This window comes from Bubalus bubalis, chromosome 7 (assembly GCF_019923935.1).
Source record: "Bubalus bubalis isolate 160015118507 breed Murrah chromosome 7, NDDB_SH_1, whole genome shotgun sequence".
Taxonomy (NCBI): Eukaryota; Metazoa; Chordata; class Mammalia; order Artiodactyla; family Bovidae; genus Bubalus; species Bubalus bubalis.
Genome location: NC_059163.1, coordinates 114,022,899 through 114,167,077, shown reverse-complemented (window position 1 = coordinate 114,167,077; position 144,179 = coordinate 114,022,899). Strand labels below are relative to the sequence as shown.

At 39.3% G+C, this 144,179-nt stretch overlaps 1 protein-coding gene across 4 annotated transcripts; it reads right to left on the bottom strand.

Moving 5' to 3' along the window:
• Positions 1–31,194: 31,194 nt before the first annotated feature.
• On the bottom strand, positions 31,195–103,234 carry NAF1 (nuclear assembly factor 1 ribonucleoprotein). 4 transcript variants are annotated; one of them, XM_025290439.3, is made up of 9 exons: positions 102,827–103,234; positions 99,828–99,996; positions 83,461–83,554; positions 69,305–69,387; positions 65,094–65,254; positions 62,112–62,163; positions 61,029–61,131; positions 53,591–53,695; positions 52,439–52,762 (listed from the first exon to the last, which is right to left on the bottom strand). In XM_025290439.3, the coding sequence occupies exons 1-9, from the start codon at positions 103,084–103,086 to the stop codon at positions 52,620–52,622; spliced, it is 1,170 nt and encodes a 389-aa protein (XP_025146224.1). In that variant the 5' UTR covers positions 103,087–103,234; the 3' UTR covers positions 52,439–52,619. The 4 variants fall into 4 exon arrangements, with proteins under 4 accessions (XP_025146226.1, XP_025146224.1, XP_025146225.1 ...); XM_025290440.3 differs by having other exon boundaries at positions 52,439–52,759; XM_025290441.3 differs by lacking the exons at positions 52,439–52,762; positions 53,591–53,695 and adding an exon at positions 31,195–31,494.
• Between the last annotated feature and the right edge of the window lie 40,945 nt (positions 103,235–144,179).

The window sequence follows — 144,179 nt, the reverse complement described above, 5'->3', positions numbered from 1 at the left end:
TAGGTGAAATAAATAGACTTTTAGGAGACAAGTGAACATCAATTTAAAACCATTACATGTAGACAAAAAAACGTGCAAATTAAAATGCTAGTCACAGAGTGGGAAAGATATTTGTGACACCTGTAACAATACAGGATCACATTTAGAATATCTTAAGAACTATAGGAAAAGACTGTCAATGCATGTTCTTTTTTTAATTTGGCAAGAGATTTGAACAGCTACTGATTAAAAGAGAATATCTAGATGGCCAGTAAGTATATATGAAAAATATATGAAAAGCAAACTCGTTAGCAATCAAGGGAAATAAAATTTCAATGAGACGCCACGTCAACCAGAATAGCCAATTTTTAAATAAATATGCAAATTTTGGCAAGGATATAGACAAAATAGAAATTTCATATATCCATGATCCAGGTTATATAAACTAGTATATACTCTTTGGAAACTTAGGTAACTACTACATTTGATCCTATGTATACCCCATGATCAACAGAAATGCCTTCACATATGCATCAAACTGTGCACAGGAACGTTTATAATACTGTTATTTGTAGTAGTCTTCCTGCAGAAGGAGTAAATGGTATTGCAATAGGAAAGAAACTTTGTTTTCTATAACAGATTAATTACTAAAGGGATGTTGTCTATAAGCTTGAATTACACACAATAGCACATCTCTGGGAACACTGTATCCCAGGTAATGAGCATTCACTAAGCTAAAACACCTTTGTTTATCTCAGAGGAAACATCCTGACCAGGCCTTGTGAATGACTACAGGGAGGAAGAAATTAATACATTCACTCCTGAGGCTGACCCAAACCAGAAATTGTTTGACTTTACTCCCTCCCCTTTCTGTATAAAAGAAGCCTGAATTCTAACTCAGGGAACTTGGTTCTCTGGGACCTGGTTCACCATTTTCTCAGTTTGACATCTTTTCAAACAAAGTCGCTATTCCTTGTCCCAACAACTTATCTTTTGATCTATTGGCCCTGTTGTGCAGCAAACAGTACTGAGTTTGGCCTTGATAACAGTCATCTATTCATACAATGAAATACAGTACAAAAATGGAAATGAAAGAAATACTGCTTCATGCCACAAAATATTATACTCAAAAAAATAAATATTGAGTAAAAGAAGCTGACATCAAAGACTACATAGCACAAGATTCAATTATAATAGAACTAATATAAACTGTTAGAAGTAAGAGTGCTGCTGCTGCTGCTAATTCGCTTCAGTCGTGTCCGACTCTGTGCGACCCCATAGACGGCAGCCCACCAGGCTCCTCTGTCCATGGGATTCTCCAGGCAAGAACACTGGAGTGGGTTGCCATTTCCTTCTCCAATGCAGGAAAGTGAAAAGTCAAAGTGAAGCCGCTCAGTCGTGTCTGACTCTTAGTGACCCCATGAACTGCAGCCCACCAGGCTCCTCCGTCCATGGGATTTTCCAGGCAAGAGTACTGGAGTGGGGTGCCATTGTAGTGGTTACCTTTTGAAATAGAGGCTGGAGATACCAGCACCATTTGTTGAAGAGACTGTGCTTTCACCCATTGTGTATTCTTAATATTCTCATTGAAAATCAGTTGATCATGTATGTTAGGATTTATTTCTAGGCATTCTATGCTATTCCATTGATCTATATGTCTGTCTTTGTGCTAACACCATGATGACTATAGCTTTGAACAGGAAAACCTCATTTTATTGAGCTTTACTTTATTGTGCTTCACCACCAAAAAGTTATGGCTCACTGAATGATTGGATGATTTTTAGCATTTTTTAGCAATAAAGTATTTTTTAGTTAAGATACATACATTGTTTTTTTAGACATAACACTACTGTTCATTTAATAGACTACAGTATAGTATAAACATAACTTTTACATGCATAGGAAAACCAAAAACTTTATATGACTCACTTTATTGTGATATTTGCTTTATTGTTGTGGTCTGGCACCAAGTCTCCATATCTCCATGGTATGCCTGCAATGCATTTTAAAATCAGAAAGCACAATGCTCCAGCCTTGTTCTTCTTTCTCAAAATTGCTTTGACTGTTTATAACCTTTTGTAATTCTGCATGAATTGTAGAATTGCCTTTTTCTATTTCTATTAGAAAATATCACTGGAATTTCGATAAAGATTGAATTAAATCCATAGATTGCTTTAGGTCATGTCGATGTTTTAACAAAATCAGTTCTTCCAATACATTAACACAGGCTATCTTTCTATTCATTCATCTCCTTAGTAAGTTTATTTCCAAGTATTTTATTCCTTTTGATGCTATTGTACATGGGATTGTTTACCTACTTTCCTTTTCAGACAGCTCATTGTTAGTGTATAGAAACACAACTGATTTTTGTATGTTGATCTTGTATCCTACAACTTTTTAAAAATTCATTTATTAGTTCTAGCAGTTATTTTAAAATAAGTCGGTGAGTTTTTCTGTTCAATTATTTGTTTTCAGGATCATGCATTCTGTTTGGTATTTTTAAAATATTTTCTATCTCATGAAATTCTCTCTTTGTTCATGTGTTTTTCTATGGATCTTTGTGAGAGCTATTTTTAATTTTCTGTTAGGTAAATGGTACAACTCCACTTAATTAGAGTTGGTTTCTGAAGGCTCATTTTGTTCTTTTGTTTGGAACATCTTTGCCTGGTTCTTCATTTTCCTTGACTCTATATATCAGTGTCTATGTGTTGGACATAGCAGGTCTGGATTTCAGTCTTCATTATCTACCTTTGTACAGGAGAAATGCTTCATCAACAAGCCTGACCAGAGATTCTGAGGGTCTCTACCAACCCTCCCCAGGGAGAAGCAGGCCACTGTGGCTTTTGCTTGCTCATTCTGTACTAAAGCAGGTGGGAGCTAAAGCATTTAGCAGTCCAAACGATTGCCTTCATTCCCCCTGTGGCAGCTACACTGTCCCAGAACCATCAGCACTCCAAGACAGATAAGACAGAAGCCAGTCCTCTAAGTGAGGAACCCCCTCAGAAAAGCTGGGACCCAGAACCAAATCCTCTTTTCCCCATGGTGAAGCTGGGTGAAGCTAGAGAATCTCTTCCTGATCATATGGCACTGCAATAGGTGCAGGGTCTCTGGCAGGAAGACATACCATCTTCCTACCAGCTTTGGTCAGTCTGGTTTTGCATTCTCCCATGATGCAGAAGACTTACAATCAGTTCCTGATTTATTCCAAAGGGAGTTTGTCCATGAAATATTGCAGACTTGATGTGTTCGGTGTGGGTGGAATATGAAGGGTCCAGAGCCAATTGCCATTCAGTTGATGCCACTGAAATTGACATATTATGTTAATTGTAAAACATGAAAGTAATTGTTTTAAAATCAGGAACAAAACAAGAATATTTGTTGTTCTAGGCTGAATTGCATCCCCACAAAATTTTGTGTTGAAGTTCTAACCCCCAGATACCATAGAAGGTATTTGAAGATAGCATCTTACACAATAATTAGGTTAAAATGAGGTTATTAGGGTGTGCCTTAGTCAACTCTGATGGATGTCATTATAAGAAGAGGATATTAGGACACAGGCACACACTAAAGGAAAAACCACACGAAGAGTCCAGAAGAAGACACACTGTACAAACCAAGGAAAGAAGACCTAGAAGAAGCCAATCGTGTCAGCATCTTGATGAGGACGTTGATCTAGAATTGTGATAAATTAAATTTCTTTAGTTTCAGCCACATAGTCTGTAGTATTTTGTATGGCAGCCACAGCAGACTGACCTTCATGACACTGAAGATGCTAAACAGTACAATGATAAGTAAATATTAATAGATAATTAATTAAAGAATGTAAAAGAAATAAAACTGTCATTTGAAATTTTTGTTATTATATACAAAAAGTTCAAAGGAATCCACCATTAAATTAGAAAAACTAATAAGATAATTTAAAATTTTTACAAACTACAAAATATACAAAGTCAGTATACAAGATTTGAGGAGGATGTGGATTGCAGTCCTCTGAGAGCCCAACTTCACAGTTGAAGACTGAAAAATCTCCCAGAGTTCAGTTCCCATTTCTTCCAGAAAAAAATGAAAGATAAAAAAGAAACAACACTTTCATGTTCAAAAGACTGAATTACCTCTTTCTTTTCACTAATTCAAAGAAATTATCTTTTTCACTTTATCATTAAGGACTCAGTAAATTTAGCCTACCAAGACTGAAGTTCCATCTTTTTTATTCACCCAATAATACTCCCATCAGTTTTTTACTGTGAGGTTAACCACCTACAATCTGAAATTTTGTAAAATCATGAAAATATTTTAAGTCCATTTAAAAATTTCAAAATTTAAGGTGCTCTTAAAGCAAAAATCCCCCAAAATCCTTTCTCAGAGATCACTGCAGAATAGCTTGGGTGATTAATTCATTATTATAATAACTAATGGATTATTAATTCAGTCAACTAGCTGAGAGAGGCTGGATGATGTCACAGGACAGTTGTGCATATACACAAACACAACATCTCACCAGTTTGTTTATTAAATTGCCTTGTGACACAAATACTTAACTTCCTCATCTCCCAACCTCAAAGCTATCATGTGGTCTACATAAACCCAAAACCACCTGGGTCTTCAGTCATCTGTCTCCTCATTCAACCCATTCAGTGCATCTTGATTTGCATTGCCTGGACTTCCCACTTCAAGATGGAAGAACTCTTCCCTGGCATCTAGGAAGACTGACAGTTATTGCGTCATGGGATCCCCCCTCCTGATGACCACCCATGGCTAAAGACAACATCTTTGCCCAACATTACACTCCTTTCATGAGCAGCTCTCTGACTGGTCCTCAGGTGTAGGAAGGGCTGTGAAGGCACATCCCTTTTGCCCATATTCAGGACCCAATTCCCTGTACAATTAGCTAGTGTTTCCATGGTGATTCCCTCCTGGGTCCTGCCTCTTTCTCTCCCTACCCCTTCTAATCTTGAGAGCACTCCCTGACTCCATGCAAGCCAATCACAGTCTCACAGATGACTTCCCATGGAACCTCACCTCTGACTAAGCAGTTTCTTAGCAGATAAATGATATAAAGTGCTAAAGTCTGCTTATCTTGGGTGTCCTGGTTTTATGTTTTTGTTGTTCAATCACTAAGTTGTGTCCAACTCTTCATGACCCCATGAAAAGAAGCATGCCAAGCTTCCCTGTCCTTCACTATGTCCCAGAGTCTGCTCAAACTCATGTTCATTGAGTTGGTGATGCCATCCAACCATCTCATCCTCTGTCATCCCTCTTCTCCGCCTGCCTTCAATCTTTCCCACTATCAGGGTCTTTTCCAATGAGTCTGTTATTTCCATCAGGTGGCCAAAGTATTAGAGCTTCAGCTTCAGCATCAGTCATTCCAGTGAATATTTGGAGTTGATTTCTATGGCTCAGCTGGTAAAGAATCCACTGGCAATGCAGGAGACCTGGGTTCGATCTCTGGGTTGGGAAGAACTACCCCCTCCCTCCCACCCCCAGAGAAGGAAAAGGCTACCCACTCCACTGTTCTGGCCTGGAGAATTCCATGACTGTATAGTCCATGGGGTCACAAAGAGTCAGACACGACTGAGCGACTTGCATTTTCAATTTCAATTTCCTTTAGGATTGACTGATCTGATTTCCTTGCCATCCAAGGGACTCTCAAGAGTTTTCTCCAGCTCCAAAAACTTGTTCAAAAGGTGAGAGATTAGGAAATTAACAAGTTAAGGCAAAGTAACCAAATGTTGTGTAGAAATATTATCCTTATCCTAATTAGTTCCAAACCATCTTTAGTTCACTTTGAAAAGTTCTCCACTGATTGTTTTGTTGCTGTTGTTTTTTTTAAAGATAGGTTACAAATTACTTTTACTATCCTTTCTTCATAAGTTGGGGTGGGGGTAGGAAGGAGAACCTCTATTTCCCAATAATAGAAGAATAAGCCTGTAAGTAAAATTGCTTCCTGAAATCTTTTTTAATGTCCATTTCTATCAAGACAAGAAAATTTGAATCCTACTTTTTAAACAAAGAAAACATTGCCAGTGGGAAAGAGATAATAGGATCCATTTATGAAGATATTTTGATGTGTCAAGCATACTTTAAGCATAAAATATATTTGTCTCTCATGGCTCCTGCAAATCATAAGGCAAAAAAGTAGACTGATATTTTGAATTCTGGGAAACTGGTATATTACAAAAAGGAAGAATCATGCCCAGTCCTTTTTAGTGCTAAACTCTCAAGGCAGTTTTGAGCACATAATAAATGCTTAATACTACTTGTTAAGTAGATAATCAAATGAGTGGATGTCTAAGTATATTGTTAACCTTCTGAAGATAAGCCTCCATTCATCCTCATTTGGAATATATTTTCCTCATCTCTAACAAAATTAAACTTTTCTTTCTTTTCACTTTTAATTTGATTTATCAGTAGGTGATAATGCCATATTCCATTTGAAAAGAACATATTCTGTCCTCTCTGTTAGAAGTAGAACTAGAAGTAGAATAAGTCAACCCTGAAAGAGAAACCACAGCTGTCATCCTTAAAATGAGATTTAAGAAAGTTGTTGAGACAATTAATTTACTTGGCATTAGCTTCACAATTCTCCTGTTCTCAAGGCTTGTATCATAATAACAGAAACCATAATCCAGAGAGATGGAAAGATGCTCCTTGTATTCTTCCATTGTTTTTAAAAAATACTTACTGTACTTCTTCTGTGAACCAGACACTGCACGCAGGATGTAAAAATGGATGGAACAATACTCAAGAGCTCACACTCTAGAGAGGAAAAGATATCAGACCCATGTGATGGATAATGTGAGAAGCATAAAAGTAAGGTGTAGGGCATAGAATGCAGAAGGCAGGGGGCCACATCCCCACAGAGGGGAGAGGGCATCTCAGAGGAGGTGGCCTCAGGAGTGAACCTTAAATAATGAGTTAGGATTCACATGGAGAAGGAAATGGCAACCCACTCCAGTATTCTTGCCTGGAGAATCCCACGGACAGAGGAGCCTGGCAGGCTAAAGTCCACGGGGTCGCAAAGAGTCAGACATGACTGAGCGAGTTCATTTCACTTCACTTCACTAGGATTCACAGATTGGGGTCAAAGAAGCTGTTCTAAGGACTTCCCCAGTGGTCCAATGGTTAAGTGTCTGCCTTACAATGCAGGGAACACAGGTTTGATCCCTGGTCAGGGAACTAAGATCCCACATCCTGTGGAGCAACTAACCCTGTGCCACAACTAGATAGTCTATGAGCCATAATGAAAGCTATCGAGTGCTGCAACTAAGACCGATACTACTAAATTAATAAATAAATATTTTTCTTTTAAGAAGCTATTCTAATCAAGGGTGATTAAAGCAATAGTGGTGAAATTGGCTAGGAGTACACAGGGAGATTTTTAGGTATTGGGATCAGCAGGAAGTGGTGATGGGATGAATGAGTCAACAGGAAAAGAAGAAAGGATGACCCATGCATATTTGATGCATGAAGAAGGGCACCCAAAGCCTGGGAAATAAACTGAGAAATAGGGTGGGGAGGATGGTGGGAGGGGATTTCTGGATAGCAGGGACACATATATACCTGTGGCTGATTCATGTTGGTGTATGGCAAAAACCACCACAATAAGTGTGAAGTAATTATTCTCCAATTAAAAAAATTCTTTTAAAGAGAGAAACAGGAATACTGGACACACAGAGGTCTAGGACAGAGGCCAAATTCAACCTAAGCTTGTCCACTGAAAGCTCACTTTTCAAGGGTGGAAGGAGGCAGAGTAGCATTAGAGATCAGAAAGACTGAAAGTTAATTCTCTGGGCTTTTACTGAATTTTTTTATTAAAACTTGCTCTAGAGGGTGTGCCAGGGTCCAGCCCTGGTGGATCCAGGGAATTCGAAGGGGAGACGGCATTGGAAATCAGGAGACAATAGCTTAATTAAGTGTTAATTAGAGATATAAAGAGTGGTTAAATAGGGATAGCTCAGTGAAAAAATTCAGTGGAGAAAAGAGGCTGAATAACTTGGTTTACGTGGAAAACCAATAAAACTCCAAGACAAGGAGTTTGCACCACCTACGTAGGCCGCAGGCATCCTCCCGTTCTCCTGAAGGAGAGGAGACACTAAGGCCTCCAGTCAGATCTTAGAAGCCCAGGCAAAATTAGTAGGCTTGGCGAGCCTCCATGTTCCAGATGGGAATTCAGCCAGAAGGTGAGAGAAAGAACGACATGGGGAGACCGAGCTTTGCTGAGCAAGGCCCTCACTTTATTTTCCAAAGTAGTTTTTATACCTTAAGTTGTGCATAGAGGATAATGGGGGAAGGGGTAGAGTCATGCAAGGTCAGCAGTCCTTGATCCTTATCAAAGCTAGGCTTTCTTCCTGCAAACTTATCATATGCAAAAGTTTAGATGATTTACATCATCTTCTGGCCAGGAAGCCTGTTAACATTTTATGACCCTTTCTTATTTTTCTCTAAAGGTGATTATTCTAAAGTCAGGCGCCACCCTCCGAAAGCATTAGATAAAGTTGCATTCCTATAGGGCAAAAGTGTGGTGGGCTATAACAAGAAAATAATTAACTCAAGGGTCCAAGGTTACAAACATTAAAGCTACTACTTACATTCCTATACACCAACTATATTAATCAATACACTCCCAGGGACACAGTAGGTAAGGGATATGGAAACTTAGCAGCAAACATTGGCCCAATAAATGAAAACCCTTCACCAATATAATTTCTAATCAATCCACTGTACTATTTATACTATACTAATAATCTTCTAACTGCTCAAAGGAATCTGCATTTAGAAAGTTTAGAACATCTCATGCCTCTCACGGTTGGGAGGCTGTGAACAATCACATGTGGCAGGAAGAACCTGTTCAGGCAGGCTAGAGAACTTCCAAAGGAGTTTGTGAACTAAAACACTCTTGTCACGCCCAGGAACTTTATTAACTGGAGCTGTAAGTTAACTCTTTTTCAGAGAGAGAGATGGTGGTGGGGGACAGCCCCCCGTAAAGTCAGAGGTGTAGGTGAGAGCACAAAACAGTAAAGTAGGCAGACTCTGGTTTTGGGGGTAGATGCTCGAGAATTTCCAGGGGGACTCCTGAGGCTCGATCCCGCCTTTGCGTATGCCGAGCCTCCTTCCTCATGACCTTTGCCACGGGCAGAGTTCCTCACACTTGCTCCCAGCAAGGGTGGGCTCAAGATTTCAGACAGATTATTCTTATAAAATTAAGAACCTTTATGTCTATAAACTGCAAAAATTTAAGAATGAATGAAGTTAGAGAGAGAATAGAGAAGTAATTTTCTCCTGATAGTTTCAACTTATATATGTATATATTATCTATAAGTTCATCTGTTGAGGGTGAAAGGTCTTTATTTAGGGTGGTGATTTTGAATACAATTACTTCAGACCTGTGTGCTTAGTTTTCTGTTGTTATCCAGTAAATAGCAAATCAAAAAACCATCAGAATTTGTATACCAAAAAGAATGTATAACTCGTTTTTCCTAAGCCACCAGTCTAAAAGAAGATAATCAAGAGGATACAAACAAATCTCTCTTATTTTAAGAGAGATTTTAATAATCGATCTCTCCCTCCAGCCTCATCCTTAGATATGCAATCATCAAAAGAGCTCTTAGCTATGGTTGTTGAACCACAGCTGTCCTTTCTACCCTACATATTTTGCTTCTCAGAGGAATGGGCATGCTTTCTTTGCCAAAGGCTGGCATTGAGCACCACCAAAAAGACATGGCAAAATTGGCTGATTAACTTTTTGACTTTGTTCTCCCTGATGAGAAATTGCAGCTTCATTGTTATCAAACTCACATCTGGCGGCTCATCATTCAAGAATCTAATATTGAGAGACAAGCATTGGGTAAGAGGTGGTTGTTGTTCACTCACTAAATTGTGTCTGACTCTTTGCCAGCCCATGGACTGCAGCACAGAAGGCTCGTCTGTCCTTCACTATCTCCTGAACTTTGCTCAAATTCATGTCCATTGAGTAAATAATGCTATCTAACCATCTCGTCTCCTGCCATACCCTTCTTCTTTTCCCTTCAACCTTTCCCAACATCAGGGTCTTTTCCCCAGTGATTTGGCTCTTTGCATCAAGTAGCTAGAGCATTGGAGCTTCAGCTTCAGTATCTGTCCCTCCAGTAATTATTCACGATTGATTTCCTTCAAATTTGACTGATTTGATGTCCTTGTAGTTCAAGAAACTCTCAAGAGTTTTCTCCAGCACCACAATTCAAAAGCATAAATTCTTTGGCATTTAACCTTCTTTGTGGTTCAACCCTCACATCCCTACATGACTACTGGAAAAACCATAGCTTTGACTATATGGATCTTTGTCAGCAAAGTAATGTCTCTGCTTTTTAATACCCTGTCTAGGTGTGAGATAGCTTTTCTTTCAAGGAGCAAGCATCTTTTAATTTCATGGCTGCAGTCACCAACTGCAGTGATTTTGGAGCCCCCCAAAATAAAGTCTGTCACTGTTTTCAGTTTCCCATCTATTTGCCATGAAGTGATAGGATCAGATGCCATGATCTTAACGAGTTTTAAGCCAACATTCTCACTCTATTCTTTCACCTTCATCAAGAGCCTCTTTAATTCTTCTTCACTTTCTGCGATAAGGGTGGTGTCATCTGCATATCTCGGGTTATTGATATTTCTCCTGGCAATCTTGATTCCAGCTTGTGTTTCATCCAGTTGTCATTTTTGCATGATGTACTCTGCATATAAGTTAAATAAGCAGGGTGAAAAGCTTCTTGACATGCATACAGCTTTCTCAGGAGGCAGGTAAGATGGTCTGGTATTCCCATCTCTTTCAAAATTTTCCACAGTTTGCTGTGATCCACACAGTCAAAGGCTTTAGTGAAAGTGAAAGTTACTCAATCGTGTATGACTCTTTGCAACCCCAAGGACTATGTAGTCCATGGAATTCTCCAGGCCAGAATACTGGAGCGGGTAGCCTTTCCCTTCTCCAGGGATCTTCCAACCCATGGATCGAACCCAGGTCTTCTGCATTGCAGACAGATTCTTTTACCAGCTGAGCCAGAAGGAAAGCCCAAGAATACTGGAATGGGTAGCCTATCCCTTCTCCAGGGGATCTTCCCAACCCAGGAATAGGGGCTTCCTGCATTGCAGGGAGATTCTTTACCAACTGAGCTATAAGGGAAGTAGTCAATAAAGCAGAAATAGATGTTTTTCTGGAACTCTCTTACTTTTTCAAGCCTGAATTTTGTAATAAGGAGCTCATAATCTGAGCCACAGTCAGCTCCTGGCATTGTTTTTGCTGACTATATATAGCTTCTCCATCTTTGGCTGTAAAGGATATAATCAATCTGATTTCGTTATTGACCATCTGGTGCTGTCCATGTGTAAAGTCATCTCTTGTGTTGTTGGAAGAGTATGACAAGTGTGTTATCTTGGCAAAACTCTGTTAGTCTTTGTCCTGCTTCATTTTGTACTCCAAGGCCAAACTTGCCTGTTACCCCTGCTATTTCTTGATTTCCTCCTTTTGCATTACAGTCCCCTATGATGAAAAATACACCTTTTTTTGGTGTTTTTGTGCTATAAGATCTTATAGGTCTTCATAGAACTGTTCAACTTCAACCTCTTCAACATTAGTCATTGGGGCATAGACTTGGAGCACTGGGATACTGAATAGTTTGCCTTGGAAACAAACCAAAGTCATTCTATCATTTTTGAGATTACACTCAAGAACTGCATTTTGGACTCTTTTGTTGACCGTGATGGCTACTCCATTTCTTCTAAGGAATTCTTGCCCACAGTAGTAGATACAATGGTCATCTGAGTTAGGTTCATCCTTTCTGGTCTGTTTTAGTTCACTTATTCCTAAAATGTCAGTGTTCACTCTTGTCATTTCCTGTTTGACCACTTCTAATTTACATTGATTCATGGAGCTAACATTCCAGGTTCCTATGCAATATTGGTCTTATGGCATTTGACTTTACTTTCACTACTAGACATATCCACAACTGGACGTTGTTTCCACTTTGGCTCAGCTTCTTCATTCCTTCTGGAGCTATTTCTCTGCTCTTCTCCAGTAGCATATTGAACACCTACAGACCTGGGGAGTTCATCTTTCAGTGCCCTATCTTTTTGCCTTTTCCTACTGTTCATGGGGTTCTCAAGGAAGGAATGCTGAAGTGGTTTGCCATTCCCATCTCTGGTGGACCATGTTTTGTCAGAACTTTCCACCATGACCCATCCATCTTGGGTGGCCCTACATGGTATGGCTCATAGTTTCACTGAGTTGGAGAAGCCTGTGGTCCATGTGATCAGTTTGGTTAGATTTTTGTGTTTGTGGTTTTCATTCTGTCTTCCCTCTTATGGATGAGGATAAGAGGCTTGTAGAAGCTTTCTGATGGGAGGGACTGGCTGTGAGGGAAACTGAGTCTTAGTCTGGTGGGCAAGGTCATGCTCAGTAAATCTTCAATCCGATTTTCTTCTGATGTGTGGGGCTGTGTTTCCTCCTTGTAGTTTGGCCTGAAGCCAAACTTTGGTAGGTGCAATGGCAGTAATGGCAACCTCCTTCTGAACGACTTATGCCAGCATGCTGCCCCTCCCAGGACCTTCGTAGTTGGTGCAGTCATTGCTGACCCATGCCTCTGCTGGAGATGCCTGGGCCCTCACAGGCAAGTCCGGCTCAGTCCTTGTGGGGGTCACTGCCACTTTCTCCTGGGCCCTGGTGAGCACAAGGTTTTGTTTGAGCCCTCCAAGAGTCTCTCTTTCCCCAGTACTGTGGAAGTTCTGTAATCAAATTCCACTGGCCTGCAAAGTCAAATTCTCTGTGGGTTCTCAGTCCCTTTGCTGGGTCCTCAGGATGAGAAATCTTTTGTGGGCCCTAGAACTTTTTGCAACAGTATGAGAACTTCTTTCGTATAATTGTTCTCCTGTTTGTGGGTCGTCTGCTTGGTAGCTCTGTAGTACAGCTAATGGTGATCTCCTCCAAGAGGACTTATGCCAGCATGCAATGTCTCCCAGGACTGCTGCAGCCAGAGCCCCTGTCCCTGAAACAGGCCACTGCTGACCCATTCCTCTGCAGGAGACACTCACTCAAAGGCAGGTCTGGCTCAGTCTCTTGTGGAGGTCATGGGTCTTTTCCCTGGGTCCTGGTCACACAAGGGTTTTGTTTGTGCCCTCCAAGCATATTTGGCGGGCATGACATTTGATTTTAAATGCAATTGAGCCCCTCCTACCATCTTGTTGGGGCTTCTGCTTTGATCTTGGACACAGAGTATCTTTTTTTTTGGTGGGATACAACATTATCCTGTCAGCAGCTAGTCACTATTTTGGTGTTCTCGCAGAAGATTAATACACATCCTTCTACTCTGCCATCTTTTAAAGAAAGAGCCAACCTCCTGCTAAACCTAAATATTGCACAGAACATCAACATCAGCAAGTTTCTCTGTGATTATGGTGGTAAAAGACAGAATCATGACTGCAGGCATAACTGAGCACAGACAGAGTAAGAACATCATACAACCCAAATAAATGGTCAAGCATCATCGCTTCCTTCCAGCAAACATGAGTACATGAGTGTCGCTTCTCCACAAACCACAGCATCCTCCTGCCCAGTCCATCCCTCCTGCCCCGTATAGACGAAGCATTAAGATACCCAGTTACAGACCCGACCTAATGAATACACCCAATACAGAACCAGAACAACTTCTGTGAACCGTCTCCACAGTCACCTCACCCAAGCCTGTCTTCCATGTCTGCCCTCCCAGACCCGCTCTGCTGAGAAACCCACATTCCTTGTGTAAACTCCCACATTTTTCTGGTGTCTCCTGGGGATCTTTAACGACATTCACTGAGAATAAACATACTGGTGATGGATAGGATTAATTGAGAGTAAGAGGATATTTTTGTGCACATTGAATGTGAGGTACATTATTTTTTTCATTTACTATTTTTGAACTATAATTGCTTTACAATGTTGTGTTAGTTCTGCTGTACAACAAAGTGAATCAGCTATATGTATACATATATCCCCTCCCTCCTGAGTCTCTCTCCTGAGGAACATTATTTTTGGAGGGAACTAAATGTATTGATCTGAGATTGATCAAGAGTTTACGCTGACAAATCTGTGAGTCATTAGCATAGAGATGGAAGTGAAGTCAGAGGGAGGGGGACATATAAGTAGATCTGGAGTATATCTGAATAAACTCTGTATATTGAGGGGAATAAATAGGTCCAACACAAATCTTTAGGAGAGAGGGGAAGAGACAATGGCAATAGAAGAATCAGGAATGACAAGGGACTTACATGAAAAATACATGTCACTTATGAGTGATGTCATAGAAGACAAGCAAAGAAATCTCTTCAAGGAAGAGTAATTAATCAAATCCATAAAATTTGTTTAATATAATGTTAAATTTTATACTATTATTTTCACTTGCAGCCTACCCTATGAACTCTTACAACTATCTTATCATAAAAGCAATGCATGAACTTAATTTTTAAAAGAATACATACACATGCACTCTACATATTTCTCAGGTGTGTCTACTGCTAACAGTATTGTGTATTCATAAAATGTATTTTTCCTTGAACTTTTTATATGGAAGCACACACATATTTTTGTTTTTACATAAATAGGAACATATTACAAGCATTTTGTACTTTTATATGGTTCATGAGATTCTCACAGAAAGTATATTGGGGCGGTTTGCCATTCCTTCCTCCAGTGGATCACGTTTTGTCAGAACTCTGTGCTCTGACCCATTATCTTGGGTGGCCCTACACAGCATGGCTCATAGCTTCATCGAGTTACACAAGCTCCTTCACCATGACAAGGCAGTGATCCATGAAGGTCAATCCTCATACTGATTCCCAAGAAGGGTAGTACTAAATAATGTGCTAACCATTGGACAATTGCACTCATCTCCCATGCTAGTGGCTCAGTTCAGTTGCTCAGTAGTGTTCGATTCTTTGCAATCCCATAGACTGCAGCAGGCCAGGCTTCCCTGTCAATCACCAACTCCCAGAGCTTGCTCAAACTCAAGTCCATGGAGTCGGTGATGCCATCCAACCATTTCACCATCTGTCATTCCTTTCTCCTCCTGCCTTCAATCTTTCCCAGCATCAGGGTCTTTTCTAACAAGTCAGCTCTTTGAATCAAGTGGCCAAAGTATTGGAGTTTCAGCTTCAGCATCAGTCCTTCCAATGAATGTTCAGGACTGATTTCCTTTAGGATGGACTGATTGGATCTCCTTGCTGCCCAAGGGACTCTCAAGAGTCTTCTCCAACACTACAGTTCAAAAGCATCAATTCTTCAGCACTCAGCTTTTTTTATAGTCCAACTCTCACATCCATACATAACTACTGGAAAAACCAAACCTTTGGCTAGATGGACCTTTGTCAGCAAAGCAATGTCTCTGCTTTTTAATATGCTGCCTAGGTTGGTCATAGCTTTTCTTCCAAGGAGCAAGTGTCTTCTAATTTCATGGCTGCAGTCACCATCTGCAATGATTTTGGAGGCCAAAAAAATAGTCTGTTACTGTTTCCATTGTTTCCCCATCTATTTGCCATGAAGTAATGAGACTGGATGCCATGGTGTCAGTTTTTTGAATGTTGAGTTTTAAGCCAGCTTTTTCACTCTCCTCTTTCACTTTCATCAAGAGGCTCTTTAGTTCTTCTTCACTTTCTGCCATAATGGTGGTGTCATCTGTAGATTTGTGGTTATCGAAATTTCTGCCTGCAATGTTGATTCCAGCTTGTACTTCATCCAGCCTGGCATTTTGCATGATGTATTCTGCATATAAGTTAAATAAACAGAGGGACAATATACAGCCTTGATGTACTCCTTTCCCAGTTTGGAACCAGTCTGTTGTTCCATGTCCAAGTCTAGTAAGGTCTATGCTTAAAGATAGAGGTCTATGCTTAAGCAGGTCTAAGCTTAAAGCATGCTAGTAAGGTCATGCTTAAAATCTTGCATGCTAGGCTTCAGTATTTTATGAACCAAGAACTTTCAGAGGTCCAAGCTGGATTTAGAAAAGGAAGAAGAACCAGAGATCAAATTTCCAACATTCTCTGGCTCATAGAGAAAAGTAGGGAATTCCAGAAAAACATCAACCTCTGTTTCCTCAGCTACTCCAAAGCCTTTGTTTGAATCATTATAAACTGTAGAAAGTTTTTAAAGAGATGGGAATACTAGACCATCTTACCTGTTTCCTAAGAAACCTGTATGTGGGTCAAGAAGCAATGGTTAGAACCCTCTATGGAACAACTAATTGGTTCAAGATTGAAAAGAGTATGACAGGGCTGTCTGCTGTCACCCTGTTTGTTTAATCTATACCCTGAGCACATCATGAGAAATGCAAGGCTGGATGAGTTACAAGCTAGAATCAAGATATGTGGTAGAAACATCAAGTACCTCAGCTATGCAGATGATACTACTCTAATGGCAGAAGGCAAAGAGGAACTAAAGAGCCTCTTGATGAGGGTGAAGGAGGAGAGTGAAAGAGTAGGCTTAAAACTAAGTATTAAAAAACAACAACAACTTAAGATCATGGCATCTAGCCCCATTACTTCTTGGCAAATAGAGGGGTAAAAGGTGGAAGTAGTGACAGATTTCCTCTTCTTGGGCTCTAAAATCACTGCAGATGGTGATTGTAGCCAGGAAATCAGAAGACGTTTGCTTCTTGGCAGGAAAGCTGTGACAAACTTAGACAGTGTGTTGAAAAGCAGAGACATTACTCTGCTGACAAAGGTAGGTCCATATAGTTAAGGCTATGGTCTTTCCAGTGATCACGTACAGTTGTGAGAGTTGGACCATGAAGAAAGCGGACCAATGAAGAATTGATGCCTTTGAACATCTTGAGATTTCCTTGGACATCAAGGAGACCAAACCAGTCAATCTGAAGGGAAATCAACCCTGAATACTCACTGGAAGGACTAATGCTGAAGCTGAAACTTCAGTATTCTGGTCATCTAATGTGAACAGTTGACTCATGGGAAAAGTCCCTGATGCTGGGAAAGGTTGAGGGCAAAAGGAGAAGAGGGCATCAGAGGATGTGATGGCTGGATGTCATCACTGATGCGATGAACATGAACTTGGGCAAACTTCTGAGATGGTAAGGGACAGGAAGACCTGGCGTGCTGAAGTTCATGGGGTCACAAAGAGTCAGACATGACTGGATGACTGAACAACAACAAGTGCTTTGTACCTTGCTTTTTTATTTAACAACAAATTCCTGCACAGTAAATATGACCACATAGTATCATCCTTTTCAATGTCTGTTTGATATTCTTTTGTACAATGCATCATACATTATTGTGTCATTTTTAACCAATTTATTATTATTATCTGGGTTATTTTCAATCTTACAGAGTTGCAGTGAAGATCTTCATACACAAAATTTTATTTGCTTATGCAAGTATATTTGAAGGATAAATACCTTAGACTGGAATTTCTGGATTAATGACATTGTGTATCCAATCTTTAACATTCACTAAAGGGTTACATCAGGCACTCTATCTATCAGATCTAGTCCCTTAAATCTATTTCTCACTTCCACTGTATAATTTCCAGTGGTCATGTATGGATGTGAGAGTTGGACTGTGAAGAAAGCTGAGCACCGAAGAATTGATGCTTTTGAGCTGTGGTGTTGGAGAAGACTCTTGAGAGTCCCTTGGACTGCAAGGAGATCCAACCAGTCCATTCTGAAGGAGATCAGCCCTGGGATTTCTTTGGAAGGAATGATGCTAAAGCTGAAACTCCAGTACTTTGGCCACCGCATGCAAAGTGTTGACTCATTGGAAAAGACTCTGATGCTGCAAGGGATTAGGGGCAGGAGGGGAAGGGGATGACGGAGGATGAGATGGCTGGATGGCATCACTGACTCAATGGACGTTAGTCTGTGTGAACTCTGGGAGTTGGTGATGGACAGGGAGGCCTGGTGTGCTGCGATTCATGGGGTCACCAAGAGTTGGACATGACTGAGCGACTGAACTGAACTGAACTGAACTGAAAGGGTTACATGAAGTAACATATTCACAATATTAGTTCTTATTTCCCCCAACCTCAGCAAATTCCAGATATATTTTCCCCAGCCCTGATTTCTTCTCTTGATTGTCTGAAGCGTGGCCTCCATCTGCTGACCCTACATTGCCCTTACCTCTCCAGATACAATTTGGTTTCCAGATGCTAGTTGGATTATTTCGCTTTCCAGCCTGCTGACACTGTACCAGAAAGTTAGGCATTAAACGCATACTGTTAATAGTATTTGGCGGTACTATATCCAAAAGTACAAAAATGCCCCAAATCTGCCAATCATTCCTCCCTTTCCCTTCTCCCACAAGTTTCCCAAGGTAACTCTATAAAAGAAACAAAGCAAATGGAAGACAAAGTACCACTTAGTGACTGTGGAGTCAGTGACCAGTGGCCACAAAAGCACATATCTGGCAGAGGATTAGGGGCTGTGGCTAAGCGTGACCTTTTCCCACACCACCCTTCCCTCGCCCAAATCTGTATCTTGGGAGGACTTGACAACCTATTAGGTGAGGAAATCACGGATAGAGCTGCTGAGTTTGTCGGTGACTCGCCTAACTCAGTCACCTAAGATAGAAGAGCAGAGGAGAATATTTCTGGATTAACATGTATTTTTAACTTAAAGCTTTCTCATCACTGGTGAAGGAAGTGGAATTTCTTGGATTTATTTATATATGAGAGCAGCAGCTCCTCTTCCTCAAGTGGATGCAGGAAGACAGGGAGGAACAGAGCAGAGAGGTCCTCCTCCCCCAGCTGTCAGAGCGAGACCAGAAAGAGAAGCCACCCTACATCAGACCAGGACATGTTTCCTAAAACTGCTTATTTCTGGGCAAGGTGAGTGCTGTGACACAGGCAAATCTACAAGCACCTCTCCTTCTGGCGCATTGTGTTAATTGCACAATCATGTCTAACTCTTTGCAACCCCAGGAACTGTAGCCCACCAGGCTCCTCCATCCGTGGAATTCTCCAGATGAGAATACTGGAATGGGTTGCCTTTCCCTTTCCGAGGGGATCTTCCAGACCCAGGGACTGATCCCAGGTCTCCCGCATTTTAGGCAGATTCTTTCCTGCCTGAACCACCAGGGAAGCCCTAAAGTGTTAGTGGCTCAGTCATGTCCAACTCTTTGCCACCCCATGGGCTGTAACCTGCCAGGCTCCTCTGTCCATGGAATTCTCCAGGCAGGAATACTAGAGTGGGTTGCCATTCTCTTCTCTAGGGGATCTTCCCAACCCAGGGATTGAACCCAAGTCTCCTGCATTGCAGGTGGATTCTTTATCATCTGAGCCACCAGGGAAGCCCTTCATGAAGGTCTAATTTATTTTAGGCAGCCAGTATGGACATTTGCAGGGAGCAATAGTCCTGCCAGGCTCCTCTGTCTATAGCAATTCTCCAGGCAATACTGGAATGGGTAGCAATTCCCTTTTCCAGGGGATCTTCCCAACCCAAGGATAGAACCGGGTCTCCTTCATTGCAGGTAGAATTTTTTTTTTTTACCATCTGAGACACCAAGGAAGCATGTAATTGTTTTTATCTTTGTTTTGACACAAGTGGAAGGAAAATATAATGTAAAATATTTAGATGAAATTGAACTTCATTCTGAATTTAAGGATGAACTTCACTCTCAAAGACCAATGTATGAAAATACATAAAATGTGCTGCTGGTTTCAATTTTTTAGAAATTACAAATTACCAAAAATAAAATGATTCTGATTTTGCCTAGAGTCAGCAGAACATAACTAAAATAAAGATGTGATCTCAGACTCATGCTTTTTCATACTCTCTGCCTTAGCACATGTTGTAGACTATTCCGAAGGTTCTTCCCTCTGTCAACCTGGAAAACTCTTACACATCCATCAAGACACAGCACATGTGACACCTCCTCTGTGCTGCCTTCCCTGCTCTTTATTTTCTTACTCCAGCTCATAGTTATTTATACGAAGGCACTCATCTCACTGAAGAGAAACCAATTTTTCCTTTCCATGCCATCCCCGCTAGACAGTGAGGTCCTGAAGAGTTCGTGGTTTGTGGTTTAGTCACTGTGTTTCCAGAACTGAAAGCATTATCTGGAACACAGATACTCACTAAACATTTATAAAATAAATAAAGAAAAATGTATGGCCACTTATGCTTCTGACTCATTAATTGGAACCAGAATGACAAGGAAACTTAAAGAATGTCTTTTCCTTCAAAGATTGCCTAGAGGAAGAATTCCAGTAACTAGAGGTCCCATAGAATAGAGAACTCACAAAATATGAAAATTGATACCTTAATAAAAAAATCAGGAATATTTGTAGCTTCTGGACACCTGGTAAGAACTTAGGAGGAAAGAAATGATTTCCATCTTCTGGATCCATAGGAGCATTAAGTGACTTTCAGTGAGTTTCAGCCATTTGTTGACAAGGTTTATATGTTCTAAAAACTCTTACCTCCTTTTTGTTTTAATCATCTCTAAGATTTACTGGCAATCAAAGATAACTGTGTAAGAAGAAAATCTGTGCTTCTGCTTAAGAATTTCTCTGTAGCTCATTAAACTTGCTCTTTTTGGTTTAATAATTCCCTGGATCAATGTAAGCTGATAAGCAGTTACCTAATATAAGAGTTTATGAACCTAAATGAAAAACATTTCTCTCCTTGTTACATTAAATAGAATGGTTTGAGTTGCAAGTTCTACTTTACTTTGTACACATATTAAATGTTTTATTTTTCCTTGTGATTGTTTTTGCTTTTGTTTCAGTCACATACAAAATGAATCAAAAATATTATCTATCTAGGCTTAAACTTACTACTGCAAAGTAAGATTATGCAGCAAGACAATAACTCCATTGACAGAGTAGAAAGACAATTAAAAAAAAATTTTTTTCTTCCCACTATCTGATCAACAACCAATTTAGAAGAATGTAGCTCACGGATATTTTTTCATGTACAGAAGGAACTGCTATCTACTCTTAAGTTTTAGCTAGAATCAGAAGGAGGAGAGCAAGTCAGAAGAAATGATGTAAAGAAAATCCTCTTACTGAGATTGTGGGGAGAACAGAAAAAGAGAAGGACAGTGAGGTACTCATATATGTGTCTAATTTTAGCTTCTCTAGGGGAAAAAAGAGATACCAAGGGAAGAGAGGGTGCTAGGGGAAGGCAGCTGTGTCCACAAGCTGCCCATCTGCCCATATCTACCTGGGCACAAGGCACATCAAAACAAACTTGGCAGCGTGAATAAAAAATGCTGCCTGCCACATTAGCAAACAAGGGATGTTGCAAGCCTCAAGCCAGTACAGTCCCCCCACCAGTGAGCCGGATGCTATCAGGCTGGAAACAAAGAACGCTTAGCATGTAGCAGTCAGCTGCTGCAGTCAACCATGCGGTGCACCCTGATGGAATTCAGGATGGGGACACATAGGCTGCTCACTGCCAAGCCCTAGTGCACTGCAGCTGCTCCCTGTGGTATGCCCTGTGCGGACTCAAGATGAGAAAGCACAGGACTCAGGCCCCAGATAGCAGAGGTGCATAGCAAAGTAATGGTTTCAGTGAGCCCAGACTCCTGTGTGTATGTTCCCATACACTGAAAAGTGGTAAATTCCTTAGCTTCTTTAATTAACAATAATCTTTTCATGTTCTGACTAACTGGTTTTTGTTGCAGAAACTCCTATGTATCCTTGCTCTTCCTTTACCTCTTCAGAGCAGCTCCTCAAAGCTACTTGAGAGGCTGCCTATTGGAATCGAATCCTCAGTTCAGATCAGCTCAGTTGCTCAGTCGTGTCTGACTCTTTGCAGTCCCATGGACTGCAGCATGCCAGGCCTCCCTGTCCATTGCCAATGCCCAGAGTTTACTGGAACTTATGTCCATTGAGTTGGTGATGCCATCCAACCATCTCATCCTCTGTTGTCCCCTTCTCCTCCTGCCTTCAATCTTTCCCAGCATCAGGGTCTTTTCCAAGGAGTCAGTTCTTCGCATCAGGTGGCCAAAGTATGTGAATCTGAATAAAACAGAATTCTCAACTTTTGTTGTGTATTTTTTTTTTTTCAGTCTCCAGCAGCACAGTGTCATCAAGTAGATGGAAGATGTTATGGGCTTAACATTCCCCAAATTTTGATTTTTCCCAAAATTTACATGTCAAAGCCTTAATGTTACTGAATTCGAGTTTGATCTGCTCACCACATGACAGGCCAGTAATTTGGAGCCGAGGTATTGAGGCAAGGAATAGCGACTGTATTCTGAAAGCTGGGTGTTTGAGAAGACAGTAGACTAATGTCCCAGAGTACCATCTTATCTGGGTCTGCATGCCAGTTTCTATTAGAGAACAAAGGCGGGTGGGGAGTGAAAAACAGCTAAGTAAAAAGGTCATAAATTTTGCAACTATCTCTCAGCTTGGCACATTGGGGAGGGAATGTGTTAATTTCTTCTTTTCTGCAGCCATTCACTGGTGTTCAGGGTCAGAATGTCTTCCTGTGAACTGAACCTTAACATGTAGGCAAAGAAGCAGGGTTTCCTAGGTCAGGCCATTATGTATGTTCACAGCTACAGACGGTCTTCTCCCAGTAAAGAACATACCTGCCAATGCAGGAGACACAGAGAGTTTGACCCCTGGGTTGGGAAGATCCTCTGGAGAAGGAAGTGGCAATCCACTTCAGTATTCCTGCCTGGAATATCCCACAGACAGAGGAGCCTGGTGGGCTACAGTCTATAGGGGCACAAAGAGTCAGACACAACTGAGTGTGCATGCACACACACACAATTATAGACAGCATCCTTTTGGCAATTATGTTAGGGGAAGCACACTGACTGAAACCGCCCACCCTGGCCAAGCACCATAGTAACCATTTGTGTGAGTTGTTTTACAACAGTAGGTTCTGGTAAGGAACACTGAACAAATAAGCCACCACCAACCCAAAGTTTTGGAAGGTTCAAAGGTGACACCATGTGTCCAACCAGGCTGTTTCCCGTGGCTGTGACTTCAAACTTGGGCTCCACCAATTTCGTCTGTCAGAGGATGAACTGTGAAGGAGAGAGGAATCTCCCTGGCTGCCCCTCCCCATGGACCCCTTTCAGTTTCAGTGTGGGGCAGGGAGAGTGACAGGGCCCTCATGGGGGCTCATGGTTGAAACCGCTCATTATGTTGACCTCGCAAACAAAGAGTAAAGTCACAGCGACCCTTGAGACTGCCCAAACTGCCCAAACAACACTCTATTTTCTCCCTGGCGCCTACCTTCTCAAAGCTACAAGACCACCCGATTCCAGACCTCCAGCTACATGATCACACAGGATGCAACTACAGGCTAATAATTAACCATCCCTTCAGAGAATGTTTCACTGGCGGGGTATAACAAAGACCTTGTCAGAAAGGGAGGACACTGGTTCTCCTTCAGGGCCAGTCATCCTATTGTTTCCCTCTAATAAAATTCCCTTTTCTTGCCTCACTGCCTGGCTCTCTTTCTTTTTCTCTGCACTCACCTTCCAGAGAGGAAGGGAATCATCTCAGGTTCTGTTTCAGCACTGAAAGACCAAAGCTGCCAGGCTTGGTCCCCCACCTTTGAAAATGAGCCGCAGCATCCAGAAGCTCGCATGTGCTTTCTCTTATTCAGTATTCCAGTTTGCTTGAGTCTTGGCTGAGTGTTCTATTATTAAAACAACAGCGGCAGCACTGCTGCATTTCAATAGAGACACCCAAGCTATGCTTGTCAGAGTTTGAGTTATTAGCGGCATTGCTTGGAAATTTCCTGATTATTTCTTAGACATTTGTTTCTTTTTTTTTTTTTTTTTAACAGCCATTCATAATATTTTTTCTTTTTTTTTCTTTTTTTAAAATTTTATTTTATTTTTAAACTTTACATAACTATTAGTTTCTAACCAGATTGTAAGCTTGATGAAGGTTTAGAATATATCTTCTCCCTGCCTGGCCAAGCTACTCTGCTTCAACAATACACTCGCTGGGTGATTTTATTAGCTCCTCGGACATACATGGCTAAGACTTCAGTTTCTGTTCATGCCATATCTGGTGTAACCAGCATTTTTGTAACAGGGAAGAATAGAATCTGACTCCCTGTTGTATCTATTTCTTCTGCTTTAACCTTTGCTCCCTGTTGCTTTTGTTACTATAATCACTAAAAGGATGCTATCTATAGCTGTGAGCATACATAATGTGCTGCCTTGGAGAACCCAGCCCCTTTGCCTGATAAACTGTCTTTGTTAAGTTTGCAGGGAGGCATTCAGACTCTGCCCACTTGAATGGCTACAGAAAAGAAGAAATTAACATGTCCACTCCCGGAGGCTGGCCAAGCCAGTAGATATTTTGCAAGAGTTAAGGCCTTTTTACTTTACTTCCTCATCTCCTCCTCTTGTCTGTTCTGTAAAAGAAACTGGCATCCAGACCCTGGTAAGTTGTTACTCTGGGATGCTAGTCCACACCTCTTCGGATACCTGGCTCTCTGAATAAAGTTGCTGCTCCCTGTCTCGACACCTAGTCTCCTTATCATTGACCTATCATGCAGTGAGCGGACTGAACTTGGAAAATGGGCTTTTAATAAAATTGAATACACCTTTTGCTGTTGTTCAGTCGCTCAGTCATGTACGACTCTGTGACCCCATGAACTGCAGCATGCCAGGCTTCCCTGTCCTTCACCATCTCCCAGAGCTTGCTCAAATTCATGTCCATTGAGTCGGATATGAAAAAAAAAAAAAGAGGCTATTATAGAGATGTCCATAAAAATATAGTTAATTTTGGGCTGTTTCTGTTATATTTCATACATGTGATTTATTTTTGTTCCTAGTTTTACTGATAACAAAACATGGACATACAAAGATGTCTGAAATTACTCATTTATATTAAAGTAGCAAGAATGGACATTTATATTTATGGAGACACACCCATCCCAATCTCTAAGGTCATTAACTTATTGCTATTGCTATTGCTAAGTCACTTCAGTCGTGTCCGACTCTGTGTGACCCCATAGATGGCAGCCCAGCAGCCTTCCCCATCCCTGAGATTCTCCAGGCAAGAACACTGGAGTGGGTTGCCATTTCCTTCTCCAATGCATGAAAGTGGAAAGTGAAAGGGAAGTCGCTCAGTCGTGTCCGACTCCCAGCGACCCCATGGACTGCAGCCTTCCAGGCTCCTCCATCCATGGGATTTTCCAGGCAAGAGTACTGGAGTGGGGTGCCATTAGTCATAATAAATGATCACTAAGAATCAACTTGCAATTCTGAAAATGATAAGCTTCCCTTTCTGAAAGAAAGCAGGGCAGTGGCTCCAAGAGAATGCCAGTGGAAGGTCTTTCCAACCTTAGTAGTGAAGTCTTGTGAAATTCTCAGTGATTTACTATAAATGACTAGACAAGCTACTATTTGGCATTAAGATAAACCCAACTTAAAAAGTTGTGTTAATAAAGCCACAACTCAACAATTTGTTCAGTGTCTTTTCATGCATTAGGACATTTTAAGTTTAAAAATATAGAAAAGAAAACCAGCACTTAAAATTATAATTATTAGGCATACTACAAATCCTTCTTCCTGATGTTATCCCAGGTCGGACTTACAGTGTTACACCAAGACATCATTAGCCCCTTCCTTCATAATCACTAGTTTCCAGTGTTCCTATTATTGTTCCTGTCCTGTGTGTATTAGAACAATTTTAAGAAGCAGTTGGTACTGAGATTTAAGATGTGAGCCTTGTGCTCTGGACTGAGGCAGGGTCTGATGCAAAGCTCAGCTCTGCCATTTGCTGTCAGTGGAGTGTTGGTAAGTTAATCACTGTGAAGGGTGGTTTACTCTACTCCCAGGTATAATTCAGATAGTAATAGCTGTTATATAAGCATTTACTGAGATAACATCTAAAAATTAGCATTTAACATGATGCCTGGCATATAATTTTAAATCAGATCAGATCAGATCAGATCAATCGCTCAGTCGTGTCTGACTCTTTGCGACCACATGAATCGCAGCATGCCAGGCCTCCCTGTCCATCACCAACTCCCAGAGTTCACCCAGACTCATGTCCATCGAGTCATTGATGCCATCCAGCCACCTCATCCGCTGTTGACCCCTTCTCCTCTTGCCCCCAATCCCTCCCAGCATCAGAGTCTTTTCCAATGAGTCAACTCTTCACATGAGGTGGCCAAAGTACTGGAGTTTCAGCTTTAGCATCATTCCTTCCAAAGAAATCCCAGGGCTGATCTCCTTCAGAATGGACTGGTTGGATCTCCTTGCAGTCCAAGGGACTCTCAAGAGTCTTTTCCAGCACCACAGTTCAAAAGCATCAATTCTTTGGTGCTCAGCCTTCTTCACAGTCCAACTCTCACATCCATACACGACCACAGGAAAAACCATAGCCTTGACTAGACGAACCTTTGTTGGCAAAGTAATGTCTCTGCTTTTGAATATGTTATCTAGGTTGGTCATAACTTTCCTTCCAAGGTGTAAGTGCCTTTTAATTTCATGGCTGCAGTCACCATCTGCAGTGATTTTGGAGCCCAGAAAAATAAAGTCTGACACTGTTTCCACTGTTTCCCCATCTATTTCCCATGAAGTGATGGGACTGGATGCCATGATCTTTGTTTTCTGAATGTTGAGCTTTAAGCCAACTTTTTCACTCTCCACTTTCACTTTCATCAAGAGGCTTTTGAGTTCCTCTTTACTTTCTGCCATAAGGGTGGTGTCATCTGCATATATGAGGTTATTGATATTTCTCCCAGGAATCTTGATTCCAGCTTGCACTTCTTTCAGCCCAGCGTTTCTCATGATGTACTCTGCATATAAGTTAAATAAACAGGGTGACAATATACAGCCTTGACATACTCCATTTCCTATTTGGAACCAGTCTGTTGTTCCATGTCCAGTTCTAACTGTTGCTTCCTGACCTGCATACAAATTTCTGAAGAGGCAGGTCAGGTGGTCTGGTATTCCCATCTCTTTCAGAATTTTCCAGTTTATTGTGATCCACACAGTTAAAGGCTTTGGCATAGTCAATAAAGCAGAAATAGATGTTTTTCTGAAACTCTCTTGCTTTTTCCATGATCCAGTGGATGTTGGCAATTTGATCTCTGGCTCCTCTCCCTTTTCTACAACCAGCTTGAACATCAGGAAGTTCATGATTCACATATTGCTGAAGCCTGGCTTGGAGAATTTTGAGCATTACTTTACTAGCATGTGAGATGAGTGCAATTGTGCAGTAGTTTGAGCATTCTTTGGCATTGCCTTCCTTTGGGATTGGAATGAAAACTGACCTTTTCTAGTCCTGTGGCCACTGCTGAGTTTTCCAAATTTGCTGGCATATTGAGTGCAGCACTTTCAATAAATATTACTTATAATTAGATAAAAAAATGAAAATTATAGCAAAACAAGGGAGATAATCACAAGTTGAAACTTTTGAACATATGATTCTTAACCAAACAGCTATTTAATATTTGAACAATGTGAATAGTCCTCATGATGTATTTAGACTTTAAAACATCAATACAGTATACTAACACATATATATGGAATTTAAAAGATAGACTTTTACAATGGCTATCAAATTGTTAGAAATGATCACTTCTTTTTTACTTTTTAATCACATTGAAGTATAATTATGATTTACATTGAATTAGGTGTTATAAGTAAAATCCAGAGATGATTTAAAGTGTATGGGGGGAAGAGGTACTTAGGTTACGTACAAGAACCATTTTGAACACCTTTGGATTTCAGGCTCCATGAGAGTCCTAGACAAACCCCCCCAAGCATACCAAGGAACCACCAGGTCATAGCAATGAAAGTGCCAAATCCTAACCACTAGACAGCCAGGGAATTCCCAAGAACTACTGTCCTCTAATGTGCTAAGACAGTAGACCTTAATTGTTCTCACCACACACACACACACACACACACATGGTAATTATATGATGGGATGGAGGTGTTAACTAATGCTATGGTGGTAATCTTTTCCCAGTAGCTAAATGCATCAAATCAATACACTGTACACCTTAGACTTACACAATGTTATCTGTCAACTACATCTCAGTAAATCAGGGAAATTAAACAAAAAAACTAAAACTACACTTACCTTTGACCAAACTAGTATATTTAATTTTATAAATAAAATACATGTACATTTGTATCTGATTTGTATTTATTTAAAATCTTTTAGTAGATGTGGGGAACATACATATTTTTCAGTGTTTAATCATTGTCTGCTAGGTTCTGTCACTGAATGAGAGTCTTGGTTTCATTCCTATTGAGAAATAAGCTTAAGTAATGGTTGAGAATAAGAAAAATTATAATGAACAAGATGCCACATTATGTATGAAATGTGTATTTGTTAACATTTTGTTCTAAATTAATTGCATATTTCATTTCAATATAATGCAATGTTTTTAATATTAAGCTTAACCATTTAAAGGATTTCAATTTTTTATTTAAGAAATGCCTGTAGTGAGGAAAACTCGCAGTGATTTGTCAGTGTCCTTATTAGAGTGCTTCAAAGTAAGTAGTTTGACTGTGTAAATTAAATATACTAAACATCCTCATATTCCTGGGGTGGAATTGACCAATATGGTAGCACTAGCCCCAAGCAGGTATATAAATGCAAATGTAAATTAATTAAAATTAAATACATTTAGATGGAATTCCTGCGTCCCACCAGCCATAATTCCAGTGCCATGCAGCCCATTTCCATTACGGTAAGAAGGTGTCCTAGGTGGCACTAGACTTGAGTTACCATTTTCCATTGTAATGAAAACTAAGGTTAAAAAAGAATTACTGAAATAACGTGAAGACTAAACATTCATTTCTTTCTCTTTTTCATTCCTTTGTTTAATTGCTTTTTTCCTGTTTTCTTCTGCCTGTGTTCCTCATCTCAATATAGTATCAGCCAATATGATTTGTTTCAAAATGGAATAATTTATTTCAAATAAAAAATTAATTTAGAAAAACAAGTTGAAGTAAAAAGGTTTCCTGAGAAATTTAGAGAACAATATAGAAATGGATATTTTAAACACTGTATGTTAGGTGATTATCTAGTTAACAAGCAATTTCCAAATAAAAATCTGTTAATTCATCCTTGGTGAATTAGGCAAAACTCACTTTGATTTTTCATTCTTCATGTTAGAGAAAATTCTCCATCCTTTTCCAATTATTGTGAAGAATATCACACTTCAGAATTATTTCTCCAGACTCTCTTGAGAGAAACAGCCAGGCTTGGTGCTCACTGGGCCACCTTGCTGTTAGTGGCGACCTCTGGCCCCACAGCAGAGCCCTCTGCTTCTGTGTGCTTGGACCAATGGTGTTGGGGTAGGAGTCTCCCACTGCTCCATCACTGTAAGACAAGATGGGATGGGTTGTGTTCTCCCCAGGGCATCTTCCCTCCAGGACTCTTTCTCTTTCAAGTTTAGGCCATCTTGCAAGAATAAACTGACTCCAATTCAGATAAGAGCGACCTCATACCAGTCCCAGACCCAGGCATATCTTACAAATACTCTTTTACCTAAAACCCTGCACTGGCTCAACTATTTAAAAAACTGGTTTCCATACTTCTCTACCATTTGTTCCATTAGCCAACTCGGGAGAGAATAACAACCTTTAATTAACAAAATTCACGATGCACAATAGTGTTTCTTCAGTCCCCCACCCCAATCCCCATTTCATTAGGGCTTCCCTGATAGTTCAGTTGGTAAAGAATCTGCCTGCAATGTGGGAGACCTGGGTTCAATCCCTGGGTTGGGAAGATCCCCTGGAGAAGGGAAAGGCTACCCACTCCAGTATTCTGGTCTGGAGAATTCCATGGACTGTATAATTCATGGGGTCACAAAGAGTCAGTCGGACATGACTGAGTGACTTTCACATAGTTCCCGTTGTTGGGGTATTTTTTAGACTTTTTAAAATAGTTCCCCTGGAGGGAGGCTTTTTAGACTTTTTTTTTTTTTTTTTTTTTAATTCAGTGAGCACACTGTTGGATCTTACTTCCCTGACCAGGGCCACAGCAGTGAAAGCATGAGTCCTAACCACTGGACTGCCAGGGGAGTTCCTGCTTTTTAGACATTTTTAACTAATCTTCCCAGCATGAAATTTTAATACTTCAGATATATTGTGTATCTAATTATAATCATACATATTTAATACATAATTACTGTAGGTGTATCTGCTTTGTACTGAGAGGGTAACAGGCAGGAAGGCTAGGGGTCTCCAAAGGGAGGAAATAGGCTGCAAGTGTCAGACATTTTTAATCTCTCTCTTAAACAGCAGGAGGAAACAAACTACAAGTGTCCGATTTTTTTCCCCTTCTCTACACACAATTAAAAGGAGATTTCTCTAAAAATTCTGTGTTGCCATGATGACACCTGGTTCCACCTGAATGAAACTTTTCTCAAATCTCGAGCTGCTGCTGCTACTGCTAAGTCACTTCAGTCATGTCTGACTCTGTGTGACCCCATAGACGGCAGTCCACCAGGCTCCCCTGTCCCTGGGATTCTCCAGGCAAGAACACTGGAGTGGGCCGCCATTTCCTTCTCCAATGCACGAAAGTGAAAAGTGAAAGTGAAGTCGCTCAGTCCTGAACGACTCTTCGTGACCCCATGGACTGCAGCCTACCAGGCTCCTCCATCCATGGGATTTTCCAGGCAAGAGTACTGGAGTGGGGTGCCATCGTGCGTTTTCCCTATTGAAATGCTTTTCTTAAGCTATGTTAATGAACTATGTATTTACCCTAGACTCTCTTCAAGTCAGTTCCGCTTAAGACTCAAAACTGATAATGGCTCAAGGAACCAGTATGTTTTACTCATACATTGTTCTCCTAATCTATGTTAATAAAACTATATATTTTCTTGGAAACCTACCTTTCTTCAAGATTCATGTCAATTATTTTATAGCCCGGGATGACTCACCTTGTGCCAAGGTTATCTCAAAACGCATGTTGTGGGTGAGGCGCCTGGTGCCACTCTGAGTTTTGAGACATTTCCTTTCTCTAACAAACAGTTTGCTCATAGGTATATAACATACTGCTAAAGGCTAGCAGGGGGGCACTCTTTCTGCCCCCTTCTGATGTCTATGTTAGAAGCTTTCTCTCTTTTATACTTTAATAAAACTTTATTACACAAAAGCTCAGAGCGATCAAGCCTCATCACTGGCCCTGGATTGAATCTCCTCTCCTCTGGAGGCCAAGAATCCCAGCATCTTTCATGGCTCAGCAACAACTTTTCAGTACATAAAAAGAGTAAGATTTTTTCACTTTCCAAGAATCAAGTTTTATCCTGTTGGGGGTGATGTTTCTCTCTTTGATAATTCCTAATAAATGGGAACTGAAATATCAGAAATAGGTACCATTTTCTAGATACTTTGTGTATGTTGCAGTGTGTACAATTCAAAGATTATAGCTCACTTAAGTGTCAGGATACAGAAAATATTTATTTTTTCCTGCATACAACATATTTGCATACTTTGGCAGGTTAGTGAGGAAATAAACTCTCTGGGCTTTCTGAGAGGTTAAAGAAGTCCTTGGATTTACCCTTGGAGATCTTGAGTCATTCTCCTCTGTTTTCAGTGTAACTGCTGACAGGAAGGGGAAGACTGGGAAAGAATATGGAAAGAGGGGAAGAAGTAGATGAAGATACTTAGATAATAGCACATTTTTTTTATTTCCCATATTTACTCAAGCTCATCATCTAATAGCTTACCATCTTTTCTGAAACTCTAACTTAACAGGTTAGTGCTTAGAAAGCATCTCTCATTTCCCCTTTCTCAGTTAATAAAATCCCCCACCATAAAAAAGAAAATAATATTCAAATATTGAACACTGAATTCAATATGAGAAAGTCATCATACTTTAATAATTGCTAAAATTGCACACTAATCTGCATGTTTTAACTTACAAAGCTTTCTTCCATCATGTTAGTTGATAAATCAACAAATGCTTACAATTAAGACAACAGTAATGTGTTTTGTTTATATTTTCCTTTATTATGATTCACACTTGTAACAATTAGGAATATTAAATTTTAAAGTGTAGTGAGATACTGTTCTTAAAATGCATTGAACTAAAGTTGCAGGTGAAAATACACTCTTTGAATTATTCCTTCACTTATTCAACATTCTTTATGCGCACCATGTGCTGGAGGAAGCAGGTGCAGCTAAAGGAGCTGAGTGACCATCCTGCTCGTCTGTCGAGCCCCTCTCTTCTCAGGAGAGAGCCTCACAAGCAGAGGGCTTTCCCTTGGGTTACAGCTCCTTAATGAAATTAGGCTCATGGGCACATAGTTCTCCATTCCCTCCTTTTTCTCCCCAAATTTTCACTGTATGTGGGCAATAACTTCTTTAGAAAGCTCCATGCTCTCACATTCTGAGTCATTTCTGCTTGGAGCAGAAACAAGCTCTTCATTAAAATAGCTTCACCAGACAAGGTTTTGATACTTTTCTCCCAACTTCTTTTTGCCCAAGTAGAGACTTGATCTCGAAAGGGCTATAGCTTCTTTCAAGTACATGTTCAAGAGCATGTCATTCTTCTTCCATGACCTCATATACTCCACTCCAATATAAAAGTCACAAGTATGCCAAAAATGAAGTGCTTAAAATAATTTCATACTTAAAAAGCTTATACAACCTGACTAGATTATCCTAAAATGTTAGCCTACAATTGACACTTACTTATTTGGTGGAAGGAGGAAAAGAAGTTGGAAATATTCACTCTGAATTCATTAAAATTCTTTTCTTTCTACTGTCTATAGCATTTCCATTTTTCTAGGAAGAAAAAATCCTCACTGTGAGTCTAATATTTATTTAAAGTATTTTCCTATCCCTAATAAAGGAAATAACATTTACGGACTCAGAGAAGAACACAGGTGTAACTATGAGGGTACAAAGTCATAATGACTGACCTCATAGAACCAAGAACAACCTGCCGCAACTTGTTTCTGTGGCAACAAAGGGATCCACTGTAGGAAGGAGAGAGCTTCTCCATGGGGAGCAGAAACCTCACATCAACTGACACAGAAAGATGCCCCTTGGGATTACTCACACTCAACATTTGTTTAAAAGTCATTGCCAGCCTCTGAGAGTGATTGGAGGCTCTTAATTTTAAAAGGAATTTGAAAGGTTTTTGACTCTTTTTTCAGCTCTGGATACTTAAGATCAAGCAAAAGTGGTACACATGTATTTCAACGCATTTCTACAGATTTCAAGCTGAATTTTAGTTTTGCTTTTGCTTTTTCCCCTTCTTTTAAATTTATTTTATTGAAGTACATTTGATTTACAATGGAGTATTAATTTCTGCTGTATAGCAAAGTGACTCAGTTATACATTTATATACATTTTTCTTTGTATTCTTTTCCGTGATGGTTTATCATATCATATTGAATATAGTTAGTTCCCTGTGCTACATGGTAGGACCTTGCTGCTGATCCATCTTATGTGTCATAGTTTACATCTGCTAAGCCCAAACTCCCACTCCTTCTCCCCACTCCCCACCCCCCTTGGCAACCACAAGTCTGTTCTCTGTGTCTGTGAGTCTGTTTCTGGTTTATAGGCAGGTTCATTTGTGTCATATTCCAAACATTATCATGCTCAGTGAAGTAGTCAGAAAGAGAGACTAATACCATATGACATCACTTATATATGTGTTTTCCTCTTTTTGTTTCCATCAAGCTAAACTCTAGTGTAGATATTTTGAACCCACCAATGTCGACCTCTAACCACTTTATAAAAATGTATTTACATCTGTATTCCCAGGGATCATGCAGCCCCAGGGACTATTTGTATTTAGAAAATGGATTAAAGGCTGCCTGAGTGTGTTTCTCTCTTTTACAATAACTAGAATAACTAGTTAAGGCCAAGAATAACTCTTTAAAGGCTCTTCAGAAAACTTATCTAAGTGGGTTTTGCAAAAATCTCTCCTTTTGGGGTAGATTTCTGGATGTTACTCTACTGCACACCTATCCTTTATTTATTTTATTAATGACAGAGGTAGAATATATTCTTCTAGAATAAAGCAGAAAAATTGACTTGATGCTAAACAAATAGATGAATATCCTTGTAAGCAGCTCTCTGCAGAAGCCCTTTTGTCACTAACATTAAACCAGGGACCCCATGCTCTACTTATCTCCAGTCCAAGCACACCTTTCAAATCTTTGGAGCACATAATACCTTGCCTATCTTGTTGGTGCTTTCTGTAGATCAAAGAAGTAGAACTGAAGAATAAGTATTTAACAGATGACCAAATCTCTTCTCCAGCTTCCCCTGCAGTAATCTTGTGAACAAACTGTGAACAAGATAGCATCTGAAGAAAGGCAACAAGGAGCTGACAAGCCTGCACACTGTGGGGGATAGTGATGACTCTGACCTCCATCTCAATGATTAGCTGGGGTCACTTGCCTGTTTCCTTTTATAAACCTTCGTGGCCCAATGGAATCTTCAGAGATGATAATGGGGAACACCGAGTCCACCATCTCCCAGATGTCGTCATTCTGATTAAAAGCAACTTTACTTTCTACCAACATTTTCAAGTGACAAGCAGTCAGACCCGAGTTTGGTAACACCTTAGTCAAAGGAAGGAGGGAAGATTATCAGTGGAAAGGGATGTAGAAGAGTTAATTACTTTGGTCTTGCCAAGTTGTCAACCCATTTGAAGTATTGAAACCCAGAGAATTTCTCCTAGAAAATTGGAAAGTAGCTTGCTTCTCTACCTTAACTATCATTCCCTCCCCATCTCTGAGCATAAATTAAAACATGCAATCCATATTGATTTTCTCTTTGGCTTGTTTTGAATCAGGTGTCTGAGGCTTGAGTCACTGGAAGCATGGAATTGTCACCACTGAGAAAGCAGACCCTTCTAGTGGAGCAAGTGAGAACAGATAACTCAGAGGTGGTGCGTTAAGGACACTTTAAGGCGCTGATTAGTCGTCCAAGTGGAAATGTTAGGAACTCTGTGAAATTCCAACATGGAGGGAAGTCTGGGGGAGAGATGAGTATAACTGGGGAATAAAAATGCATCAAGCACAGAGCTCTGTCACTCTGCCCTATAAGACTCAGAGCAAAGAGCAAACCAGGAAAGGAGACTAACAGCAGAGCCCCTCCCTGCACATTTCCAGGACACTGGGTGCTTTCATCCAGGCAAATTGTGGAACAGGTGCCCCATCTGAGAAAGCCAGTGGCCAGTGAGGTAGCGTAAACAAGAGAACTTGACATCCTAGAAGCCAACTGGAATAAGTTGCAAAAAGCAGAAAATTATCAACCATGAAAAGAAGTGAAGTATGAAGGCTGAGGCCAGACCACGGTAGTTGGCATTGTAGGAGGCATGGGATGGTTTTAACAAGAGTGGGAATATCAGTGGGAGCAAAATCCTGATTAGAATAAAGAGAGATGAGAGAAGTGGGGACTGGGATTATAAATCATGTTTAAAATCTTTTTTTTTTTTTTTTTACAAAAGAGCAGAGAAATAGAGCAGTAACTGGTGAAGTGGGCCAAAAGAATGATTTCTTTTTAATTATAAGATGGGACAAACAATAGCAATTTTTTCAATAAGGAAAGATTGATGATGTCAGAGGAGAGGAGAGAATTGCTAGAGTGATGTCTGAGTAAGCAACAGAGCACAAATGATGTGATTGTTTTAAATAAGAGCTCTACTTAAAGAAGATAGTCATAGGACTTTGCAACGGAAGAAGTGCAGTAGATGGACATGGTGCTGGGAGTCTGGATGCTCTGTGTCACAGACAGTTCTCAGGAAGAAAATTAAGTTGGTGTTTGGAATGCTGAACATTTATGAGGGATCGACAGCTATGGAGAGAAGCGGGAGGGAACAGGATTGGCTGGCAGGAAAATTCAAAGTACAGTGCATGCCTGGCAAAGCCGTATCAACTCCAAAGACAAATTTGGATTTGTCCCTTGGTGAAAGACTGATGTTGAAGCTGAAACTCCAATACTTTGGCCACCTGATGCGAAGAGCTGACTCATTGGTAAAGACCCTGATGCTGGGAAAGATTGAAGCCAGGAGGAGAAGGGGATGACAGAGGATGAGATGGTTGGATGGTATCACCGACTTAATGGACACGAGTTTGAGTAAGCTCTGGGAGTTGGTGATGGACAGGGAGACCTGGTGTGCTGCAGTCCATGGGGTCTCAAAGAGTCGGACATGACTGAGCGACTGAACTGAACTGTCTTTACATTGCTGCTACCCACTTCCCCCAAAACTTTTCTTTTCTTTCTTCCCTCTTCCCTCCCTCACTCCCTCCCTTCCTTCCTTTGCTGTGTCAGGTCCTAGTTGTGCCATATGGGATCTTTGATCTTCATATGAGATCTTTAGTTGCAAACTCTTAGCTGCAGCATGTGGGATCTAGTTCCTTGACCAGGTGTCAAAACTGGGCTTTCAATATTGGGAGTATGGCGTCTTAAGTCGCCGGACCATTGGGGAAGTCTCAATGACTCCTCTTGAAGGGATGATGTGGATAATACATCTGTATGTCCACCACAAATAATTTTTTCCATTTTCTCAGTACAGAGGCATTTGAAATCGGTATCCAGGACAGTGAAATATGGGGTGAGGGAAGTGGAGGGCTTGGAGACTGAGTGTTGTAAAATTGCCACCTAGGTGGGACTGGTGAATAGTCTTGGGAAATCTGGTGCATTTTCAGGCAGCTCTAAGGGTGCATTTTAGGGGTAGTGCTGAGGAATTTCAGCATGATAGTTTGGTTTTCTCCAGTCACATTCATGTGCAGCTTCAGGAACAGAATGAGATAAAAGGAAGAACTGAGAAATCATTTAAGAGGGGGGGCAGATCATTAGGGACTTGCAAGTCATTTAAGGACCTTGTCTTTTTTCTCTGAATGGGATGTGAAGCCATCCAGGGTGGTTTAATCCTTTTGACTTTGAACAATAATACACACATCTGGAATTTCATAGAACATAAATGTACAGCCAAATAAATTATCACAGAGCAATCACCCACATAACTCTATCCGGAGGAATAAACAAGGTATAGCCAGCAACATAGAAGTGCCCCCCCCTGCCACCCTTGCCCTTCCCCAACAGTTATTCCCTTCCTCACTGTAAATGACATTTACTTTCCTAACATTCATAATTATTTTCTTGCTATCTTTTTTTTTTCATTTTTAATAGTTGTGCTACCAAAACTTGTATCCCTGAAGTCTAAAGATTTGAATAGGTGGTTTTAACTTTGCCTTTTTCATCTTTTCTTAAGTGGAATCAATGTACTTTTACTCTTTTTGTATATGGCAGTTTTGCTTTACCGTTTTTGTTTTTCTTTTTAATTTTTTAGATGTGGGCCAATGTTTTCTAAAGTCTTTATTGAATTTGTTACAATACCATTCCTGTTTTATGTTTTGGTTTTTTTTTTTTTTTTTTGGCCTCAAGGCATGCAGGATCTTAGCTCCTTGACCAGGAATCAAGTCTACACACTCTGCATTAGAAGCAAAGTCTTAACCACTGGACCATCAGGAAAGTTCCTACAGTATGTTTCTGAAGTTCATTCACAGTGTTGTATTTTTAAATTCAGGCAACCACAGGATCAGTCCTAGGTCTGGTTTCCAGAAATCCCAGTGCGGCAGTTATCAGGAGATAGCTTTGTGACGGTAGTTGGCTTTGTCTTTGTTTACACCAGGATAAGAACAATTTTCTTGGTCCTTACTCAGGTTGAAGGATTAGAATTTAAAGCCCTGAGTTTATCTCTTTTTTCCTGCAAACTCTCCAGTCAACTTACAATAATTGCCTAATGCAAAGTCCTTAATCTTTACTTCCATGGTAATGTTTTCTGCCAGCAGCTACTTGATCAATTAAAACTTTGTCTTCTCTAGACACCAGCTGTTTAGTTACCACATGAACTATTGTTTTGTTGTTCTTGTGCACAGGCATTTTTTGTCTTTGTAGAATGTTCTTAGATTTTGCAAACACCCAAATATCACTCCTCATCACAGTATGCCCGGAGAGAGCTTTTTAAAATGGAGACTGACAATTAAATTTGTTAAGCTATAGATGATTCTCCTTTCTTTTAGTGTAAGAATGACTTCCTGTTCAGTCTAAATTATAAATTCACCATTGGGCAGAAACATTGGGAACACATTATCTAGATGTGTAAGACCATTAAATATTTCCTTTTTCCCTGGCTACAATTATTTGGAAGTTTTGCTTATAAAGCCATTTGAAATCCAACATTGTTGAGGCCAACATTTCTTTAATTTGAATGTATCCACAGATACAGTTTTGCAGATATAAAAATTCTATAAGAAATCAGAAGCATTTTTATAGAGATTTTAGCTTCATAATTCAATGTCTCCCAATGTAAACTGTGAGTACAGCTTTGGGAGTTCATAATTTTTTTTTTTTAAAGGGCTTGTGAACTATCAAATCTAAAAACCATTTGTTATATATACTTACTCTAAAAGAGAAAAACTTGAGACTCTCTCCAGCCCCTTCTCTCTTTAAAAACAAAAGGAAAGACCTGCCTGAACAGGCAGAGCTACGGAGAAAGACTGGACAAAGAGGCCTTCTGATCGCCAGTTACAAGAGGCTCAAGAAAAGACTCAGATACGGCCATAATTCCTGCGGTAGAGGCAGGCTGTGTCGCTATAAACTTGGCACTACCAGGGTCCCTGCAAGCCAAGCAGCTGCGCCACCTTCACGCTCAACTCTCACTGGGGCAGAGCTGCCACAGGCAAAAAAAAAACAACCATCTTTTGTCTATACATGCAGGGTCACCTTGGTCGTGTCCAACTCTTTGTGACCCTGTAGATTGTGGCCCTGCCAGGCTTCTCTGTAAGGGGGGTTCTCTAGTTAAGAATACTGGAACGTATTGGCCAATACTGGTTCCCATACCCTTCTAGAGCACTATATTTACTATTGCCCTAGCCACCAATTCACCTGAATATATGGTACTGCCAACCCAAGCAGCTGCACCACCTCCATACCTGGTCTGCACAGAGGCAAACCCAAGTCCTCCAGGGCAGCCTCAGGAGCAAACCCCAGTGGATGACCCACATGCAGAGGTGGAAATAAAACAATTGAAACCCAGGGGCGGTGTGGCTAACAAAGAAGATCCAAAACCTTCCCACCAGCTGTACAAGCTGCAGATTAAATCCACATGATCAACTAGGCTTAAATCCACATGATCAACTAGGCAGACTCTGTGTCTATGGAATATATAAAAGGACATTGAGAGCTCCCACAAAAGAAAAGGCACTAGTTCTGAGAGCTGTGGACACTGGAGGCAAGAACACACAGGAGTAGGACCAGATTAGAATCTGATCTGCCCCCACAGCAGGTCCAGAGATCAGCAGTGTTGGGGGGCATCCTAGGGAGGTGAGGTGGACTGTGACTCCCAGAGAGGGAAAGGATTCTGACAGCAGTGACTCAAGAAAAACATTTATTATTCTTATGGTTTCACTTGTTCCGTAGATTCTTGTGGATTTTTTTCTTTTCTTTCCCTCCTCTGTTGTGGTTGACGATTTTATTGGCACTACGACATCTATTAAGCTTTTGAGCTTTTTCTTAGTCCCGTTTTTTATAAACCTCTGCCTCTACTTTGGGCTTTTGCAGTTCTGTGGAGTTTTTTTTTGTTTGTTTTTGTTTTTGTTTTTTTCTCTCTTTTTTTAATTTTTAAAACCTATTATCTTTTCTACATTTATTACTGTTTGCTTTTCCTACTGTTCTTTTCCCCTTGCAGTTAATCTTCAATGTATATAAATCTTTATCTACCTCTATTTAAATTTATATATTTTTCTTTCTTTTCTTTCATTCCTTTCTGCTCAACATATTTGTTAGTTTTATTTTCATTGTTTTATTCCCCAATTGGCACCTTACTTTAGTTTTGTTTTCCAGTGTGTGCTTTAGTTTTGTTCTTAACTGGTAGATATAATCTTTGGTTTCCTTTGTTTACAGGGTCAGTCTATTGTACTTTATTTTTGTTGGAGTGTTTTGACTTTGCTTATGGGTATATATGTATATTCCATTATTTTAATTATTATTTATCTGATTTTGCAACTGCCATTTGTCTGGGGCTCATCTTTGGTTTCTCATTTTTGGATATTTGTTTTAGTCTCACTTAATGCCATAATAAACCACTTGTGGAATCTTCGTTCCTGATCAGAGATCAATCCCCGAGCCTTTGGAGTGGGAGCACTGACTCCAAGACCCTAGACTACCAGAGAACTAACCCTGCTGCTGCTAAGTTGCTTCAGTCATGTCCAACTCTATGCGACCCCATAGACGGCAGCCCAACAGGCTCCCCCGTCCCTGGGATTCTCCAGGCAAGAACACTGGAGTGGGTTGCCATTTCCTTCTCCAATGCAGGAAAGTGAAAAGTGAAAATGAAGTCAGTCAGTCGTGTCTGACTCCTAGCGACCCCATGGGCTGCAGCCTACCAGGCTCCTCCATCCGTGGGATTTTCCAGGCAAGAATACAGGAGTGGGGTGCCATTGCCTTCTCCAGAACTAACCCTAGGGAGTATCAAATAGTGAGGACTCACACAAAGGAAACCACTTGAAAACAAGACCCAGCATCACACAACCACCAGTAGCATCCCGTGCAGGATGCCTCATCTAAGCAACAAAACAAAAATACAAACCCAATCATCAGCAGACAGGATTAGCACCTCACTCAGCCTTGCCCTTTAGAGGAAAAACAAGCAAACCAACAAAAAATCTCAGCACAAATCTCATCCTATATAAAGCTTACAAAAACCACTGGACCAACTTTCAGAGGGCAGAAACTAAAAGGAAGAAAGAATTCAACCTTTAAGCCTGGGAAAAGGTGACCTCAAACACAGTTAGTTAAATAATAATAATAATAATAATGAAAAGGCAGAGAAATACTACACAAATGAAGGAACAAATTAGAAACATAAAAGTCAAAAAAAAAAAAAAAGAGGATTTAGGCAAACTACCTAAAAAAGAATTCAGAATAATAATAGTAAAGATGATCAAAAGCCTTGAAAACAAAATGCAGAAAATGCAAGAATCAATTAACAAAGACCTAGAAGAATTAAAGAATAAACATACTGAGAAAAACAACACAATTACTGAAATTAAAAACTACTCTGAAAGCAATCAATAGCAGAATATCTGAAGCAGAAGAACAAATTGGTGAGCTGGAAGATAAAATGGTGGAAATAACTTCTGAAGAGCAGAAAAAAGTAAAAAGAATGAAAAGAACTGAGGAGAGTCTCAGAGACCTCTGGGACAAGGTCAAACACACCAACATTCGAATGATAGGGGTCCCAGAAGAAGAAGAGAAAAAGAAAGGGTATGAAAAATTTTTTGAAGAGATTATAGTTGTTGAAAATATCCCCAACATGGAAAAGTAAATAGTCAATCAAGTCCAAGAGGTGCAGAGTCTCATACAAGGTAAACCCAAGGAAAAACACACTAAGACACATACCAATCAAACTAACAAAGACTAAACACAAAGAAAGAATATTAAAAGTAGCAAAGGAAAAACAACAAATAACATACAAGGGAAACCCCATACGTTTAACAGCTGATCTTTCAGCAGAAACTCTACAGACCAGAAGGGAATGGCAGGATATATTTAAAGTACTGAAAGGGAAAAATCTAAAACCAAGGTATTTGGCAAAACTAATACAATTTTGTAAAGTTTAAAAATAAAATAAAAAAAAAAAATAAATAAAACCAAGGTAACTGTACCCAGCAAGAATCTCATTCAAAATTGATAAAGAAATCAAAAGCTTTTCAAACAAGCAAAAGCGAACTCAGTACCATCAAACTAGCATTACAACAAATGTTAAAGGGACTTATATAGTCAAGAAATACAAGAGAAGAAAAAAGATCTACAAAATCAACCCCAAACAATTAAGAAAATGGCAATAGGAACATATATATCAATGATTTCTTTAAATGTAATTAGATTAATTTTTCCAACCAAAAGACACAGAGTGGCTGAATGGATACAAAAACAAGACACATATAGGCTGAAGGTGAGAGGATGGGAAAATATATTCCATGCAAATGGGAAGCAAAAGAATGCTGGGAGTAGCAATTCTCATATCAGACAAAATAGACCTTAAAATAAAGAATATTACAACAGATAAGGCAGGACACTACATAATGATCTAGGGATAAATCCAAGAGGAAGACATAACAATTGTAAATATCTATGCACCCAACATAGGAGCACCTCAATACATAAGAGAAACACTGCTGCTGCTGCTGCTAAGTCGCTTCAGTTGTGTCCAACTCTGTGAGACTCCATAGACAGCAGCCCATCAGGCTTCCCCATCCTTGGGATTCTCCAGGCAAGAACACAGGAGTGGGTTGCCATTTCCTTCTCCAATGCATGAAAGTGAAAAGTGAAAGTGAAGTCGCTCAGTCGTGTCCAATTTTTAGTGATCCCATGGACCGCAGCCTACCAGGCTCCTCCATCCGTGGGATTTTCCAGGCAAGAGTACTGGAGTGGGTTGCCATTGACTTTTCCAAAGACAAACACTAACAGACATAAAAGGAGAAATTGACAGTAACACAATAATAGTAGGAGACTTTAACATCCCACTCACACCAATGGACAGATCATCAAAAAAGAAAATTAATAAGGAAACACAAGTCTTAAATGATACATTAGATGAGATCTCATTGATATCAAGAGATCTCATTGATATCTTCAGGACATTCCATCCAAATGCAGAAGAATACACCTTCTTCTCAAGTGCACATGGAACATTCTCCAGGATAGCCCATATCTTGGGTCACAAATCAAACCTCAGTAAATTTAAGAAAACTGAATTGTATCAAGCATCTTCTTCAACCACAACACTATGAGACTAGATATCAATTACAAGGAAAAAAACTGTAAGAAACACAAACACATGGAGATTAAACAATACTTTTCTAAATAATCAACAGGTTACTGAAGAAATCAAAAGGGAAATTTAAAAATTTCTAGAAAAAAATGACAATGAAAACACAACACAAAACCTATGGGATGCAGCAAAAGCAGTTCTAAGAGAATAGTTTATAGCAATACAATCCTACCTTAAGAAACAAGAAAAACATCAAATAGACAGCCTAGCTTTACATCTAAAACAACTGGAAAAAGAAGGAAAAAAACCCCAAAGTTAGTAGAAGGAAAGAAGTCATAAAGGTCCAAGCAGAAATAAATGAAAAAGAAATGAAAGAAACAATAGTAAAGATTAGTAAAACTAAAAGCTGGTTCTTTGAGAAGATAAACAAAATTGACAAACCTTTAGCCTGACTCATCAAGGAAAAAAAAGAAGAATCAAATCAGCAAAATTAAAAATGAAAAAGGAGAGGTTACAACAGACAATGCAGAAATACAAAGGTTTATAAGAGAATATTAAGAACAACAATATGGCAATAAAATGGATAACCTGGAATAAATGGACAGATTCTTAGAAAAGTCCAATCTTCCATCAGGAAGATATAGAAATTATGGACAACCCAATTATAAGCAGTGAAATTGAAGCTGTGATCAAAAATCTCCCAAAAAACAAAAGTCCAGGACCAGATGGCTTCACAGGAGAATTCTATCAAACATTTAGAAAAGAGCTAATGCCTATTTTTCTCAAACTCTTTCAAAAATGTGCAGAGGAAGGAACACTTCAAAACTCATTCTATGAGGCCACCAGTATCCTGTTAACAAAATCAAACAAAGACAACACAAAAAAAGAAAACTACAGGCCAATATCACTAATGAGCATAGATGCAAAAATCCTCAACAAAATTTTAGCTAACAGAATTCAGCAACATATCAAAAAGCTCATACACCATGATCAAGTTGGATTTATTCCAGGGTTGCAAGTATTCTTCAATATACACAAATCAATCAATGCAATACAGCTTATTAACAAACTGAAAGATAAAAACCATATGATAATCTCAATAAGTGCAGAAAAGCCTTTCACAAAATTTAGCACCCATTTATGATTAAAACACTTCAAAAAATGGGCATAGAAGGAATATACCTCAACATAGTAAAGGCTATCTATAAGCCTGTAGCAAACATTATTCTCAATGGTGAAAAACTGAAAGCATTCCCCCTAAGATCGGGAACAAGACAAAGGTGTCCACTTTCACCACTATTATTCAACACAGTTCTGGAAGTCCTAGCTACAGCAATCAGAGAAGAAGAAGAAATAAAAGGAATCCAGATTGGAATAGAAGAAGTAAAGCTCTCACTGTTTGCAGATGACATGATACTGTACATAGAAAACCCTAAAGATAGTATCAGAAAAATTATTAGAGCTAATCAGTGAATTTAACAAAGTCGCAGGATACAAAATCAATACACAGAAATCACTTGCATTTCTATACACTAACAATGAAAAATCAGAAAGAGAAATTAAGGAATCAATTCCATTCACCATTGCAACAAAAAGAATAAAATATCTAGGAATAAACTTACCTAAGGAGACAAAATAACTGTACAAAAGCTCAACATTCAGAAAATGAAGCTCATGGCATCCGGTCCCATCACTTCATGGGAAATAGATGGGGAAACAGTGGAAACAGTGTCAGACTTTATTTTTTTGGGCTCCAAAATCACTGCAGATGGTGACTGCAGCCATGAAATTAAAAGATGGTTACTCCTTGGAAGGAAAGTTATGACCAACCTAGATAGCATATTCAAAAGCAGAGACATTAATTTGCCAACAAAGGTCCATCTAGTCAAGGTTATGGTTTTTCCTGTGGTCATGTATGGATGTGAGAGTTGGACTGTGAAGAAAGCTGAACGCCGAAGAATTGATGCTTTTGAACTGTGGTGTTGGAGAAGACTCTTGAGAGTCCCTTGGACTGCAAGGAGATCCAACCAGTCCATTCTGAAGATCAGCCCTGGGATTTCTTTGGAAGGAATGATGCTTAAGATGAGAGTCCAGTACTTTGGCCACCTCATGCGAAGAGTTGACTCATGGGAAAAGACTCTGATGCTGGGAGGGATTGGGGGCAGGAGGAGAAGGGGACGACAGAGGATGAGATGGCTGGATGGCATCACTGACTCGATGGATGTGAGTCTGAGTGAACTCTGGGAGTTGGTGATGGACAGGGAGGCCTGGCGTGCTGCGATTCATGAGGTCGCAAAGAGTCGGACACGACTGAGTGACTGAACTGAACTGAACTGAATGAAAGAAATCAAAGATGATACAAACAGATGGACAGATATTCCATGTTCCTGATGAAAATGACTATACTACCAAATGCAATCGATAGATTCAATGTGATCCCTATCAAATTAACAATGACATTTTTCACAGAACTAGAACAGAAAATTCCACAATTCATATGGAAACACAAAAGATCTTGAATAGCCAAAGCAGTATTGATAAAGAAGAATGGAGCTTAAGGAATCAACCTTCTTGACTTCAAATTATACTACAAAACTACAGTCATCATGGAGAAGGAAATGGCAACCTACTCCAGTATTCTTGCCTGGAGAATCCCATGGACAGAAGAGCTTGGTGGGCTACAGTCCATGGGTCACAAAGAGTTGGACACGACTGAGCGACTTCACTTTCACTTTCACAGTCATCAAGACAGTATGTTACGGGCACAAAAACAGAAATATGGACCAATGGAACAAGATAGAAACCCCAGAAATAAACCTATGGGCACCTTATTTTTGACAAAGGAGGCAAGAATATACAATGGGGTAAAGACAGCCTCTTCAATAAATGGTGCTGGGAAAACTGGACAGCTCCATGTAAAAGAAAGAAATTAGAATACTTCCTAACAACATACACAAAGATAAACTCAAAATAGATTAAAGACCTAAATGTAAGACCAGAAACTATAAACTCCTAGAGGAGAACACAGGCAGAACACTTGATGATATAAATCAAAGCAAAATCTTCTATGACCCACCTCCTAGAGTAACAGAAATAAAACCAAAAGTAAACAAGTAGGGTCTGATTAAGCTTAAAACTTCTGCACAGCAAACTATAAGTGAGGTGAAAAGACAACCCTCAGAATGGGAGAAAATAATAGCAAATGAAACAACTGACAAAGGATTAATTTACAAAATATATAAGCAGCTCATACAACTAACTACCAGAAAAACAAACATCCCAATCAAAAAGTGGGGAAAAGACCTAAACAGACATTTCTCCAAAGAAGACATACAGGTGGCTAACAAACACATGAAAAGATGCTCAACATTCATCATTATTAGAGAAATGCAAATCAAAAGTACGAGATATCACCTCACACCAGTCAGAATAGCCATCATCAAAAAGTCTACAAATGATTGATGCTGGAGAGGGTGTGGAGAAAAGGAAATGATCTTGCACTGTTGGTGTGAATGTAAATTAATAAAGCTACTATGGAAGATGGTACGAATATTCCTTAAAAAACTAGGAATAAAACTACCATATGACCCAGCAATACTACTCTTAGGCATATACCCTGAGGAAACCAAAATTGAAAAAGACACATGTATCCCATTGTTCTTTACAGCACTATTTGCAATAGCTAGAACATGGAAGCAACCTAGATGTCCATCAACACATGAAAGGATGAAGAATTTGTGGTACATATACACAATGGAATAATACTCAACCATAAAAAGGAATGCCTTTGAGGCACTTCTAATGAGGTGGATGAACCTAGAACCTACTACACAGAGTGATGTGAATCAGAAAGAGAAAGATAAATACCATATTCTAACACATATATACAAAATCTAGAAAAATGGTACTGAAGAATTTATTAACAGGGCAGAAATGGAGAAACAGACATAGAGAATAGACTTATGGACATGGGGAGAGGGGAGGAGAGGGTGAGATGTATGGAGAGAGTAACATGGAAACTTACATTACCATATATAAAATAGATAGCCAAGGGGAATTTGCTGTATGGCTTAGGAAACTCAAACAGGGGCTCTGTATCAATCTAGTGGGGTGGGATAGGGAGGGAGATGGGAAGGGGTTTCAAAAGGGAGGGGATATATGTGTACCTATGGCTGATTCATGTTGAGGTTTGACAGAAAACAACAAAATTCTGTAAAGCAATTATCCTTCAATAAAAAGATTAATTTAAAAAAAGAGAGGAAAGCTTCTTTTCTAGAAAAATGTAAATGTCCCAGGCTTTTAGTGGGTTCTAGTACACTGTGGCTGGAGAAGGCAATGGCAACCCACTCCAGTACTCTTGCCTGGAAAATCCCATGGATGGAGGAGCCTGGTAGGCTGCGGTCCATGGGATCGTTAAGAGTTGGACACAACTGAGTGACTTCACTTTCACTTTTCACTTTCATACATTGGAGAAGGAAATGGCAACCCACTCCAGTGCTCTTGCCTAGAGAATCCCAGGGATGGAGGAGCCTGGTGGGCTGCCATCTATGGGGTCGCACAGAGTCAGACACGACTGAAGTGACTCAGCAGCAGCAGCAGTACACTGTGGGGAACAGGGGGTGAGAACAGGTTAAGAACCAAAGAGTGTATATTAAATAGTGATTTCCTAGCCTAATACAAAGTATTTAACATTACTGCCAGACTCCAGGATCAGCTGTTAACTCCAATAAATTGTCTTAGCAAGACCAGGTGTATCTGAGAAATGTGCTCCATCATGAGCTTCCCCAGTGAACGTCTGTGACAGTGTTTCTAAGATGTGTCCTGTAGGATATTGGACAAGGAGATGCTCACTGGAGAAAAATAAATGTGGGAAGTAACACATTCTAGAGTCCATGTATTAGATTGAACCAAATGAATTTTGTAGGCAATTTCACAGATTTCAAAAAGTATCTGAACACATTAGTTAATGCCTATAGATTTTCTTCTGCCCTTGTATTTTAAACCCCTAATTTTGCTGGACAGGATTTATTTTGAAATTATGATATTGGCAATAAAGTACCAGGAATTATTAAAAAGCAGAGACATCACTTTGCTGACAAAGGTCTGTACAGTCAAAGCTATGGTTTTTTCCAGTAGTCATGTATGGATGTGAGAGTTGAACCATAAAGACTGAGCGCCAAAGAATTGATACTTTTGAACTATGGTGCTGGAAAAGACCCTTGAGAGTTCCTTAGACGGCAAGGAGATCAAATCAGTCAATCATAAAGGAAATCAACCCTGAATACTCATTGGAAGGACTGATGCTCCAATGTTCTGGTCACCTGATGCAAAGAGCCAACTCACTGGAAAAGACTCTGATGCTGTGAAAGACTGAGGGCAGGAGAAGTGGTCAACAGAGGATAAGATGGTTAGACAGCACCACCAACTTAATGAACATGAGTTTGAGCAAACTTTGGGAGATAATGGTCAGGGAAGCCTGGTGTGCTGCACTCCACGGGGTTGCAGAGTTGGACACGACTTAGTGACTGAACAACAACCAGGAATTAGTTGGTCAAAAACCAAACTGCTATTAAAGAAAATTAATCATTTGCTTTGAATAAATCAGCCACTAAGACAGCTGGCACACCCGAGGCTGACACTGCCATGTCCTGACACAAAGCACTGCATGATGCATGGTCAAGCAGACATTTGGAGAGTGGTGCAATGGGGAAGAGCATCCCTCCCGTGAGTCACAGGAGCACACGTGCAAGGTTTCAAGAGCTGCAGCAATGGTTCTGCCAGTGGCTATGGATACTGAGAACATATTAGTTCACTTCTACCATCTAAACATTACAGACCACCACCATCTATACATCACGTTTTAATAGGGATTCTCTGCTAAAAAGTTTCATTCCTTTGTATCTGTCCCACTATTTGGGCCATATTTTGTGTTAGTCTTCCCTCGTGGCTCAGATGGTAAAGCGTCTGCCTGCAACGTGGGAGACCCAGGTTCGATCCTTGGGTTGGGAAGATCCCCTGGAGAAAGAAATGGCAACCCACTCCAGTACTCTTGCCTGGAAAATTCCATGGACCAAGGAGCCTGGTAGGCTATAGTCCATGGGTTGCAAAGAGTCGGACACGACTGAGCAACTTCACTTTCATTTTCACTTTGTGTTAGAAACAATGTTTAGCCCTTGTATTTTCAATGTCAATAAAAAGCTTTTACCGTATCACATCAGTTTGCTCTTTCTGGGGGATGTTACAGTGCAACTAACTACAAAATAAGTCAATATAATATTTATTCCCATTTCATCAACCTTATGAGTAGAAATAAAAGGCACTGAACTAAAATATGCATAATAATCAGGCTTTTGCACTAGCTTTCAAATGTATATATTTGCAAGTATACATATAAAATATAATTAAGTATACTTCTTTATTGAATGTGAAGAAACTTTTCATTGGCTATTTTCATTATTTTACCATTTGATACACAACTGTGTACCTCATTTCCAGAACACTAAGTAATTGTACATGTCTGGAGTGCAGAGTCAAAGATGAGAGAGAATTTTATTGCTGATAGTAGCTCAAAACAAGTACTTTGGCCTGATAGGTGGTATTAAGAAGGTATTTTTCAATTTTAATTTCAGAACAGTATAGTAAATGTTTCCATGGTTTTCTGGAACATAATTGCTACATAAATTTAGGATCTGGCTGGGTCAGACTGATGAGTAAGGCTTTTGGAATAAGGGCAATTTATCTGCAGAAAAGGACACACATGTGTACTGCTGTTGCTTTTACCCTGAATGTATTGTCATAAATATAGACTGTATTAAATCACAGAGTACCTGCAACATAACTGGACAATTTCTCATAATCATTTTATTTTCCAGCTTGCATTCATTCTATTGTCTATTTTTTTTTTTTATAGACCTGAGAGTTTATTCATTGGAATCAAATAGGCAATGTCAGAAAGATTTTATGAACACATATTGTAAGAACATACAAACTGACTCTACAGAACATTCATCTAGTTTTTAATTCCTTTCTTAAAAAGACCTAGTGTTTAACAACATACTTATTTTCCCTTGGGTTTCCCTGGTAGCACAGATGGAAAAAGAATCATATCTCAACAATGGGATCATTAAACCAGTTAATCATATCGTCTTAAAATGTTTAAATTCATAGTACTGAAAGCAAATGCCAATTATTGCTGAAATAGAATATATCTAAATGATACATTATGTCCAAGATTTTCTCCCTCCCCAAATCTGTAAGAAAACTTGTTCTTAAGAAACACTAAGATTTTTAGCATATGGGGATTTTAAATACCATTTTTAAAAATCAAATAGCATTAAATTATAGATTGGAACTCAAGATTCTATTCATTATTAACTGAAGTCTTTATTGAATTTGTTACATCACTGTGTTATGCTCTTAGCTTTTTGGCTGCGGGTATGTGGGATCTCAGCTCTCTGAACAGGGACTGAACCCCCAGCACTGGGAGGCAAAGTCTTAACAACTGGACCTCCAGGGAAGTCCCTCTACTCTTTTCCTATGTCTTGAAATTTTAATGTACTTGAGTTTCACCAACTCTAAACAAGCAAGGAGAAAGTAGCACGAGACAAGGCGGGGGTTGAGGGTGGGGAGTAACAAGTCAGAATGAATGGGTAGGAAGAGGGGAAGGGAAACAGGGAAGAACAAGCATCCCGTAGTCTTCAACGTTTGCAAAGGTGAGACCCCTGTACACAGGCTCTGCCAGTGCATCCAACTGGTATGACAACTAGGCCCTACTAATCATTCAGTTGTTACACAGCAGGATGGGGGCATTTTAGAACTGAACTTTATGACTTAACTATAAGGCTTCTGAAATGTATTTTGCAAAGTTCTGTACTGCACCTCCTATTCTAGGTCTACACTAGAGTCTCAACCGAGTTCTTTCAGTCTTTATTCCTAACATGAGGACAAGTCATCGAATTACCAAGGACTTCACTATCTTTTCCATTAAAGAAAGGAAAAGGAGAAAGACACTCATCTAATAAAATAAACATATTAGCTTACACTATAATTTTTATTTCCTTTTATCATTATTTATAACAAGACATGCAAAAGGCTTCCCTGATGGCTCAGATGGTAAAGAATCTGCCTGCAATGCAGGAGATTCGGGTTCAATCCCTGGGTCAGGAAAATCCCCTGGAGAAGGAAATGGCAACCCACTCCAGTATTCTTGCCTGGAAAATCCCATGGACAGAGGCACCTGGCAGGCTACTGCCCATGTGTTGCAGAGTCAGACAAGACTGAGCAACCAACACACAGACATGCAGAAGCGTTATCTGTATGCTATAATGTGAATGACTATCTATTTCATTGTAGAAAAATGGCTTAAAGAATAGCCTATTTCAGATGACAAATGGCATGTGAAGAATATTCTAAGTATTTATATTGGCTAGTAATTTAAGGATCTAGGACCATATGATTTTAAAAACAGCACTCTTTAAGATTAAGATGATGAAAATTATAATATTTTTTTCCAAACTTGGGTCCCTCCTCTTAAACTCCAAAGATGTGTACAGCTAAAAATATATATATATAACAGAACCAAGTGAGTGAGATGTCATGAACAATTCAGGCAGCCAGTTTTATTTCTCTCTTCTTCCCCAACTCCCTCCACAGCCTCACTACCACCCTAAACAACTCCCTTCAGTCCCAGAGGGAAGGGTGTAGAAGTTGCAATAGACATGTACCCTGAAATCCACACAGACCAAGAATAAATCCTGAAATTCATCACCTGGGGGTACCTGTTAAAAGTGGTTTCCTAGATCTTATCTCAAATCTACTGAATTTGAATCTTAGGATAAAACTCAAGAATGTGCACTTTTAATAAATCATTCAAAGCTTAGGTCATTTCTGAAGTTTCAAAGGCCTTGAAATAAGTATAGGGAGGAAGGCAAGTTGGACCTAAGTGCTTAAGGTAGCAGCTTAATTGAAAGCAGAAGTCAAATGGTATCACTCAGCTCAATATCTACAGTCTACTTTTGAACAGAGGTCTAAAGATTTTTTACATACCTTGAGGATTATAACAGCTCACTAACTTGTTGCAACTGAATGGCAACATCTCACTCTTTCCATTTTGGAGTTTCCTCAGTGCTTTTAGATATAGCCTCACGTAACTCTTAAAATACTTCATCAACCAAAAGAAGACTGTGTCTTACTATTCTGTAAGACTGTGCTGTGATCTATAAAGGCAACTCCTAAACAGAAGCTGCAATAAATATCATTTCAAAAAAGAAACATGAAATACAACACATGTTTAAGCCAGTGTTACCACCAAAGCAAGAACCTCTCATCTCAAGACCCAAGAACCCTGAATAGAGTCTCCTCAGCCCTTGGGGGTGGTGGGGGGAGGGGGAAGAAAATGGGGACCTGCAACTAGAATCCACATGCTTGTGATAAATTACCAGGTTACTCTAACCAGCAAACAAGTATTATTTTCTAAGACTGCCAAGGAATGAAAGATTGGAAAACACCAATTTAATATAAAGTACAGGTCTGAAGATCAGAATTCAGTTTATCTTCTTGCTGCCTCACTGGCAACCTTAGTGACTTGACTTCTCTGGAGTCCTTAGGCCGCTCCAAGGTTATTAAATTAGGACTACTCTAGGCTACTTCTAAAGCCTCTTCTATCTCTAAAATTCTAAGATTTCCTTACACTTATGTTTCATGAGTACATAATCATGTAAAATAACATTCACTGGTTATTTAATTAAAAGTCTACATTCAGTCTGTCATTTAATAGATTTTTTTTTTATTAAGCACTTAATCTGTGCTAGGCATCCAAGAATCTGGGAAATCCATATGGACACACAAGTCTCCTTGCTGTTGGTAAATGCACATTACTGTGAATGAATAATGCATTTTACTGTGAATACTCTTTGTGTCTCTTTAAGCAGTTAAACAGTAAAGTTTACTGGATCATGCCTGAATAATGGAAATCTGCACAGATAATGGAAAGCCTGTCAATGCAAAATAAATAAATATTAACTTTAATTATACACATGACTTCTGCCAAGACATAATAACGCTTTTCTTCTCTGTACTTTTCACCTGCTTTAAAAAAAAAAAAAAAAAAAAAAGGTACATTTTAATTTATTGGTAAACTGCATTTACAACCAGAGTCAATTTTTAAAATATATTTATAAAAATAGTTTATTTTAAAGGCTCTCAATAGGACTTAACATTTTATTTTCAGATATACCAAGAAGATAATCAGTATGGTCAATATATTTTAATCCATGATGAAAGGTGCCCCAGATTATTAAATTGAGGCATACTATTTAATTAGGCAAGATTCAAAGAATTAATTAAATATTACATAATTGGATTCCCCACCACAAGTTTAACATTAAATTTTCATAAAGGTTACAATACATATCAACCTAAAACTGAAGGAACTATTTTTTAATTTACAATGCTTTAAAAATCTAGCTCTATAATCTCTTTTTAAAAAATGCTTCCACATATATATGCATGTATGTACATAAAAGTCCACATTTCTCAGGAATGTATCAGATCAGATCAGATCAACCTAATAGTAAGGTCCAAAATGAGCAGAATTACTATCTCCAGAAGAGGAGGGCAGAGGCAGGGGTGGGGGGGGCGGAGGTGGGGCTAGGGAGTAGGGCAGGGGGATTATCGGGTGAGGGGCCACAGCAGGGGCAGCCCAGCCCATGTTTGCAGAGGCAGGAGGTGGGGGTGGGGGGGGAGGGAGGGAGAAGTTATGTATGTCAAACCCTGGAGGAGGGAAGGGATACTGTGGCATCATGGGGCTATCCTGTCTCTGTGGCACAAATCCTGAAGGGTCCTGAGGGACCATGTGTTCTGCATTATAAAACTGTGGAGGTGGGGGCCTGCCAGGGCAAGATTGAGGATATCTACCCTGGGAAAATCCTCTTGTGAATTCTCTGTTATGATATCCTTTGGAATGCTCTGAAGCAGAGCTATGAACATTCCAATTGTGATGTACTTCTGCAAAATCTTCACCTTTGAAGGAAAGAGCATAAAGACAAAATTAAAATTAATTTTCATACATCAAAATACAGTGTTTAAAATTTCAAGAATGCCTTAACTTCCAGTATATATTACAGTAGTTATAATTTTGTAAGGCTTAAAATGATCAACTTTAAATGAATCCTAAAGGTCAGAGGATCAGGAGAGGGAAAGTTTATCAAGACAAAACTTTGAGACAAGAACCACTGGATTTCAGCCAAACACCACAGAGAAAACTGGACACCACTTCCACTCATATGCTCAAAGGTGGTCGAAGAGGCTGAGCAGGGAGCCAGTCAGCACGTCCCCTCAATGACAATGCAGATCACATGGGGAACATAGACTTTTGTCTCTACCGGCAATAGCCCCCTAAAAGCCTTCCTCCACTTCCTGCACTTGCGGTGGAGTCAGAGAAAACCCAGGAGAGTCAGGACATTCATCACTGCCCAGCGTAACAAGGCCAGTCCCAATAGTGTCAGGAGCAGTAATGAGGCACTCCTACATTCAGCAGACACAAGAGGAGGCCTGCCTGTGCCCAGCAGTAATGAGACAGCCCCAGGCTCAGATGTCAACTGAAGCTAAAAAGAAAAGCTTAACTCTTATACTCACCAGGACGTAAACAGTAATAATGCAACCTCCTTCCTTTCCCCGAAAGAACAAAACAACGTATTAGGTTGGTGGCAAAGGTGACTGTGGTTTTGCATTGTTGAACTTTTGCCATTTCACATTGGAATACATTCTTAAATAAATGTGGTTATGTTATATATCATTAAATGCATATTTCTCACTTTATGTTTTTTCCCTAATGACTTATTATTTGCTGTTTATTTTATATTTATTTTAGACTGGAGAAATGATGTTAGACAAAAAGCAAATACGAGCAATTTTATTATTCGAGATCAAAATGGGTCATAAAGCAGTGGAGACAACTCACAAAATCAGCAATGCATTTGACCCAGCAACTACTAATGGACAGTGCAGTGGTGGTTCAAGGAGTTTTGCAAAGGAGGCTTGAAGATGAAGAGTGCAGTGGCTGGGTATTGGAAGCTGACAATGACCGAGGATCATCAAAGCTGATCCTCTTAACAACTGTATAAGAAGTTGCCAAAGAACTCAGTATCAACCATTCTATGGCCATTTGCCATTTGAAGCAAATTGGAAAGATGAAAAAGCTCAGTAAGTTGCTGCCTCACGAGTTGACTGAAAAAAAAATCATTGTTTTGAAGTGTTATCTTCTTTAATTCTATGCAACAACAACAAACCATTTCTCAGTCAGATTGTGACATGCAATGAAAAGTGGATTTTACACAACAGCTGGCAATGATCAGCTCAGTGGCTGGACCAAGAAGCTCCAAAGCACTTCCCAAAGCCAAATCTGCACCAAAAAAAGGTCATGGTCACTGTTTGGTGGTCAGCTGTTCGTCTGATCCACTACAACTTTCTGAATCTCAGTGAAACCATTATATCTGAGAAGTATGCTCAACAAATCAAACTGATGCACTGAAAACCGCAACACTAGCAGCCAGCACTGGTCAACAGAAAGGGCTCAATTTTTATCCACGACAATGCGCAACCACACGCCACACAACCAATGCTTCAAAAGTTGAATGAATTGGGCTATGAAGTTTTGCCTCATCTACCATATTCACAAAACCTCTTGCCAACTGAGGACCACTTCTTCAAGTAGCTTGACAACTTTTTGCACAGAAAATGCTTCCACAGCACAAGGCAGAAAATGCTTTCCAAGAGTTTGTTGAATCCCAAAGGACAGATTTTTATGTTACAGGAATAAACAAACTTGTTTCTGCTAGTTGGGAAAATGTGTTCATTGTAACGGTTGCAATTTTGACTAATAAAGTTGTGTTAGAGCCCAGTTATAATGATTTAAAATTCATGGTCATAGATTGCACTCTAGCTGTAAAACAACAACAGTAGATTGTGATAATTAAAGACCTAAACCAACCACTGAAAAAGCTATACTCATACAATCAACACTGCAGATAAATGCAAACAGAATTCTAAAACAATTTATAACCACAGGAAGGCAAAAGAAAGACAACAGAGAAATAAAAATTAGAAAGAATACAGAAAAGGGCAGATTTAAGCCCAAACATATCAATAATTACATTAAATATAAATGGTCTAAATATACCAATCAAAACACAGTAGTTGGCAGAGTGGATTAGAAAACAACTATAGTCTGTAAAAAGCTTATTTCAAGTGATAGTCACGTTGAATGTAAGAGAATGGAACAAGCTACAATATGCAATATAACTAATTATATTAATATCAGATAAAACAGGCTTCAGAATAGGGACATTTTATGATATAAGGGTCACTACCAAGAAGATTTAGCTATCTTAAATGTGTATGCACCAACCACATGCTCTCTCTCAACAACTGACGAGATAACTAGATGGAAAATCATTAAGGATAGAGAAAATACTAAATAATACTCTTATAAATTATCCATTGGTCCAAGAGACTGTATCAAGAGGAATAAAAACAAAGAAACATTAATATAAATCACAATAAATAAAATGTATGAGTATCTGTGGAACAGATTCAAAGAGTAAAGTCTTTAATAACATAAACTCCCACTTTGCTGCTGCTGCTGCTAAGTCGCTTCAGTCGTGTCTGACTCTGTGCGACCCCATAGATGGCAGCCCACCAGGCTCCCCTGTCCCTGGTATTCTCAAGGCACAAACACTGGAGTGGGTTGCCATTTCCTTCTCCAATGCATAAGAGTAAAAAGTGAAAGTGAAGTCGCTCAGTCGTGTCTAACTCTCAGTGACCCCATGGACTGTAGCCCACCAGGCTCCTCCATCCATGGGATTTTCCAGGCAAGAGTACTGGAGTGGGGTGCCATTGCCTTCTCCAAACTCCCACCTTAAGAATCTATAAAAACCAAAACAAAATAAACTCAAAGCAAGCAGTAGAAAGTTAATGATAAAGAGTTAAAAGAATGCAAATGCTAATAGAAAAATAATAAATAAAAATCAATAACAAAGAATTGGCTCTGTGAAAGATCAATATAATTTGCTATCTTCTAAGCAAAACTGAAAAAATACAAGCCACAAATGATCAATATCAAAGACATCAAAATGAAGACAATCTTGCAAACCAACTCAACATACATAATTTGACAAATTAGATGAAATGGACCAACTCCTTGAAAAATAAAAGCTACTATAACCTATCCAACATGGAAAAGTAAGTAAACTATTAAGTAAACTGAATTTGTAATTAAGTCTCCCCAAAAAGCTATCTCCAGTCTGAAGTGGTTCACTGGAGATTTTTTTTTACCAAATATAAAAAATTAACAGCAAGTCTACATAATGTTTTCAAGTATACCAAAAACAGAAAATCTCAATTCATTTTTATGAAACTACTCTGCTGACAACAAAACCAGTTAAAAATAGTCTGAAAGAAAACTAGACCAATACCTCTCATGAATATAAACATAAAAATCTTTATCAAAATATAAGCAAAATTCAGTACTATTTACAAAGAATTACACACCATGGCTAACTGGTTTATTTCAGTGATGCTCATTCAATATTCTAAAACCAATGTAATCTACTTTATTAACAAGTTAATGAAGGAGTCATGTGATATTATCAATCAATGCAGAAAAATAATTGTCAAAATTATTATTTGTGATTTCTGAAAAACTGTTTAGGACCATTAGACAGAAGACTAAACAGAAACTTCCTCAACTTGATAAAGAACACCTACAGTAACCCTATACCTAATATTATACTTAATGGTAAAATACTGAATGTTTCCTTCTATGATCAGGAATAAAACATATGTACTGAATATGGTGCCAGACATTACAGCCAGTTCAGAAATGAAAGAGAGCTAAAAAAGCATACAGATTGGGAGGGAAAAGACAAACACTATTTCTATTTGCCACTGACATAACTGTCTACATTGAAATCTCAGGAGAAAAATTCCTAGAACTAAAGAGTTCAGCAAAGTCACAAGACACAAGCTAAACATACAAACAATAATTATTTCTGTATTCTAGAAATGAACACATGAACACAAATTAAAAATGCAATAGCAGTTACAATGATTTCCCCCAAATTGAAATACTCAGGTGTATATCTAACAAAAGATGTACAGAACCTACATTCTGTAAACTACATAATGCTGGTGAAAGAAATTTTTAAAAAATCTAAATTAATGGAGATGTACACCATGTTTGTGGAACAGAAGACTCAATCCAGTTAAGACGTCAATTCTCCCCAAACCAATACACAGGTTCAATCCAATTTCTATCAAAATTCAAGCAAGACTTTCTGTCAATATAGGGAAGTTTATTTCAAAAGTCATATGGAAAGGCAAAGGAATTAAAATGGCTAAAAATAATTATGAAAACTTTTAGGAAATAAAAAAGAGAAAATCTTTGGAATGTAAGTCTAGGAAAGGAATTCTCAGACTCCATCAAAGAAAAGTAGATAAATTGGGCTTCATCAAAACAAAAAATTTCATTCTGCAAAGCTCCTTTATAATGATGAAAACTCAAGCTAAAGAAGTATTAGCAATTAAATATAAACTCTCATAACTCAAGAGTAAAGCAGAAATACAATTAGAAAATGGGCACAATATGAACAAAAAAGCATTGAAGGGATATAGATAGCAAATGAGCACATGGAAAGCTGGTCAGTATCACTAGCTATTAGGAAAATCCAAATTAAAATCACAACTACGTATCATTACATACTCATTAGAATGTCTAAAATAAAAAATGATGACAATGACAAATGCTTGTGAGAATGCAGACAAACTGGGAAACTCATACACTAGGGACAAGAATGTAAAGTGGTAAAGCCACATGAACAACAATATGAAAGACTCTCAAGAAACTAAACATGGAACTACAGTGGGCCCTTAAATAACACAGGTTTGAACTACATAGGTCCACTTTTAAGCAGATTTTTCTCAATAAAAACATACTATACAGTCCATGATTGGCTGAATCCACGGATGTATAACCATGGGTACAGAGGGCCAACTTTAAGTCATACAGATTTTCAACTGCATGGAAGGGAGGGGGATGTCAGTGCCCCTTAGCCCAAAGTTGTTCACTTGTCAACTATATTATATAACCCAACTGTACTCTTGGACATTTATCCCAGAGAAATGTGAACATTTGTGTTCACATAAAAATCTGTGCACAAATGTATAAAGTAGCTTTATTCATAAAACCCAAAACTGTAAACACCACAAATGCCCTTAAATGGATGAATGGTTAAACCACCTGCGGTATACTCATACCACAGAACACCACCCTGGAATGAAAACAAACTTATTATACATACAACAATCTAGATGATTTCCAGAAAAATATGCTCAGTAACAAAACCCAACTGATAATTTATATGAACCATTCTTGACAGGACAAAATATATCACAGAAATGGCACACAGATGAGTGGCTGTCGGGAGTTGAGGAAACGGAAGAAGAAAGGAAGTGGGTGTGGATATAACAAGGCAACATGAGGACCTTCTTCTGTGACTGCACTGGTGTTAAAAGCTAACAAAACACCTTGATTTTAGCTTAAGCACCATATCATTTAATTCTAAAAATGGAAGCAAACAGGTTTCTTGGAATAAAAAAAAAAAAAGGACTGATAAGCACAAATGATTCTTTTATTTTTTATCCCAAGGAGCCATTTTTTACACCCCCAAGCTTGAAAACTACCCGAGTGTCCCTTGTGCCTCTCCTACCACACCCCACCCCATGCTGTGCGATGCCTCCAATGCTGGCAGATGCCAGAAAGTACAAGAAAACCCCTAGATAGCTCCCTCAGTTTTCTTACTGAGCAATTTATACAGATGTAAATGAAGATTAAAAATACTATATACTACACTTAGGAGTGCCAAAGAATGCTCAAACTACCACAGAACTGCACTCATTTCACACGCTAGCAAAATAATGCTCAAAATTCTCCAAGCCAGGGTTCAACAGTACGTGAACCATGAACTTCTAGATGTTGAAGCTGGATTTAGAAAAGACAGAGGAAACAGAGATCAAATTACCAACATTCAGTGGATCATCAAAAAAGCAAGAGAGTTCCAGAAAAATATCTACTTCTGCTTTATTGACTATGCCAAAGCCTTTGACTGTGTGGATCACAACAAACTGTGGAAAATTCTTTAAGAGATTGGAATACTAGACCACCTGACCTGTCAAGAAACAACAGGTAAAACTGGACATGGAACAACAGACTGGTTCCAAATAGGGAAAGGCATACATTAAGGTTGTATACTGTCACCATGCTTATTTAACTTATATGCAAAGTACATCATGAAAAACGCTGGACTGGATGAAGCACAAGCTGTAATCAAGATTGCCAGGAGAAATATCAATAAACTCAGACATGCAGATGACACCACCCTTATGGCAGAAAGAAAAGAACTAAAGAGCCTCTTGATGAAAGTGAAAGAGGAGAGTGAAAAAGTTGGCTTAAAGTCCAACATTCAGAAAACTAAGATCATGGCATCTGGTCCCATCACTTCATGGCAAATAGATGGGAAAACAGTGGAAACAGTGACACTTTGATTTTTGGGGCTCCAAAATCACCGCATATGGTGACTGCAGCCATGAAGTTAAAAGATGCTTGCTCCTTGGAAGAAAAGCTATGACCAACCTAGACAGCATATTAAAAAGCAGAGACATCCCTTTGCCAACAAAGGTCTGTCTAGTCAAGGCTATGGTTTTTCCAGTAGTCACATATGGATGTGAGAGTTGGACTATAAAGAAAGGTGAGCACCGAAGAATTGATGCTTTTGAGCTGTGGTGTTGGAGAAGACTCTTGAGAGTCCCTTGGACTGCAAGGAGATCCAACCTAAAGGAGATCAGTCCTGAATATTCATTGGAAAGACTGAAGCTAGAGCTGAAACTCCCAATACTTTGGCCACCTGATGTGAAAAACTGACTCACTGGAAAAGACCCTAAGGCTGGGAAAGATTGAAGGCAAGAGGAGAAGGGGATGACAGAAGATGAGATGGTTGGATGGCATCACCAACTCAATGGAGAAGAGTTTGAGTAAACTCGGAGTTGGTGATGGACAGGGAAGCCCAGTGTGCTGCACTCCATGGGGTTGCTAATTTGTGATTTGTGATTTTGCTTCAGACACGATTGAGTGACTAGACTGAACTGAACACTGAGGAGGGCATGGCAACCCACTCTAGTATTCTTTCCTGGAGAATCCTATGTACAGAGGAGCCTAACAGATTCCAGGCCCTGGGGTCGCAAAAGTCGGACACAACAGAAGAGACTTAACATGTATGCACATTTTCTACATTTAACTCACCAGGTTCATTAAATTCAGATCTGAATTTTTTCCGACCTTGAATCTGAGATTTTTTCCTCTGTTTGGCTTCTTTTTCCTTTTCATCATCACTGAAATCCAAGGCCTTACACGAAAAAATAGATTTATGTCATATGCATTTACCAATCCAGTGGTACATTATCAGAGGTAAAGAGAATAAAGCACTTATTTAAGTGACCCTGAAAGTTAATACATGTACACATGACACAAATCAGAAGGCATAATGCCGTGGCAATGTGAATGCTAAAATAGGACTGCTTCTGATTACGTAATCCTCTAAGTGGGCATCCACTGACTCACACAGCGTCAGCAAAATCACAAATTAACACAGATCATAAACCTTTAGCACTGCTTGAGAATCTACAATGACCAGAGTTAAATCTATAAATATCAAGAATTTACAAAACTGAGAAACTTCATCAGAACTTATGAGCGCATTAAAAAACTCTTATAATTATATTTTTGTTTTATAAAATAAAAATGCAAAAGTATAAATTCATGCTATTTTTAAGAACGTATATACTCATTGCTGTAATTTTCATGTTTTAATAAAGACCATATATATCAAGCTACTTTGAAATGTAAAATATTATTGCTGACAAAAAAAAGAACACTCTTTTTAGGAAGGTGAGTATACTGTAAAAAATGGAGAAGTAGGTAAACTGTAATTATTTTCTACCTCCAAAAGAAAAGTAGCTTATTAAAAGTATCATCAATAAACATCTTCACGTCCCATGTGGTGAATATACTAAACTAAAAAAAAATATTTTAAATGATAATTTTGCCTTTAGCAGGTATCAACAAAATTGATAAAAACAGGACACTATAAGGAAAATGATAATCTGATAATAATTAAAATGTGATTGAAAATATTTTTTTCTGAAATGACCACAATCTCTAATTGTGAGGTATAAAAGGCATCGGAGGGAGGGGAGAGCACGAGGGCTGGCAGAAGGCAGTGTGACTAGTGAGCAGTTTCGAGGACATCCTTCAGGTCAGGAATGAGGGATGTATAAGACTGAGTCCTGTCTTCCTTTCTCAAATACTGTGTGAAAAGACACTTACCTCTGGTGGTGGTTCTTGATCATTCTTCCATGATGCATCTGATCCCCTATCCCTAGGGGAACAAACAAAGGTCAAAGGGTCAAAGTACTTATTAAGATTCTGTTAAGTGCTTATAACCTAATAGCATGGAAAATAAAAAAGCAAAAGACCTAAGCTCAATCTTAATTTGCAATATATAAGACAATAAGAGAAAAGAATAAAGGTTCATTTCTCTGTTCTTTATTTAAGAAGATGTGGGAAGAGCACACATATATATTAGGAGTGGAGAATCAGAATGAGAAGTCGACACCATGCTGTGCAGGGCAAAGTGGTTCTGCAATTCTTCAGCAGCTCCAGGTGCTCTGACTCTGACTGATACTCTCGTAATACCTGAGCTCAGCTCATAAATCTCCTTCAGTAAATACCTATCCAAGACCACCATCAGATGTTCAGGTGCCAAGGACACAAAAAGGGAATACGAGGTATTTCCTTATGTAAGACTTTACAGGTTCAACAACAGAGATCACAACATGAAATGCTTCTTCCTCGATTCACCTGAGAATTATCAGTGATCCTCCATGAGTAAGCAAGGCTTGTTCCAAGAGTGACTCTCAGAGCAGAGGGCGAGACAAAGGCATCTAGAGTTTGGGGAGGAGGAGCTGTGAAGATCCGATAGGACACTAACTCTTCTTGGTGAAAAGTTTTATACTCTATGACCAACAAAAGCATGTAGATCTATTATAATTTCTGACAGCTCATTTTTAATTGTATCTGTTTGATCCTGATTTCACAGTTTGACAGTATTTGTTATTCAATTACATTAAAATATTACAAAGTATTAGGAGTAGATGTTGTCCTCACTGCTTGACACCAAATCTCAAAAATAAATGAAACTCCCAGGAATTAATTAATCCATTAATCCATTAAAATCAATTTACAGATGTCAGTGAGCTCGCACAACATGAAATCTTTTTTTCTGAGTCTACTCTACTATTTTAATTTGGAATTCTGTTCTTATACATAAAGCCTTATCAATGACTTTTTCCATTTTTAATTATCTTCTACCCATGCATTTATCATAGCTCCGGGGCTCCTTTTTGCATGGATACCATCTCACGGCCTGAAGTGACCTAAGAATGAAATCTTCTAAAGGCAGAAATGGGAAAAGTTCCCCAACTGGGGCATTACCACAGAAAATCAAAAACTACTAAACAAAAGAACAAGCAAGATTTCCAACAGCACCTTTAACAAGAGTAAGTTCATGGGAAGCTAAGATTAAAATAACCCAATTAAAGGCAGGTAAGCTGGAGATAAGTTCAACTTCTCCACCTCAAAGGAAAGGAGTTCCCTTGACCAACAGAAAAAATGCAGTCTAGAACAGAATGGACTTCATCAGGCGGGGCTTCTGCAGAGTGGGCTCAATTTCCAGATTCTTTAGTTTCTTATTCTTTCTTTGCAAAAAAAGACAAAAAATCTTGTTCTTGCAAATCAGAACAAAGACTGCTTCTAAATCTGTCTAAAAACACCTTCAGAAAAATCTCTTCATCCTATCTATTTTAAGCTAAAATATTTTACCCCTTAAAAGCTAATATATGGAATATCCAAAGCAACAACTTAATATTCAAACAGAACAAAATGCTATTTATTTAAGGCATGGTTTTAAAGCATATTAAAATTTTTATAACTTTGCTATATTTAATTCACCTTTCATGTTAATGGTTATTTAGAAAAATTAACCTTACATAGCCTGAAGAACAACTTAAGTTCCTATAGGTACTTCTGTGTTTTTTTAAACATGAGTTTAACAAATTATCAGGAACAAAATATTCATCTCATTTCAGAGATTTCCAAATATTAAAACTCAGACTGGATTTAGTATGTAAGTGGTAAAGAGGCATTCTCCCAGATGGGACTGGTATCATGGTTTGACAAGCACCAAAGTCACTACTCACGATATCTTCTGCAAAAACAACACTCCTAATGCTTCACCTGTATTTCAAGTTTCCAACTGAAACACAGTTAGATTTCAAAGGGACTTTTGTGTCAAACTGAATACAAAATCTTTTCAGATTTAAGATCTCTTCCCCAATCCTTTGTCGTATTTTTCTCCACTCCTAAATGGGCAACGTTTTTTTTTTTTTTTTATCTTTTTTTTATCTTTATATTTTTTATTTTATTTTTAAACTTTACAATATTGTATTAGTTTTGCCAAATATTGAAATGAATCTGCCACAGGTATACATGTGTGGTTCATATTTATTACATCCTTCCAAAGCATTCAATTTATATTTACAGAAAAAGTTATTCTACTTTAATTCACATGCCACTGGTTTGTGCAAAAATTAATTATGTAATTATAATAACAAATCTGATAAAAATAGCTCTACAGCTAACATCTGGCAACAAATTTATACCTGACAAATATATAGCTCATCAGTGGAAACAAGAAATATCACCAGATACATACCACAGGATATCATACAGCACATTTACAGACAGAATGGAGATTGCTGGTTTGCTGGTTAAGTCAACTCTGTTAATTGCAGCTTGATACACAACACACAAATATGTTCTTCTATAAATGCACAATTTATAAGCAACTTAAAATTTACTCATTTTTCTTTTTTCTTTTTAAGAATTATAAAGTTGCATTAAATAATGAAGCTTATGGATGCAATCCAAAGAAATCTTTCTTTACGATGGAAAAGTTGTAGCACATATATGCACAAAAGTATATAATGGAAAAGATAATGAATTAAAATTCAGAAAATGTATATGGCTCTTACCAGTTGATCATGTCATTTTGGTCAAAAAAAATACAAATGATCTCTACCTTGTAAAACCTGATAACAACTGTAGCTTTCAGAGATGTTACCAGGAAGACAAATGAGCTCTTGGGAACACAGATATCAGCATAACTGCAAGAAACTACATCACTAAGAATTACTCCTAAAACACAAACACCAGATAAGCAAAGAAGTAACATGCCAATAAAGTACTTACTGTTTAAGCTTCTCTGTGAATATATACTGGGTGAAGTCTTTCATTGATGGAGCAAAATACATAGTGTCCTTTATTTTAATACCTTTATTTTCAATATGCTCTGAAGAATTAAACCGTAATACATAAAATGGATGTGCAACAGGTCCAAATATCTCAAATATCTATAAAAGAGAAGAAACATAAAGTTCTCCTTCGACAGTAAAGTAAGGACTTCAAAAGTTCATACTATTGGGACTTCCCTGGCAGTGCAGTGGTTAAGCCTTCACTTTCCAATGCAGAGGGTGCAGGTTGAATCCCTGCTTGGGAAATTAAGATCCCACAAGCCTCTTGACCAAAAAACCAAAACATAAAACAGAAACAATACTGCATGTGTGTGATTTTTCAGATTCCAGTCATCTATCAATGGACATGTACATGGCTTCCACATGTTGGCCACTGGAAATAGTGCTGCTATGAACTCTGGCATACATGTACCTTCCCAAATTATAGTTTTCTCTGGATATACACTCAGAAATAAGACTGCCGGATCATACACTAACTCTACAGATTTTTAAGGAACCTCCATACCACCGTCCATAGTGGCGGCACCAATTTACATTCCCACCAACAGTGAAAGAGAGTTCCTTTTACTCCACACCCTCACCAGGGTTTATTATCTACAGACTTTCTAGTGATGGCCATTCTGACTGGTATGAGGTAATACTTCACTATAGTTTTTTTGTTTTTTGTTTTTTTAATTGGAGGCTACTTATTTCACAATATTGTGGAGGTTTTTGCCATACAGTCACATGAATCAGCCACAGGTGTACATGCTTTCAGGCCCCATCCTGAACCCCTCTCCCATCTCCCTCCCCATCCCATCCTTCAGTGTCATCCCAGCGCACCAGCCCTGAGCACCCTGTCTCACGCATTGAACCTGGGCTGGCAATCTGTTTCACATATGATAATATTCATGTTTCAATGCTATTCTCTCAAATCATCCCACCCTCGCCTTCTCCCACAGAGTCCAAAAGTCTGTTCTTTACATCTGTATCTCTTTTGCTGTCTTGTATATAGGGTCATCATTACCATCTTTCTAAATCCCATATATATGCGTTAATATACTATATTGGCGTCTTTCTTTCTGACTTACTTCACTCTGTATAATAGGCTCCAGTTTCATCCACCTCATTAAAACTGATTCAAATGCTTTCTTTTTAATTGCTGAGTAATATTCCATTGTGTATATGTTGACCTGAGTTTCTCCAATAATTAGAGATATTGAGCATCTTTTCATGTGCCTCTTAGCCATCTGTATGTCTTTAAAAAAATGTCTATTTAGGTCTTCTGCTCATTTTTGATTGGGTTGTTTGATATTGACTTGTATGAGCTATTTGTGTATTTTGGAAATTAATCCCATTGGTAGCATATATTGCAAATATTTTCTTCCAGTCTATACGCTTTTTGTTTTGTCTATGGTTTTCTTTAATGTGTAAAAGCTTTTAAGTTTAATCAGGTCCCTTTTGTTTATTTTTGTCTTTCCTTCCACGACTAGGAGACAGAGCTGAAAAAAACACTGCTGTGATTTATGTCAAAGAGGGTTCTGCCCATGTTTTCCTTTAAAAGTTTGATCATATCCTGTCTTGTATTTAGGTCTTCAATCCATTCTGACTTTACTTTAGCAACATGGTATTAGAGAATGTTCTAATTTCAATCTTTACATATAGCTGTCCAGATTTTCCACCTACTAAAGAGACTGTCTTTTCTTCATTGCCTATTCTTGCCTCTTTCATTGTAAATTAATTGATCATAAGTGCATGAGCTTATTTTCCGGCTTTCTATCCTGTTCCACTGATCTATTGCTCCCTTTTAAAGCCTAAAGTTTTAGTTTTTTTCATGTTAAATATATTTTTCATAATATATAATTTCTGTGGCTATTTAACACTCCTTTACAGATCTAGCAGAATTTAACCTATTTTATATTGTAGAATATTGAGACAAGCTCCCAATTTGTTCAGAAATGACGCCATAATGAACACCTTTATCTGTAAATCTCTGTACTTCAGAATTCCTGAAAACTAGTTCATAAGGGATGGAACTATCAAAGCCAAAAGTATGATTACTACTAAAACTCTTGATGCAAATTATTAAATAACATTCCAAATAATAATTTAAGTCAACTGCATTAAAAGTACCTATTTTATTATATCCTCAGTTGCTGATTGACTGAAAAGTCCTCATTTGTTAAAAAGTAAAACAAAAAAACAATAAAAACAACAAACACTCGAACAAATATTCAAAACTAAAGGTAGAGACAATGATCAAGAAATCCAACTTATAGATGGCATAAGTTGTTAATGTTTTAAAAATTCCCTAATATAAGAATTCAACATTAAAAATGGAATTCATTCATTAATTATCAACAGGAACTAATCATTTCTAGGATTAAAGTGCAAAAGGCAGAATTTCAAATCTGAAGTTGCCCTCCTTTAAATCAGTGGGAAACAAGGAAGGAGATGGGACGGGGGCAAAAAAAAATCAGACCACCTGTGTTATAAATTGCATTTTGCTTCTTGTTAGCTATTGTGATTTCTGAATAAATGAGGATAATTCTATTTCCTTACAGTTTCAGTGAATTTAAAAAGATACAGAGGATATCTGACACTGTAGCTGATTATTACTGTTACTGAAAAGGAGAGGGAAAAGGAAGAATGTCATAAATAAAAGGAATCATGGAAATAATCAGTTTTAATTCAGTCAGAAAAGCAGGAAGTACGTTTCCCTAGCCTCTTCTCCCTGGTCTCCCCAAGAGGTACAGCAGCATCCCTGTGCTCAAGAGCTCCCCTCCCCAGCCATCTCCACTCACCTCCATTCCTCTCTCAACAGCTCCCCAGGCTAAGCCCCTAGACTCTCTCTAGCCCCTTACAAAGGTACCAGCAGTAAATAGGGTTTATTCTGTATCTCAGTCCTTCTTCCTCTGAACCAAAAGTACTGAGACCCATACTTGAAACAAAAGTATTAAGCCTAGGTATTTGAAAGGGAAAAGTCAACACCACCCTTCAGGTATTAAAGTCTTTCTTCTCTTCACAAACTTTTTCAAAAATTGCCAAAAAGCATTAACTCTGGACTCCAATTAATTCTGTCACTGATTGCTTTGCAGTTGTAAGAGACTCATTTATTTTGGTAAATTAGTCGGTCAACCTAAAAAGTAGGCAGTGCAGGGTGGCAGGGCCCTCATAAAAGCCAAATCCCTTTCTAATCTGTCAGAATGGAACAGCAGGAAAAGGCACAGAAAAGGGAAAATTATGTGAGTTGCTCTAATAATATAATTCAAAATAAATGCTTTTTTTCTGATTAAACACGAATTAATTCTATTTCTTAAAATAAAAAAGATGTCAACTGTCACTTATCTAGGAAAAAGTAAAGCCCAATAAGTTTTCTCCAGAGACAACATCTGGTTTCTCAATTGTCTGTTATCAACTCAATACTTATTTACTTAGCCCATATAATCCACAAAGGACTCTAACTATACACAGTGGAATATCCCGAGGTAAATAAAACTCTGCCCCTGCTGCCAGAAAGAGACTACTTGGTTGATATTTATATTCTTCATCTTGGAAGATTTTCTGTCCTCTGATGACCACTCAGAATTATATATCTGTTGGGTAAAATGCAGCCATCCATCATGCAGGGTTGTTCCCTGCATGTAAGGATGTTAAAAGGGACCTAATCTTATAACGGTACTAAAGTACATATTCACAATTCTCCAGAAAGTGCTTACAGTGACCCTTTACTGGTGTCACCTAAAACTTTTTCCACTTGAAAAGATTCCACTCTCAGCTTCCAAGTGAGGAAGTCAAAATCTAAAAAGTTTCAAGAGCCACTATTCAAAGGGCCACAAAAAGCAAAAAGGTTTATGAACTATTATGCATTGGAAAGTCTCCTGCACCCAACTGAGTAACTGGAAGAACTGTGTCTTATTCAAAATATAGACCCACTGCCTGGCAAAGAACCTGACAAATGTCAGGAAAAAAATTCTATATAAAAACAACAACAAATTAAACCAATTTACAGACAGACACAAATTACTGAAGAAAATCAGGAATGTACTAAAATTTGAGAGCTCTAATTTGCTCACATACTTAACTAATAAACTTAAGATACTAAAGTCAGAAAATCCAATCAACAAAGAAACAGGGTAATTAGTAGGAATTGAGTACTGTTTTACAAACCTTTCCTGCTGCCTGTCGATCAGTTTTAAAAATTACAGTCTCCTCATTAACTGGAGGTACATTAGTCATAGATTCAATTATTACTGAAAATGAAACAAAATAGATTATTTCAAGATTTAATCAGAAGATAATGCAGAATTCAAATCAGAATTTACGCTTTAATCTCCACATAATTTAAAATGAAATTTAAGGTGGGATAATATACCTTGGTAACCATTCCTCCTGGATAAACAAGTAGCATAAGGAAATATATTCTACATTATTTTCTTTTATATGAAAGCTAAAATTCTGGGAAAAAAGATTAAAGTACAAAATCTCACAGAAAGCTGGAATTACCCATTAGTCAAAAGTCAACAAAGTCAAGCTGTGTACATTTTCTCAAGCAATTTTTATCCAAAAAATAATAATCACATTTAGTCACATAACTCCTGTTTTAGAAGAAATTAGTCTTGTTTCTCACCCTAGAAATCCTTTTCTGAAAAGTACTGATTACATACCGATATATGAAAAAGTTAAAGACTTCACAAAAATATTTTCCTCTGAACAGATGAAGAAAGAATGATAAGAGTTCCCAGTAATGTGGCTCCCAGGTGCACTGGGAAGACCCTGAGGGATGGGATGGGGAGGGAGGCGGGAGGGAGATTCAGGACAGGGGACACATGTACACCCATGGCTGATTCATGTAGATGCATGGCAAAAACCACTACAGCATTGTAAAGTAATTACCCTCCAATTAAAATAAATAAATAAAAAGACAAAAAGCTTATCTCCCCAGTCTAGCACATTCTGTTCTTGTTAAGTGCCACAATGTCAAACTAACAATATACAACAGCAAAATGAAAACAAACACACATATACATTCACACAGACACACATACACACTAGATTCTTAGAAAATTAAAGCTACAAACAAAAATACTCCATCACATCATACAGATAATGCCATTTCCACTTGGAATATGAAATACTAGTTGATTATTAAAATCCCTTCAGAAGATGGTGAAGGAATAGGATGGGGAGACCACTTTCTCCCCCACAAATTCATCAAAAGAACATTTAAACACCGAGTAAATTCCACAAAACAATTTCTGAATGCTGGCAGAGGACATCAGGCACCCAGAAAAGCAGCCCACTGTCTTCGAAAGGAGGTAGGAAAAAATATAAAAGACAAAAAAAGAGACAAAAGGGAGGGACGGAGCTCCGTCCCGGGAAGGGAGTCTTAAAAAGAGAGAGGTTTCCAAACACCAGGAAACACTCTCACTGCTGAGTCTGTGGAGAGCCTTGGAAGCACAGACGGCAACGTAACAGGGAGGAAAAATAAAGAAACAATTAAACTCCACAGATTACAAGCCCAGCGGTAACTCCCCCAGCAGAGAAGCAGCACAGACGCCTGCATCTGCCACAAGCAAGCGGGAGCTGGACAGGGAGGCGTGGGCTGCATCGCTTAGAGTAAGGATCCGGCCTGAATGCCCGGAGCACTATCTGAGCGAACTAACTTGGGCTAGCAAACCAGACAGTGGGATAACTCACGCGAAAAGCCAGCCCTAACCTAAGACACTGCCAGGCCCACACACAGAACAAAGGACTCAACAGAGACAGCCAGCTGCAGACCATCCCCCTCCGGTGACAGGCAGCCAGAGCCGGAAGGGGGCAATCGCAGCCCCAGAGAGACATTATCTACAAAACTGTAAGCAGGCTTCTTTGCTAACTAAGACTTCTTGGGGTTCTGAACGGTCAACATCCGCCTGAGAAGGTGCGCCGGTTGTATACCCAGAAAACCGAGCGGCAGGGATGGAGGGGAGAGGCGATAAGTTGCAGGGACCGCGCTGGCCAAACACCTCATCACCTGAGCTGCTCGGACCTGGGAAGGTCACAAAATGCAGGCCCAACTGAGTCTGCACCTCTGAGGACTACCCGAGTACCTGAACCTGAGCGGCTTAGACCTGGGAGGTGCATGCAGCCCAGGGCCGGCCTTGGATGGTTCCCAGAGGAGCAACCTAGAGCCTGAGCAGTGTGGGCAGGGAGGGCACACGCTCTATGAGCGGGGGCAGGCCCAGTGTGGCTGAGGCACTGCGAGCACACGCCAGTGTTATTTGTTTGCAGTGTCCCTTCCTCCCCACAGCGCGACTGAACAAGTGAGCCTAAAAAAAACAGTGTCCACCACTGCCCGCTTTGTGTCAGCGCAGAAATCAGACACTGAAGAGACCAGCAAACAGAAGCTAAAACAGAGGGAACCGCCTTGGAAGTGACAGGTGCAATAGATTAAAACCCTGTCATTAGTACTGACTACATACAAAGGGACCTATAGATCTTGAGAAATATAAGCCGGACCAAGGAACTAGCCAAAAATGAACTGAGCCCACAATACCCACAACACCACCAGAGAAAGTCCTAGATATATTTTTACAATCATTCTTTCTTTTTTTCCTTTTTTTAATTTTTAAAAAAATTTTAAGTCCTCTATTACTCCTTTAATTTTCACTTTTATGCTAAAGCTGAAACTCCAGTACTTTGGCCACCTCATGCGAAGAGTTGACTCATTGGAAAAGACTCTGATGCTGGGAGGGATTGTGGGCAGGAGGAGAAGGGGACAACAGAGGATGAGATGGCTGGATGGCATCACTGACTCGATGGGCATCAGTGTGAGTGAACTCCGGGAGTTGGTGATGGACAGGGAGGCCTGGCGTGCTGCGATTCACGGGGTCGCAAAGAGCCGGACACGACTGAGCGACTGAACTGAACCTACTATTACTTTGCAAAAAAAAAAAAAAAAAAAAAAAAGACCCTCTTTTTTTAAAAGAAAACTTCATATTTTTTATAATTTTTGAGACTTTGTTTTTTTTTTCTTTTATTAATTTTTTTTTTTTCTTTTCTTTAACATTGTATTTTTGAAATTCCAAACTCTACTCTAGATTTTTAATTTTTCCTTTTTGGTATTTGTTATCAATTTTGTACCTATATTTTCTTTATCATTTTTGTGACTTTGTTTTTTTTTTCTCTCTTTCTTTTTCTTCTGTTCTTTAACATTGTATATTTGAAATTCCACACTCTACTGTAGATTTTTAATTTGCTTTTTGGTATTTGTTATCAATTTTGTAACTTTAAGAACCCAATCTTCAGTACCCATTTTTACTTGGGAGCAAGATTTACTGGCTTGACTGCTCTCTCCCCCTCTGGACTCTCCTTTTTCTCCACCAGGTTGCCTGTGTCTCCTGCCTAACCCCTCTCTGCTCTACCCAACTCTGTGAATTTCTGTGTGTTCCAGATGGTGGAGAACACTTAGGGAACTGATTTCTGGCTGGATCTGTCTCTCTCATTTTCATCCCCCCCTTTTATCCTCCTGGCCACCTCTGTCTCCTTCCTCCCTCCTCTATTCTCTGTATAACTCCGTGAACATCTCTGAGTGGTCCAGTTGTGGAGTGCACATAAGGAAGTGATTACTGGCTAGCCTGCTCTCTCCTCTACTGATTCCACCTCACCTCGTTCGGGTCACCTCTAACTCCCTCCTCCCTCTTCTCTTCCTCATGTAACTCTGTGAACCTTTCTGGGTATTCCTCACTGTGGAGAAACTTTTCATCTTTAACCTAGATGTTTTATCAATGGTACTGTATAGAAGGAGAAATTTTGAGACTACTGTAAAAATAAGACTGAAAACCGGAAGCAGGAGGCTTAAGTCCAAACCCTGACTCCAGGGAACTCTTGACTCCAGGGAACATTAATTGACAGGAGCTCATCAAACACCTCCATACCTACACCAAAACCAAGCACCACACAAGGGCCAACAAGTTCCAGAGCAAGACATACCACGCAAATTCTCCAGCAACTCAGGAACACAGCCCTGAGCTCCAATATACAGACTGCCCAAAGTTACTACAAAACCATAGACATCTCATAACTCATTACTCGACACTTCATTGCACTCCAGAGAGAAGAAATCCAGCTCCACCCATCAGAACACTGACACAAGCTTCCCTAACCAGGAAACCTTGACAAGCCACCTGTACAAACCCACCCACAGCAAGGAAACGCCACAATAAAGAGAACTCCACAAACTGCCAGAATACAGAAAGGACACCCCAAACTCAGCAATATAAACAAGATGAAGAGACAGAGGAATACCCAGCAGGTAAAGGAACAGGATAAATGCCCACCAAACCAAACAAAAGAGGAAGAGATAGGGAATCTACCTGATAAAGAATTCCAAATAATGATAGTGAAAATGATCCAAAATCTTGAAATCAAAATGGAATCACAGATAAATAGCCTGGAGACAAGGATTGAGAAGATGCAAGAAAGGTTTAACAAGGACCTAGAAGAAATAAAATAGAGTCAATATATAATGAATAATGCAATAAATGAGATCAAAAACACTCTGGAGGTAACAAATAGTAAAATAATAGAGGCAGAAGATAGGATTAGTGAATTAGAAGATAGAATGGTAGAAATAAATGAATCAGAGAAGAAAAAAGAAAAACGAATTAAAAGAAATGAGGACAATCTCAGAGACCTCCAGGACAATATTAAACACCACAACATTCGAATCATAGGAGTCCCAGAAGAAGAAGACAAATAGAAAGACCGTGAGAAAATACTTGAGGAGATAATAATTGAAAACTTCCCTAAAATGGGGAAGGAAATAATCACCCAAGTCCAAGACACCCAGAGAGTCCCAAACAGGATAAACCCAAGGTGAAACACCCCAAGACACATATTAATCAAATTAACAAAGATCAAACACAAAGAACAAATATTAAAACCAGCAAGGGAAAAACAACAAATATCACACAAGGGAATTCCCATAAGGATAACAGCTGATCTTTCAATAGAAACTCTTCAAGCCAGGAGGGAATGGCAAGACATACTTAAAGTGATGAAAGACAATAACCTACAGCCCAGATTATTGTACCCAGCAAGGATCTCATTCAAATATGAAGGAGAAATCAAAAGCTTTACAGACAAGCAAAAGCTGAGAGAATTCAGCACCACCAAACCAGCTCTCCAACAAATACTAAAGGATATTCTCTAGACAGGAAACACAAAAAGGTGTATAAACTCAAACCCAAAACAATAAAGTAAATGGCAACGGGATCATACTTATCAATAATTACCTTAAACATAAATGGGTTGAATGCCCCAACCAAAAGACAAAGACTGGCTGAATGGATACAAAAACAAGACCCCTATATATGTTGTCTACAGGGGACCCACCTGAAAACAGAGGACACATACAGACTGAAAGTGAAGGGCTGGAAAAAGATTTTCAATGAAAATAGAGACCAAAAAAAAGCAGGAGTAGCAATACTCATATCAAATAAAATAGACTTTAAAAGAAAGGCTGTGAAAAGAGACAAAAAGGTCACTACATAATGATCAAAGGATCAATCCAAGAAGAAGATATAACAATCATAAATATATATGCACCCAACATAGGAGCACTGTGATATGTAAGACAAATGCTAACAAGTATGTAAGGGGAAATTAACAGTAACACAATAATAGTGGGAGACTTTAATACCCCACTCACAACTATGGATAGATAACTAAACAGAAAATTAACAAGGAAACACAAACTTTAAATAATACAATAGACCAGTTAGACTTAATTGATATCTATAGGACATTTCACCCCAAAACAATGAATTTCACCTTTTTCTCAAGCACACACGGAACCTTCACCAGGACAGATCACATCCTGGGCCATAAATCTAGCCTTGGTAAATTCAAAAAAATTGAAATCATTCCAAGCGTCTTTTCTGAACAAAATGCAGTAAGATTAGATCTCAATTACAGGAGAAAAACTATTAAAATTTCCAACATATGGAGGCTGAACAACACGCTGCTTAATAATAATCACAGAAGAAATCAAAAAAGAAATCAAAATTTGCATAGAAACGAATAAAAATGAAAACACAACAACCCAAAACCCGTGGGACACTGTAAAAGCAGCCCTAAGGGGAAAGTTCATAGCAATACAGGCATACCTCAAGAAACAAGAAAAAAGTCAAATAAATAACCTAACTCTACACCTAAAGCAACTACAAAAGGAAGAAATGAAGAACCACAGGGTTAATAGAAGAAACAAAGTCTTAAGAATTAGGGCAGAAATAAAAGCAAAAGAAACAAAAGAGACCACAGCAAAAATCAACAAAGCCAAAAGCTGGTTATTTGAAAGGATAAATAAAATTGACAAACCATTAGCCAGACTCATCAAGAAACAAAGGGAGAAAAATCAAATCAATAAAATTAGAAATGAAAATGGAGAGATCACAACAGACAACACAGAAATACAAAGGATCATAAGAGACTACTATCAGCAATTATGTACCAATAAAATGGACAATGTGGAAGAAATGGACAAATTCTTAGAAAGTACAACTTTCCAAAACTGGACCAGGAAGAAATAGAAAATCTTAACAGACCCATCACAAGCATGGAAATTGAAACTTAATCAAAAATCTTCCAGCAAACAAAAGCCCAGGTTCAGACGGCTTCACAGTTGAATTCTACCAAAAATTTAGAGAAGAGCTAACACCTAGCCTACTCAAACTCTTCCAGAAAACTGCAGAGGAAGGTAAACTTCCAAACTCATTCTATGAGGCCACCATCACCCTAGTACCAAAACCTGACAAAGATCCCACAAAAAAAGAAAACTACAGGTCAATATCACTGATGAACATAGATGCAAAAATCCGTAACAAAATTCTAGCAATCAGAATCCTACATTAAAAAGATCATACACCATGACCAAGTGGGCTTTATCCCAGGGATGAAAGGATTCTTCAATATTTGCAAATCAATCAATGTAATACACCACATTAACAAATTGAAAAATAAAAGCCATATGATGATCTCAATAGATGCAGAGAAAGCCTTTGACAAAATTCAATATCCATTTATGATAAAAACTCTCCAGAAAGCAGGAATAGAAGCAACATACCTCAACATAATAAAAGCTATATATGACAAACCCACAGCAAACACTATCCTCAATGGTGAAAAATTGAAAGCATTTCCCCTAAAGTCAGGAAAAGACAAGGGTGCCCACTTTCACCATTACTATTCAACATAGTTTTGGAAGTTCTGGCCACAGCAATCAGAGCAGAAAAAGAAATAAAAAAGTTCAAATTGGAAAAGAAGAAGTAAAACTCTCACTGTTTGCAGATGACATGATCCTCTACATAGAAAACCCTAAAGAATCCACCAGAAAATTACTAGAACTAATCAATGAATATAGTAAAGTTGCAGGATATAAAATTAACATACAGAAATCCCTTGTATTCCTATACATTAATAATGAGAAAATAGAAAGAGAAATTAAGGAAACAGAAATCCCTTGCATTCCTATACACTAATAATGAGAAAACAGAAAGAGAAATTAAGGAAACAATTCCATTCACCATTGCAATGAAGAGAATAAAATACTTAGGAATATATCTACCTAAAGAAACTAAAGACCTATATATAGAAAACTATAAAACACTGGTGAAAGAAATTAAAGAGGACACTAATAGATGGAGAAATATACCATGTTCATGGATTAGAAGAATCAATATAGTGAAAATGAGTATACTACCCAAAGCAATTTATAGATTCAATGCAATCCCTATCAAGCTACCAATGGTATTCTTCACAGAGCTAGAACAAATAATTTCACAATTTGTATGGAAATACAAGAATAGCCAAAGCAATGTTGAGAAAGAAGAATGGAACTGGAGGAATCAATCTGCCTGACTTCAGGCTCTATTACAAAGCCACTGTCATCAAGACAGTACAGTACTGGGACAAAGACAGAAATATAGATCAATGGAACAAAATAGAAAGCCCAGAGGTAAATCCACGCACATATGGACACCTTATCTTTGACAAAGGAGGCAAGAATATACAATGGATTAAAGACAATCTCTTTAACAAGTGGTGCTGGGAAAACTGGTCAACCACTTGTAAAAGAATGAAACTAGAACACTTTCTAACACCATACACAAAAATAAACTCCAAGTGGATTAAAGATCTAAACATAAGACCAGAAACTATAAAACTCCTAGAGAACATAGGCAAAACACTCTCTGACATACATCACAGCAGGATCCTCTATGACCCACCTCCCAGAATATTGGAAATAAAAGCAAAAATAAACAAATGGGACCTAATTAAACTTAAAAGCTTCTGCACAACAAAGGAAACTATAAGCAAGGTGAAAAGACAGCCTTCAGAATGGGAGAAAATAATAGCAAATGAAGCAACTGACAAACAACTAATCTCAAAAATATACAAGCAACTCCTACAGCTCAATTCCAGAAAAACAAATGACCCAATCAAAAAATGGGCCAAAGAACTAGACATTTCTCCAAAGAAAACATACAGATGGCTAACAAATACATGAAAAGATGCTCAACATCACTCATTATCAGAGAAATGCAAATCAAAACCACAATGAGGTACCATTTAACACCATTCAGAATGGCTGCGATCCAAAAGTCTACAAGCAATAAATGCTGGAGAGGGTGTGGAGAAAAGGGAACCCTCTTACACTCTTGGTGGGAATGCAAACTAGTACAGCCACTATGCACAACAGTGTGGAGATTCCTTAAAAAACTGGAAATAGAACTGCCGCATGACCCAGCAATCCCACTGCTGGGCATACACACTGAGGAAACCAGAATTGAAAGAGACACGTGTACCCCAATGTTCATCGCAGCACTGTTTGTAACAGCCAGGACATGGAAGCAACCTAGATGTCCATCAGCAGATGAGTGGATAAGAAAGCTGTGGTACATATACACAATGGAGTATTACTTCAGCCATTAAAAAGAATACATTTGAATCAGTTCTAATGAGGTGGATGAAACTGGAGCCTATTATCCAGAGTGAAGTAAGCCAGGAAGAAAAACACCAATACAGTATACTAACGCACATATATGGAATTTAGAAAGATAGAAACAATAACCCTGTATACGAGACAGCAAAAGAGACACTGATGTATAGAACAGTCTTTTGGACTCTATGGGAGAGGGAAAGGGTGGGATGATTTGGGAGAATGGCATTGAAAAACATGTATAATATCATATATGAAACGAGTCGCCAGTCCAGGTTCGATGCATGATACTGGATGCTTGGGGCTGGTGCACTGGGATGACCCAGAGGGATGCTACGGGGAGGGAAGTGGGAGGAGGGTTCAGGATGGGGAACACGTGTATACCTGTGGAGGACTCATGTTGATATATGCAAAACCAATACAATATTGTAAAGTTAAAAAATGAAATAAAATATATTAAAAAAATAAATAAATAAAAATTAAAAAAATAAAATCCCTTCAAGGATTTCAATTGTATCCCAATTAATTTCAAGATTTACTAGTTCTAAGTTGGAACATGCACTAAGGAACGGGCAACAATTTTTGAGCTAGATCTGCTTTTGGAATAAAGATGACAAAGACTGATAATAATACTGAATAATTACAGAATTTCCCAGGGTCAAATTACATGAAAATTAAAAACTAATTCAAAATCCTCACATTTGATATGAAGAACTATGGATGGAGGTTCATGACATTGCACAGGACGCAATGATCAAGTCCAACCCCAAAAACAGAAATGCAAAAAGGCAAAATGGTTGTCCTAACAGGCTTACAAATAGCTGAGAAAAGAAAAGATGTGAAAGGCAAAGGAGAAAAGGAAAGATATACCCATTTGAATGCAGAGTTCCAAAGAATAGCAAGTAGAGATAAGAAAGCCTTTCTCAGTGATCAATGCAAAGAAATAGAAGAAAACAATAAAATGGGAAAGGCTAGAGATCTCTTGAAGAAAACAGGAGATACCAAGGGAACATTTCATGCAAAGATGGGCACAATAAACGACAGAAATGGTATGGACCTAACAGAAGCAGAAGATACAAAGACGAGGTGGCAAGAATACACAGAAGAACTGTATAAAAAATTCTTCATGACCCAGATAACTATGATGGTGTGAACACTCACCTAGAGCTAGACATCCTGGAAGGTGAAGTTAAATGGGCCTTAGGAACCATCACTACAAACAAAGCTAGTGGAGGTGATGGAACTCCATTTGAGCTATTTCAAATCCTTAAAAATGATGCTGTCAAAGTGCTGCACTCAATATGCCAGCAAATTTGGACAACTCAGCAGTGGCCACAGGACTGGAGAAGGTAAGTTTTCATTCCAATCCAAAAGAACAGCAATGCCAAAGAATATTCACACTACCACACAACTGCACTCATCTCACACACTAGCAAAGTAATGCTCAAAAGTCCCAAAGCCAGGCTTCAACAGTACATGAACCATGAACTTTCAGATGTTCAAGCTGGTTTGGAAAAGGCAGAGGAACCAGAGATCAAATTGGCAACATCCGCTGGATCATCGAAAAAGAAAGAGAATTGCAGAAAAACATCTTCTGCTTTATTGACTACATAAAAGCCTTTGACTGTGTGGATCACAAAAAACTGTGGAAAATTCTTAGAGAGATGGGAATACCAGACCACCTGACCTGTCTTCTGAGAAATCTGTATGCAAGTCAAGAAGCAACAGTTAGAACTGGACATGGAACAACAGACTGGTTCCAAATCAGAAAAGTACATCAAGGCTTTATATTGCCACTCTGCTTATTTTACTTATATGCAGAGTACATCATGAGAAATGTTGGGCTGGATGGAGCACAAGCTGGAATCAAGATTGCCGGGAGAAATATCAATAACCTTGGCTAGGCAGATGACATCACGCTTATGGCAGAAAGCAAAGAAGAGCCTCTTGATGAAAGTAAGAGGAGAGAGAAAAAGTTGGCTTAAAGCTCAACATTCAAAAAACAAAGATCATGGCATCTGGTCCCATCACTTCATGGCAAAGAGATGGGGAAACAATGGAAACAGTGATAGACTTTATTTTGGAGGGCTCCAAAAATCACTGCAGATGGTGACCGCAGCCATTAAATTAAAAGACACTTACTCCTTAGAAGAAAAGTTATGACCATCCTAGACAGCATATTCAAAAGCAGAAACATTACTTTACCAACAAAGGTCTGTCTAGTCAAGGCTATGGTTTTTCCAGTGGTCATGTATGGATGTGAGAGTTGGACTTGAAGAAAGCTGAGTGCCGAAGAATTGATGCTTCTGAACTGTGTTGTTCGAGAAGACTCTTGAGAGTCCCTTGGACTGCAAGGAGATCCAACCAGTCCATCCTAAAGGAAATGAGTCCTGGATGTTCATTGAAAGGACTGATGTTGAAGCTGAAACTCTGATACTTTGGCCACCTCATGCGAGGAACTGACTCATTGGAAAAGACCCTGATGCTGGGAAAGATTGAGGGCAGGAGGAGAAGGGGACAACAGAGGATGAGACGGTTGGATGGCATCACCAACTCAATGGACATGGGTTTGAGTAAGCTCCAGCAGTTGGTGATGGACAGGGACGCCTGGTGTGCTGCAGTCCATGAGGTCACAGAGAGTCAGACACGACTGAGACTGTGAACTGAAGAAAAGAGTACATAAGAGATTTTAACATGATCATATGGTGAAACCCACACAGAACTATCACCACAACCTAGCTGACTGATATTTAATGTTATTTTCTTTTTTGTAAAAGGTCTAAATAATGTTACATGTTTCAAGTTTCAAAACAGAGTGTGTAACAAGCATGTTCAATAGCAGCACATGTTCTGTTTGATTCATTAATCTTTATTCCCAGCAGGTTGAGAATTTTGTTAGTCTATTAGGATGTGTTAGTCAAAATAGTATCTTTTAAAAGCATTATTTCATATGTATCACATAATTTACTTTTCTTTCCCTTGAGAATGAACATTATGACCTAAACTTTTTCTATACACATCAAGTCCAATAAACAGTTGACTCATACTATATAATCAAGAAATTACCTCTCTGATTTATTTTTGCATATTATTAAATACCATAAGATAGTAAATGTAATGACTCAAGAATCCTGTCAAGTTTTAGTAATTATGATTTTTATAAAAAGGTTTAATTGGAATTTTCATTAATAAACTGCCAAATTGTAAGTAAGACTTATTTTTTAAAATAGTGGTAAGACAATTTAAAGAAAAGATGAAAACAACAGTTTCAGAAGGATAGGTGTTTTAACTCTTCTCTCAATGTTTGATAAAATTCACCTGTGAAGCTGTCATGTCCTGGACTTTTGTTTGTTGAAAGGTTTTTAATCATGGTATCAATGATTCTGCAATTCCACTCCTGGGCATATATCCAGAGAAATACATGGCCCAAAAAGATGCATGCATCCCAGTGTTCACTGCAGCACTGTTTACAAAAGCCAAGACATGGAAGCAACCTAAATGTTCATTCACAGAGGAATGGATAAAGATGTGGTACATATACTCAATGGAGTATTACTCAACCATTAAAAAGAATCAAATAATGTCACTGCAGCAACTAGGATGGACCTAGAGAGTGTCATACTGAGTGAAGTCAGACAGAGAAGGAGAAATATATGACATCCCTTATATGAGGAATTTAAAAGAAATAATACAAATAAACTTACTTATAAAACAGAAAGAGACTTACAGACTTAGAAAACGAACTTCTGATTGCCTGGGGAGAAGGGATAGTTAGGGACTTTGGGAAGGTCATGTACATACTGCTATATTTAAAATGGATAACAAAGATCTACTGTAGAGCACATGGAACTCTGCTCAATGTTATGTGGCAGCCTGGGTGGGAGTGGGGTTTGGGGGAGAATGGATACAGGTATATGAATGGCTGAGTCCCTTCCCTGTTCACCTGAAAGTACTAGAACACTGTTAACTGGCTATACCCCAGTACAAAATGTTTTTCGTGTTAAAAATAAATAAAAAGATCAAAACATAAATTTTCATTTCTACCACTGATTGATTATACAATAGATCATAGGAGCAAGTGAATCAAATTCTTCTATGTCCCTTAAGTCATAAACTATGGACTGGTGGACCATTTAGGCCTTTTTCTCAGTTCAAAAATCCTATGTCTTTGTCAACTTGCAGTCCTAATTTTTGGTGTCGCTTACTAGAGTTAATAGTAGCAACATTAATTTCAAAGTCTCTCCTGTACTGACATCATATCTTAGGGCTAAAAGAAATCTGTAAAATTTAGTTCTCATATACTCCAATGGGTTCATATTTCATGGCATTAATGTCAGTATTAAATCATAGAACTTTCTAATTTACTTGTTTGTAAGATAAAATCAAAGGCAGTAGGCAGAGTAACAGCTCTCTACCCCCAAAAAAAGATATCCACACACACAAATCCCTGAACCTGTGAATGATATTTTATATTAAGAAGAGAGACTTTGCTGATAAGAATAAGGCTAAGCACCTTGCAGTACAAAATTTCCCCGGTTAACAGTGGGTAGACCCAATCTAAGGAGTCCTTAGAAGCAGAGAATCTTCCCAGTCTGTGGTGATCCATCAGAGGGGGATGTGATGATAGAGAAGGTCAGAGAGAAGCTACATTATGGATTTTGAAAATGAAGGGAGGGGGCCATGCACAAAGGAATATGAGAGACCTTCAGATACTGGAAAAGGTCAAGAAATGCATTATCCTTCAGAGCCTCCAGAGAGCAACTTGGGCCTGAAGGACCCCTTGATTTTAGCCAGTGGGACCTATCACACTTCCAGCCCACAGTACTATAAAGTAATAAATGTGTTGTTTTAAACCACTAAATTTGTAGTAACTTAACAGCAACAGAAAACACATGTATCATTCAAATAAATTTTGGAGAAATTTCTATGTCAGTAAAAGCACACTTTAAATTTTTAAAAAGACATTGTATTTATGTACTACTTCCCTGGTGGCTCAGATGATAAAGCGTCTGTCTACAATGCGGGAGACCTGGGTTCGAGCCCTGGGTTGGGAAGATCCCCTGGAGAAGGAAAAGGCAATCCACTTCAGTACTATTGCCTGGAAAATCCCATGGACAGAGGAGCCTGGTAGGCTACAGTCTATGGGGTCACAAAGAGTAGGACACAACTGAGCAACTTCACTTTCACTTGGTATAAGTAAAAACTGAATTTATCTGTTCAAACCTAACAGCTATAAAATGAAGTATTATTATATATTTTGGAGAAAATTCCCTAACCATAAGTCTTTGATTATTAGCATATGCTTGCATATAAATTATAATTATTAATAAAAATATATACATACCTAATTGTTCAATAATACTTGAAACCATCCCAAGAGGCTTTAATTCAATATCTTCAGGCAGAACAATAGTGAGTTCTTCAACAGAAGGTAGTTCCTGTAATACAAAAAAGCAGTAATCTTCCTCCAGATTCAAGAACTTAATTTTTTTTTTTTTTTTTTTTTAAAGACGGCTTCCATGTAGCATGCTGTTTCTGTTTCTGAGATGTAACATTAAGTATTTTTCATCTCTTGGATGTCGTCCTTTCTAGTGTCTGAACATTTCTCCCCTCTCCAACATCTCCCCACCTAAGTGATTCAAGAGATCTAGTATCTACACCCTAACCCATAACGCAGACCTAAATACCACTCTAGATTTTTCCAATCGACTTGAACAAGAGACCATCCTAAAAGAGACAATATAAAATAACTCCCAGAGACATTCCACTTGAAGAGAATTAATTCTATTGGCTCTGATTTCTCCACAGAAGAGTTCTCTGATCTGTCTTAATGTGGTTAGCTAATTAATTCGACTATGACTGAACTAAAATTTAACAGAGGAACAGCTAACTTTTCTGAGGCTGTGTGAAAGGAAGATGAATTTCTGGTCTCTTCAAGACAAAATACATATTTCCTCGAAATGATGTAGTAAGTTTCAGCTCAAGAAGCTGTGAAGCTGTTATCTGATTATCTTCATCCCTGTCTAGGTTAAAACCAAATTTCTTTACATTCTGACCCAGGTGCTGTTTGTCAGTTGTACAGAAACTAGATATTGAAGTAGAGAGGATATTGAAGAAAAATCTAAGAAAGCAGACCTTAGGCTTTAAATCAAATAAACAGAGCTTTCTGTTCACCTTTGTCAAATGATCACAACTGACTCTCCCAAGAAAAGTTTTTCCCTAAGAAGGGCTTAAAGGAAAGTGCGAGCAGCCTATTAATGGTATACTAGGGTTAAGTCTGGGAGAGAAAAAATGACTTTTGGAAAACTGTTAAAAAAGACAGGAAAACCTAAATCATACAGAGCATTTTAGATGAGTGTATCTCAGGTACTCATTTTCCTCTACAGGATCTCCAGTCGAGGCTTTTAGCAAAAACAAGACTGGGAGCTGACTGTGGCTCAGATCATGAACTCCTTATTGCCAAATTCAGACTTAAACTGAAGAAAGTGGAGAAATCCACTAGACCATTTAGGTATGACCTAAATCAAATCCTTATGATTATACAGTGGAAGTGAGAAATAGATTGAAGGGCCTAGATCTGATAGATAGAGTGCCTGATGAACTATGGACGGAGGTTCTTGACATTGTACAGGAGACAGGGATCAAGACCCTCCCCATGGAAAAGAAATGCAAAAAAGCAAAATGGCTGTCTGGGGAGGCCTTACAAATAGCTGTGAAAAGAAGAGAAGCGAAAAGCAAAGGAGAAAAGGAAAGATATAAGCATTTGAATGCAGAGTTCCAAAGAATAGCAAGGAGAGATAAGAAAGCCTTCCTCAGCCATCAATGCAAAGAAATAGAGAAAAACAACAGAATGGGAAAGACTAGAGATATCTTCAAGAAATTTAGAGATACCAAGGGAACATTTCATGCAAAGATGGGCTCGATAAAGGACAGAAATGGTATGGGCCTAACAGAAGCAGAAGATATTAAGAAGAGGTGGGAAGAAGACACAGAAGAACTGTACAAAAAAGATCTTTATGACCCAGATAATCAAAATGGTGTGATTACTTACCTATAGCAATTCATCCTGGAATGTGAAGTCAAATTGGCCTCAGGAAGCATCACTATGTACAAAGCTAGTGGAGGTGATGGAATTACTGCTGAGCTATTCCAAATCCTGAAAGATGATGCTGCGAAAGTGCTATACTCAATATGTCAGCAAATTTGGAAAACTCAGCAGTGGCCACAGGACTGGAAAAGGTAAGTTTTCATTCTAATTCCAAAGAAAGGCAATGCCAAGGAATCCTCAAACTACTGCACAACTACACTCATTTCACATGCTGGCAAAGTAATGCTCAAAATTTTCCAAGCCAGGCAACAACAGTACATATACTGAGAACTTCCAGATGTTCAAGCTGGATTTAGAAAAGGCACAGGAACCAGAGATCAACTGCTAAAATCCACTAGTTCATAGAAAAAGCAAGAGAATTCCAGAAAAATATCTACTTCTGCTTTATTGACTACATAAAACCCTTTGACTGTGTGGATCACAACAAACTGTGGAAAATTCTTAAAGAGATGGAAATACAAGACCTATATATAAGAAACACATATACAGGTCAAGAAGCAACAGTTAGAACTGAACATGGAACAACAGACTGACTCCAAATTGGGAAAGAAGTACATGAAGGCTGTATGTTTTCACCCTGCTTATTTAATTTATATGCAGAGTACATCATGCGAAATGCCAGGCTGGATGAAGGAAGCACAAGCTGGAATCAAGATTGATGGGAGAAATATCAATAACCACAGATATGCAGATGACACCACCCCCATGGCAGAAAATGAAGAACTACAGAGCCTCCTGATGAAAGTAAAAGAGGATTGTGAAAAGGCTGACTTAAAACTCAACATTCAAAAAACAAAGATCATGGCATCTGGTCCTAACACCTCATGGCAAATAGATGGGGAAACAATGGAAACAGTAAGAGACTTTATTTTCTTGGGCTCCCAAATCCCTGCTATAGTGATTGCTGCCATTAAATTAAAAGACACTTAATCCTTGGGAGAAAAACTATGAAAAACCTAGACAGCATATTAAAAAGTAGAGACACTACTCTGCCAACAAAGGTCCGTCTACTCAAAGCTATGGCTTTTCCAGTAGTCATGTATGGATGTGAGAGTTGGACCATGAAGAAGGCTGAGCTCTGACAAACTGATGCTTTAGAATTGTGTTGGAGAAGACTCTTGGGAGTCTCTTGGACTGCAAGGAGATCAAACCAGTCAATCCTAACGGAAATCAATCCTGAATATTCATTGGAAGGACTGATGCTGAAGATCCAATACTCTGGCCACCTGACTGGAAGAGCCGACTCATTAGAAAAGACCCTGATGCTGGGAAAGACTGAAAGCAAGAGAAGGGGACAAGAGAGGATGAGATGGTTGGATGGCATCACCGACTCAACTGACATGAGTCTGAGCAAACTCTGGGAGATGGTGAAGGGCAGGGAAGTCTGGCATGCAGCAGTCCATGGGGTCAGAAAGAGTCAGACACAACTCAGTGACTGAACCACAGCAATGCAGCCACACAAGGATGAAAACTGCTCGCTGTTTCACCAAATTACAGTAAGGTATAGAGCAAAATCTTTCATTACTTTTAGACCGTAACAAAGTCTGCTGGTTAAATAAAGCTAAGAGTTTGTAGATAGAGGAAAGGAAGAAAAGCAGAAATGCTATGAGATCTTTTATGGAAACCTCCGAACCAGGCAGGAGGGCAGATCACATGCCAGTAACACTTAAGACACAAATCAATGCTATTCTCAATAAATAAATGTTATTTTGACTACAAAATGGAAGGTTCCTTAATTTGTATTTTCTATAAGGAGGAATAAAGGCCCATGCAATATAATTACGTTTTGATCCAAACCAAAACTCTGGTACTGTTTTCATCGTTTTTAACTTTAAATATAGAAGTTACATATGTTCCTGTTTTTTTTTTTTTTTAATAAAAACTTCGGTAGTACAGAAGAATACAAAAATATTTAAAACATGAACAGCAAATAAATTTAAAAAATAAAAAGCAAAATAAAAAAATAAAGCAAAAATCTCCCCTACCCTATTCCTTTCAACCTTGTTCCAATTCCTCTCCATAGACAGCTGTTTACAGATTTTCAAGTATGTTTACTAGGCAGACACAAACTTTACATTTAACTTTAATATGTCTCATTCAAATAAAATATCCATATTGTAATATAAGCTATCCTTTTCATGTTATATCTTGCACGTCTTTCACATCAAAAATAAGTATCTATTTTAGGGACTATAACTTAGTATACCAATCATCCTATATCATAATAATCGGCAAGCTTTAATTTTTATTATTACACAAAATGATACAATGAACATTCTTTAATACATACGTTTGTGTAACTCTCATGATAAATTCTTCTAAGTGAACTACTAGATCCAAAGGTATAAACATTTTTAATTTTGACAAATACTGCTAAATCTCCTTTCAAAAAGGCTGCATCAATGCACACTTCCATGAATGATGTATGAAGAGGTTTTCCTATTATCAATGTCATCACTCAGGAGCAAACTTTAAAGCCCACCCAATAGGTCCAAAATAGTATCCTGCCTTAAATCTAAATTTCTTCATTAATCAGGACAACATGATTCCTGGCTATCTGAATGTATTTATGAATTGTTTGTATACTTTATATATAGTTCTTCTGAAAGGTTTATCTTTTTATCAGTTTGTAAGAAAATTTGGGGTTTTTAAGAACATTTTCCCATTATCAACTATACAGCAAATATCCATTCCCTTATCTCACAAATATATCAATCTTTTCCTTTTTTCTGATTTTAACCCTGTATCACATTTATGAAGACCTCTATAACAAGATCACATTTGAAACATTGTTCCTGTCCTTACTTTGCTGCTGCTGCTAAGTTGCTTCAATCGTGTCTGACTCCGTGTGACCCCACAGATGGCAGCCCACCAGGCTCCGCCATCCCTGGGATTCTCCAGGCAAGAACACTGGAGTGGGTTGCCATTTCCTTCTCCAATGCACGACAGTGAAAAGTGAAAGTGAAATCGCTCAGTTGTGCCTGACTCTTAGCGACCCCATGGACAGCAGCCTACCAGGCTTGTCCGTCCATGGGATTTTCCAGGCAAGAGTACCGGAGTGGGATGCCATTGCCTTCTCCTTCCTTACTTTAGTTTCACTTTTAAAATTATATGTATGATGGAGAGAGTAACATGGAAACTTACATTAGCATATGTAAAACTGCCAATGGGACTTTGCATTCTGTCTCAGGGAACTCAAACAGGGGCTCTGTATCAACCTAGAGGGGTGGGATGGGGAGGGAGATGAAAGGGAGGTTCAAGAGGGAGGGGACATACATATAACTATGGGTGATTCATACTGATGCTTGACAGAAAACAACAAAATTCTGTAAAGCAATTATCCTTCAATTAAAAAATTAATAATAAATAAATAAAAGTACTCTTATCAAAAAATAAAATTACATGAACACAATATCATGCTGAAATTCATGTCTAGTGATTTTCTTGTGTAGTCACTCTATTATCATATTTTCAAAAAAATAAGTTCTACTTTTCAATATTAGCACAGTGTATTTTGAACTGTTCAAATAACTGTGGTTGGTATGACTACAATACAAATGTCAAGCAAGTGTGATGATTGTGGGCTTGTATCTCTATCAGGAATGTTTCAAATGTCAAGCATAAGAATGCATTTTGATTGGGATTTTTTTTTTTAATAAGGTTAAGAAAGGTATACATATATTCCTATTTTTATGTCTCTTTTTTAAGTGAGACATGATGACTGTTAAAACTTTACCAAATGCCTTTTCATCATCTTTTGAGATTATTATCACATAAATCACTCTGAGTTGAGCATGTCAAACTATACAGGGTCTGACAGAGTCCTGACATCCTGCTCCAAGAATGTCTGTGAGACAGCCAGCATGAGAGACAAGGGAAGGTAAATGAAGCCAGACTATTTGCAGTGAGGTGGGGACTTGCACTTGTGTTCAAAATACAGGCTGGCAGGCTCCCTGAACTGTTACTACCCCATTTTCAACCTATGTATTAATAAAACAGCAAGTTTTACCTACTAATGGGAAGGATTTCTGATCTCACATAGAACCAAACTTAGAATACAGATATCATACTTCTAATTCCAGCTCACTGACCCCAGGACTCTGAAATGTGGGAATATATACAGTTTTCTGTGATTCCTACAGAAGGCCAATGAAGGCATTCAACTGCTTCTTAATGGTAAAAGACCCTACCTATAAAAGCGATAGGCATGAAGTCTCTTATCACAAATGCTCTACAAAACACAAAAGGTATGTATAGTACATATAACTTAAGAGATAAATGGAATCAGCCTATTACAATTCCAGGTTAACAGCCTGTTTTGGAATTTGCTTTTGAAAGTCTAGTTAAGCCAACCAGTATATTTGCTTTGGAAATGGCAGATATTCTGGAAACGGAATCAATGGAGAAAAGAGATATTTGTCCTTTTCAAATAAGCATGCTAGGAAACAAGGGATAAAAGATAAAGGGGGCACAAATCTCCCAAACTCCCTCAACAATTCATCCGAGGGATGTGCTTTCCATGAAGATTTTTGACAGGTTTGAAGGCATAATTTTAGAAGGTTCAAATGGAAAGCTTCTCGGACTGCAATGTCACACCGTCAACATAAAATCCTGTCTCAACATGTAGATAGATGTCTCAAGTGATCTTAACTTCCCTAACCATTAAGCTAAAGAACTGCACCACCACCAAGCCTAGTCAGTCTGTATCAAATTATCCTGTGGTTTTGTTTTCTTGTGAATATATTAATGTCTAACATACTATTCTTTTACCTGCTTAAAATCTATGTCCCAAACTAGACAACAAATCCAACAAAAACTAGGACCAGGTCTGCCTTGCTTCTTGCTATGGTAAGAACAATGACTATCACAAAGTAGGTATTTAGTATATATTTATTAAATGAATTGACTTAGCTCATCAACCCAAGCTAACAAACAACAAACAAAAAATTTAAATTGGAGTTTTTCAGTCAAAGCACAAATCAGATAATGAAACTACAATTCTTAAAATTCAAAACAGAATCCTCAAGGAATGAAAAGAATCTCAACCCAGCCTTCTCAAAAAGAAAGTAAAAAAGGGTGGCTTCCAATTAAGCTTCACTGCACAGAACTGACACACAGATAACTCAGGTTTGCAGCAGCAAGTATTATTTTAGCCAGGAGAGTAACTAATACAGCAGTTGCCCTGGTACAAAATTCAATCTGCTCAGTCTCATAACCTCTTTCAAATGAAAACCAAAACTTTGTTTTCCACAAGTGGAGAAAGGATGTGTATGTGTGATAGAGACGGGGAGAAGCACACTCCAGTGACAAAGAACAAAAGAAAGGGACCAAAACACACAGTAAATGACACTAGTGCCTTGCCAGTGGAGAGTATATAGAGTCAGAGATGAGACACGTAACGACAACAAACCAAAAGGCCGAGGGCAGACATGATGAGGGAAATCCGGGCCCTTTATCATATAAACAAAACTGAGTCTCATGAAAACAAAAAGTAAGAAGCCTATTTACAGCTAGTTAGGAAGATTAAAGCATGAGCCTGGTTTACCTATGACCCTCACAGAAAGATTAATGAGTGAGTAGGAAAGACTCCTACTCTGCTTATCTAATACAAGATGTTAGTTAATTTGATTATTTAAATTTAATTAATTAAAATTAAATAAAATTTACAATGCAGTCTTCAGGAGCACTAGCCACATTCAAGTGTTCTGTTGCTGTGGTATAAAAACAGGGTTAATATAATAGGACTTGTCCATCACTGCAGAAGGACTGGCTGGATAGCACTGCTTTACACTCTCATACATCCAAAGAGCCCTCCATTACTAAATATATACCCAAGTATAAGCGGACCATCTATTTTTAGCCATTAATACAAGTATAATTTTAGGACCACATTTTAACAGTATGCACCATATTAGGTCTTGACATTAACCTGAATACCTGGGAAATGAAGGTGTGTGATCAATCTTTGTCATTATTGTTATTTGTTACTTTCCAAAATTAAAAAGAAACTAACAACTTATTTTGGATATATACAATCTGCAGCTAAATATAAATATCTATGCTTTCATGTGTGCTTAGTTGCTAAGCTGTGTCTGACTCTTTGTGACCCCACGAACTCTAACCCACCAGATTTCACTGTCCATGGGATTTTCCAGGCAAGAATGCTGGAGTGGGTTGCCATTTCCCACTCTGGGGGATTTTCCTGACCCAGGGACTGAACCCACATCTCCTGCATTGGCAGGCAGATTCTCCACCACTGAGTCACCAAAAATAGTCACAGCATTCAGCAAAATGCTGAAAGTCAACATACTAATGAAATCCAATCCTCTGCTTCTGGTGCATCTACAGATCCAAATCAAAGGCTTTATTAAAGGGCAACAGAGGGTTTCTTACAATAATGTAGGAAAGCTTAAATTAGATGACAGAATCATCTTTCACCATTACAAATTATGCTCATTACTCAAAAACCAAATAATCGGGAAGTTCAAATGATCAAATTCCAGTGCTGTGAAAAAGTCCTAAGCAGGAACGGAAAAACAGAGCTGACTAGACTCCATCTGATGCCAGATCTGAATCTGCTCTTCCTCACTCACTGCATCAGGAAAGTTATTTTTGGGTTATCAGTTTTCTTATCTATCTATAAGTAGTGAGAAACTAGGCAAAAAAAAAAGTTCTCAACAATTCATACAAGTGACTAATAGTACAATTTTTAAAAATGTTTAACAGCATGCAATCAAAAAGACAGAACATTAATACAGAAATTACATAACAGACTTGAATCAAGTTACTCTGATTCTGAAGAACAGATGTTATGATCTTCAGCTATGGCATTAAAGAAATGCAAGGTCCCAACCACATCTCAAGTAACTGTGAAAGATCAACAACAGTCTATCATTGCTCAGTTAAACAAAATATTCAAATGTGTAGCATCTAACATTAAAATTCATCCTATTAAAAATTAAACTGTAGATAACACCAGTCAAAAAATGGTGTCTAAGACTTTCATCAGAAAAATGGAAGAAGCTAATCAGTCAGAAATAGCCCTCTGAAAAAACAACAATATCTTACAATGGCCCTGACTTCCCTAGCTCAAGGAAGGCTTATCACTGGGGGAGGGGGGAAAAAATCACTAATTCATGATCTTTTCAGGTAAAATTATCTAAAGAACCTTGTTTTGGGTTTTCACTCACAAACACAGAAAAAGGGCGGCAAATAGTGAGAAAGAAATCAAACATTCCAAATGGCAACTAAGCCATTTGATGCCAGTTTGGGGAGAACTTTAAAAACTGAGGAAAGTGGAACAAAACTATCCCACCACTTTCTCCTGTTACCCAGGAGCAGAGGACTGCACGTGGCAGCCAATTGTGTCTCCAGCCAAGCTGGAGTCTTCTTTACAGACATTGGTCTTTATCCTCTAAAACAGCCACAACTCACTCATTAAAATCTACAGGGGTCAGGGAACCTAATAGAATGTTTTTCTGTAATAATGATCATATACATGTATATACAGAAGACACATATGGGTACTCTACTGAATAAATCAGTATTTATCCAGGATCATTTGTGCTTCATAGAAGCTTACTGAAGTAACTGTGCAATGAAGTACAAAATTTTAATTTTTAAAAAAATGTGAGCACTGTTTTTAAAAAGCACCAAGTATTACTGAAAACCTACCTCCTTTCAAGTATATAAGCCATTTAAATATCAGGCATTTTGAGAATAATATTAAAAAGTGTCATCAACAGTCTTAAGGTATGATATGATAATTCCACATATACTAGACTCAACAAAAGCTGAAGCTATTTAAGGTCTACACATTTAGGACAAAACTTATAAATCAAGTTAGGCCCTGAAAACACCATAGTCAATCAACGATATTAAGAGTAGAACAAGGTGCAAGACAATTTCAAGACTGTGAGAAGTAAAAAAAACTGAAATAATCCACTGTAACTTCTGATCACTTCAGGTGGCCTAGGTATTTCCAGATCCTCACATTAGGAAGTTTCATGATATGGGTCTTCACTGTCACAATCAGAAAAACTGTCCTCACCCTAATTACAACTACACAAAGTGCCAACCTAATTATACTGCATAATTATATTGCCTACTGTATACTCCATATAATATATAATATAGGCAGTCTCTAAATTATGAAAGTAAATTTACCAAGAGTTACCTACAAGTACTTAACTGTTTTTCTTGGTCATGCTATATTACACACATAAATACACATTATCTCTAATGCAGTATTATTCATGTTTTATCCCCATAAACACTGCAATCATAATTTTTAAATATTATGTAACTTCAGGTTTTCAGAAGAGAAAACAATGGGCACTAATTTATACAATTAACTTCTGATTAAGACTTAAAAATGTCACAATCCTACAAATGTCCTTATGATTCTAAATCTTCATCACATCTAATTTATTTGAAAGAAGAGTTGAGGACATTCTCAACTGAGAACTGAGAGAAAATTCTTCAAAAAGAATATGATTTTCCAATTCATTGAAACACTTCATAAACCCTATGTGGTTTAAATGTAGTTCCAAAACTGTAATATGTGTGCTGCTTTACGTTTATTGTATAGATTATATATAAATCTTCTCTGCTTTCAAGTGTTTATGTTTTAAAAGAATGATTCCCCTTGGTTAACTTTAAGTCCTATACTGCATTCCTGCACTAAGTAAAGAGATGATTACAACTACTCTCCTTTCCAATGTGTCTATGGCTGACCAATCCCTCTTTTCTCCTCTTCCTCTCAACTTTTTTAAATCAGGTTATAACAACATCTTGTCATCCCAAAGGACTGTTGCAGCTCTGTTTAACTCTAAAAGGACAATCTTGAGGTCACTTCACTTTAGTTCCACATACTTACAAATATAGATCTGCAATAGTTAGTAGGTAGATCATCAGGATCTAACTGTCCAACAATAGAAACGATTTAAAAAGTTAGATCCAGGAAGGCAACATTCCTGCTTAACAAACAGACTAAAGAGGTAAAAGTTAAGCTCAGCATGCCTAAACAAAAGGTAACAGAGCTTTGCCAAGAAAACACACTGCTCATAGCAAATACTCACTTCCAACAACACAAAAGATGACTCTACACATGGACATCATTACATGGTCAATACTGAAATGAGACTGATTACACTCTTCACAGCCGAAGATGGAGAAGCTCTATACAGCCAGCAAAACAAGACCTGGAGCTCAGTGTGGCTCAGATCATGACCTCTTTATTGAAAAATTCAGGCTTAAATTGAAGAAAGTAGGGAAAACCACTAGACCATTCAGATATGACCTAAATCATCAAATCCTGTACGATTATACAGTGGAGGTACCAAACAGATTCAAGGGATTAGCTCTGGTAGACAGAGTGCCTGGAGAATTATGGACAAACTAGGTTCACAATATTGTACAGGAGGTGGTAACCAAACTCATCCTCAATATAAATAAAGGCAAAATGGTTGTCGGAGGAGGACTTAAAAATAGCTGAGAAAAGAAGAGATGTGAGATGAGGAAAGATATACCCCACCGAGTGCAGAGTTCCAGAGCACAGTAAGGAGAGATAAGAAAGCCTTCTTAAATGAACAATGAAAACAACAGAATGGGAAAGACTATCAATCTCTTCAAGAAATTTGGAGATAAAAAGAGAACATTTCATGCAAACATAGGCACAAGAAAGGACAAAAACAGTACGGACCTAAGAGAAGCAGAAGATATTAAAAAGAAGTGGCAAGAATACATAGAAGAACTATACACAAGGGTCTTAATGACCTGGATAACCACAATGGTGTGGTCAATCACCTAGAGCCAGACACTTGGGAGTGTGAAATCAAGTGGGCCTTAGGAAGCATCACTACAAAGCTACTGGAGGTTATGGAATCCCAATTGAGCTATTTAAAATCCTAAAAGATGATACTGTTAAAATGCTACACTCAGTATGTCAACAAATTTGGAAAACTTAGCAGTGACCCCAGGACTGGAAATGGTCAGTTTCTATTTCAATTTCAAAGAAAGGCAATGCCAAAGAACATTCAAAGTACCATACAGTTGTGCCCATTTCACATGCTAGTAAGATAATACTCAAAATCCTTCAAGCTAGGCTTCAACAGTACTTGAGAACTTTCAGCTGTACAACCTGGTTTTAGAAAAGGCAGAGGAATCAAAGACCAAATTGCCAACATTCCTTGGATCATGGAAAAAGCAAGGGAATATGAGAAAAAAATATATTTCTGCTTCACTGACTACACTAAAGCCTTGGACTGTGTGGATCACAACGAACTGGAAAATTCTTAAAAGAGATAGGAATACCAGACCAACTTACTTGTCTCCTGAGAAAACTGTATGTAGATCAAGAAACAACAGTTAGAACCAAACATGGAACAACAGACTGGTTCAATATTGGGAAAGTAGTATGTCAAGTTTGTATGGTGTCACCCTACTTACATTATGTGAAATATAGGCTGGATGAATCACAAGCTGGAATCAAGATTGCCTGGAGAAATATTAACAACCTCAGATATGCAGATGATACCACTTTAATGGCAGAAAGCAAAGAGGAATTAAAGAGCCTCTTGATGAATGAAAAAGGAGAGTGAAAAAGCTGGCTTAAATCTCAGTATTCAAAAACCAAAGATCATGGCATCTGATCCCCTCACTTCATGGCAAATAGGGAAAAACTGGAAACAATGACAAATTTTATTTTGCGGGGTTCCAAAATCACTGCAAATGGTGAGCGCAGCTAAAAGACGCTTGTTCCTTAGAATAAAAGCTATGAGGAACCTCCACAGCATATTAAAAAGCAGAGACATCACTTCACTGACAAAGGTCCATATAGTCAAAGCTATGGTTTTTCCAGTAGTCATGTATGGATGTGAGAGTTGGACCATAAGGAAGACTGAGCGGCCAAGAATTATTTGATGCTTTCGAACTGTGGTTCTGCAGAACTCTTCAAAGTCTCTTAAGACGCCAAGGAGATGAAAACAGTGAATCCTAAATAAAATCAACCCTGAATATTCACCGGAAGGACTGATGCTGAAGCTGAAGCTCCAATACTTTGGCCACCTGATGAGAAGAGCTGACTCACTAAAAAAGACCCTGATGCTGGGAAAGACTGAGGGCAGGAGGAGAAGTGGGCAAAAGAGGATGAGATGGTTAGATAGCATCGCCAACTCAATGGACATGAATTTGAGCAAACTCTGGGAGACAGAGAAGGACAAGGAAGCCTAGCGTGCCACAGTCCACGGGTCACAAAGAATGGGACGTGACTTAGCATCTGAACGACAACAAATGCCTCAACAACAGGAAACAGTCCAGAATATGAGAAACTTTATGAAGAGTTAGGCCATAAAACCAGTAAAGCTGGTCTTTGTCCTAAAGATCTCATAGATGCATCACAAACTCTGAAACTGGTACTAAATATTTGACCCATTTGAATTTATGTACACCTTTTTGCAAAGACAACACAGGATATTTCACTGGTTTTCTTCAGAATTTTATTAGGAAATTAGTAGACTACACACAGCAAACAGTTCCACTGCACAGCCCTGCTGCCTGAGAAGATACACACCAGTAGACCTACAAAGGCACATTCAATACCAGCTAGAGCTACTTTTCACTTTCATGCATTGGAGAAGGAAATGGCAACCCACTCCAGTGTTCTTGCCTGGAGAATCCCAGGGATGGGGGAGCCTGGTGGGCTGTGGTCTATGGGGTCCCACAGAATCGGACACGACTAAAGCGACTTAGCAGCAACAGTAGAGCTACTTTATGTAACAAAGGAGGGGACGCGTCCCAGGAAGCATGAACTGTCATCTGAAAAAAGACAAATTCAAAGCTAAGTAATAGGACTGTCTCAAAAGTCAGCAAAGAATATGGCATGAATAGCCAGTTCATGGAGAAAGTGAGAGCAGAACATATCAAATTTTCTACAGAGCCAGGAACAAGAAACCCAAGTGCAAGCTAGCGGTAAACTGATTGAATCTACAGGCAAACAGAAGTGAGTCAGAAAATAAAATGACACTCAAAGCTATGAGAATGCCAAGAAGCACATAAAAGAAACAGCACAGCCATCCTCAATAGCTACCTTGGTTCCCAGTGGCTTTCCTAGCCAAGTAAGTTTACAGTAAATCCCCTTCTCCTGATGTAATCTGGTCTCTGTTGCAGCTCCAAGAGTCCAACCTATGTTATATGTGATTAACTGCTTCCACGTATTTCCCTCTTTCCCTCCACAGAAGATAAATATTATTACTGACTGAACAACAGCTGCCACGTTCTAAGCCTCCCCTTCCCATGAACGTATCCCTTGTGGTTTGTATGGGGCTGATATTACCCATACTCTTCAAAATTCACACCCTTTCGCACTCCCTTTCTGTCACTTATCACATACACTCCCACCCTCACACTCGCTCATTTGCTTTCTCTCATTTACACTTTCCTACACACTCTCCACATGAGAGTATAGGAGTAACCATGCAACTCATGTCCAGGCAATCAGAATACCCATCTCACTAGCTTCAATTATTTGTTCAGACCCATGAACCAGGCTCCCAGTAAACCAATCCAAGTTCTGTCCACGACGTTCATTCAGGAGTATCAGAGGCCAAGCCACCAGCCACATGCAGAAACATCTCCTGAACAACAAAGAGCAGATCCTAAAGACAATGAGTACTTGTAGCCATACCATTCTTGAAATTCAGGGCCAAATCATTCTTTTCCCTTGACCTTGAGAGCGCAAGTCCCAAAAGAGTCCTCATATACTCTTCTAGAGCCCTAAAAGTTTACAGCAGACCAGGGAACTCATTCCTCTACATATCTCCAGAACCATATGTAGGAGTAGGAACTTTTAGTACATTTGCTTTCTAATCCTAAGAATATAAAATAGTGTGAGGAGCTAGTTAAGAATCCAAAATTTAAAAGGGAAAAAAAAAAAAAGGCTACAATTGCCCCTTCCCAAAGATCCTTCAGAACTAGCACAAAAAGGAAGACACCCTCTCACTATTTCAAGTTTTAAAAACTAATATATTTTCCCCAGCAAAAAAAGGAATTTTGATATGAGCTAAGCATACATTCACACAATTCAACAGCACTTCCAGCACTTCTCCCTGTCATTTACTGTCTGCCTCTCCAGTAGGTGTATTCAGAGTAGAAACCAGAGGGGTCTTGTTTCTGGCACATGGCAGGCGTGTTGTAATAGTTTAAACATGAGTGAATGTCACATGCCCACTCACTCACCCGCTCCACAAGTCACATATTACTCTAGACTGACAGCCCGATATCTGAAAAGCACTCTGCTGGGCACTACATGAGCCACAAAGATCAGCTATGAACCAGTCCTCAAAAATGTGGAGACAGACTCTTTTTGACTTTCTGATGAAAATATGGGCACTCTATCCAGAAAAATACCTAAATAAATTGACTAAGATTTTGCATTAAATTTCAAGGAATTCCCAAGGGAAGAATTTCAGATCCAGTAGGATAAATAAGAAAATGAAACACATGTACACACCAAAGTACTATAATCCTTTATTTGTTGATTCTTATATTCTAAGAGAGATTTAAGTAGAAAAGTGATTAAGATACAGGGACAAGACCAAACAAATCTGCCAATAACTTCAGAAAATAATCATAAGTTGGGAGAGCCTCTGTGTAAAAACCCACTGAGATTAAGGTCGGCAGTATGAAAACATAAATCACTGATGAATTCACACACAAATTCCAGGGTTCTCAATACACAAGGCATAACTGAGATAGAAAATTCTTTATTACAAGTAGAGAAAAAGGAAATAATCGATCCAGTATGGTCATGAAAAGGTTCCTGAATGTCTCTAGGCTTTAAAAATTTCTCTCAAATCTTGCTTTACTACTTCACTGGTTTAAGCGTTTTATAAGTATAATTAGGGACCATTAAATTTCTTAAAAACATTAACAATAACTAAAAGTACACGTGGGAGTTGTAAAAAAAAAAAAAACCATACGGCAATACAGCCCATACTGTGAAATTCTGAGAAGACTTTCCTCTTATACCATAAGGCTTCAACAAGACTATCATTAACCTCCTAGGAATAGCATACAGTCTAAGAGGAAATAACCATGCATTCAAATGCCAATAAATATCTATCCACAATAAACAAGTTTTCTCCAACTGTAATAATGATAACGCTCCAAAAACTTCCAGTAAACAGAAATCTTCAAAAGTGCAACTGACCTAATTTTACTTTCTATTTCTCCAAATGCAATTGATTAAAAAAACAGTTTCAACTGCTACTGAACTAAAGTTTCTCTGAGTTTTGGACCCCTTCCCAAAAAAAGAATTGTACATCTTACAATCTTTAGGGAAGATAAGAATGAAAGGCAGCAAGCTAAACTAGATTCCCAGCACATTATCAAAAGTTAGCATTAGAAACAAACCGGAAAAATTATTCAGAATCAATTCTTTCTTTCACTTAAGAAAGCCAAGGCATGGCAAAAGTATGACCAATAAAAGTTGAGAGTGGTCTTCAAATTCATGGAGCAGATACAGACCAAATGAAATGATATCAGTATCACAAAATATTTCAGAACATAATAAATTAAGTTTAGTAACAAATCTAAGTACTTACACTAAGAAGTAACTCATCTTTTGTTTTAAGAGGAAAATTCTTATTTTCCTTCTCAACTAGTAAGTCATCTTCTCCATCTGACAGAACTGGAGGAAGGGACATACGAGAGGAAGACGATGAGGACGATGATGAGGAAGAGGAGGAGCTTGAACTATCGGAATCTGTTTCACTATAGAGAAGAAAAAGTTGAAAATGATACAAAAGCATTATTACAATGGTATTAAAATATGATTATTCAACTAGAAAATATCTGCGTTACTAGATGTTTATGATTGCTGGTATAATTCAAAGGCTAGCATTTTGAAATTGACTATAGTGTTTGGAAAGCACTCTAATCAACTGATCACTCTAATCAACTGATCACAAACCCTGCTCTAACCCAAACCCTCTTTTTACAACTGTCTCTTATGTGATGCATCAGTCTGAAGCATGTGACAAATCACTGACCGAAGAGAATTCTGGGCCAGGCACCTGTCTTATTAGTCACCAAGGATCAGAGCAATTAAGCAAAGAGACTTGCTTCTCAGTCTTCAATTTGGAAACCTTTCCAAGTTACCATCCATGCTGAACACTCCACTCTCTGAAAATCCCTTTAGCCCTTGACTTCCACAACAATTCTCAGAGCCAAAAACTATCCTCTTAGCTTGAACTGTTCACTGGTACCCCCTTCAGCTCCTTTTATGTGCTGTTTCTAGAAGTCCCATATCATCTTCTCTTCTCTCCAGTACTCTTTCCATGTATAACCTCCAAATGAGTTCAATCATTACCAATGTGCAGATAACTGCTAAATCTTCAGTCTTGATATCCCTAAGCTCCACCCCTAAACTCTTAATAACAACTGCCAAATTAATGACCTACAAACTCACAAGTTAAAAACAGTGCATTCTCCCTACTAATTCTGTTTCTCTCTTTCAGTTTCTCTTGTATTTCACTGTTTAGTCCTGAATCCAGTCACTAGAGGTAGAAACCTTGGAACTGTATCAAAGTATTGCATGCTCAGTCAATGATGAAATTGGTAAACATGACTCCTATTCCACTAGAAAAATCTAAATACAGAGTGCTACTAGTTGATGTTAAGGAATTAGAGTTCATTCTACTACAGCTGATAATGACATGGTTGTTATGTAGAAAATATTTTATCAGAAATGCACAGTAAAGAATTTACAGGGAAGGTGGCATGCTGTCTGACACTTATTTTAAAACTATCAAGTTAGAAATGTTAGGTAAAACCAAGTTAAGGGGACTTCCCTGGTGCTCCAGTGATCGGGAATCCACCTGCCAATGAAAGGGACATGAGTTCAATCCCCTGTCCAGGAGGATTCCACATGCTGTGGAGCAACTAAGCCCAGTGTACCACAACTACTTAGTTTGCACACCTAAAGTCCGCGCTCCACAAGGAGGCCACCACAATGAGAAGCCCACCTACCACAATCAAGAGCAGCGGCCCCCCAACCTCGCCTAACTAGAGGAAAGCCATGCCTGCACAACACAGCCAAAAATAACTAAATAAAGCTAGGAAATAATGGAAACTGTGAAACTTGGTGATGGCTATGTGTACGGTCATTATATTACTCTGAGTCTGAAAATGTCTACAATAAAAAGTTTGAAGTAGGGTGGGATAGGGTGGGAGGGAGGTTCAAGAGGGAGGGGACAAATGTATACCTATGACTGATTCATGTCAATGTACCGCGGAAACCAGCCAACACAACATTGTAAAGCAATTGTCCTTCAATTAAAAGTAAATAAATTTAAAAATTCATATCCAAAAAAAAAAGTTTAAAGTAAGTTTTACCTGTAATCTGATGTTCAAATTTACATTTCCATACCAGAATTGTCCTCCCACTGCTTCCCTGACATCTCCAATTTGTTGACAGTGAAATCTCAAATTAACTGTCTAAATTTAACATTCCTATTGGTTTACAGCCCCCATCCCAGAAAGGTTTCTCCCCATCTCAGTAAACAGCACCGCCATCTACCCAGTTGATGGCCCTCTTCATAGGCCACATCTATTAGCGATCCAAATCGGGAAAGTTTCAAAATACTCAATCCAAATACCGTCACACGGTGGACTAATACAACATCTTTCCCATTGCTTTCACACTAAGCCAACCACTCTGCTTTCACTCTTGAACACACAGTTCAGTTCCTTTTCCACAGAGTAAAACATTAAAATGCTAACTTGAGCATGAAAATCATCTGCTTAAAATTCTTCAAATTTCTCTAGCAGTTAGAATGAAAATTAACATGGCCAGAGGGTCCTACCTGGTTGGGTTCTACTACAAGTGCCTTGCTTGTTCCTTCCTTGTAATTTTCAACAACTCACTTTTTTTTTTTTTTACTTCATTTTTCGTCCCTCTCACCAAAATGTAAGGCAAGGATCATGTCTAGATTGTTCACCGACACAGCATGGCATAAAACACACTCAAACACTTGCAGACAAGATTCAGCGTGGTTCAGGGAACTCGCCTCCCACCACAGAACTTTCCTATATAAAAGACAGGAGGTAGGGCTGGAGAAGCCTCAAAAGCTACGCAAAGCATGTAGTAATAGTTGAATCACTTTCCTCTAATTTCATGAAAATTCATCACCAGAGAAATTCTACTAACAAAACTGTCAGGAGTCGATCTGAAAAGAAACAAAAATCCTTTATCGGATGCCCCATTTATGTGGTTCAACCAGCAAGAGTACACACTAAACTTGAGAAAAAGATGTGCCACAAACTTTAAATTATAACCCCCAAGGCCATACCACGTCGAGTAGTCACCGGAATAAGCCCCCACTCGCAGGTTTTCTACGTTCTAACTGAAAACTATAAACTGTCCACAGAAGGCTCTCGGACCCCCAGCCTTAGAGGAGGGGCCCCGACAGCCTCGCTCCCTCCCGGGGACACTGCAGACGCGGCAAGGGACGCGCCCCGGCTCCCGGGCCCTCCTGCCTCCTCGGCCCAGGCCTCCCGCTACCAGAGCCATCCCCACGTGCCCGGCCGCCGGGGGCACGACCTGTCCGAGTCCGAATCTGAGTCGGAGTCCGAGTCCGACGTCTCCAGGCCGTTCCCTTCCAGAGGCGGCCCCGGGAGCGACGGCGGCAGGAGCTGAGGAGACGGTTCGCCCGCAGACTCCGGGGCCCCCTGGGCCACCGGCGGCGCTGCGACCGGAGCGGGGTCGGGGGCCGGCGCGGCCACCTCCTGGCCAATTCCGACGCCGGTGCCACCGAATTTCAGTGTCTGCAGCTGAGCGGCGGAGGCCTCCACCACCTCCATGGCGCAAACTTAGGACGCTCGCGCCGGGAGGCTCACCACCTCGCCGACAGCGGCCGCGGAAACGAAGCACAGGCCCGCTTCACGCGCCGCTCTGATAACCACACGCGGGGCCGTCCGGAGACGCGCCCCCGCAGCAAACGCAGCGGCACTTCCGGGAAGCGTGTGACGTAACGGGACGCAACGGCGATCCCTGGGGCGGGGCGATCCGAAGGTATTTGCACGCGGAGCCGAGCGGTCCTAAAGCCGCTGGTTTCCCTGCGTCTTGGGAAACGCTGCTCACTGTGAGAGGCCAGATGGAGAGACTTTGCCGCTGCTAGATCTGGGACAGTTACACGGAGGCTGAGATGGGAAGGAGGGATGGCAGGACTGGGAGACGCCTGATGGGGCGAGGACCTGCACATTGGAAACTTGAGTCAGGAAGCTTTGAACCAACAGCAGTGGACAGGCAACAAACACAATGACCATCCATCCCCAAAATTACAACTCATATTTTTGTTTGTTTGTTTTCTCCAAAGCGCTCCCAACTTAAAGAGCACTAATCGTGGGGGAAACATGTTGCTGCCTGTTGGTGTTTTAGTTGACACTTTCGTAGAAAGGGTGGAATGGGGGTGAAATGACTAATGGCCTGAGAAACCATTACTCTAGGTCTTAAGGAAGCCAAGCAAGAAGTTCTTAGGATTGAAGAAGAGGTAAGAATTTTCTTGTTTTCCTGTTAGAACTTCAGTTTGAGGCTTTAGCCCCTCAGATAATAATAAATAGTAATCATTGTGACCATTTAGTAAGCATGCATATGTGCCAAGGACTGTGCCTAAGACACTATCAGTATTCATGCAGTTTCATTATGTGCCCTCCACAGTGCCAGACCTTCATAGAAGTTACTACAAGAATAATACATTGTTGCTAGTTTTAAGGAGTTTACCATTCAGTTGAAATGAAAAGGTCAAAGCCCAGGAGATAGAGATATTTGAAATGTGGAATAGAATTTGCTAGTTCAGCAGTGATAGAAAGTTAAAGACTGACATGATGTATCCTAGAAGTCTTCCAAGTAGAAGCAGAAATTTAAAGTCGAGGTACTACTTGCTAATACAGTGATTAAGCACAAATTAAGCTCAGTATGTCCAGCTGAATTGACCTGTGCTTGAATCTTAGCTCTGCCATTGCCATGTTGGTGTAACTGATTTGGGAAAGAAAGTCTGACATAACTAAATTTCATTTTCCTTATCTATAAAATGGAGGTAAAAATACTATCTCAATTTTGTTGTTGTTCAGTTGCTCAGTCGTGCCTAAGCTCTTTGCAACCACATAGACTCCAGCAGGCCAGGCTTCCCTGCCCTTCACTGTCTTCTGGAGTTTGCTCAAACTCATGTGCATTGAGTCAGTGATACCATCCTTAAAACCATCTCACCACTGTCTCCCCTTTCTCCTCTGCACTCAGTCTTTGCCAGCATCAGGGTCTTTTCCAACGAGTCAGCTCTTCATATCAGGTAGCCAGAGTATTGAAGCTTCAGCTTCAGTATCAGTCCTTCCAATGAAAATTCTGGGTTGATTTCCTTTAGGATTGATTGGTTTGATCTCCTTGCAGTCCTAGAGACTCTCAAGAGTCTTCTCCAGCACCAGAGTTCAAAAGCAATCAATTCTTCCCCTCTCAGCCTTCTGTTATGGTCCAACTCTCACATCCATACATGACTACTGGAAAAACCATAGCTTTGACTATATGGACCTTTGTGGGCAGAGTGATTGATGTCTCTGCTTTTTAATATACTGTCAAGTTTCCTCATAGCTTTTCTTCCAAGGAACAAGCATCTTTTAATTTCATGGCTGTAGTCACCATCTGCAGTGATTTTGGAACCCAATAAAATAAAATCTGTTGCTGTTTCCAATTTTTCCCCATTTATTTGCTATGAAGTGATAGAACTGGGTGCCATGATCTTAGGTTTTTGAATGCTGACTCTTAAGCCAGCTTTTTCACTCTCCTCTTTCACCTTCATCAAGAGGCTCTTTAGTTCCTCTTTGCTTTCTGCCATTTAGGGTGGTGTCATCTGCATATCTGAGGTTCTTGATATTTCTCCTGGCAATCTTGATTCCAGCTTGTGATTCATCCAGCCAGGCATTTTGTATGATGTACTCTGCATATCAGTTAAATAAGCAGGGTGACAATATACAGCCTTGAAGTTCCCCTTTCCCAATTTTGAACCAGGCCATTGTTCCATGTCTGGTTCTAACTGATGCTTCTTTAGCCGCATACAGGTTTCTCACGAGGCAAGTAATGTGGTCTAGCACTCCCATCTCTAAGAATTTTACACAGTTTGTTGTGATCCACACAGTCAAGACTCCAATATCTCATTTAGTTCATATGAATATTTTTAATTAAGGTTTTATACAAAAGAATGGCATGTGTCATATACATGTTTAGTGCACAAAATTCCATGGAAAATAGACTAATACATGGATATGAATAAAATGATGCTTCAGTGACAATGATCTTGCGGATCTATACAGTATAATTTTAAGCAGAGAACAAATTTGGGTCAGAGGGATCCTCCAGTTAGCCAAAAAAGTCTTGAGTTTTTCCAGGAATTGAGTGTTGAAAGTCTTAATGAACGATACAGTCAGTGAAATAGAGTAAAGGAAATCCCAAGCATCAGAAGAATCAAAGTACTCTAATCTGTCTAACTGAGAAAACTGGCAAGAAGTTGGCATTACTAATAAACATGAAGGACTTGGAACAAGATAATGAGTTTGTGATATTGAATTTGAGGAAAAACTGGACAATTGAAAAATACCCATAGTCCTTTGAGAGGAGTTGAATAGAAAGGTCAAGACCAGAAGCTAGGTTTGGGAACAATCCAGATACCTATTTGTTCACTCAGTGATCATTTACTTACTAGTGTGCCCATGCTTACATCATGAACTGGGCAAATAGAAAGGTGATTTAAACACAGGCCCTGCCCTAACTAGCCAACACTTTAGTAGAAAAGACAAGTTGAAAACAAGGGATAAGTACTTTAGTAGAGAACTGTATTGTAGCACAGGCATGCACTACAGAAGACAGATAAACCAAAGTAATACTAAACAGAAAACAATAGAGAGTAAAGGCAAATGAACTGGAATTTTAAAGAGAACCAGGAATCAAAGAAAGTAGATGTCATATTGATGTTGATCTGAAAGAATGACTGCTATTTCTTCAGCAAAGATGGATCAGGATCAGCAGAGAATTGTAATTCTGGATCTTCAAAAAAGGCAAAATGGTTGTCTGAGGAGGCCTTACAAATAGCTGAGAAAAGAAGAGAAGTGAAAAGCAAAGGAGGAAAGGAAAGATATATCCCTCAGAATGCAGAGTTCCAAAGAATAGCAAGGAGAGATAAGAAAGCCTTCCTCAGTGATCAGTGGAAAGAGAGGAAAACAATAGAATGGGAAAGACTAGAGATCTCTTCAAAAAGTTTAGAGGTACCAAGGAACATTTCATACAAAGATGGGCACAATAAAGGACAGGAATGGTATGGACATAAGAGAAGCAGAAAATATTTGAAGAGGTGGCAAGAATACACAGAAGAACTGTACAAAAAAGAGTTTAATGACCCAGAAAACCATCATGGTGTGATCACTCACCTAGAGTCAGACATCCTAGAGTATGAAGTCAAGTGGACCTTAGGAAGCATCACTATGAACAAAGCTAGTGGAGGTGATGGAATTCCAGTTGAGCTATATCAAATCCTAAAAGATGATGCTGTAAAAGTGCTGCAATCAATACGCCAGCAAATTTGGAAAACTCAGCAGTGGCCACAGTACTGGAAAAGGTCAGTTTTCATTCCAATCCCAAAGAAAGGCTATGCCAAAGAATGTTTAAACAGTTGCACTCATCTCACACATTAACAAAGTAATGCTCAAAATTCTCCAAGCCAGACTTCAATAGTACATGAACTGAGAACTTCCATATGTTCAAGTTGGATTTAGAAAAGGCAGAGGAACCAGAGATCCAATTACCAACATCTGTTGGATCATTGAAAAAGCAAGAGAGTTCCAGAAAAACATCTACTCCTGCTTTAGTGACTAGGCCAAAGTCTTTGACTGTGGATCACAACAAACTGTGGAAAATTCTTAGAGATGGGAATTCAAGAGCACCTTACCTGTCTCCTGAGAAAGGTGTATACAGGTCAAGAAGGAACAATTAGAACTGGACATGGAACAATAGACTGGTTCCAAATTGGGAAAGGAGTACGGTAAGACTGTATTTTGTCACCTTGCTTATTTAACTTATATGCACAGTACATCATGCAAAATGCTGGGCTGGATGAAGCACAAGCTGGAATCAAGATTGCTGGGAGAAATACCAATAACCTCAGATATGCAGATGACACCACACTTATGGTAGAAAGTGAAGAAGAACTAAAGAGCCTCTTGAAGAAAGTGAAAGAGAAGAGTGAAAAAGCTGGCTTAAAACTCAACATTCAAAAAACTAAGATCATGGCATCCAATCCCAATGGGATCCAACCAGTCAATCCTAAAGGAGATCAGTACTGAATATTCATTGGAAAGACTGATGCTGAAGATGAAGCTCCAATTCTTTGGCTGCCTGATGTGAAGAACTGACTCATTAAAAAGACCCTGATGCTGGAAAAGATTGAAGGCAGAAGGAGAAAGGGACAACAGAGGATAAGATGGTTGAATGGCATCACTGACTCAATGGACATATGTTTGAGCAAGCTCCGGGAGTTGGTGATGGACAGGGAGGCCTGGCATGCTGCAGTCCATGGGGTCACAAAGAGTCGGACATGACTGAGCAACTGAACTGAACTGATGTTATCAAGAGCATAGACATTGGAGATCATCTGAAGTGCTATGTCATCTCCAAAGATTTGGTGACAAACTTCCAACAGGCTTAGTCTGGATATCTTGGGAAAGTTGTGTCATCCAGTGTCATCTGTTTCAGCTCTAGGAAATCTCTACTTTGAAGTCACCAGAGTACATGCAGCTCCAGTCAGGGTTCTGGGCTTCCTGTAGGTGTGTCATGTGGATCCAGGAGTCTGCCCTGCAGTTCGGCTCCACAAGACTTGATAAGCAATACCTGATAGTAACCTTTCCACTGAGGTTGAGGAGTGTTCTACTAGAGCTTCCCCAACAGATGAAGTCTCCAGTTTACTAAGCATGAAGCTTAGGGTTTTTGTCTCTCAAGGGCACACTCTGAAAAGGTTGTTCTACCAAAACATGGCTATTTTTAATAGAAGCAAGTAGCCTTTATAATATTGGAGTGTCTCCCCTTCATTAGTTAGGGCTCAAAAGAAGCAGGCAGAGAAGGCAATGGCACCCCACTCCAGTACTCTTGCCTGGAAAATCCCATGGATGGAGGAGCCTGGTAGGCTGTAGTCCATGGGGTCGCTAAGAGTCGGACACGACTGAGCGACTTCCCTTTCACTTTTCACTTTCATGCAATGGAGAAGGAAATAGCAACCCACTCCAGTGTTCTTTCCTGGAGAGTCCCAGGGATGGGGGAGCCTGGTAGGCTTCCATCTATGGGGTTGCACAGAGTCGGACACAACTGAAGCAACTTAGCAGCAGCAGCAGCAAAAGAAGCAGGAGCCAAGGTGCATCGGGCATCCTCTGACCATCCTCGAAGCTGAGTGTCCAAAGCAAGTGGATCTGAACTTTAGAAGGACCAACAGCAATGCTTTTGGCCAAAGTATTTGGAGTACCTCTACAAATGCTGCCAACTGAGTCTTCCAATAATGCCTTAATGTGTTAAACCAAGGGCTGAGGAAAGCACGCTGAAAGTGCTGAAAAACTGGCAAAATAGCACAGACTTGTCAAAGTATGTGGCTGGTACAATAGGTTGCTCCATCACTATGAAGTTTGAGAGGAGTTCCTCAGGTAGGGGTACAAAGGACCTTAGCCACAGAAGAGGCAGTAGCCTGTCTGCAAAGGAAGGCTTCAGTGCAGTGTGAAAACATACACACCATGACTAAAAATATTTCTATCCATAAGAGAAGGAAGTTATGTGAAATTCATTTCCCAGACCTTGAATTGTCCATTGAAGTGAAGTTGCTCAGTCGTGTCCTACTCTCTGCGACCCCATGGACTGTAGCCTACAAGGTTCCTCTGTCCATAGAATTTTCTGGGCAAGAGAACTGGAGTAGATTGCCATTTCCTTCTCCAGGGAATCTTCCTGACCCAGGGATTGAACCCAGGTCTCCCGCATTGCAGGCAGACGCTTTACCATCTGAGCCACCAGGAAATTGTCCATAAGGTAGTTTAAAATGTCTAAGAGCAATATGAACAGGCTTCCCTGGATGGTAATTTGGACAAGTGGAACAACTGAGTTCAGCTCAATTCAGTCACTCAGTCATGTCCAACTCTTTGCTAGCCCATGGACTGCAGCATGCCAGGCCTCCCTGTCCATCACCAACTCCTGGAGCTTGCTCAAACTCATGTCCATCTAGTCAGTAATGTCATCCAACCATCTCTTCCTCTGCTGTCCTTTTCTCCTCCTGCCTTCAATCTTTTCCAGCATCAGGGTCTTTTTAATGAGTTAGTTCTTCTCATCAGGTGTCCAAAGAATTGGAGCTTCATCTTCAACATCAGTCCTTCCGATGAATATTCAGGACTGATTTCCTTTAGGATTGACTGGTTGGATCTCCTTGCAGTCCAAGGGACTCTCAAGAGTCTTCTCCAACACCACGGTTCAAAAGCATCAATGCTTTGGCGCTCAGGTTTCTTTATAATCCAACTCTCACATCCATACATGACTACTGGAAAAAGCGTAGCTTTGACTAGATGGACCTTTGTCGGCAAAGCAATGTCTTTTCTTTTTAATATGTTGTCTAGGTTTGTCATGGGCTTCTCTGATAGCACAGTTAGTAAAGAATTCACCTGTAATACAGGAGACCCTGGTTCAATTCCTGGGTTGGGAAGAACTGCTGAAGAAGGGATAGGCTACCCACTCGAGTATTCTTGGGCTTACCTTGTGGCTCAGCTGGTAAAGAATCTGTCTGCAATTTGGGAGACCTGGGTAGCATCTCTGGGTTCGGAAGATCCCCTGGAGAAGGGAAAGGCTACACACTCCAGTATTCTGGCCTGGAGAATTCCATGGACTGTATAGTCCATGGGGTAGCAAAGAGTCAGACACGACTGAGCAACTTTTACTTTCATGGCTGATTCATGCTGAGGTTTGACAAAAAGCAACAAAATTCTGTAAATCAATTATCCTTCAATTAAAAAATAAATAAATTTAAAAGCATCATTCTTAACATAGGAAATAAATATAAAAACATAATTATTTCAAGCATTGTGGATTAAGTATAAAGCACTAAATAAGAGGAAGTAAGTCTGAAGCATAACATTATGAAAAAAATAAGTTATTTCCCTGTTCTTGCTTTCCTCCCCTCCCTTTGATTTTAAACAGGAAGATAGAACTCCACATACCTTGAGACCTGATAGTTCTCAGGTACCAATCATGATGCTAATCTGTTTATAAGCATCATATTTAATCTTTGCAGTGTGTCATTAGAGACTTCCCTGGTGGTTCAAATGGTAAAGAATACGCCTGCAATACCAGAAACCTGGGTTTGATCCCTGGGTCGGGAAGATCCCCTGAAGAAGGAAATGGCTAACAACTCCAGTATTCTTGCCAGGAGAATTCCATGGACAGAGGAGCCTGGCAGGCTATACTCCCATGGGATCACAAAGAGTCAGACATGATGGAGCAACTTACACACACAAAGTATCATTATCCTCTTTTATACACAAAGATGGAGAAGGAAATGGCACCCCACTCCAGTACTCTTGCCTGGAAAATCCCATGGACAGAGGAGCCTGGTAGGCTGCAGTCCATGGGGTCGCAAAGAGTCGGACACGACTGAGCGACTTCCCTTTCACTTTTCACTTTCATGCATTGGAGAAGGAAATGGCAACCCACTCCAGTGTTCTTGCCTGGAGAATCCCAGGGGTGGCGGAGCCTGGTGGGCTGCCGTCTATGGGGTTGCACAGAGTCGGACACGACTGAAGCAACTTAGCAGCAGCAGCAGCAGCAGCATACACAAAGAAACAGGCTTAGATAGATTAATAAAGATGCCCAAGATCACAGAGCTTGTAAAATAGGAGTTGGCATGTCACCGTAGGTAGGTCTGATTCTACATTTGTACTCTTCTTCTTTCCTTTTCTTTTTTTTTAAAATTGATGTTGTGAACGAAAAATATTGCCTGCTACATCAGTAAACAAAGGGATGTTTTAGCATTCAAACTATCAGCCACTACAGCAACCCCAGAATGTGCATCTTGAGAAAATTTAGGATGGAGAAAAGCCTGACACGGGCCCTAGAGAGTTAAAGTGCACATCAAAGGGATGATCTCAGGGTGCCTAGACTGTGGCATCTTCCCTCTCACAGAAAAGTGTTACACTTATTAGCTTGAGATGTCTGGTTTTCTTTCATTAGCAATCATCTTTTGAATTTCAACTACCTGTTTGTTTGTTTGTTTTTGGGGGGGGACAGTTATTTTGTTTTTTGAATTTTTTTTTCAATAACATGTATATATCCTGGTTCCTCTCTTACATCTTCAGATCAGTCCCTCAGAGCTATCTGACAGGGTGTCTTCTGGGCTTAAGTCTTCAGTATGTCCTCAAAATAAAACATAATTCTCAACTTTCAGGTTGTACCTTTTTGTTTCAGTTGAGAATGTATAATGGATTTACAGCATTTTATTAGTTTTCAGTATATGGATGAATGTTTCTCTTTCCAAGCAAAGGCAAAAAAATATTGACTAGCTTCATCAACTGCATCCAGAAGAATGCACTGCACAAATAATTTACAGTGAAGAAGTTACTTCCAGTGGGATTGGATGTCAGTAACATATGAGGTTGGAAACAATAAGGTGTCAAAGGATAGCAATGTCCTTTACCACTCAGAGGCCCTAGACAAAGCTTGATCCTTGGCCCTTATGTTTTCTCACTGGTAAAATAGAAAAGTTATAGAGTTGGTACAAGGGATAAGAGGCCTTGAGACCTGTAATCTTCTACTGTGAACTTTATGCCTTTGTTATTGTTCAGTCACTCAGCCTTGTCTGACTCTTTGTGACCCATAGACTGTAGCATGCCAGGCTTCCCTGTAGTTCACCGTCTCCTGGAGTTGGCTCAAACTCATATCCATTGAGTCAGTGATGCCAACCAACCATCTCATCCTCTGTTGTCCCCTTCTCCTCCCGCCTTCAAACTTTCTCAGCATCAACGTCTTTTCCAATGAGTCTGCTCGTCCCATCAGTTGGCCAAAGTCCTGGAGTTTCAGCTTCAGCATCAGTCCTTCCAATGATATTCAATCTTGATTTCATTCAGGATTGACAGGTTTGATCTCCTTGCTGTCCAACGGACTCTCAAGAGTCTTCTCCAGCACCACCATTCTAAAGCACCAGTTCTTCTGTGCTCAGCCTTCTTTACGGTCCAACTCTCACATCTGTACATGACTACTGAGAAAACCATAGTTTTTTTTTTTTTTTTTTTTTTTTCGTTTTCTGAATGTTGAGCTTTTTTTTTTTTTTTTAATTTTATTTTATTTTTAAACTTTACATAATTGTATTAGTTTTGCCAAATATCAAAATGAATCCACCACAGGTATATATGTTTTGACTATATGGACCTTTGTGAGCAAAGTGATGCTTCTGCTTTTTAATAGGCTGTGGAGGTTCCTCATAGTTTTTCTTCTAAGGAACAAGCATCTTTTAATTTCGTGGTTTCAGTCACCATCCACAGTGATTTTGGAGCTCAAGAAAATAAAATCTGTCATTGTTTCCATTTTCCCCCCATCTATTTGCTATGAAGTGGTAGAACTGGATGCTATGATCTTAGCTTTTCAAATGTTGAGTTTTAAGCCAGTTTTTTCACTCTCCTCTTTAACCTTCATCAAGAGCTTTTAGTTCCTCTTTGCTATCTGCCATTAGGGTGGTGTCATCTCTGTATCTGATGTTATTGATATTTCTCCTGGCAATCTTGATTGCAGCCTGTGCTTCATCCAGCCTGGCATTTTGCATGATGTACTCTGCATATAGGTTAAATAAGCAGGATGACATTACACGGCCTTGAGATACACCTTTCCCAATTTTGAACCAGGCCATTATTCCATGTCTGGTTCTAACAGTTGCTTCTTGACCTGCATACAGGTTTCACAGGAAGCAGGTAATGTAGCCTGGTATTTCCATCTTTTTAAGAAATTTCCACAGTTTGTTGTGATCCACACAGTCAGAGGCTTTAATGTAGTCAATGAAGCAAATGTTTTCCTCGAATTGATTTGCTTTTTCTGTGATCCAATTAATATTGCCAATTTGATCTCTTGTTCCTCTACCTTTTCCAAATCTAGCTTGTCCCTTGGAAGTTCTCAGCTCATTGTATTGTGAAGCTCATGTATTGTGAAGCTTGAAGGATTTTGAACATTACCTTGCTAGCTTGTGAAATGAGTGCAATTGTGCAGTAGTTTGGACATTCTCTGGCATGGCCTTTCTTTGGGATTGGAATGAAAATTGAGCTTTTCCAGTCCTGTGGCCACTGCTGAGTTTCCCAAATTTGCTAGAATTTTGAATGCAACACTTTAATAGCATCATCTTTTAGGATTTTAAATAGCTCAGCTATAATTTCCCCACCTCCACTAGCTTTGTTCTCAGTAAAAAGGCCCACTTGACTTTACACTCCAGGATGTCTGTCTCTAGGTGAGTGAGAATACCACCATGGTTGCCCAGGTCATTAAGACCTTTTTTTGTATAATTCATCTGTGTATTCTTCCCACCTCTTCTTAATATCTTCTGTTTCTGTTAAATCCATACTGTTTCTGTCCTTTATTGTGCCCATACTTGCATAAAATCGGACTTTCCTGATAGCTCAGTTGGTAAAGAATCTGCCTGCAATGCAGGAGACCCCAGTTCGATTCCTGGGTTGGGAAGATCTGCTGGAGAAGGGATAGGCTACCCACTCCAGTATTATGGCCTGGAGAATTCCATGGACTTTATACTCCATGGGGTTGCAAAGAGTCAGACAGGACTGAGCAATTTTCACTTTCACTTTGCATGAAATATTCCCTTTGTATCTCTAATTTTCTTGAAGTGATCTCTAGTCTTTCCCATTCTATTATTTTCCTCTATTTCTTTGTATTGTTCATTTAGGAAAGCTTTCTTATCTCTCCTTGCTGTTTTTTGGAACTCTGCTTTTAAATGGATTTATCGTTCTCTTTCTCCTTTGCTTTTTGCTTCTCTTCCTTTGTCAGCTATTTGTAAGGTTTCCTCAGATAACCATTTTGCCATGTTGCATTTCTTTTTCTTTGGGATGGTTTTGGTCACTGCCTACTGTACAGTGTTACAAATCTCTGTCCATAGTTCTTCAGGCACTCTATCATATCTAATCCCTTGAATCTATTTGTCACTTCCACTGTATCCATAATCAAATTCCATAAGGGATTTGATTTAGGTCATACCTGAGTGGCCTAGTGGTTTTCCCTACTTTCTTCAATTTAAGTCTGAATTTTGTAATAAGGGGCTTGTGATCTGAGCCACTGTCAGCTCCCAGCTTTGTTTTTCCTGACTGTATAGAGCTTCTTCAACTTTGGCCTCTAAGAATGTAATCAGTCTCATTTCAGTATTGACCATCTGGCGATGTCCATGTGTAGAGTCGTCTCTTGTGTTGTTTGAAGAGGGTGTTTGCTATGACCAGTGAATTCTCTTGGCAAAATTCTATTAACCTTTTCCCTGTTTAAAATTTTGTACTCTTAAGACCAAACTTGCCTGTTACTCCAAGTATCTCTTGACCTCCATCTTTTGCATTCCTGTCCTTTATGATGAAAAGGACATATTTTTTTGATGTTAGTTCTAGGTCTTATAGGTCTTCACAGAGCCATTCAACTTGATCTTCTTCAGCATTAGTAGTTGGACCATAGACTTGGATTACTGTGTTGTTGAATGGTTTGCCTTGGAAACAAACCCAGATAATTCTGTCTTTTTTGAGATTGCACACAAATACTGCATTTTGGACTCTTTTGTTGACTATGAGGGGCACTTCATTTCTTCTAAGGGAATCTTTCTGACAGTAATAGATATAGTGGTTATCAAAATTAAATACTCCCATTCTGGTCCATTTTAGTTCTCTGATTCCTAAAATGGTGATGTTCACTCTTGCCATCTCCTGTTTGACAACTTGATTCATGGACCTAACATTCCAGGTTCCTATGCAATATTGTTCTTTACAGCATTTGACTTTACTTTCACCATCGGACACATCCATAACTGGGTGTCCTTCTTGTTTTGGTTCAGCCTCTTCATGTTTTCTGAAGGTATTTCTCTGCTCTTCTCTAGTTATATTGGACACCTACCGACCTGGGGGCTTTCATTTTTCAGTGTTCTATCTTTTTGTCTTTTTCATGGGGTTCTCAAGGCAAGAATGCTGAAGTGGTTTGCCATTCTCCTCTCCAGTGGACTACATTTTGTCAGAACTCTCCACCAAGACCCATCCATCTTGTGTGGCCCTACATGGCATGGCTTATAGTTTCATTGAGTTATACAAATCTGTGATCCATGTGATAATTTTGGTTAGTTTTCTGTACTTGTGGTTTTAATTTGGCTTACCTTCTGATGGATGTGGTAAGAGGCTTGTGCAAGCTTCCTCATGGAAGGGACTGGCTGTGAGGAAAACTAGATCTTGCTCTGGTGTGCAGGGCCATGATCAGTAAATCTTTAATCTAGTTATCTGCTTCTGGGTGGGGCTGTGCTTCTTACCTGTAAATTGGCCTGAGAGGCCCAGTCCTGGAGTCTTGTAGTCTCTATGGAAGGACTATGGTCCTTTTTATCCTAATGGGGACTTCCTCCAAGAGGACTTGTGCCAACATGCTACACCTTCCAGGACTGCTGCTGCCAGTGTCCCTGACCCTGTGGCAGGCCACTGTCAACCCACCTGTCCACTGGAGAATTCTGTACACTCACAGGCAAGTCTGGCTCAGTTTCTTGTGGAGTTACTGCTCCTTTCTCCTGGGTCCTGGTGCACACAAGATTTTGCTTGTGCCCTCCAAGAGTCTGTTTCCCCAGTCCTGTGGAAATTCTGTAATCAAATCCCACTGACTTTTAAAGTCAGACTCCCTGAGAATTCCTAGTCCCGTTGCCAGGTCCCAGGTTAGGAAGTTTGTTGTAGGGCCTACAGCGAGAACTTCTTTGGTTAACTGTTCTCCAGCTTGTGGATTGTCTGCTCGGCAGCTCTATGGTGGGACGAATGGAGACCTTCCCAAGGTTTATGCCACATACTCTGCCTCCCAGGACTGCTGCTGCCAGTGGCCCTGTCCTTGCAGCAGGCCACTGCTGACTCATATCTCTGCAGGAGGCCCTCAAACACTGAGGGAGGTCTGGCTCAATCTCTTGTGGGGGTCATTGTTGCATTCCCTGGGTCCTGGTGTGCACATGGTTTTGTTTGTGCCCTCCAAGAGTCTCTGGCAGGTATTAGGCTTAGCTTTAAAATTGATTTCGCCTGTCCTACCATCTTGTTGCAGCTTCTCCTTTGTCCTTGGAGGTGGGGTATCTTTATTTGGTGGGTCCCAACATCCTCCTAGACCATTCAGGTATGACATAAATCAAATCCCTTATGATTATACAGTGGAAGTGAGAAATATATTTAAGGATTAGATCTGATAGATAGAGTGCCTGATGAACTATGGACTGAGGTTTGTGACATTGTACAGGAGACAGGGATCAAGACCATCCCCATGGAAAAGAAATGCAAAAAAGCAAAACAGCTGTATGGGGAGGCCTTACAAAGAGCTGTGAAAAGAAGAGAAGTGAAAAGCAAAGGAGAAAAGGAAAGATATAAGCATCTGAATGCAGAGTTCCAAAGAATAGCAAGAAGAGATAAAAAAGCCTTCCTCAGCGATCAATGCAAAGAAATAGAGGAAAACAACAGAATGGGAAAGACTAGAGATCTCTTCAAGAAAATTAGAGATAGCAAAGGGACATTTCATGCAAAGATGGGCTCGATAAAGGACAGAAATGGTATGGACCTAACAGAAGCAGAAGATATCAAGAAGAGGTGGCAAGAATACACAGAAGAACTGTACAAAAAAGATCTTCATGACCCAGATAATCATGATGGTGTGATCACTGACTTAGAGGCAGACATCCTGGAGTGTGAAGTCAAGTGGGCCTTAGAAAGCATCACTACGAACAAAGCTAGTGGAGGTGATGGAATTCTAGTTGACCTATTTCAAATCCTGAAAGATGATGCTATGAAAGTGCTGCATTCAATATGCCAGCAAATTTGGAAAATACAGCAGTGGCCACAGGACTGGAAAAGGTCAGTTTTCATTCCAATCCCAAAGAAAGGCAATGCCAAAGAATCCTCAAACTAACACACAATTGTACTCATCTCACACACTAGTAAAGTAATGCTCAAAATTCTCCAAGCCAGGCTTCAGCAACACGTGAACCGTGAACTTCCTGATGTTCAAGCTGGTTTTAGAAAAGGCAGAGGAATGAGAGACCAAATTGTCAACATCCACTGGATCATCAAAAAAGCAAGAGAGTTCCAGAAAAATATCTATTTCTGCTTTATTGACTATGCCAAAGCCTTTGACTGTGTGGGTCACAATAAACTGTGGAAAATTCTGAAAGAGATGGGAATAGCAGACCACCTGACCTGCCTCTTGAGAAATATGTATGCAGGTCAGGAAGCAACAGTTAGAACTGGACATGGAACAACAGGCTGGTTCCAAATAGGAAAAGGAGTACATCAAGGCTGTATATTGTCACCCTGCTTATTTAACTTCTGTGCAGAGTACATCATGAGAAACGCTGGGCTGGAGGAAGCACAAGCTGGAATCAAGATTGCTGGGAGAAATATTAATAACCTCAGATATGCAGATGACACCACCCTTATGGCAGAGAGTGAAGAGGAACTAAAAAGCCTCTTGATGAAGGTGAAAGAGGAGAGTGAAAAAGTTGGCTTAGAACTCAACATTCAGAAAACAAAGATCATGACATCTGGTCCCATCACTTCATGGGAAATAGATGGGGAAACAGTGGAAACAGTGTCAGACTTTGTGTTTTTGGGCTCCAAAATCACTGCAGATGGTGACTACAGCCATGAAATTAAAAGACGCTTACTCTTTGGAACAAAAGTTATGACCAATCTAGATAGCATATTCAAAAGCAGAGACATTACTTTGCCAACAAAGGTCCATCTAGTCAAGGCTATGGTTTTTCCTGTGGTCATGTATGGATGTGAGAGTTGGACTGTGAAGAAAGCTGAGTGCTGAAGAATTGATGCTTTTGAACTGTGGTGTTGCAGAAGACTCTTGAGAGTCCCTTGGACTGTATGGAGATCCAACCAGTCCATTCTGAAGGAGATCAGCCCTGGAATTTCTTTGAAAGGAATGATGCTAAAGTTGAAACTCCAGTACTTTGGCCACCTCATGCAAAGAGTTGTCTCACTGGAAAAGACTCTGATGCTGGGAGGGATTGGGGGCAGGAGGAGAAGGGGACAGAGGATGAGATGGCTGGATGGCATCACTGACTCTATGGGTGTGAGTCTGAGTCAACTCCGGGAGTTGGTGATGGACAGGGAGGCCTGGTGTGCTGTGATTCATGGGGTTGCAAAGAGTCAGACAAGACTGAGCGACTGAACTGAACTGAACTGAACATCCTCCTCTCAATTTTTATTCAGCAGCTAGCTTTTGCCTTAAAGGATGGTTTATGTTTTAAAGGGCTCTTTATCCTATAGGGTATTAATTAATTCTGGGATGAGATTTCGAGGGATCTAAGGAAATCAACCCTAAATACTCATTGGAAGAAGTTCTAATACTTTGGCCATCTGATGGGAAGAGCCGACTCATTGGAAAAGACCTTGATGCTGAGAAAGACTGAAGGCAGAAGAAGAAGAGAGCAATAGAGGGTGAGATGGTTGGATGGCATCACTGATTCAATGGACATGAACTTGGGCAAACTCTGGGAGATGGTGAGGGACAGGGAGGCCTGGCGTGCTGCAGTCCATGGAGGTGTAAGGAGTTGGACACGACTTGGTGACTGAACAACAACAAACTGAATTACAATGGGAAGTGTGCTGTAAATTTTGCTAATATCAGTTGGAGATTTTTCCCATAAGGAGGGTGGTAGCTGATTCAATGAAGACAAATGATCAATGATTGTGTGTTCAGTTGCTCAGTCAGGTCTGAGTCTTTGTGACCCCATGAACTGTAGTCCACCATGCTACTCTGTCCATGGGATTTTCTAGGCAAGAATACTGGAGTGGGTTGCCATTTCATCTTCCAGTGGATCTTCAGGACCAGGGATTGACCCACATCTAGGGAATCTTCTGCATTGTCAGGCAGATTCTTTACCACTGAGTCACTCAGAGATGGAGCAAATAAAAGGCATCAAAGGATCATTTAATTCACTTGATTGGTTGCTTTAATGACTATTGTCAATTTCTAGAATACTTCCTCCTTTTGAGAGAAGGAAATTCCAGCATGATAGTGTTCCAATTAGCCTAATAAATAGATAGGGGCAGAGTAATTAAGGAGTAAGGAGAATATTTTTCTTAAAGAGCCTAAACAAAAGGGAATAGGTTCAGAGACAGGATCCTCTTTAGGTTCATTAGAAATCCCTGCTACTGGAACTGTTCTAGTCCTTTGAGGCTGGGGCTGCTTTACAGTGATGGGGTTGAGCACCAGGAGTGTGGCTCTCACATCAGCTAGGACTGAAAGAGATTCATCCCCAATCTGGAGAAATGTTTCTCCAAACCAATTAAGAGGGAAGATTGAGATGAGCCCCTGCAGAGCCTCATTCCTTAGCAGCCTCAGAATTGGGAGGATGCTGGAAACTGTAAGGGCTGAAGGCATCTTACAGTTGTAACAGTCAATTTTCCCATGTCCTAGCTTTTTGCAGAAATAGCAAAAACTAGGAAAGTTTTGGTTTCATTCAGGAGCTTTTCTCTGCTGGATTTGAAGATTAACACTTATGGTGGTCTTCCTCTGAGGTAACACATCTAGTGTATGAGAGACTTGCTTTGCTGGATTAACTAAATCTGGAGAGGACATAATTTCCTATTGTGTCCCCATTCTTTTTACAAGAAATGAAAGGTCTCAGCTCAGCCCCCAAATAAACATAGAGGTAAAACCCACTTGGGTGGAACCAACATCTGAAGGAAGACTAGAATTTTCTTTAAAAATAATTTGAGGTTTATTGTAATAGTCATGAATTAATGAGCTTTGAAAAATGTTATGATGAACTCATCTAGCAGTTGCCTGAGCCTGATCATATAAGCTAGCAACTTTTCTCCCAAGTGTAATTATAGAGACCTCTCTGGACTTTCCCAATTAGTGGTTTCATTGAATGCTGGACCTGGCCTTCACCAAAAAGTGTGTAAACTAGCTGATGTAAGTCAGATCAACCAGGTTGATACATTTGAATAACTATATTAAATTCCTCACCAAATCTGGGAGAATGTGGGGTTATTTGGGAAAAAAATCTTTGAGTATGGCTCACAGTTCAGCTTTAGTCCATGGAGCATAAGAAATTTAGACTTTAGCCCCTGGGTCCTCAGAAAGCTTCATTTTAAAGGGATGTCTTCTGGCAAGTTCAGAAGGAAAGAGAATGGGAGAGTTTAAGTGGGAAAAGAAAGTGTGATGAGAGAAAAAAACAGCTGTTTCAGAGAAACAGCCCTTGTTCCAAAGGGGATGTGCCAAAGACCATTTCAGCCAGTTTCCGTGGAAGAGTTTGATCTCAGATCAGATCAAAGTGCCAAATGAGTTCTAGAAAAATATTACCTTTCAATAGGTCCTGAGTAAAGCCTGGGGAGGTCCAAACAGAAAGAAAGCAAGAGGTCATGAGCTTGAACGCAGGAGGATATACCTTCAAGCTCCTGAGTTGGTGAGAAATCAGGGAGCACAATGGGCTCAGCATGGGCCACACCCATAAGCCAGCCAACCTCAGAGCCACTGGGCGTCTTCTATCGTCTTCATGTGTGTCCCAAAATGTCGACCGAAAACAAATGTGTTTCCAGATACTTCTCCAACAAAGATGGGTTTCTTTGGGTTTGGCAGAGAATTGCAATTTGGGATCTGCAACTATGGCAAGCCACTTGGAAGTCCCCAGCACACGTGAATAGGAGAATTTCAGATGTAGGGGGTGGAGGGGACTGTCGTAAACAGTGTCCATGGCTTCGCACTGGGTGAATCATTGTCAGGAAAGAAAGGGAGACATTTCCTTACTGTCCGGCTCCCCCATCCACACAGAACTCAGAAAGCTTCATTTTCTAGCCTCTCAACTATACTTAATTATTGTTTGTTTATTAGTTTTTTACAGGGAAAATAAATAAGATTCTGTAAATTACTGCTTAACACCCTAAATATTTGCAATCATGCTTAGGACAAAATCTAAACACCCTGCTTTGCTCCTTAAAGCTTTGTGTGATCCAACTGCTACTTTTCTCTCCAGTGTCCACCTCCTGTGTTGTTCCTTCCCTGTGCCATCCATCTCACTGGTACCCGTGGTCTCCCTCCAACACATTTTTCATATGGCATTTTCACTTTGTTGTACTCTCCTCGTGTTCATTTCCTCATTTTTCTCACATCTCTACTCAAACCTTATACCCTAGATAGGAAATTCCAGACCACCCAGTCTGAGACCTCAGACTATCAGTCACTCTATAGCTCACTGTTTTTCTTTTTTTTTTTTTTTTTAATGAAAAAATTTTATTGGAGTCAAGTTGCTTTACTGTGTTTTGAAATGAAGTAAATCAACTATATGTATACATATATCCCCTCCTTCTTGAGCCTCCCTCCCAACCCCCATCCTACCCCTCTAGGACTAAGCTGGGTTTCCTGTGTAATACAGCAGATTCCCAGTAACTATCTGTTTTACACATGTCAGTGCACATATGTAAATCATAATCTCCTAATTTATCTTCCCCTCTACCCTACCCCCAGCCCACACATCCATTTCCTATATCTGCATCTCTATTCCTGCAAATAGGTTCATCTGGGCATGCTGTTCATGTGCTAATAGATTTCTTTTTCTCTTCCTGATTTACAAGTAGGGAAGAACAAATCTGAATCCTTATTGGATCTATTTCTTTTACTTTAAACTTTGTGTTCTAAAAAGGTTTAATTAGGTCCCATTTGTTTATTTTTCTATTATTTCCATTACTCTGAGAGGTGGGTCACAGAGGATCCTGCTGTGATTTATGTCAGAGAGTGTTTTGTCTATGTTTTCCTCTAGGAGTTTTATAGTTTCTGGTCTTACATTTAGATCTTTAATCCATTGTGAGTTTATTTTTGTGTATGGTGTTAGAAAGTGTTCTAGTTGCATTCTTTTACAAGTGGTTGACCAGTTTTCCCAGCATCACTTGTTAAAGAGATTGTCTTTTCTCCATTGTATATTCTTGCCTTCTTTGTCAAAGATAAGGTGTCCATAGGTGCATGGATTTATCTCTGGGCTTTCTATTTTGTTCCATTGATCTATATTTCTGTCTTTGTGCCAGTACCATACTGTCTTGATGACTGTAGCTTTGTAGTATAGCATGAAGTCAGGCAGGTTGATCCTCCAGTTCCATTCTTCTTTTTCAAGATTGCTTTGGCTATTCAAGGTTTTTGGTATTTCCACACAAATTGTGGAATTATTTGTTCTAGTTCTGTGAAAAATATCATTGGTAGCTTGATAGGGATTGCATTGAATCTATATTTTGCTTTGGGTAGTATAGTCATTTTCACTATATTGATTCTTCCAAATCCATGAACATGGTATATTTCTCCATCTATTTATGTCCTCTTTGATTTCTTTCATCAGTGTTTTATAGTTTCCTATATATAGGTCTTTTGTTTCTTTAGGTAGATATATTCCTAAGTATCTTATTCTTTTCATTGCAATGGTGAATGGAATTGTTTCCTTATTTCTCTTTCTGTTTTCTCATTGTTAGGGTATAGGAATGAAAGAGGTTTCTGTGTGTTAATTTTATATCCTGCAACTTTACTATATTCATTGTTTAGCTCTAGTAATTTTCTGGTGGAGTCTTTAGGGTTTTCTATGTAGAGGATCATGTACAAATGGAACCTAATTAAACTTAAAAGCTTTTGCACAACAAAGGAAACTATAAGCAAGGTTAAAAAACAGCCTTCAGAATAGGAGAAAATAATAGCAAATGAAGCAACTGACAAAGAATTAATTTCAAAAATATATAAGCAACTCCTGTAGTTCAATTCCAGAAAAATAAATGACCCAATCAAAAATGGGCCAAAGAACTAAACAGACATTTCTCAAAAGAAGACATACAGATGGCTAACAAACACATGAAAAGATGCTCAACATCACTCATTATCAGAGAAATGCAAATCAAACCACAATGAGGTACCATTTCACACCAGTCAGAATGGCTGCGATCCAAAAGTCTACAAGCAATAAATGCTGGAGAGAGTGTGGAAAAAATGGAACTCTCTTACACTGTTGGTGGGAATGCAAACTAGTACAGCCACTATGCAGAACAGTGTGGAGATCCCTTAAAAAAACTGGAAACAGAACTGCCATACGACCCAGCAATCCCACTGCTGGGCATACACACTAAGGAAACCAGAATTGAAAGAGACACGTGTACCCCAATGTTCACAGCATTGTTTATAATAGCCAGGACATGGAAGCAATCTAGATATCCATTGGCAGATGAATGGATAAGAAAGCTGTGGTACATATACACAATGGAATATTACTCGGCCATTAAAAAGAATATATTTGAATCAGTTCTAATGAGGTAGATGAAACTGGAGCCTATTATAAAGAGTGAAGTAAGGGAAGAAAAACACCAATACAGTATACTAACGCACATATCACAGAAGGCAATGGCACCCCACTCCAGTACTCTTGCCTGGAAAATCCCATGGACGGAGGAGCCTTGTAGGCTGTAGTCCATGGGGTCGCTAAGAGTTGGGCACAATTGAACGACTTCACTTTCACTTTTCACTTTCATACATTGGAGAAGGAAATGGCAACCCACTCTAATATTCTTGCCTGGAGAATCCCAGGGACAGAGGAGCCTAGTGGGCTGCCGTCTATGGGGTCACACAGAGGCAGACACGACTGAAGCGACTTAGCAGCAGCAGCAATGCATATATATGGTACTTAGAAAGATAGTAACGATAACCCTATATGCAACACAGAAAAAGAGACGTAGATGTACAGAACAGCCTTTTGGACTCTGTGGGAGAGGGCGAGGGTGGGATGATTTGGGAGAATGGCATTGAGGTATGTATACTAGCGTATGTGAAATGGATTGCCAGTCCCGGTTTGATGCATGGGACAGGGTGCTCAGGGCTGGTGCACTGTGATGACCCAGAGGGATGGGATGTGGAGGGAGGTGAGAGCGGGGTTCAGGATGGGGAACACATGTACACCTGTGGTTGATTCATGGCAATGTATGGCAAAACCACTACAATATTGTAAAGCAGTTAGCCTCCAATTAGAATGAATAAATTTATAAAAAAACAACAACTTTGTGTTCTATTGCTTTTGCTACAAGTTAAGAATACTGCCTATAGCCTGAAATATAGATGATAGCCCATTCTCAAGTCTCTGATTTTTAAAGGTATAACCCTTTTCCATTCATATAGAGATTTTGAAAAGTTGCAAAATGGAGAATAACAGGAACATCGTGATCTGACCTAGGTGGACAGTTTTAAGAACAAAGGATTCCAGCACCAGGAAGTTTGCAGCAACTAACTACACCCCTTCACCTTTTAGTCTAAAAGAAGCCTAAATTCTAACGGAGGGAAAATGATACTTTGGTACACTCAGTTCAGTTCAGTTCAGTTGCTCAGTCATGTCCGACTCTTCCTGACCCCATGAATCGCAGCACGCCAGGCCTCCCTGTCCATCACCAACTCCCGGAGTTCACTCAGACTCCATCTGTCCATCGAGTCAGTGATGCCATCCAGCCATCTCATCCTCTTTCATCCCCTTCTCCTCCTGCCCCCAACCCCTCCCAGCATCAGAGTCTTTTCCAATGAGTCAACTCTTCACATGAGGTGGCCGAAGTACTGGAGTTTCAGCTTCAGCATCATTCCTTCCAAAGAAATCCCAGGGCTGATCTCCTTCAAAATGGACTGGTTGGATCTCCTTGCAGTCCAAGGGACTCTCAAGAGTCTTCTCCAACACCATAGTTCAAAAGCATCAATTCTTAGGCGCTCAACTTTCTTCACAGTCCAACTCTCATGTCCATACATGACCACAGGAAAAACCATAGCCTTGACTAGATGGACCTTTGTTGGCAAAGTAATGTCTCTGCTTTTGAATATACTATCTAGGTTGGTCATAACTTTCCTTCCAAGGAGTAAGTGTCTTTTAATTTCATGGCTGCAGTGACCATCTGCAGTGATTTTGGGGCCCAGAAAAATAAAGCCTGACACTGTTTCCACTGTTTCCCCATCTATTTCCCATGAAGTGATGGGACCGGATGCCATGATCTTCGTTTTCTGAATGTTGAGCTTTAAGCCAACTTTTTCACTCTCCACTTTCACTTTCATCAAGAGGGCTTTTAGTTCCTCTTCACTTTCTGCCATAAGGGTGATGTCATCTGCATATCTGAGGTTATTGATATTTCTCCCAGCAATCTTGATTCCAGCTTGTGTTTCTTCCAGTCCAGCGTTTCTCATGATGTACTCTGCATGTAAGTTAAATAAGCAGGGTGACGATATTCACCCTTGACATACTCCTTTTCCTATTTGGAACCAGTCTATTGTTCCATGTCCAGTTCTAACTGTTGCTTCCTGACCTGCATACAGATTTCTCAAGAGGCAGATCATGTGGTCTGGTATTCTAGTCCACTATTTTATCAGTCTGCTGGTTTTCCAAACAAAGTCACAATTCCTTTTCCCAACGACTTGTCTCTCCATCTATTGACTAGTCATGTGGTAAGCAATATAAGTTTCATAAACACCTACTGCTGTAGACTGACAATTGGTGTCCCCAAATGCATATGTTGAAATCTAATTCCCAATATAGTGGTATTAAGAAGTGGGGCCTTCAAAAAGTTATTAGATTATGAGGGAAGAGCTCTCATGAATGAGATTCAGTTCAGTTCAGTTCAGTTCAGTCGCTCAGTCATGTCCGACTCTTTGCGACCCCATGAATGAGATTAGTGTTCCTGTAAAACAGACCTGAGATAGCTCTCTTGCTTTTCTGCCAGGTGAGATAAAAATAAAATTGACAGTCTGCAAACAGGTAGGAGGGCCTTATCAGAACCTGAACAGGTGGGCACACTGATCATGAACTTCAAGGCTTCAAAACTGCGAGTAGTAAATTACATCATTTCTAAACCACCCAGACTATGGTACTTTGTTACAGCAACTTAAACTGACTAAAAGACCAACACTCCAGGACACAGTTGTAACAGTTTATTAAGTTGGGGCTTTTGAATGAAGCATCATAGTACATGTGGTTCTGCCTTCAAGGAAGTGGTAAACTTCAAATGAAACAGCCAGTTCATCTATGAAAACCTTAAACTCCCTCCTTCACATCAGAAATTGACAAAGCAGAAGGATGGACAGTCAAATAATTTTATGGAGAAAGTTTTGGAGAAGAAAGTAGATGGATTGTTGTGATTGTCACCCCCTCCCCTGACTCCCTTACCTCTCCTCTCTGCTGTCTCCTATCAACACAGGAAGGACCAAAAAAACCTAGAACAATGACAAGCTGGGAAAGAAGAAACAGCAGGACAGGAGAAAGGAGAAAGGAGACCATGTACTTCCATTACCAAGTCCAAGCTCTTACTGCTCCCCAGGAAAGAGGTCAAGAAGTCTACATAAAATTTGTTGGGACAAGGAATAGTGACTATTTGGAAAGCTCGCAGACAGGAAGGATGGTGGACAAGTGTCCCAGGGAACCATCTTACCTGAGTTAGAATTCAGGCTTCTTTTAGACTAAAAGGGGTGGGGCATGGTTGGTTGTTGCAAGCTTCTTGTTGTCAGATTCCTTTGTTCTTGCAGCTGTCCACATAGATCAGGTCACAATGTTCCTATAAACCTCCAACTAGACAAATGCTATTCTCTGTCCTGCAAGTTTTTATCTCTATATGAATGGAAAAGTGTTACAATGTTAAAGGTCAAAACTTTGAGAATGGGTTATCCTGAGTATTTTGGACTATAGGCAACATTCTTAACTAGTAGCAAAAGCAATAGAACACAAAGTTTAAAGTAAAAGTAACATCAAATATTGGAGAAGGCAATGGCACCCCACTCCAGCACTCTTGCCTGGAAAATCCCATGGACAGAGGAGCCTGGTAGGCTGCAGTCCATGGGGTCTCGAGGAATCGGACACGACTGAGCAACTTCACTTTCACTTTTCACTTTCCTGCACTGGAGAAGGAAATGGCAACCCATTCCACTGTTTTTGCCTGGAGAATCCCAGGGACGGGGGAGCCTGGTGGGCTGCCATCTATGGGGTCGCACAGAGTCGGACACGACTGAAGTGACTTAGCAATAGCAGCAACATCCAATATGGAGAGATTACATATTACAGTTCTTCCCAGTGTCACTAATCTGCTCTAAGAAAAAGACTTCAGATGGAGAGAGATGAGAAATCAGATGTAGAGTTTGGATTATCATCTGGGACATGTTGTTTTTGTGAGCTGTGGCTGTGTTTGCCACTTTAGAAGATGACAGGACTTTATCTAATTGCATTGAGCATAATAGTCTGAGGAAAGGAGTGTTCACCCAGACAGGAGGTGGACTCCCACCAGGCAGATGCAAGAGGAATGTGGAACACAGAAGCACAGCTGCTCTTTGGATTAAGCTGAATGAATCTGCCAGTTCAAAGCACTGCTACAGAGTCATAGCCCCCACACTTTCCAGCCATTTGTCCCCTCCTGGAAGAGTCCTGCAGAGCTGAATTTTTTTATAGCCAAGTCCACACACCCCTTACCAAAGTGTAGAAAAGCACACTTGGTTAAGAGCCCAGAATATTTCAAACGCACAAAAACTGCTGCAAAGTAGAAGGCTGAGTTCCTGACCCAAATCAGAGATGCAGTGCAGTCCATTTCATCACTTTCTTACCTAGAATCATTCACCTTGTATATTGTCTTGATTATGCCTCACTTTTGGAAGCTGTCTCCCACTTTGTCCCAAGTCAGTCCTGATGCTCAGCTTCAGTGCCTGGTTGGATGAGGGGCCTGTGTGGGTATGGTCAGGGTCTCCTTCCTCCTCCCAGGCCCTCAAGCCCAGCACAGGGGAGGGGCTGGGGGTGGGGAGGGGGGAGGATGCCTTCCTTGCAAGCTGTCTTCCACAGCAGACTTGGGCTCCAGGTTAGAAGGGGAGTCTTAGACATAATGAACAGCTAGACCCAAACCATATTCTACATCTATCTTTGTTTAACTCTTGGTTCTTGTGGCCACCTCTTTGTCATTTCCTTTCAGTCCCATTGCATCAGACTTTGCATCCATTATTATATTTCTTTGTACACTTTTAACCCTGTTAAATGTTGTCTCTCTATCCCAACAACACAGTTCAGAATTACCTAGGCTAATGGTACTTCGGAATCACTGAAGTGAAAGTCATTCAGTCATTTCCAACTCTTTGTGACCCCATGGACTATACAGTCCAGGGAATTCTCCAGGCCAGAATACTGGAATGGGTAGCCCATCCCCTTCTCCAGGGAATCTATCCAACCCAGGGATGGAACCCAGGTCTCCTGCAATGCAGGCAGATTCTGTACCAACTGAACCACCAGGGAAGTCAGAATCATTACTTAACCTCAGATCACCTCTAACCCAGGGGTGTATCACTGTGAGCAGAGCTGCTGCCTACTGGGCTCGCCTGGGCTTCATGGGCTGCATTTGAAGCAGGCAGGTGAGAGGGAAGGTACATAAAAGAGGATGGTGCCATGAAGCCCTGAGTCATTTTTATATGTCAATCATACCTCTCTAAAGCTATTTTTTTTTTTTTAAGCAGAAAGAAAAAAAGCTTTGAGTATTTTTGGAACTGTTATAACCCAGGTAGGTGTAAAGGTAACATACTCAACAAATTCCTTACACTTCATTTTTTATTATTTTCAGTTTTGTCTGAAGCCAGGATTTACGCTACCCTATATCTAAAGTTTAGTTTATAGGCAAATATTGAGTATTTCTTTTTGTTGCCTATAATTAAATCTTGAAGTCATTGAAAATGATTTTACTCTCCCAAGAGAAATATTTTCTTTTTAACAAAGTAATGAGAAAGTTAAGCAGAGGTCAGTCAATAGCTAAAGGACTCCATGAACCACCAATTAGAAAGTAGCAGCTGTCCTCATTTTCAGTTTGGGGAAGAAGCAGTAAAAACGCATGTTTTATGGTTTGTTTTTTGTTTGCTGCCTAAGAGAAAATTATTTTCATGCTTCCTTGATGAGACTGGGAGATAAACCCATTTTCAGCACTTCTGAATCATACAGTAAGATAAAAGTAGCGATCCAACCACCGCTATGTAATCTCCCCTCTCACCTGGCAAGCCCAGATTAAGAACTGTTTGTTTGTTTCTCACAGCAGGATCTGACAAAAACAGCTGAAGTCAGCTGTTTCAGGAGGCAGTAAGTTTAAAACCATACTGTTTTTATATTTCAAACAGAGGCTAAGAGGATATTGAAGAAAATGTTATATTGAGCTTGAAGGTGGACTAGATGACTTCTGGGATAGTTATTTCCAACTTTGTGTGTGTGTGTGTGTGTGCCTGTATCTGTTTTGTGTTCTTCTGAGGTGGCCAGTCAGGTGGACTACAATAAAACACAGAGGAGAGGCTGAGAAAATAGCAAAGTTTATTATACTCACAAGTTCTGGAGGCAGGAAAAGCAGCACACCAAACAGAACCACCTGGGAAAGCCTCCTCAGTTGTCAGGAGGCAGAGGACCAGGAGGGAGGGGAGATGCGGGACACAGTCCTTGTTGGGGTTTCTGTGGGGAAAGCAAGACAGGGTTGCACGAGCAGTTTGGTGGGCTAGTGTGAATATCTCAGGAGTGGGAATCTGGAGAGGTAGACCCTGAAATGATTGAGACTGAAGAATGTTGCCTCCAGGTCCAAAGCAGGTCTGACTCTAGACTGGTGACTCTGGACTCCCAGCAGGAAGCTGTCTCCCAGAACTGGCTAGCCCAGGACACTTGCTTTCAAGCAGAAAAGGTTATTTTTTTCTTTACAATGTCAAAGCATTTTACAGAAAATTTTAAATATTTCTGATACAGAATCTTATCAGAAAATGATTTGGAAGTGCATCTTATGCACCTCCCCAATCCCAGTTGTCAGTTTCCTGGGTGCACTGAGAGGGCACGGTCCAGGTGTATAGTGGAAGCTGATCTCAGGTTGTGACACTCCTGGCCAATACAAACCATCCACGATCCCAGGGAGATATGGTTAGCAAGTGGGAGCCTGCTCACGGTTTGGCAGAAGATGTGCTCTCTGGGGCTGAGATTGCAGGGGCTCCTTGCCTTCTGCCTCTGGCTGTCCCAAACCTGCCTCTCTGCCTCCAGGGAGGGAGGGCTGTTAAAGGCAGCTGACTTGCTCTCCTTTGGTATCCACTAGAAGGACTGGTGCTAAAGTGGAAACTCCAAAACTTTGGCCACCTCATGCGAAGAGTTGACTCATTGAAAAAGACTCTGATGCTGGGAGGGATTGGGGGCAGGAGGAGAAGGGGACGACAGAGGATGAGATGGCTGGATGGCATCACCGACTCGATGGACATGAGTTTGAGTGAACTCCGGGAGTTGGTGATGGACAGGGAGGCCTGGAATGCTGCAGTTCATGGGGTTGCAAAGAGTCAGACACGACTGAGTGACTGAACTGAACTGAGGGTGCAATTCTTTGTTCTGTGAGTGTGCCGGGGGTCACCGTGCAGTATTAGAGCCTTTTCATGGGAACGGTCTTCTTTTTTTTTTTTTTCCTGTTTCTCTGGTGATACCACAGTTTGGGTTGCTATGTCACATTAACCCCCTCAGATTGTCCTCATGGCATTCAAGTCTGGTCCTTACCCTAAGGACCAATGATGCAGCCTGCGCCTCTGCCCAGTCCTCTCTTGATGCTGGTGGAAGTGAGAGTCTGAGCCGCTTCTCCACTGGTAATTGTGGTTAGGCAGGTATTCTGTGGGGTTTTTCCCCCCCCCAGTTATGTTCCCTCTGAGATTCCAGAACTCCCCACTGACTGCCTGTAAGAGGGTTTCGTATTGTGTGGAAGCTTCTCCTCCTTCACAACTCCCTCCCCAGGAGAGGTCTCATCCCTAAATCCTTTGTCTGTTTTCCACCTTTTATATTTTGTCCTATGTCATTTCAAAGAGATCAGGCTGCCTTTCTGGGTGCCTGGTGTCCTCTGACTGTGTTCAGAAGTTGTTTTGTGGAAGTTGCTCCACATTCAAATGATGTTTTGCTGAATCCATGGGGGAGAAAGTGGTCTCCCCATCCTATTCCTCCACCATCTTGGGACTGCCTCCCCGTAGTCATTCTCTTTACAGAGTGTCTGTGTCTCACAGCTTTTTCAGCATAAGCCACTGTTGCTATATTGGAACATATGGTATGGATGGAACATGGTATGTTCCATCAGGGTGTGGGGAAGGGATGGGAGGTATTCTGTAATTCTAAAATTAAATCTTTGTGTGGATCTGTGTCGTTGGAGGGTCACCTTTCCAAGAGATTTCTCCTGTATGTGAGACAGAAATTCTAGAGGGGACTACAGTGACATATAAGTGCCCTTCCCTCACTTGGGATGAAGTTCTGCTGAGGTTTTTTTTTTCTCTAGAGAGTAAGTTATAGAGAAGGCATTCAGTGTTTTTCAAGAGGATTACTCTTTCTTTCTTTCTGTCTAAGCCGCAGGAGATTTTTCTCGGATCTTCATCATGAGAATCAGTCTTGGCAAAAGTCTCAGGCATTCTCTCTTCACACATTACTGCTATCCCATGGCCTCTCTCCTCTTTCTGAGACTCCAGTTTCACATATGATGGAACCTTTTACCATGCCACATGTTTCTTGTGCTCCTTTATGTATTTTCTATCATTTTGTCTCTCACACTTCAGTTTGGATTTTTTTCCTGACATATTTTGATTCATTTTTTCTCTGTTGATTCTGTAATACCTGGTGACTTTCCTTTTAATATCAGACATTTTAATGGAAAAGTATAGATAATTTGAATCTCTAGATGATTTTTCTTCTACTAAGGTGCTAGGAACCCCAGGTCATCTTAATCTACTCGGGGAATAATTTTGAGCCTTTCTTCTTATTCACCCTTGATTTCTAGGGTAGGACCCTATGAGGCCATAGCATAAAACCTTTAATGTTTGCTAGACTTCTTCTTGCTTTATAGTCCCTAAAACACCCACTTTCTTTCTTTCTTTTTGAACTGGAGCTGCATGTTCAGTCTCATTTTGCCACTCACATTGTTACTCTTGGAATTGACAGATACTGTACTAACCCTCTGAACTTCCATTCTCCTTAGGACCTTGGTCTCACACATACTTGCTATTTGGAAGCTTTCCTATGCATTCAAGTGGATTTTATTTTGTTTTATGTTGTTTTTGTCCAGAACATCTAGTTCTTAGTAAGGATTACAATTACTGAAAATACTTTTTTTTTTTTTTTTCAATAGGACCGTAAAGGGTCAAAACATTTACTTTTTGTCTGTATTTTAGTGATCTAAAATTTTGGCCCCATAATGAAGTATCAAGTATGGTCTGGTCCAGAAATAGTATATGTGCCCTTTCATTTTTTTTTTTTGGCAGAATACCAGCAATGTAAATCAGCTAGCTTGTATAACATATTCTTTAAAAGTTCACCAATATCTAGCTAATGTGCTACGTACGGAGCTTCTTTTTGTAAAACAGAACACTAGCTCTGGCTAAGGGAGTGAAAGTTTATGACATGTAGCAAGTGCAAGCCTGTGGAGTTAAATATAGCTCTTTGGGAATTGTGTGGTTAAGCACACTCTGTAGGTGATGGCTTTCTCTTAAAGATTCTGCAGGTAGTTTGTTCCATTTCATGATTACATAAACTTTGATAATACTCTTCAGTTCAGTTTAGTTGTTCAGTCATGTCCAACTCTTTGCGACCCCATGAATCGCAACTCGCCAGACCTCCCTGTCCATCACCAACTCCCGGAGTTCACCCAAACTCATGTCCATCGAGTCGGTGATACCATCCAGTCATCTCACCTTCTGTCATCCCCTTCTCCTCCTGCCCCCAATCCCTCCCAGTATCAGACTCTTTTCCAATGAATCAACTCTTCATGTGAGGTCGCCAAAGTATTGGAGTTTCAGCTTTAGCATCAGTCCTTCCAATGAACGCCCAGGACTGATCTCCTTTACAATGGACTGGTTGGATCCCCTTGCATTCCAAGGGACTCTCAAGAGTCTTCTCCAACACCACAGTTCAAAAGCACCAGTTCTTCGGCGCTCAGCTTTCTTCACAGTCCAACTCTCATATCTATACATGACCATTGGAAAAACCATAGCTTTGACTAGACGGACCTTTGTTGGCAAAGTAACGTCTCTGCTTCTGAATATGCTATCTAGGTTGGCCATAACTTTCCTTCCAAGGAGTAAGCGTCTTTTAATTTCATGGCTGCAGTCAACATCTGCAGTGATTGTGGAGCCCAAAAAAATCAAGTCTGACACTGTTTCCCCATCTATTTGCCATGAAGTGATGGGACCAGATGGCATGATCTTCATTTTCTGAATGTTGAGCTTTAAGCCACCTTTATCACTCTCCTCTTTCACTTTCATCAAGAGGCTTTTTAGTTACCCTTTACTTTCTGCCAAAGGGTGGTGTCATCTGCATATCTGAGGTTATTGATATTTCTCCCAGCAATCTTGATTCCAGCTTGTACTTCTTCCAGCCCAGTGTTTCTCATGATGTACTCTGCATAGAAATTAAATAAGCAGGGTAACAATATACAGCCTTGATGTACTCCTTTTCCTATTTGGAACCAGTCTTTTGTTCCATGTCCAGTTCTAACTGTTGCTCCCTGACCTGCATATAGGTTTCACAGGACGCAGGTCAGGTGGTCTGGTATTCCCATCTCTTTAAGAATTCTCTGCAGTTTATTGTGATCCACACAGTCAAAGACTTTGGCATAGTCAATAAAGCAGAAATAGATGTTTTTTTGGAACTTTCTTGCCTTTTCCATGATCCAGCGGATGTTGGCAATTTGATCTCTGGTTCCTCTGCCTTTTCTAAAACCAGCTTGAACATCAGGAAGTTCACTCTTCTCATATTGCTGAAACCTGGCTTGGAGAATTTTGAGCATTACTTTACTAGCATATGAGATGAGTGCAATTGTGCAGTAATTTGATCATTCTTTGGCATTGCCTTTCTTTGGGATTGGAATGAAAACTGACCTTTTCCAGTCCTCTGGCCACTGCTGAGTTTTCCCAATTTGCTGGCATATTGAGTGCAGCACTTTCACAGCATCATCTTTCAGGATTTGAAATAGCTCAACTGGAATGCCATCACCTCCACTAACTTTTGGAGAAGGCAATGGCATCCCCACTCTAGTACTCTTGCCTGGAAAATCCCATGGATGGATGAGCCTGGTAGGCTGCAGTCCATGGGGTCGCTAGGAGTCGGACACGACTGAGCGACTTCACTTTCACTTTCATGCATTGGAAAAGGAAATAGCAACCCACTCCAGTGTTCTTGCCTGGAGAATCCCAGGGACAGAGGAGCCTGGTGGGCTGCTGTCTATGGGGTCGCACAGAGTCAGACATGACTGAAGAGACTTAGCAGCCACTAGCTTTGATTGTAGTGATGCTTTCTAAGGCCCACTTGACTTCACATTCCAGGATGTCTGGCTCCATTGTGATTATCTTGGTCATGAAGATCTTTTTTGTACAGTTATTCTGTGTTCTTGCCACCTCTTCTTAATATCTTCTGCTTCTGTTAGGTCCATACCATTTCTGTCCTTTATCGAGCCCATCTTTGCATGAAATGTTCCCTTGGTAGCTCTAATTTTCTTGAAGAGATCTCTAGTCTTTCCCATTCTGTTGTTTTCCTCTATTTCTTTGCACTGATCACTGAGGAAGGCTTTCTTATCTCTCCTTGCTATTTTTGGAACTCTGCATTCAGATGTTTATATCTTTCCTTTTCTCCTTTGCTTTTCACTTCTCTTCTTTTCACAGCTATTTGTAAGCTGCTCTTAAATTTAGAAGTCATCCCAGGGGAAAATGAGCAAGATTTCCAAAGTTGCCTTGAATAGACTTCCGACTCCTAAGAAAGGATGTCCCCCACTTTAACTTACCTTTTATGTTTCCTGGACCGTGTAAATGTTCAGTAAGTGCTTGATGTACCCATGAGTGAATGAATGAGTGAAAACAGAGGGCATTCTCTAGATTTTCAATGTTCTCAAACTGAGCACAATATTCTGTGTTCTTACAAATATCAAGTAAGGCAAAGCAATCATCTCTTAAATTGTGGGTATTTTTTTTTAATTCCCAGAGAAAAATAGTGAAAAGAATAATATTAAGAATATAAGTCATGCAATAACTCAGGTTAATGAAGAACTAGATTGCCTGTGGGTCACACAATTATTTTCCTTCAGCACTTAATATTGTTTCCAAAGGTTTTTATATCTTAAATCAGTGCCAAACTCAGTTTATACTATTTCTACAATAATTTATTATTTCTCTGGAGTTATGACAATTTTAAATTTTAAATTTTAATTTTAAATTTATTTAGTTTTTAATTGAAGGATAATTGCTTTACAGAATTGTTTTGGTTTCTGCCAAATATCAATATGAATCAGCCATAGGAATGCATATATCTCCTCTCTTTTGAACTTCCCTCCAAGCTTAGAATTATGATAAACTTTTATAGTAATTATCTTCCTATAGTTTACATATGAAAAATGCAAAGATGAACTAAACATGAGTATATTGGCAAAGTAGAAATTTGGGAAACATTTAATAACTTCTAACTTTATTTTCAGCATAGTAAAGATATTAATTAGCATGGTCTTATTTCTATTGCAATATATTTTATTTTATATATTGCAATCTACCTACTCTTCAAAACTTTTTTTTTTTTTTTTTTAGGAATAGATCTGTTTATTGTACTGTGAAAATGGTCTTGATACATGTGAGAAACATTATATACTTTGAGGACAGCATTAAAAACTGTTAAGACAAAAGACAAACTAAAAACTTTTTTTTTAAAGTGGTGAAAAGAATAACAGGTAATTTAAGAAGAATGTGCATCTTTGTTAAATGATATTTAGCATGGCTGAAGATTTCTGTTTATTGAAATTTTGATAGTTTTTATTTTAAACAAAGTTTCCTTGTTTTATTGTATTCAGTAACAATATGATGAACTGTTGAACTAGGGTAGATAGAATATATTATAAATAGTCTTCTTTTTACTACAACAGATGGTGGTTTTATCTAAAGAAAGAAATCTTCCAAATAGATACTCCCTAAACATACAGAGTTTAATGGAAAAACTTACACTTTTCCTTGAAAAACATAATTCAAAGTACTATATTTGGTGCAGTTGATTTGAATTCTTATGGTGTCCTAACAAATAGATTTATATGTAGAAAAGAAACTTCAGAAATTTACCATATGTATAATCAATCAACTTTCCAATTTTAAGACACCGATTCTTCCTAAACAATTACGTTCACTTCATGATCTTATAAGTCTTACTTGTAAGACTAGTAAATTTTAGTAACCATTTTTGAGAGATTTTTGAATAATATTTGGAACTGCTTAGGCAGTTAAGTGTCTTCAACATTTCAAATTGCATTTACAAGTTTAATGTACTTTAGTTTCTCCTTAAGCACATCAATTGTCTTCAAATAGATCTTGCCCAATTACTTAAACAGCTCTTTCAAATCTAACAAATTAGATAAGTAAATTACTTAACTTCACATAGTAAATCGAAGTAACAAGACTTTCGTTCTGTCACGCAAGTGTATGTTCCTTGGCTCTCTGGTTATCGTCACAACAAAGATTTGGAGCCACAGACATTAAAGCCCTCCGCGCATCACAGCTCTCGGGTCTTAGACAAACCGTGTTATAGCTCTTAGGCAAATCAGTGTTACAGCTCTATTTTATTTAGAATATAGCAGGAGAATCCATCCTCGAAGTGTGAGGGCATGTCAACCCAAAGACTCGAAGAGGAGAGTGGAGGAGTGCGAGAGGGAGGGAAAGAGAGAGAGTGAGAGAGAGAGAGAGAGAGAGAGAGAGAGAAAGAGAGCACGCACGCACGCAGGAGAGAAAGAGAGAGGAAAAATGCTTTGGCTCCTCCTTTTATATGTTTTTTCCTCCACCTGGGCCTGCCCTATGAAAATTGGGCTTAGCCAGGAGTGCTGTTTGTTCTACCTGAAGTTTTCACTCTGGTCCTCGGACCTTTCTTTGACCTTTCTTTGTTCTATTTTCACAGGCTTTTCCCTTCCTTGTCTTTTAGCCACTGCCATTTTGGACTCCTTTTCCCTATTCTACCTACCTAACACATCCAACCACTGTCATTCCCTTCTCCTCCTGCCTTCAATCTTTCCCAGCATCAAGGTCTTTTCTAATGAGTCAATTCCTTGGATGAGGTGGCCAAAGTATTGGAGTTTCAGCTTCAGCGTCAGTCTTTTCAATGAATACTCAGGATTGATTTCCTTTAGGGTTGCCTGGCTTGATCTCCTTGCAGTCCAAGGAAGTCTCAAGAGTCTTCTCTGATACCACAGGTCAAAACTGTCAATTCGTCAGTACTCAGCTTTCTTTATGGTCCAACTCTCATATCCATATATGACTACAGGAAAAACCATAGCCTTGTCTAGATGGACCTTTGCTGGCAAACTAATGTCTCTGCTTTTTAATATGCTGTCTAGGTTGGTCATAACTTTATTTCCAAGGAGCAAGCATCTTTTAATTTCATGGCTGTGGTCACTGTCTGCAGTGGATTTTGGAGCCCAAGAAAAGTCTGTTACTGTTTCCATTGTTTCCGCATCTATTTGCCATGAAGTGATAGGGCTGGATACCATGATGTTAGTTTTTTGAATGTTGAGTTTTAAGACAGCTTTTTCACTCTCCCCTTTCACTTTCATCAAGAGGCCCTTTAATTCCTCTTTGCTTTCTGCCATAAGGATGGTGTTATCTGCATATCTGAGGTTAATGATATTTCTCCCAGCAATCCTGATTCTAGCTCGTGCTTCATCCAGCCTGGCAGTTTTCATTGTGTACTCTGCATAGAAGTTAAATAAGCAAGATGACAATATACAGCCTTGACAGACTCCTTGCCTAATTTGGAACCAGTCCATTGTTCATATCTGATTCTAACTGTTGCTTCTTGACCTGCACACAGATTTCTCAGGAGGCAGGTAAGGTGGTCATAGAAAAAGCAAAAGAGTTCCAGAAAAACATCTACTTCTACTCTATTGACTATGTCAAAACCTTTGACTGTGTAGATCACACAGTCTTAAAAAGATGGGAATATTCTTTAAGAGATGACCACCTTACCTGTCTCCCTTTCCTTCTGGTAACCACTAAAACTGTTTTCTTCATCTGAGTTTTGTTTTATTTTGCTTGTTCATTGCTTTTGTTATGTTTTGTATTCCACTATAACTGAAATCATACAGTATTTGTGTTTTTCCATCTGGCTTATTTCACTTAGCATAATACCCTCAAGGTTCATCTATAATGTCATCAAATGCAAACAGTTGTAGACTGTAGTGTGATTGTAAATTTGTACAGCTATTGTACCAAACAGTATGAAGATTTCTCAAAAAATTAAGAATAAAACTACTGTGTGACCCACTTGTATATTTTTTGGGTATTTATCCAAAGACCATGGAAATATTAAATCAAAAATATATATGTATCCCTATGTTCATTGCAGCATTATTTGCAATATCAAAGATATGGAAACAATTTAAGTCTCAATGTGTGGATGAATGGATAAAGAAGATGTGGGTATATATTTATACAATGGCATACTACTCAGCCATAAGAAAGCCTGAAGACTTGATTATGGCAGGATATTTGGATCTGTAGACTTTAGAAACCTTGACCTTACTGTTATCTGAGACTCAATTTTTTAAATTGATGCTTAGTTAATTTATTATATTGTACAACATAATGATTCAGTTTTTTTTATTATATTCCATTATATCATTACAAGATATTGAATATAATTCCCTCTTCTATACAGTAAATCTTTGTATCTATTTTATGCATAGTAGTTTATATCTGCTAATCCCTGTTAGGGAAATTAAGTAAATAGTTTTGTTTAGGCTTCAGATTCAAAGCAGAGCAGACCTCTGACCTTGCTTCTAACCTGCCTGGACACTGCATTGATTGTGAGTGCCCTGCCTGCTGTGAGTGTGAGACTTGCTTTACCATAGATAAGATAAGGGACTAACCTTGACATTGTTGAGCCCTGCCGGGGTCCAGCCCCGGTGGATCCAGAGAATTCGAAGCGGGGACGGCGTCGGCGAGGATCAGGAAACAACTGCTTAATTAAACTTTAATTAAGGATATAAAGAGTAATAGAATAAGGATAGCTCAGTGAGGAAATTCAGTGGAGAAAAGAGGCTGAAATAAGGATAGCTCAGTGAGGAAATTCAGTGGAGAAAAGAGGCTGAATAATTCAGCCAGAAGGTGAGAGAAAGAACAACATGGGGAGACCAAGTTTTAGTGAACAAGGCCCTCACTTTATTTTCCAAAGTAGTTTTTATACCTTAAGTTATGCATAGAGGATAATGGGGGAAGGGGTAGAGTCATGCAGCAAGCCAGACTTTCTTCCTGCAAACTTATCATATGCAAACGCTTAGGTGATTTGCATCATCTTCTGGCCCGGAGGCCTGTTAACATTTTAAGACCCTTTCTTCAGAAAACTTACTTTTCTCTAAAGGTGATTGGTCAGGAGCCACCCTCCAAAAGCATTAGATAAAGTTGCATTCCTACAGAGCAAAGGTGTGGTGGGCTATAACAAGAAAAAGAGTTAACTCAAGGGTCCCAGGTTACAAACATTAAAGCTACTACTTACACCAATTATATTAATCAATACACTGCCAGGGACACAGCAGGTAAGGGATATGGAGACTTAGCAGCAAACATTGGCCCAAAAAGTGAAAATCCCTTCACCAATATAATTTCTAATCAATCTTTTAACTGCTCAAAGGAATCTGTGTTTAGACAGTTTAGAACATCTCATGCCTCTCACAGTTGGGAGACTCTGAGCAATCACATGTGGCCGGAAAAACCTATTCAGGCAGGCTAGAGGATTTCCAAAGGAGTTTGTAGGTTGAAACACTGTCACACACAGGAATTGTTAACTGGAGCTGTAAGTTAACTCTTTTTTCAGAGAGAGGTAGTGGGGGACAGCCCCCCGTAAAGTCAGAGGTGTAGGTGAAAGCACAAAGCAGAAAGTAGGCAGACTCTGGTTTTGGGGGGTAGATGCTCGAGAATTTCCAGGGGGACTCATGAGGCTCGATCCCGCCTTTGCGTATGCCGAGCCTCCTTCCTCATGACCTTTGCCACGGGAGGAGTTCCTCACGCTGGCTCCTGGCAGTGATAGACTTCCAGTTGAGCTATTCCAGATCCTGAAAAATGATGCTGTGGAAAGTGCTGCACTCAATATGCAATATGCACTCAGTATGCAATATGCCGGCTCCCGGCAGAGCCCCTGGAGGGATCCTGGCCAACCAAGTCGCAGGCTTAACAACATTCCAAGTTTTATAAGACAAAACATTAACATGAAACCAGAACTGCTGCAGTTTACTCATAGATTGATGATGATACCAGTTTGCATCCTGGGATTATGAAGTAGAGCAGATGTGCTGCTGAGACTTTTCCCCAACTGGGACTTCAGATGTGCTGTGTCATGGGTTTTCCAGTGCTGTTTGAGTCTGGATGTTGGTCAAAACCTAATTTGGTGATATTGCCTCTACTGTTTCTATTTCTCTTTTCCTTTAATGTTAGTATATTGAAAGTAAGCTAGATAATTCTCTAATAAATACTGGTATTATTTATTTGTGTATAATTTTTGGCTTATTTTGTTAACACATCCTTTGAACCTGAGATGAAAGTGAAAACTTTCAGCAAAAAATCCCATAATCCTAGTTTGTGGTTTTGATTTGCATTTCTCTAATAATTTGTGATGTTGAACATCTTTTCATGTGCCTGTTGGTCATCTGCATATCTTTCTGGAAAAAAAGGTCGATTTAGGTCTTCTGCTCAGTTTTCAATGGATAGTTTGGCATTGTTTTGGTATTGAGTTGGATGAGCTGTTTGCATAATTTGAATATAATTGCTTATCTGTTATATCATTTGCAAACTTTTCCTCCCATTCAGTAGGGTGTCTTTTTGTTTTGGTGATGATTTCCTTTGTTATGCAGAATTTTTGGATTCATTCCCATTTGTTTATTTCTACTCTCATTTATTTTGCCTTGGGAGACTGATCTAAGAAAATATTGCTGCAACTTATGTCAGAGAATATTTTCCCTGGAGTAAGAAAATGTCAGAGAATGATCCTGTGGAGTAAGAAATGGCAATTCACTCCAGCATTCTTGCCTGGAGAATACCATGGATGGAAGAGCCTGGAAAGCTACAGTCCATTGAGTCACAAAGAGTTGGACATGAGCGAGTGACTGAGCATGCATGCACATTTCTTATATTTAGGTCTTTAAACAATTTTTAATTTATTTTTTTGTGTGATGTGAGGTTGTATTCTAATTTAATTGATTTACATGTGGTTGTCCAGCTTTCCCTGCCCACTAAAGAGTTGGTCTTTTCTCCATTATATATTCTTGTTTCCTCTGTCATAGATTAATTGACTCTAAGTGTGTGGGTTTATTTCTGGGTTCTCTATTCTGCACCATTGTTCTATATGTCTATTTTTGTGCCAATACCATACTGTTTAGACCACTTTAGCTTTGTAGTATAGTCTGAAATTTTGGAAAGTATACCTTCAGCTTTGTTCTTTTTCTTCAGGATTGCTTTAGCATCTCTGGGTCTTTTGTGGTTCCATATAAATTTTAGGATTATTTGTTCTAGATCTGTGAAAAATGTCATGGAATTTTAATAGTGATCACTTTAAATATATATATATATATATATATATATATATATATATATATATATTGCTTTGGGTAGCATGGTTATTTTAACAATATTACCTCTTCTAATCCAAAAGCAAGGGACAGCTTTCTATTTCTTTGAATTATCTTCAAATTCCTTTATTAAGTTTTTGTAGTTTCAGCATAAAAGTCTTTAATCTCCTTGGATAAGTGTATTCCTGTAGATATGTGTGTGTGTGTGTGTGTGTGTGTTGACATGATTTTAAACACAATTTTTTTTTTTTTTTTTTTGGCTTTCTCTTTATGGTATTTCATTGTTAATCTAAAGAAATGGAACTGATTTTTGTATATTAACTTTTTATCTTTCTACCTCACTGAGTTCATTTATTAGTTTAAATAGTTTTTTTTTTTTTCTTTTTTTGTGGAGACTTTAGGATTCTCTATACAGAGCATCATGTCTTTACAAATAGTGACCCTTTTCCAGTTTGGATAAATTTAATTTCATTTTCTTGTCTGATTGCTGTGACTAGGACTTCCAATATTATGTTGAATAGAGATAGTGAGAATAGGCTTCCTTTTCCTGTTCCTGAGTTTAGTGGGAAGGCGTTCAGCTTTTCACTATTGAGTATTATGTTAGCTGTGGGTTTGTCTTAAATGACTTTTATTGTGTTGAGATATGTTCCCTCTGTACTCACTTTGTTGAGACTTTTTATCATAAATAGATGCTAAATTTTCCAAATGCTCTTTCTGTGTCTATTGAGATTTTTTTGTCTTTCCTTTCATTACACATGATGTGTCACGTTGATTGATGTTGAATCATCCTTGCAATTCTGGAATGAATCCAACTTGATCATAATATATAATTCTTTTTTCTGTTTTTTTGGATTTGATTTACTAAAATTTAGTTGAGAATTTTTGTATCTGTATTCATCAAAAGTATTGGCTAGTAATTTTATGTTTTGGTAGTGCCTTTGTATGGTTTCAGTGTCAAGATGATGCTGTCCCAATAAAATGAATTTGGGAGAGTTCCCTCATCTTCAGTGTTATAGAATAATTTGAGAAGAATAGGTCCAAGTTCTTCTTTTTGTGGTAGAACTCCCCAGTAAAGCAATCTGATACTGGACTTTTGTTTTTTGTTTGCAAGGAGGTTTTTTTGCTGTCTGTTTTATCTTTTTGTGTGTGTTTGTGTTTATTTGTTTGTGTTTGTTCTGGTTTTTTTTTTAATTTTTTTTTAAATTTTATTTTATTTTTAAACTTTACATAATTGTATTAGTTTTGCCAAATTTTTTATAAACCCTTTCTGACTTCCAGTGATTGGTCTGTTCAAATGATCTGTTTCTTTTTGACGCAGTGTTAGTAGACCATATGTTTCTGGAAACTAGTCCATTTCTTCTAGGTTGTCAAATTTGTTGGCACATAACTGTTCATATGAAACTATGAGCTCAGTGAAACTTTGAGTCGTGATGTGTAGGGCCACCCAAGACAGATGGGTCATGGTGGAGAGTTTTGACAAAATGTGCTTTACTGGAGAAGGCAATGGCAAACCATTTTAGCATTCTTGTTTTGAGAACCCCATGAACAGTATGAAAAGGCAAAAATATATGACACTGAAAGATGAATGCCCCAGGCTGGTGGGTGCCCAAATGCTACTGGTGAAGAGCAAAGATATAGCTCTAGAAGGAATGAAGATCCTGAGCCAAAGTGGAAATAATATCCAGTTGTGCATGTGTCTGCTGGAGAAAGTAAAGTCCAATGCTATAAAGAATGATATAGCATAGAAGCCTGGAATGTTAGGTCCATGAATCCAGGTAAATTGGTTGTGATCAAGCAGGAGATGGCAAGAGTGAACATCAACATTTTAGGAGTTAGTGAACTAAAATGGACTGGAAAGGGGGAATTTAACTCAGATGACCATTATATCTACTACTGTGGGCAAGAATCCCTTAGAAGAAATGGAGTAGGCCTCATAGTCAACAAAAGAGTCCAAAATGCAGTGCTTGGTTTCAATCTCAAAAATGACAGAATGATCTCTGTTCATTTCCAAGGCGAACCATACAATATCACAGTATATGCTCAAGTATATGCTTCAAACACTAATGCCAAAGCAGCTGAAAGTT

Coding starts and splice junctions, on each gene's coding strand:
- NAF1 (XM_025290438.3), bottom strand. CDS start 103,086: ATGGAGGTGGTGGAGGCCTCCGCCGCTCAGCTGCAGACACTGAAATTC. Junction 99,997..102,826: donor TCAGATTCGGACTCGGACAG/GTCGTGCCCCCG, acceptor TCTTCTCTATAG/TGAAACAGATTCCGATAGTT. Junction 69,388..83,460: donor AAGTATTATTGAACAATTAG/GTATGTATATAT, acceptor TTTCATTTTCAG/TAATAATTGAATCTATGACT.